The sequence below is a fragment of the Phaseolus vulgaris genome, chromosome 8 (assembly GCF_000499845.2).
Source record: "Phaseolus vulgaris cultivar G19833 chromosome 8, P. vulgaris v2.0, whole genome shotgun sequence".
Taxonomy (NCBI): domain Eukaryota; kingdom Viridiplantae; phylum Streptophyta; class Magnoliopsida; order Fabales; family Fabaceae; genus Phaseolus; species Phaseolus vulgaris.
Genome location: NC_023752.2, coordinates 53,500,287 through 53,630,225, shown reverse-complemented (window position 1 = coordinate 53,630,225; position 129,939 = coordinate 53,500,287). Strand labels below are relative to the sequence as shown.

The 129,939-nt window shown below is 32.9% G+C and overlaps 11 protein-coding genes and 1 pseudogene across 19 annotated transcripts; 6 read left to right on the top strand and 6 right to left on the bottom strand.

Moving 5' to 3' along the window:
* Positions 1-8,575: 8,575 nt before the first annotated feature.
* On the bottom strand, positions 8,576-19,944 carry LOC137825346 (uncharacterized; annotated as a pseudogene).
* A 1,525-nt stretch (positions 19,945-21,469) lies between these two features.
* On the bottom strand, positions 21,470-23,979 carry LOC137825345 (uncharacterized). The gene is made up of 9 exons (XM_068631017.1): positions 23,821-23,979; positions 23,548-23,728; positions 23,297-23,393; positions 23,103-23,224; positions 22,941-23,025; positions 22,193-22,313; positions 21,931-22,110; positions 21,752-21,829; positions 21,470-21,676 (listed from the first exon to the last, which is right to left on the bottom strand). The coding sequence occupies exons 1-9, from the start codon at positions 23,977-23,979 to the stop codon at positions 21,470-21,472; spliced, it is 1,230 nt and encodes a 409-aa protein (XP_068487118.1).
* An 11,735-nt stretch (positions 23,980-35,714) lies between these two features.
* LOC137826966 (cellulose synthase-like protein D4) lies at positions 35,715-40,117 on the top strand. Its single transcript, XM_068633132.1, has 5 exons — positions 35,715-36,313; positions 36,428-36,820; positions 36,938-37,742; positions 37,818-38,578; positions 38,684-40,117. Exons 1-5 carry the CDS (start codon positions 35,850-35,852, stop codon positions 39,645-39,647), a joined length of 3,387 nt encoding a protein of 1,128 aa, XP_068489233.1. The 5' UTR covers positions 35,715-35,849; the 3' UTR covers positions 39,648-40,117.
* A 5,537-nt stretch (positions 40,118-45,654) lies between these two features.
* Positions 45,655-50,294, top strand: LOC137824330 (probable receptor-like protein kinase At2g42960). Of its 5 annotated transcripts, none has more exons than XM_068629922.1 (9): positions 45,655-45,834; positions 46,293-46,423; positions 46,704-47,665; positions 47,760-47,864; positions 47,992-48,114; positions 48,677-48,847; positions 48,929-49,058; positions 49,165-49,374; positions 49,968-50,294. In XM_068629922.1, the coding sequence occupies exons 3-9, from the start codon at positions 47,001-47,003 to the stop codon at positions 50,079-50,081; spliced, it is 1,518 nt and encodes a 505-aa protein (XP_068486023.1). In that variant the 5' UTR covers positions 45,655-45,834; positions 46,293-46,423; positions 46,704-47,000; the 3' UTR covers positions 50,082-50,294. The 5 variants fall into 5 exon arrangements, with proteins under 5 accessions (XP_068486023.1, XP_068486021.1, XP_068486026.1 ...); XM_068629920.1 differs by having other exon boundaries at positions 45,682-45,805; positions 45,918-46,423; XM_068629925.1 differs by having other exon boundaries at positions 45,722-45,834; positions 46,869-47,665.
* Positions 50,295-59,819: 9,525 nt separating this feature from the next.
* Positions 59,820-62,904, bottom strand: LOC137826603 (WRKY transcription factor 71-like). Of its 2 annotated transcripts, XR_011083542.1 has the most exons (4): positions 62,035-62,904; positions 61,378-61,518; positions 59,954-61,021; positions 59,820-59,855 (listed from the first exon to the last, which is right to left on the bottom strand). XR_011083542.1 is itself a non-coding variant. In XM_068632626.1 (3 exons), the coding sequence occupies exons 1-3, from the start codon at positions 62,487-62,489 to the stop codon at positions 60,616-60,618; spliced, it is 1,002 nt and encodes a 333-aa protein (XP_068488727.1). In that variant the 5' UTR covers positions 62,490-62,904; the 3' UTR covers positions 59,820-60,615. The 2 variants fall into 2 exon arrangements, 1 of the variants encoding a protein (XP_068488727.1); XM_068632626.1 differs by having other exon boundaries at positions 59,820-61,021.
* Positions 62,905-67,369: 4,465 nt separating this feature from the next.
* Positions 67,370-73,626, top strand: LOC137824319 (uncharacterized). 4 transcript variants are annotated; one of them, XR_011083237.1, is made up of 6 exons: positions 67,370-67,758; positions 68,465-68,664; positions 70,476-70,945; positions 71,114-71,187; positions 71,558-71,647; positions 73,256-73,626. XR_011083237.1 is itself a non-coding variant. In XM_068629901.1 (5 exons), exons 1-4 carry the CDS (start codon positions 67,584-67,586, stop codon positions 71,148-71,150), a joined length of 882 nt encoding a protein of 293 aa, XP_068486002.1. In that variant the 5' UTR covers positions 67,370-67,583; the 3' UTR covers positions 71,151-71,187; positions 71,558-73,002. The 4 variants fall into 4 exon arrangements, 1 of the variants encoding a protein (XP_068486002.1); XR_011083236.1 differs by lacking the exon at positions 73,256-73,626 and adding an exon at positions 72,711-73,002; XR_011083235.1 differs by lacking the exon at positions 73,256-73,626 and adding an exon at positions 72,711-73,002 and having other exon boundaries at positions 71,558-72,620.
* Positions 72,825-74,866, bottom strand: LOC137824320 (two-pore potassium channel 3-like). Its single transcript, XM_068629902.1, has 2 exons — positions 73,868-74,866; positions 72,825-72,969 (listed from the first exon to the last, which is right to left on the bottom strand). Exons 1-2 carry the CDS (start codon positions 74,854-74,856, stop codon positions 72,825-72,827), a joined length of 1,134 nt encoding a protein of 377 aa, XP_068486003.1. The 5' UTR covers positions 74,857-74,866.
* A 16,947-nt stretch (positions 74,867-91,813) lies between these two features.
* LOC137824336 (AT-hook motif nuclear-localized protein 16) lies at positions 91,814-92,967 on the top strand. Its single transcript, XM_068629938.1, has one exon. The coding sequence runs from the start codon at positions 91,992-91,994 to the stop codon at positions 92,736-92,738; it is 747 nt and encodes a 248-aa protein (XP_068486039.1). The 5' UTR covers positions 91,814-91,991; the 3' UTR covers positions 92,739-92,967.
* Positions 92,968-93,262: 295 nt separating this feature from the next.
* On the bottom strand, positions 93,263-95,132 carry LOC137824335 (pentatricopeptide repeat-containing protein At2g42920, chloroplastic). Its single transcript, XM_068629937.1, has one exon. It carries the CDS (start codon positions 95,130-95,132, stop codon positions 93,555-93,557), a length of 1,578 nt encoding a protein of 525 aa, XP_068486038.1. The 3' UTR covers positions 93,263-93,554.
* Positions 95,133-96,453: 1,321 nt separating this feature from the next.
* On the top strand, positions 96,454-100,198 carry LOC137824334 (PLASMODESMATA CALLOSE-BINDING PROTEIN 5-like). The gene is made up of 4 exons (XM_068629936.1): positions 96,454-97,051; positions 98,075-98,578; positions 99,561-99,591; positions 99,746-100,198. The coding sequence occupies exons 1-4, from the start codon at positions 96,991-96,993 to the stop codon at positions 99,918-99,920; spliced, it is 771 nt and encodes a 256-aa protein (XP_068486037.1). The 5' UTR covers positions 96,454-96,990; the 3' UTR covers positions 99,921-100,198.
* A 17,789-nt stretch (positions 100,199-117,987) lies between these two features.
* LOC137823608 (actin-related protein 5-like) lies at positions 117,988-125,364 on the top strand. The gene is made up of 12 exons (XM_068628814.1): positions 117,988-118,538; positions 118,633-118,703; positions 119,199-119,323; positions 119,418-119,459; positions 119,706-119,808; positions 120,024-120,133; positions 122,622-122,731; positions 122,821-122,911; positions 122,991-123,431; positions 123,727-123,854; positions 124,193-124,535; positions 124,656-125,364. The coding sequence occupies exons 1-12, from the start codon at positions 118,438-118,440 to the stop codon at positions 125,157-125,159; spliced, it is 2,169 nt and encodes a 722-aa protein (XP_068484915.1). The 5' UTR covers positions 117,988-118,437; the 3' UTR covers positions 125,160-125,364.
* A 679-nt stretch (positions 125,365-126,043) lies between these two features.
* Positions 126,044-127,286, bottom strand: LOC137823609 (uncharacterized). Its single transcript, XM_068628815.1, has 2 exons — positions 126,678-127,286; positions 126,044-126,370 (listed from the first exon to the last, which is right to left on the bottom strand). Exons 1-2 carry the CDS (start codon positions 127,240-127,242, stop codon positions 126,246-126,248), a joined length of 690 nt encoding a protein of 229 aa, XP_068484916.1. The 5' UTR covers positions 127,243-127,286; the 3' UTR covers positions 126,044-126,245.
* Between the last annotated feature and the right edge of the window lie 2,653 nt (positions 127,287-129,939).

Genomic DNA, 129,939 nt, shown 5'->3' with positions numbered 1-129,939 from the left:
AATTTCATCATGAGCAAAAAATAAAAGTGGCATTGCCTAAATTATTATTTTTAAATAGTTTATATTTTTGAAAATATTGAATAGTAACATATTATCAATATATATATATATATATATATATTTTATTATTACATTTAACAGTTAAAACGTTATGTAATTGAAGAATTGCATTAGGATAGAGTATGATATTTTGTTAAAAACTCTTATTGATATTCTTTTTAAAGAGAAAAAAATTATAATTGCATTATATAGTCATCTTTTAGTTGAGGTTGGTGAGTTTCTTGGGTCATAAAGTGAATCGTAAATTATAACAAATATATAAAAATGAACCAACGGTTATGTTCTTTACAGTTAAAACTTTATAACAATAAATAACATTCATATAACTGCAAGCAAAGTGATCATGTTATTTTTTCTCTTTTCGTTTCACAGTATATATATAAACATAATTGGAATATTAATATTGAAATTAATCACAATTTTCTTTACCGAATTTGATAGTAATTTCTGCATTTACAATAATATAAATCAGCCCTCTCTTCCCAACAAATTAAAAAAAAATTCAGTCCAACCACCTCAATACATTTGTTCACCAAATCAAGAATATATATTCTTTTTCTCTTTCTCTATTAATTTTTAAGGACAAAACTTTGAAGAACTCTATATTACAAAAAGACAATAAGTTGAATGTTGATTAATCTTATTAATATCATCTTTAACAGATTTATTTTAAGGTCACAGATGATATAATAACACATCTTTTTTTTCTAATTTGGTGTTAAAATTAGACTTTCAAATTGTAAGAAGAAGAGAGAAGTGTGAAGAAGAGAGTGCCCTTTTGAGAAGAAGAAACTTAAGAGTTGGTTAAGCAAAAAAGGATTGAATCTATAACACAATTAAGCATAAAAGATGTCATGAAAAGCTAATCTCTGTGCATAATTCTATTACTAATCAGAAACCTGTTAATACAGTTGAAGTGAAGCAGTAACAAGAAACAACGAATGAAACAATAATATTTTGTTAAGCCTTCCTACAAATATTGATTAGAGAAAGTAAAACAGGTAAAATGAAGTGTTTCATAAAAGAAAACAGAGTTTTTCCACTGAACCATGAATTAAAAGTTGCAGCCACAGCAGAGGTAGAAGAAACAGAGGGTGGAGACAAGCACTACAGCTTCAGCCACCGAGAGTATCTTGAAAACCACAGTGTCTACTATGATCGTTTGAAGTTTCTGCGGTTTCCACCGAAACGGCCACGACACCTTCTTCAACCACAACTTGCTCTTCCTCTTCTCCTCCATCAAACTTTCACTGTCTCTGTTTTATTTGGATACAGAGAATGAGACTATGCAGAATTGTTTCCATTATATAGAATATTGGAACAGGGTGGGATACTTAGGATGCTTCAAAGACAAGGATGTTTTGGCTGGCCCATCCATAGGTTGTTCAACCATAAATAAATTTAAACTTTATATATCAACTCTGCTTTTCTCACATTTCTTAATTCTTCTTCTTCAAAGCTTTTGTCTCAGTCATACAAAATTTGACCAATGTTCTTCCCGTTTTTAGTTTCCGTTGTAATATTGGATTACTAGATATTTCAGAGTTTTAAAAAATTCATATATTTAATGAAAAAATATACGCAGAAACAACACAAACAATCACGAATCAACTGCAGGATGGTTCGTTGCCAATCTATAATCTAGTCTACGGGCAACTAATTCTATTTTCATTCTATTTGTTACAATTTTATTACAAACACAAAGATCTCTTAAATAGAAATTATAAAAAATACACCATAATTAAGTTCACTCATTAAAATGATGTATAGTGAATCTAACTTAATTAGTCCGCACTTCACACTCAACAATAATATCATCTTCTCATCAAACATAGGACAAAAATATAAATGTTATAAGTAAAAAAAAAAGTATTGATTAAAATTACAGAAACACGTTAGATTTATAATCATAAATATGATTAAAGTGGTTTCTCATAGTATTTAAATGTTCTGAACGTCATAAATTAAAATTTTATGGCTGTATTATTTGATTTAATTGTTAAACTGAAAATATAAATTGATGAGAATTTTGTTACTCGAAAACATTTTTGCGTAGATATTATCCATGTTCTTATCAAGGAGTAAGAGATTTCACAGTTCATTAATGATTTATTTTAGGTTACGTGGAGCACATGTTTGATGGTTGGTGTCGTGCACTGCATTATGAAATACATGACAAGACGTGACCTTAAATTATTTTTGTTTTGCCCTCTTTAACCAAAAATCATTTGCAGAAGGTAATTAAAACTAGGGGATTAAGCCATTCTTAAATTAGGATTACCTCCTAATGTGATTATAATTTGACATTAACTTGAAAGTGACGTTATACCAAAATTTCAGAAAAGCTTAATAATGACCTGAAGCTTCAGTGTATTTAGATTAGAGAGTTAATTGAGTATTTGCTTAATAACTTTTTTATTATATACGTAAGATATGTTGAAATAAGTTGAAAACAAGTCCATTAAAATCAAAGTATTTTCATAAACTCTTATAAATTCTACTTATCTGTTAATTAGTAAATAAATATATTGTAATTAGAATGTTTTCACAAAATATCTATACTTGAAAAGAATAAAAATCCGAAATGTCTTTTTCTTCATGAAAATCTTAAAATATCTATATAAAATATCTTCGAGTTTTATTTCAATTCACTAGGTGTGCAAAAATATTTATAATCCTTTACTTGTATATTATCATGTCACTGAATGAATATCTTTTTTTACAAAAAATTTATTAAATATTTTTTTAAAAATTAATAATACACAGTTAACTGAATATAAAAAGAAAGAGATTAATCCAAAATCTTACATATAATCTCTATGTTCACTTTCTGTTTTATTCCATCTGATATATACTATATACTGATTGGAACAATTTTCTTTTGTTGTCCGTGAAAAGTACAAGAAGATTTGATTAGTTGTTATCAGAAGTTGCAGAAGATGACATTAGTGTTGTTTTCATCAAAGCACCATTGTCTGAGATACATGTTATGATTTGGATAACATTTCTACCTTGTCCAATACTTCATCTATCAACTCATTTTTTTCTTGTATTTTCAGCATTTTTCTCATTCAACTGTGTTGAAAAAAATTCACATTATTTCATTGGTTTCTTATATCACTTTGATGTGGTCCCTTCCTTCAAAAGGATCCCTTCATGTCCACTTGTTCTTAAACGTTAGCTAATAACTGTTTTTTACTTTTCTTTTTGAAACTCTAGCCAATGGTTTTTTTTTCTCCAACTACATAGGTTAGTAACGGCTAGTGTAATTTTTAGGTTTTAAAAAAGAATAAAGTTTTTGTCACCCTAAAAAAATAGTAAAGATAATTGTACGGAAATCGGAGGAGTCCTAAATGTCTTGAATATTGGATTCTGACCGATCAATATATGTTCAAAATGCATTAAAATCAATAAATAATTAACAAGTTTTAGTTGTACGAAAAATTAGATAATACATTCTTAATCATAAATCCGTTAATCTTGGTCCAACAGTGACGAGTCCACTACAAATATATAAATAACCACAACTTTCAAAAAGAAGGTAAGTCTCAAATATATAAATACTAGTACGTTGACTCGTGCAAAGAATTTTTCTAATATTTTATATTTAAATATTAATATTAAAAATAATAAATTTATTTAGATATATTATAAATTATTAAGTTGATGAAATGAAATTAAATATATTGCAATAGTATAAGTTTACATACTTTTAGTATATTAATGAATTTAATATAATATAACATAAATAATTAAAAATTCATGAATATATTTTTGTCATAATAAATACATTACAATACAATAAAATAATTTGAACAAATACATTATTATATAAACAATTATCTAATACTATGTTGTGAAGTCCTCTTCACCAACCTCACGCTATCTTCATATACTGTAATTTAATCTGCAAAAAAAAAAACTCTCCAAAAAATTATTGCCATTAAAAAATAGAATTCAGTAGATTATACCAAGTATAATATTACAATAAACTATCAGTAAATGTGTGTTTCTTCCCGAAACAGATTGTAGGCAAAATCATATTAAATTATGAATTCACCTTTTATGATATAAATTAAAATAAAATGTAATGTAATATAATACAAATAAAACATAATGAAATATAAATACAATGAAATACTATTATATAAATAACTAAAGATCTTAAAAACCATACAACAATAATAAACATATATACATCATCAGGTTTCTAGATAAAAAAAGCAACAATTAATACTTGAATGACTAATTAATAATAAACAATATACAAAGAATAAAACGAATATAAGCATTCTCTAATATTAACACAAAATATATATAATAAAAAATATGATCAAAGATTTTTATGACTTTAATATACTGGCAATTGTTATAGCGTTAAGCATATATAATAATGCCAACCTATTATAAATATACCAGATAATGAAACAAAATTGTAATAATTTATGTATTCACATTGCAAGAAATGGATGAACAAACAGAATATGAACACTACTAAACAGAAACATATAGTGAATATAATATAAACATAAAGAGTACCTGACAGTTTAGTTTTCCAAAAAAGTCCAAGCAAAAACATAAATATGTCTGAGCTTTCTTAATAACTGGTAACTATTATGCTATGAGAATAATAAAAGAAATTATGCAGGATAGCTTAAACTGTGAATAGAAGTAAGTAACAAAACCCTGATATGAGAAGAAGGATTTCTCATATCACATTCAAAGATAATCTTGTCTCCTTCACGAAAAAGAATGAAGACTACAGAAATTCTTCCACCCTTTGCCAAGTTTAATCCATCTAGAAGGAGGCTTCCCTTTCAAGACCTTGCATTCCACATCCATTAATAGACCATACAAAGTAACCTTATTAAATCTCCCTTGTCGAATATATTGTGAAAATTTAGCAGGAAGATCCTACAACAATATCAAAATAATAAGAAAATAGAAATGAAGTATAATATAATAGAAAGCATTTTTAAATAAATCAATTTTATACTAACCAGATAACTGAGTTTGATACTTAATCGAGACAACTTTATGGAAAAATGATCGAAGGGACCAATGCTTAAGGGTTCCTTCCCTTCAATTTCTTCCAAATAACGATTTACTCCACTCTGAGGGACGTCATCCATATAAACAGTTATATGGAAGGCGTTGTGACCCACATAACAGAATAAAATGTAGTTATCATCTATGAAATCAAACAAATTAAACCATCCACTCAATATTTCCGGCGACAATAAATTTTCGTTATATTCCACTATATGGACGTTTCCTTCTGAATCAGCCAGGGTCCACTCCTTTCCCAGTTCTTTTTGAAACTTGATGGCGAAAGCCCGATCTACATAACCAAGCTATTGTTTTTGAAATAAAGAAAAAAAAATGTCAGCAAATGAAGAAAATGTTGAAAAGAAGAAATTTTGGAAAAAAAGATAAATATACATACTTCCCCACGGCTGTTCATGCACCAAAAGACTCCTCTTGTTTGAAGTCTAATGATTTCTTCAGCACTGGGCGCCATTAAATGAGTAATGGAGAAAACACCAAGAACTCAGTAGGAGAGAAAAAGAATAATAGAGAAACCACCAGAAAGAAAGTAGTAGAGCACCAGAAAGAAAGTAGCAGAGGAGGATATTTTATAGAAGATTTAAGTAGAAATGAGTACTGTTGTGAATAATAAAAACACCACAATGTTATGACCTTTGGTTTGTCCGGTGTCTCTATCATTTCAAGTACATCATTAATTAATTAATAATAATAATATTAAAAAATAATAATTAAACTGAATTATAACAGGCATACTACAATATAATAATACAAAATACGTAATTATATAATATATATAATATTATATATTATGTATATAAATTTTTTAATATTTAATTATAATAAGAATAAATTTAAATTTAAATAATATTGAAAATGAATTAAATTTTAATTATATAAAGAAATGATTGTTGGGAAGCGAAATTTAAATTTAAACTATTAATGTTTAATGTTGAAATGATTATCTATATCTACCAAATCTGATAGGGAAGAGAAATTGAATATTTTGAAAACTGTGTAAAAGAGATTATATTAGCCACGTGTATCTGAAAAAAAATACAAAATCAAGTAAGTCAGACTCAATCTAAAAAAGTACAAATCAAGTAGTTGACAGTATCTGTAAATTTGTGAGTTGATTGCTATCAGATATATGGAAAACATGCATCTATCAATAAATAAAGCCTTTAAATATTTTTTTTGATTTAAACAAATTGTTTTATTTAATAAATTTTTTTGAATAATGAATTTGTTCATTTTAAGAAGTTTGATGATGAGAAATATAAGATAAAAAGAAGTCGTCCCAGAAAAAAAATCAATTCTGACAACATATAATTATTTGACATAAATAATAATAATAATAATAATAAGCATGTAAATCCAAAGGTTAAAATTTAAATAATGTTTAAAATAAATTGTTGTGTAAAAAAATAAATTTTGAAATCCTAAAATTTGGAAAAATCAATTAACTCTGCATAGGAAAAATCAATTAAATTCGAAAAAAGTGTATCAGGAAAATACAAAGGGCACACCCTATCTCAAAAAGAATAAAATAAACAGAAGACTTGAAAATAAGAAATGATCTAACTTGTATCTTGTTGACCATAATGTTGATATAATATGAGCAGAGTAACTTATATAATCATTTAAGGCATAAGTTATAAGTAATAAAAACAGAGCATGATTAAATAACAAATCATTGTTAGACATAGCATGCAATTTGTCGTAACAATATTATATTCAATTTATCAACCATTTAAATTAAATAATAATTCATTATTCAATTTAGTACATGTATTTGAAGAATAAGTATAATGTAATTGACATACCTGTAAAGTTTCTAAAGATAAACAACGTTACATAAAATTTCCAGAAAAATATTTTATTATATTATTATATCAGTTATACAAATTTTTTGTTTAAAGTAACATAATTACTATAACAAATTGTTTTAACTGCAATATTAAGGAGGAAACCTGAAACAATTTGTTCAATGATGAAACCAACACATTACACAAAGAAATTAAATAATATGTACTAAGTAACGAATACAATCTAAAACTGTCCAAATAGTAAAACCGCTAAAAATTAATAAAACACATTGTTATTACTAATAAAACAAACTGTTAAAATGTACACAAAAATAATGACAATAAGAGAAAATAGTTTGATAAAAGTTATAAAAAAATCATGAATAATAGATTTTTAGAAAACAAAATCATTTTACATTTCTGTAACAATTGTTGACAAATAGTTCTACAAATTAGTACACATGATTTCAAGAATAAGTATAAGGTATTATACATACCTGTAAAGTTTCTTGAAACAAATAACTCACTTGAAATATTCAAGATAAAAATTTATTATATCGGTTATAAATAAAAAAAACTGATTAAAATAAGATAATAATAAAAATTTATATATATATAATATATAAATGTATTGAAGTCTAAGAAATTGTTTTATATGATTTGAAGAATAAGTATAAGGTATTATACATATCTGTAAAGTTTCTTGAAACAAATAACTCACCTGAAATATTCAAGATAAAAAATTATTATATCACTTATAAATAAATAAATAAATGATTAAAATAAGATAATAATAAAAATTTATATATATAATATATAAATGTATTCAAGTCTAAGAAATTGTTTTAACTCTAATATTAAGAGTACCTGAAACATTGTGTCCTGTGATGAAACCAAAACATTATACAAAGAAATTTGAAAGAGTAATTCTACAAATCATCAAAATATAGTGTGAATATAAATTAAATAATATGTAGAGAGTAACGAATAGACTCTAAAACTGTCCAAGCAGTGCTAATAATACATAAAATTTCATCATTAAAATTACTTCCATTTCAATCAATGTTGATATTTGTCCTTAATATCTTGAATGAGATATGATCATCCAGTCCGTAGCCCTCAATAGAATTTGACTCCATAAATCAAGAATTTCACATTGCCTTTCAAGAGCCTGAATAATAGATTAAGTACACAAATAGATACACAAAATTTGTAATAGTAATAATAAATTATGTAAATTAATAATTTAAGTAAGCATACCTCATGAAGTGCTTAAGAGAATAAATCTTATGAAGTGCTTCAGAGAAGCATCCTCATGAAGTGCTTTAGAGATTCATCATTTCTGAACTTTAATGTTACAAAACTGTTTCTTCTTATAAGTAATTCCTGTAAAACATTAATTAAATTAACAAACTTTTACAAAGATATGTCAGAATAGGATCTAACACATTCTACAATTGATAAAGAATACGTACCATACTTTCAAGATGACCATGAATATTTGTGTCAAACAAAAGCATTGATCAAAACCTATCAGAGATAGTGTATATTAGTTCTTAAATTGTTGTTCATATATTACAAAAAAGATATGATAAAGAAAAATATATTTCAAATAATTAAAGAATTTTCATACCTCATATGTAAGGCGGTAAGTTAATACTTCAAACATTTTCGAATATTTCTTTGTAAACCACGTTAGTAGTGAAATTATTGGCAATACCATTATCATCCAAAATCAATATCTTCAACCCTTTCTTAGATTTTACTCTTGAAAGAGCAACATATAATTGTCCGTGTGTAAAGACTGGACGGGATAGATATAGACCAACTTTGTTCAGAGTTTGACCTTGACTTTTATTTATTGTCATGGCAAAACACAAAGATATTGGAAATTGCCTTCTTTGAAACATAAATGGCAAACCTGTTTTCGAAGGAGTCAAGTTCATTCTCGGAATAAATATTTGATCACCTATATTTTTCCCAGTAATAATAACTTTGGCACCAATAACATTTTTCCCCAAGTGAGTTACCTGTAATCTTGTTCCATTGCAAAGTCCATTGGCTTGATCAATATATCTTAGAAGCATTATTGGAACTCCGACTTTTAATTTAACATAGTGATTGGGAATTCCATAGCATTTGATCTCATTTAAAAATTCAGTTGTAAACCACTCAGCTTGAGCATTTTCTTCTTCTTCACATTCGCAAGGACTGTCTGAACTTAAATAAGTAACTTCAGATCCTGGTATTAATGATAAAATGAATTCATTCACTTGATCCACACATTCTGTTGTTGGACATAATATTGCACCATCATCAAAAGAACCATCAGATGTGACATTGTTTATGTAGGAGGGATAAACAAACTCAATCAACTGCAGTAAAGGTTGTTCAACATCTAAAATTAAATTCTCTTCCGATATTTCAATCATTCCTTGTCCCAACTCATTTAACTCCATATCTCCATCTCCAATGTGAAGTATCCAATCAGCAAACTCTTTTATTTCTGTTTGACTTTGCATTGATGTATGACTCTTTAATCTCATATTCTCTGTAAGTTTTAAGATTTTGCAATGTTTCCATAAGTTAGAGTAATTTACTATTGCCTTCACAATGTCATATTTTGATCCATTTTTTACAACAGGTATATCTGACGAAAGTCTCCTCCCAATACAATTACTTTACCACCAAAAGGTTTAAGAGCATTTTCTTCACTTTCAGCTCTCATGACATCCCTTAAAGTTCTATCTAGGGCTTCAAAACATAACCTATTAATCATTGGGGCTTCATCCCATATAATTAATTTCGTTTTGATCAACAATTTGGCCCTAAGACTTCCTTGAGGAATATTGCAGGTTGACTCTTCATTTATTACCAAAGGAATGCAAAAGGTAGAATGAGCTGTTTTTCCTCCTGGAAGTAACAAAGAAGCTATACCGCTAGAAGCTACATTTAACACAATCAACCCTTTTGATCTAATACCAGTGGACAAAGTTTTCCACATGTAAGTTTTTCCAGTTCCCCCATAACCATATAAGAAAAAAAAACCACCAAGGTCTGACAGGACTGCTGTCATTATATTTTCATAGACTTCCACTTGCTCAGGAGTAAGAGTTTGAAAAAGAGAACAATGCATTTTAGACATTTCTATTTTGTCATAATTCAATTCATCAATAATGAATCTATTTTGATAAATAAAAGAATCTAAATGAATAGGTTCTGGCAGACTTGGAAAATCTTTCAAATACTTACCATTTGAAATTAATAACTCTTCTACTTGTAGAAGACAAATGTTTTGAATTTGAGCATCTTCAATTCTAAGACCTAGGAAAGAAATTATATGTCATACATCAATTATAAATCATAAATTATAAATTTCAAATAAAATAAAAAAATTATACCTGGTAGGACAAACTCCTTTCTTTTTTGGTATAAAATATCATCTGATAACAACTTCCATGTTTTGTTCCACACTTCATCTGGTCTAGACATAGTATTCATCATTAAAAGGGTAACAAAGAGTCTTCTCAACTGATTCCCTGAAGCAAGGTCACTGCACTCTATAATGGCATCAATAAACTCTTTATTATCTGCCAATAGCCCCATTGCATAGCATTTCTCTTTATATGTTTTGTGAATGAAACCATTAACAGTTTTGATATTATCATAGTTACAACAACCCTTTTGATAATTCAACAATAACCTCAGATAATACAATTCCCCTGACCCTGCAGGAATATATGTTAACCTTCCAATACTAACACCAATTTTCCTTGGCTTCCACTCTCTTCTGTCTGCCATCCAAACAAAATATCTAGGGTATTCACAGTAAGTCAAATTTTTTCCCAATGGATAAATTTTATTAGCTTCAAACCAAGCTAAAAACATTGTTGTTTTATGTTGATTGAAGTTCAATATTTCATCAATGTCTTCATTGTCTTTAAAAAGAATTGGTTGCTCGTTCAATAGATGAAAAGTTAATCGTTGAACTGGAGGCCATCTATGATGAATATCAAAGGCAAATATTCTCCACACAGCTTCACATGGAGATATGTATCTACAATCATAATACTGTTTAATTTCATCAATAACTGGGGTCTCTGTAGAGTCTTTATCAGTAGTAGTAATTTTCAAATTGGCTCTATTTGGACCCTTGTTCACATATTTAAACAAATACTTGATTGAATTTGATTTGTTGCAATATTCTGTGTTAACATGTGCTTAATACCTCAGTAGTAGCAAAAGGCTATATGGCACAACATTTCTATTGTCCAACTTAATTCCATTTTTAAGAATGAATGTTCCATTATCTTGACGTTTATAACATGCATATCCATCCTCATCAATAGTAGTCAATAGTTTAAATTTCTTGGGGTAAAATTTCGAACATCTATCATTAATCATGCAAGGTGAACTTATTCGACTTACCCCGCAAGGGCCATGTATCATGTAAGTTGTCACTGCCTTCGACAATTTAGGATATAAAATTGCATCAGGTAATTCTGCAGAAATGACTCCATCAATATCTGTTGGATTTCTTAACTTATTCTCGCCATCCAACCACAGTAGTATGTGGGCATGAGGTAAACCCTTTTTTTGAAATTCCACAGTGTACATACCTAAAAGAATATGAAATAAAATCTTCAAAATGTAATACATAATAATATAACAAAGAAACTGTTTAATATGGGTTAATGTGGATTACCTGCATTAACTTTGCCAAAATAGTAATGTTTTTTGAAGTCAATCATCATTTGATCTAATTTCATCTTGAAAACTCTACAAACAATGTCTGGCCTATCAGCAGCAGTTAATCCTTTTGAAGTAACAAAGTCACGTATTTCTGACCAATTGACGTTGCAGGTAATAGTGATAAATAAATCCGGATATCCAAATGTTTTACAAATGGCCATAGCATCTTGGCAATTGTTGAACATATATCTCATTCCTCCTGTAAAAGATGAAGGTAAAACTATACGCTTTCCAATTGCAGAAGAATTTGTTTCTCCTCGATTCATTGCTTCTTGTACGCCTTGCAAAATATCACAACGGATTGTTTTTTGGTTTAGCCTTATAAACGACAATCTTTGAGCTTCAACCATTGTATATGCATCAACCAAAAATTGTTGAAACAATCGATGTGAATGGACTATATTCCCAAACTCCACATTTCTTTCTTGAATTCTAAATGCAATAAATTCCCTTAATGAAATACGAATTCTCTCACGTTCTTTGCTGTTACTTCCAGAATTCCGTATTGGAATCTGTTCTTGATACCCATCCTCTCCAAAGGGGAGTATTAATGGATATTGTAATGGAATAAAGGTTGTATGTGTTTCATGGAGTCTATACATTTGTCCTGAATTTTTTTTCACTATGATATCTCGTCCTACATCCATGTTGCTCATATCACCCACAATTAATGCAGCTATCTCATCTGTTGTAGGGGTATTGTACACTCTTGGATCTTTGCATCGGTGTCTAAATAACCTCAATGCAAAATCTGAATTTACATCATCATGTACAAAATCTCTTACTCTTCTAAAATTTTTTGCCAACACATTGTTGTCATCAATCATCTTGGTAAGATCTTCAATCAAGGATTTGTCAAACTTCACATTTTTCACTTTTGACCTACATGCAATTTTTAAAAATATATCATTAAAAATGATCTTTGAATTAATCCAGTAAATAGAAAGTAAGTCATTAAAGTAACTAAATATAACACATACCCAAAGTGAGATAATCTATTTGACACTTCATTTTGAGTGTTATATATGTAAAGTTGTGCAAACTTAGGAGATGATCCACTATTGGGGAGCAAGCTTCCAATCCTATGATAGTTTTGTCCATGCAGAATAAATTGAGGAGGGCCAGATCCATCATTTATCGAAGAGTGAATATTCCCTCCAATTGAAGTAAATGAAAACATACTATTGTAACTTCTAATATTTTGTAGATAGTGTTGACTTCGACTATCATTCCCATTTAATAAATCTAACAACAATTTAGGAGGTTCTTGTAAGAAAGGGAGTTGTACTTTTCCCTTTTGACAACAAATAAAAAAATCAACGTTAACATAAGTCTTAGATTTCTGAGATCTTTCTTCATACCAGACCTCGCCCAAGCAGTATTCACATTGAATAGTAGGTTGTCCAAATTCAACAGTAGCTATTTTCAGAAAATTAAGAAAGGTGATCTATTAGTTTTCTGATATAAATTGATTTAGTTTGCATGAAGATGTGAAGAAGTTAGAGTTAAAGATATGCACCTTCATTTTCAGCTTTTGAATATAATTCAGAACTATAAACTTGTCTGGTGTCATCTGAAACAAAAAATAATAAAATAAAGTAGTTGTTACAAAATTAAAAAAAAAGGGATTATAAATTAACAATTTTTAGTACCATTATTTTCTTCATTTTGGATATCTTCGTCAAAATTCAATCTCTGAGTCACTGATTCAATGATTTCAACACTGTGTGTACCGGACTTGTTATGTAAGTTTAGTGTGTTACTAAATACATACCCTAAACTCCCTGCAACTGAATTACCTGGAGAAAATATGTTCCAAAGCAACAATTAATTAGTACTAAAACATGAGTATGATTTTGAAATTTAATTGACAAAAAAGATCAACGAAAAATAATTTACATTGGTTTCCTCAACTAACCTTGAAATTTAGGGGTAGTACAAATTGTTTGTAAACATGACAATGATTGAGAAGTTGCATCCATCATGTTCAAATTATTCTTAGGGGTCACTGAATGAGAAACACAATGATTTAGGTTAAAAAAGTGTGTCTTTCATTAAATGAATTTTCATTCAGTGTATATTTCTACTACCTCTAGCTTGATCACCCTTTTGCAGCTTTACCAAAATGTGCACAAATACAAAGAAAAAAAATATTTTTTAAAAAAAATAAACAAATAAAATTCTAATGTGCTATTGCTAGATATTGTAATCAAATATAACGAATCATGGATCGTAAACTAACCATGAGGAAGTTGAGTGAGGGTAAGGTCTCCATGAGTAATTGTTTGCATTGATGACATTGCTTTGGTAGTAGAATTCATCATGTTTAAGTCATTTTTAGGAGTAAGGTTATGAGAAGAAAGGAAATTTGAACCCTAGATGTCTGAGAAGCAAAATCCTGACTTGATTTAAGAGTACTTTGACCTACAACAAAAACTTCCAATGAGTGATCGAATAAGATAAATCAATTAACATTAGTATATAAGAACTTATAAATTATTTTACATTAAAGTTAATCTTTGAACAATGATTTGAAGAACTTTAGCATTTCAGTGTGCTTGAACCATATATATATATATGATAATTATTACTACTTAATGATTTCAGCTTATTTAGAAAAAATATAGTAAAACATAAATTAGTACTATACGTAATAAATCTAAACTGTCTGTATATTTGTAATAATACTATAATTGTAATCAAAACAGTTGAATGATCCATTAGAACTAACCATGAAGTTGCACTGTAAGCCCAAATTCTTCATTACTAACTGTACTCATTGATGACAATACTTTTGGAATTGAATGCATGGTGTTGAATTCATTGTCAGGAGTCAATTTTGCACAGATAGAATCATTTATGCTTGTATTTTGAGAACTTTGACACAAAAATTTCTTACTTGAGTTCACAATAGTTTGACCTACAAAAAAATAAATTAGGCATAAGATTTGACTTTAGTAATATAATTACAAATTTCATTGAATGAAATATTGCGAGAGTTGGCAACATCTGATTAATATAAAAAAAAATTGATTCCACAAAAAAAGTATATATAAAAATTCAAATGTTTATTGATGTAGTATTAGTTTAAATTGTAATGAATAAAATTTATAATACGTTTTCACTAACCTTGAAGCAATTCTACATTACTAACAGTACTCATTGATGACAATACTTTGGTTGCTGAATGCATTAATTGATTGTTGGGAGTAAACTTCTCATAAACAGGGATATTTGTTATCATAATTCGTGATGCTGGAGAACCAAGATCTTCACATGAGTTAGGAGTACTTCCACCTACAACAATAAGTCAGAATGAGTGATAAATAAGGTAAATGGATGACAAATAATGTTAATTATATTTTAAATATAAATTTAAATCTAAATATATATAAAAGAAGGTATTTAGGTTTCACTACCTGTTGTTTTAACTTCTTTGCTGCGCAGTTCATATAATATATTTCTTCTTTTTCTTCTATTATATTTTTCATTATCAGCATCGAGAACTAAAAGAAAAAAAAATTACAACGAAAATCATATATAAATAGGATAAAGTACTTTTGATGTAAAAAATATTCTTAAAGTTATACTTACCATTGTTGAAATCAGATATGCATATTGTGTTTGGATTTTGATTCTCTGGAAAATGAAACCCATGTAAAATAATAAGTTGTTAAAAACTATAACATACGATCTATTTTTTATATATTTTTACCATAAATTGTGTTGAGAATTCATTCACTCTTACATTATAACTGATTATTAACTTCTTTTATGAACCTAATTTTTAAATATATATAATAAAAAATTACATACCAATAAAATTAAGTTCATAGAATTATATGAGTTAAGTGTATTGCATTTGGATTAACATGTTTCAAAATAAAAATACATGGATAAATTTTGACATTTAATATTCTTAATGATAAAAAAAGGTAATTATGTTCACTACCTGTTTTTTTTACTTTTCCGCTTCGCAATTCATACAATATATTTTTTCTTTTTCTTCTGGCATATTTTCCATTATCAGCTGCGAGAACTAAATAAAAAAAAGAAATTACAAAGAAAATCATAAATAAATAACATAGAGTACTTTGAAGTAAACAATATACTTAAAGTTATGCTTACCATTGTTGGATTCAGATATGCATGTTGTGTTTGGATTTTGATTCTCTGGAAAATAAAAATCATTTAAAAAAATAGGTCAAATCATAAACAAACAATCAATCTATTAAGAACTATAACATACCATTTATTTATTTTTTATATATTTTTACCATAAATTGGCCTGAGGGTTGATTATATATACATCATAATAGACTATGAAATTGTTTTCTGAAAATAATTTTGAAATATATATCTATATCTATATCTATATGTATGTATATATGACACTTAAAAATATAAATATACATTGTAGTTGATATACCTGATGCATTAGAATTTGTTTGAGAAAGGCTAACAATCCTATTTCTTCTATTAATATTTTGCTTCAGTTGCTCCATAACTATTGAAAGTTGAATGACTGAACTTCAGGGAGTATTGTAGTAAGAACAAATATTTTCAGCCATAAAAGTATGTACTGTTTTCAGGAGTAAGTGTGTAAAATATATTGTTCACGATAGCTTTGTTTTGGCGCCAATTTTGACTCCCTTTTATGTTATTACTTTGACATAATACAGTTATTAATTAAATATTAAAATATTGAAAAAAAAATGTGTAATATTTTTATATAATAATCATATCTATTTATATATAATTATATAATAATGATATTTAATACTTAAAAATGTTAAACAAAAAATTTACCTTTGAAAAGGCGTAACACTTGCACAATTTTTCTTTATTTTGCATAATAAACAATCAAACTTCGAAATGTAATGTTCTTAAAAAATCAAATAATAAGAACAATAAAAACATTTACCAATTTAGGTAGTATCAATGTTCAATGAATAAAGGTCATGCAATGCATGTCTAGAAGTTGTTGTGAAAAAGGGGAACTTAACTTTTAAGATATGAAAACAAATTCCTCTTCGAGTGCAAAAGAACAATGTTCTACTTTAAGCATTCTCATTAATGAATTGTTGGTTGACTTTTGAAAGAGGAAACCTGCAGGGAATAAATTTATCAGATTGTATATATAATAATATATATAGAAAATATTAAATATAGTAATATATTTGGACAGACATTTACCTAGGAACAATCATCTCTTAAACCACAGAAGAACGAAGCAACTTCCAAAAAAAGAAACATAAAGTACATCAATTTTAAAAAATATACCCTGATTTGACAACCCTATTAAGCAAAAAAAAGGAACTTTGACTAACTTTCTTTTGCACCATTGTAGAACAACTTTTCTGTTTAACAAAAAAAAGGAATCCTTGCATTGGATATATCTGAAATAATACACAGCATGCAAGAACATGTAGTATATGTATACCGCCAAAAAAAAGTGACTAAAACAGATATCCTCATTTTGTATTTACTAATTTCACTAAAACAGAACTTAAAATGATTATTATAAGCACATTTTTTTTTTATCAAATGTATATACCTTAAAAATGTGAACTTAAAACATTTAAAAATGGAAACTTTAATCAATATTTAGGGTTAGGGTGAAAAAAGATCCAAACTTTAATTACCTTTTCCATTACATGGATACCTCTACAGTGCCTATGGTTACCAAGTTCTATATTGGGAAATCAAAGTAGAAGAGAAAGAGTTATTATGTCTTAAAGCTTAAGAATACAGAAATATTATATATAACAACATTTTTTTTATGAAATGCATGCACCTTTAATTAATATTTATGCTCGGAATGAAAAAAGATCCAAGCTTTAATTACCTTTTCCATTCTACTGCGTTTCAGTTGTATCTCCCAAAACCAAGCAGAAACATAGTAGACCATAGAGAGCAGATCTGGTATCTGATATCTGATATAATGAACAAAAAGAAGATGTTGAGACAAAGGTTGTTTCTAAAATGTAAAAAATAGATATCAGTTGGCTTATGAATGTCGAAGAAGATGAAGATGATAAGGGGCAAATGAGTTTGAACTAATATTAGGAGAACCAACTTTATGTGCTTTTCCAGAAACTTCTTCAGTCATTTGTAATGATTTACAGTGAAATTTGTGTTATTAAGTCATTTTGAATCTGCACTAATATTACATTTATTTTTAATTTTTTTTTAATTTAACTTCGAAATGTGTACTCAGTGTGGAACTAATGATTACTTGAAAGTTCTCGAAGTCTTAAATATTACTTTATACAACTTTTTTTTATTTGAAAATAATATATAATTCCTTTCTTCGGGTATTTTAATTTTTCTTAATAATATTTTTATGCTATTCAACATATTAACTTTTTTTTATTGAACTTTAACATTATAATAAGTTTGGTTAAATATAAAAATTGTGAAAGTGAGGAATATAGAAATATAGAAATAGTGAAATTCAGAAGTGTAAATTTAATTTATATAAATTAAATATAATACAAAAAAAATTAACATTAAAATTACACAATTTTACAATAACTTGTAAATTACAATACATTACAATAATTTAAACTAATTTAAATTAAATAAAACGATTTCTTATACTATTTCCCCATAAGATATATACATGAAAATTGAAGTATTAAAGACCAACTTCCTTCTTTAAGTTCAACCTGATAAAAAAAATACTCCAAAAGAATTAGTGCAAGTAAAAGTATAATTCATTACATTATACCAAATGAAGTCCTTGTAAATAAAAAAATGTGTGTTTCTTCCAATAGAAACAGATTGTAGGCAAATTCATATTGAACTATGAAGTCACCTCCAGAAATATATAAGAAATATTTTTAAAATGAAATAGTACTCATAAAAATTTCTAAAAATTACAAAAATGATACAGAAAAACAAACACATGTACATCAAAAGGTTTCGAGATAAAAAAAAATAGTTAAGACATCAATAAGTAATAAACTAATAATTAATAATAAACAATATAAACATAAACATAAACAATGTATAGAAAATCCAATTAATATGCATGCATTCCACAATCTAAAACAGGCTTATGATTTTTTTAATATACTGCCAATTCTTATAGCATTGAGCATATTTAGAAATGCCAACGCATTATTAATATGCCAGATAAGTAATGAAAAATTAAAAGCATGTATATATACATATTGAAAATATTGGAACACTAAACAATAAATACAAAGAAATAAGATGAGCTAATTAAACAAAACCACAATAAAATAAAAATAAAGAGTAAACCAAATAAACTGTTCTTGTTTCCTCAAAGTGGAAACTGGATACTTCCCAACAAAACGAAGCAATACTTGCAAAAATAAATTAACTTAAACAAACTAATATAGTTCAAAACAACAACTGATTATCCTAAGCATTAAGTCTTTTGTAGTGGCACGTCATCAGTAGTAGAACCCTAATATCAGAAGAGGGCTTCTTGTTATAACATTCAAATGTAATTTTGTCATCTTCACGAATAGAATGAAGACGACAAAATTGTTTCCACCCGCTACAGAGTGTAACGCTTCTGGAAGGAAACCTGGACTTGAAAATGGTGCATTCCACATCTTGTAGCCATCCATGTAGATTAACCTTCTTGAACTTCCCTCTACGAACATATTCAGAAAAAGGAGAAGGCAGATCCTTAAACAATAACGAAAATATTAGTTAATAATTAGTTAATAAAAGAAATAGAATATATCAATATCCATTTAAAAAGAAAGGATGGTAAACTTACCACATATCCTCCAAAGACCTGTTTTGAACTCAACTTTAAGCCAAAATGTATAAAGGGGCCATTGTTGAGCGACAACCTCCCTTCAACTTCCTTCAGAAATTTTCTCATAATCATTTCACATAACTCCCCCATAAAAACAATTATATTGAAGGAGTTATTACCCACGTAACGAAACAATATACTGTGGTCACCTTTAAACCCATAAAAATCACTCAGACGGGACCATCTATACACAATTTGGGGACAAAGTATATCTTTGTTATAATATACTATATGAATATTGCCTTGACTGTCGCTGAGGGTCCATTCCTCCTCCAGTTCATTTTCAAACTCGATGGCAAATGCACGATCCACGTGTCCATTCTATCCATTTTAAAACCATAAAAATACTCAAAGAACAGAAAAAACTATGAAAAGTAAGGAATTTCAGAACAAAAAACATACCTCCCCACGAATATTAACTGTTGTAAATAAACCTTTAGCAGAAAGTTTTACGATCTCTTCAGGAATGACAGCCATGACAATGAGAAAAAGAAAGATGAGGATAATGGAAGTAGGGAAGAAGTAGAGAAGAGTAATAACAATAGGTTTGTGAGTAATAAAAAACCCTACGTTACTTATATATAGCAATCATACATTTTCAATCACAAATCTACGCTAAATTTTCTCTGAAGCAACATGTCTTTTCAGTTACTAAATTAAATAATAAAAATAATAATTAAAATCCAATAATGATATTAAAATAAATTAAGAAAAAATAATAATAATTCATAAATAAATAAATAAATAATATTAAATTAAATAAAAATAAATATGAAAAGACAAAACTTTAAAAAACATAGTAGGTGAGTTGTTACCTGTAATTATTCTTTGACGTTTCCATTTTACATTGCTTTATACAACAGGGTTTTTCAGTTGAAATAAGTTATTAACAAAATAACAAATAATAATTAATAAAAATACAACTATTTCAATAGATAAATAAAATGAATATTAATGACACGTATAATTAATTAACATTATATAATAATAAATTAAAATAGTGAACATAAAACTGTATTATAATTTGTCATATATATATATATTTATAATATATAACTAAATAAATAAATAAATAATAAATAAATATATACATAAGTATAAAATAAATATAATATAAAATATATTAAACATATTAAATAATATATTATATATGTTATATGTTATTATTAATAGATCATATTATATATATATATATATATATATATATTTAAATTAAATACATAAACCCTAACCTCTAACATTAAATAACATACCTGTAATTAAAATTTAAAATTGAAAATATAATATTTTTAACTTCTGTAATTATTACTGCTATCCATAATTTTTAATTAATTAGTCTTGAAAGATGAAATGAATACTTTAAAAAAAGTGTAAAAGACACTGAAGAGAGAGTTTATGCAAAAATAAAAATTAAAAAATGAAGTGTTGCATTAATTACTCTGACTCTATATCCGTTTGAATCCTTAGAGGTTGAGTATAAGGGGATTTTTTTTTAAAAAAAGTATTTCTCGTAAGGAAAAACATATCATTACAGAAATTTTTTTTTTTATCACATACTAAGATATTATGTATAAAAAATGAATTGACGAAAAAACAATAACTGTAATAAAGGAAAACAATACCTGTAATAAAGGAAAAAAATACCTGGGAAATGAAAACAATATTTCAATTACCTTCACACAAAAACACAAATTATAATTAATAAAATATTATATAATTCTATATAAATTTATGAATTAAAGAAAAAGTAAAAGTTGAGGCACTTACCATTAAGATTCTGATATTTAATGAAAGAACCATTGTTACAAAATAGAGTTACAAAAAGTATGCATAAAAATATTACATAATGTCAACATATGAAACCAACAATATTACATAAAGAGATTTAAAAATAGAATTGTATTAATACATTATAATATGTTCTACATAAAAATTAAAGAAAGTCTACAATACATGAAAATAGATCATTCAAGTTACAAAACATTAGAAAAACAATATGAAATTATACTACTCCCTTTTCGATCTTGATATTTTTCCTTAATATCCTCAGTGGGATATCATCATCAGGTGTGTGAGCAGGTGAAGCAAAATCTCTTGTAACCCTTGGAGCAACAAATTCAGTAGAAGTACCTAACACGCTATCACTGCCTAAATCAATAGTTTTAGATTGCAATTCAACAGCTTCAGTGGAGAATTTATTAAATAAATCCTGCGATGATAGCAAAACATATTAGGAAGAGTAAATTATTCACTTTTTTAAGTTAATACTTTAAATGATAATTACCTGAGAAAGTGGTACAGAAGACTCATCCTGTTGGACATCTTTAATAGTACACAATCTTTTCTTCTGAGAATGAAATTCCTTCACAAAATGATAACTGAATTAAATTAAGTAAAAACAGTATAAATAACCAATTTAAGGGTAAAATGTAATTAAGAATACACTCAAATTAGGAAACATACCACATTTTCAACACGACCTTCACAAAACCTTTGTATAGTACTATCATCAATACAAACTTTTTTGACACGAAATGATTGATCAAACCTAAGATATTGATCTTTAACACAACCAACTTTAAACAACAGAACTTTGTCAATCAAAAGATCAAAGTCTTTTGGTAGTACACCAGAATCACCATTCTAAATATTAAAAAAAATATCAATTAATATCATAACCTTTTTTATATGCATAAATAAACAAATGCATGGTTCGATAATTTACCTTATCATGACTTTCAAATAATTCGGCACAAGATTTATTGATCAGTGTAGTGGCATCCCTGTCAAATAGAACGAAAGTCGTGGAATCTGTTTCATCAATCACTCGCAGCTTCAGCTTATACCTGAAATATAAAATACATAAAGGTTTACAAATTCTATCTAAATTTAACGAATATAATTAATAGTTAATTATTAACAAATTATTAATTAAAATTAGTAAGAAATAATTAATATAATAATATAATAAGTAATAAGTATTAAGAAATATGTAATATGTAATTAAAAAAAAAATTCAGGCAAGTACAAATACTACCTCTGGTGGACTTTGATAACATGTTTGTTACATTTCTCACAAAAAAATATTTTGGAATCAGGGTAAACAGCTTTACTGCATAAGCAAGTTGTGTACCATCAATCGTCATTAGCCACAATATGTTTTATTGCAGCTAAGATAACAAAAGTTCTTTCCTGTAAAAAGAAAGAAAAATTATCTTAAAATATTAATAATCTATTTCAATAAACTGTTAAAAAACATTATTAATACCTCTTTGCAATCTTTCAGGCCTTGAATAGTATTTCTATGAATGAAGCTGATGAATTCATCCTCAACATTTTGTTTTCCAGAGTCACATAATTGACTGAGTCCCTGTGTAGGAGAATCTGTACTTTCAATCATCCTACACTTGTAAAAGTTGTAGTTAGAAAAGATCATACATTTTAATTATCGAAAAATAATATATTAAACTAACCTTTTCTTGAGTTCGGTTGCATCTTTGGACTTATCATTATATATTATTTTCGTACAGTCCAAGCAATTTTGTATAAAAACCTTATCTACATTAAAATATAATGTAAATAAAATAATTAAATAAAAAAATTTAAATAAATTAGAAATTCAGCATTTCACATACCCTGGAAAATTTTTACTTTAGCAAAATGCACACTGATGACAATATTTTCCAGCTCTCCAGATGATAGAAATGCATTGAGCTCATCAACATAGCTACCAAATAAAGTACACTCAATGCGGTAGCTGTTGTAAGTTAAAATTACAATTGTAAGAACAAATATTTTGGATTAGTTATGGTACAAAATATTAGCTTACCCATCAGCTTCAATAGAAATGGCATTTAACTTAGTTGTTGACCCTGATCTATTCAGCTTTCTTTCTGTTCCCACACCAGTTAATATTCCAATAACATCTGTAAAAACATATTCATTTAAAAACATGTCCAAAGAAATTTGTTCAAGTAAAAGAATATTACTAACCGACTAAGTAGTCCGTATCAAAACCATGTGCCTTTAACACAAAAATTTGTGTGTAATGAGGTTTTGGACATGAAACCAGATCATTACCAACAGAGGTTACTTTGGTTCCAAACTGAAAATTGATTTTGTATTGGTGACAAGTAGTGCGATAAGATCCTGAATTAGTAGACACACTAAAGAAATTGAAGGAATAAACTTTATCCTCAAAAATATCATTTTGAAATTTATAAATTAGAGTTCTTCTAACGGAAACATGAATTCTATCACCCTGAAAGATAGCAACAAACATTAAGCATGATTAGTAAAAATTACATTAAACTGTAATAAAAAAAAATGAAAGAAAATGATAAAGTATTTTACATCTTTGTCTTGTATGACCATTTCCATGGAGAATGGAAACTTTGTTTTCTTGAAATCAGAAACAAACCACAAACGTATAACCCTTGCGATCAGGATCCAATTTTCACTTTGTGGATTAACATCTTTCACACAAATTGTATTTTGTCTTGACACAGACATTGTAAGGGTGACCTTTGAGTAAAAGGAAAATGTAGAATGCAATGGTCAATGTGAAACACAAAACATACCCATATACGTATATATATACTGAGGAGGTGGTACGAAATTATTTCAAAAATATCAAAAAAACCAAATTTACAATTTCAAAGTGAAATAGGTGGAAATAGTAAGAAAACATAATAAAGTATAACAGTATTGTGAGACAAAAACAAACATTCCAATTTTCAAATTGGATATAGTTTTTTAGCTAAGAATAAAGATGGATTTAGTTCAAATATGTCATAAGACAAAAATAATCATAAATAACATCAAATAAATATACAGGTAATAACAACAAAATTAGGTTTAAAAATGTTCAATGAATGACAAAAACGAAGTTAAACATGTCAGGTTTCATACAAAAGATATTAAGCCTATAAAAAATCGAAAGTGTAAAAAGTGCAAACATTTCGACTTCCAGCATTGCGATTAATGAAATTGTGGTTTGAATTTGAAAAGTAAGGTTGAAAGTACCCAATTTTTGAAATTCCTAGCATGATTGGAAAACCCTACTATGCAAATAAATGGAATTTTAGGTAGGTTTTCAAAGGACATTTGAAAAAGAGGATTCTTGTTTAGCACAAAAAAAACCCTTACTTTGAAATTTCTGAAATAATACACAGATAGACAGAAAGTGGAAACCCTAACAGAGAAATCTTACCAATTTCATATAACCATAGACTCTTGCTTTTGCATGCGGACGAAAGAAGGAAAAAATCTTTCCTTGGTGCTTGATATACTGGGGAATCAGTTTGAAAACATGAAAATCAAGAAACAAACCTATAAAAGTAGCGGTGTCGTTCACAGATTACTGAAATCGTAAACAAATCAAAGAGGAGAAAAAGTGAGATGATGACTTAACATAATCAGGTAATAAAAACAAAAGAACCAAATGAAAGAAACTGGGCAGAAGTATAAAATCAGATCTCTGCAAAATGATATTTGAAAAAATGAAAACTTTTTAATACTTACTTTGCAAAACATGAAAATGAAGATACAAACCTCTGAAAGTAGCTGTGGGGTTGACAGATTCATGAAAAAGGAAAGGAAATCAAAGAAGAGAAAAGGTTGGATACAAAGAGCACAGAACAACATTAATGACTTAAGCCAAGAAGGTAATAGAAACAAAAAAACCAATGCAACGCACGCAGGTAAAGGTTTAAAATCAAATCTAAATTTACTAAAAGTATGGTTTCATGCATCTCGGTGGGAGTATTCTTGTTGTGTTTTGGAGGAACAAACCAATTCCCCTTGATGATAAAGATGACTTCAAGGAATGAAAATCTTTGACTATTATTATGTACCCCTCATTTTTATGTGGGAACATGTTAGATTAAGGATTTAGGATGAAAATGGGAGTGTCAGATCTTAAAAGTTTAGAAAAGTTTTGAACCAAATGGGATATGTGTGTAAAAATGATAACTTTATCAACACATCATGTTGAAACATGAAAATGAAGAAACAAATAAATGTTTGACTTGAATCTATCTATAATACAAACTTTCTTAACACTTTCTCTGAAAAAAGACAAAAGATGAAACTTTTATTCCCTTTCAGCCTCATTGTTAACCACAAACCTGTGATGCTACCTTGACTATTAAGAAAACAAACCCAAACAAAAATAAAGGTCTTATGGTTTAGAGGATGAACATCAAAACAGGTTCTTTATCCAACAAAAAGAATCACTTCCATTCAATGTACTCTTTTAGGGTTTAGGATTTACTGTTTTGAGGAAATAAAAATTAGAATTAATGAACTTCACATGGAGCTGAAAGAACAATCAAAGGAGTACAAGAAAACCACAATCATGAGTTGAAAAATCTAAATGACTAAAAAATTCATTTATTTAATGGTATTTGATATTTATAAATTTTAAATTCTAATGGTATTTGTGAAAATTTTAAAATTTGAAATTTTGAAAAATTAAATATTTGAACATTTGTGATATTGTGTAGCAGTCAGAAAAAGAAGATATGAATAAAAAAAGGTAATTAATGTTAATAATTTTGTTGAAATTTTTAAATTTTTAAATTTTTAAATTTTTAAATTTGAAAATCTGAAAAATTAAATATTTGAAGTTTATTAGTAATAATAATAATCTTGGAATTATAAGTGTGCAGAAGAAGTCAGAAAAATAAGATACGAATAAAAAAGTAATTAATGATCTTGGAATTGTAAAATTTGAAAATATGAAAAATTAAATATTTGAAAAATAATAATAATAATAATAATCTGGAAATTGGAAATAAGTGTGCAGAAGCAGAGAAGTCAGAAAAAGAATATATGAATCAGAGAGGTAATTAATGATCTTTGGAATTGTAAAATTTGAAAATATGAATAATTAAATATTTGAAGATTATTAATAATAATAATCTGAGAATTGGAAATAAGTGTGCAAAAGCAGTGAAAGTCAGAAAAAGAATATATGAATCAGAAAGGTAATTAATGATATTTTGGGATTGTAAAATTTGAAAATATGAATAATTAAATATTTGGGAATTGGAAATAAGTGGGCAGAAGCAGAGAAGTCAGAAAAAGAATATATGAATCAAAAAAGTAATTAATGATCTTGGAATTAAACAATTTGAAAATATCAAAAATTAAATATTTGAAGATTAATAAAAATATTATAATAATAATCTTGGAATTCGAAAAAAGTGTGCGGCAGCAGCAAAATAAGTCTGAAAAGGAATATATGATTCAGAAGAAGATATGAATCAAAAAGGTAATTAATGATCTTGGAGTTTTAAATGTTGAAGAATTTGAATTTGAATTTGAATTTGAATTTTGAAGAATAATATAATGCGAATAATCTTAACGTTAAAGTTTGTCTGAAGAATACATTAATGAGAATAAAAAAATTAAATACATTAAATAAATGTCTCTTTTAAAAGTAAACTATACAAAATAACATTCCATAAGAATATTTAATATTAGATTACAAAATTTGACCATGTATTTAAAACAAAATTGATAACTAAAATAAAGTAAACAATTAATTTTCTACACTAGACATTACAACCATTTGCAAATTACATCTATCTATAATAGTATTTGAATCTATATAATCAGAACATTGTCCTTGGAAAAATAAATTCTGAATACAATATTGAATTTTGAAGCACTAACAACACAATCATATGAATTGGGGTTACTCCACTTTCAAAGATCAATTTGTGGTCTTCACACAATGCATGTATCTGACAAAATTTCCTCCATCCACAACCAAATTTAACAGAAGCTTTGGTGGCCTTATCAGAATTCTGCAATTTACTTAAAAGAGAAAGATCCTAAAAGAAAATAAACACATGTATGAGATTTATGAAATAAACTAACTAAACTTAAGAGTTATCAAATAAGGGACATAATAAGTAGCCATTCCACTACCGGTTTCTGCACATCTTTGAGAGGAAGTCCAAAGACTAAGTAGCACACAAAAAAACACCATCAAAGATTTTATCAGCAAAAAAAAAAAACAATGAAAACAGCAATGAGAACAAAGGAAGGAAAAGATTTCACCTTGATGCTGAAACAAAAGATGGATATGAAAGAAATTCGCATTCCACTTCCACTACAGGTTGCTGCAGAAACTGAAATGTAGATGAAAAAAAAAGGTGTTGAAAATTTGCCAAAGAAACTTTAACAACAAAAAAGAGATCTCTTTGAGTAGAAGTCCAAACCCTAGGTAGCCCCAAAAAAAAATCAATTAACGATTAATCACAAAAAAAAATGAACAATGAAAACAACAATAAGAACCAAGGAAGGAAAAGATTTCACCTTGATGCTGAAATAAAAGATGAATACGAACGAAAATCCCATTCCACTTCCACTACCGGTTGCTGCAGAAACTGAAATGTAGATGGAAAAACTCCAGAAAAGATTAAATCAACAGAAAAGTGAAAAATGGAAAAAAAACCATGAGGACAGTCGAACAGAGGAAGGAAAATATCTCACATTGGTGCTTGAAAATACATTCCACTTCCACTACCGGTTGCTGCAGAAACTGAAATGTAGATGAATATCATTTTGATGCTGTCAAAAGTAACAAAAAAACACAGAATCAGCCATGTGAACAACAACAAAACAAATAAACGGTAGAAACATGAAAAAAACGAAACTTTGATAAGAAAAACCAAAAAATATTTCATTTTTATGTTGTGGAACAAAGAAATCGTAAATGAGAAAACACAGAATTAACCATGTCAACAACAAAGAGGCAAATAAATGGTAGAAACATGAAAAGAACGAAACTTTGATAAGAAAAACAAAAGAAGTCTTCATTTTTATGCGGTGGAACAAAGAAATCGTAAATGAGATGAACATAATACACATAATAGAAGAAATAGTCACCTGGAGAAGGAGAAAGCAGAAATGAAATGAAGAAGCCAGAAATGAAGAACCATAAAGGAAACCCAGAGAAGAAGAAACCAAAAGCAAGGGAAAACAAAGAGAGACCGGGGAAGTTGAGAAATAGGAGAGAGAAACGCTGAAAGTGTATATAAAGAAAGGGAGTATTTAAAGAAATGAGGTTTTGCACACGTGTAAGTCATATAGAGTGCCACTTGTCACTCCCAGAATGAGTTTCAGCTTGCTATTTTTAGTTAAAATTTGAATTTTTTTCTTTTTGAATATTTTTTAAAACTTACCCCGGGAGTGCCTTCCCTTTGTATTATTTATAGATGTCGTTGAAGCCAAATTCGCATTCCACTTCCACTACAGGTTGCTGCAGAAACTGAAATGTAGATGAAAAAAAAAGGTGTTGAAAATTTGCCAAAGAAACTTTAACAACAAAAAAGTGATCTCTTTGAGTAGAAGTCCAAACCCTAGGTAGCCCCAAAAAAAAATCAATTAACGATTAATCACAAAAAAAAAATGAACAATGAAAACAACAATAAGAACCAAGGAAGGAAAAGATTTCACCTTGATGCTGAAATAAAAGATGAATACGAACGAAAATCCCATTCCACTTCCACTACAGGTTGCTGCAGAAACTGAAATGTAGATGGAAAAACTCCAGAAAAGATTAAATCAACAGAAAAGTGAAAAATGGAAAAAAAACCATGAGGACAGTCGAACAGAGGAAGGAAAATATCTCACATTGGTGCTTGAAAATACATTCCACTTCCACTACCGGTTGCTGCAGAAACTGAAATGTAGATGAATATCATTTTGATGCTGTCAAAAGTAACAAAAAAACACAGAATCAGCCATGTGAACAACAACAAAACAAATAAACGGTAGAAACATGAAAAAAACGAAACTTTGATAAGAAAAACCAAAAAATATTTCATTTTTATGTTGTGGAACAAAGAAATCGTAAATGAGAAAACACAGAATTAACCATGTCAACAACAAAGAGGCAAATAAATGGTAGAAACATGAAAAGAACGAAACTTTGATAAGAAAAACAAAAGAAGTCTTCATTTTTATGCGGTGGAACAAAGAAATCGTAAATGAGATGAACATAATACACATAATAGAAGAAATAGTCACCTGGAGAAGGAGAAAGCAGAAATGAAATGAAGAAGCCAGAAATGAAGAACCATAAAGGAAACCCAGAGAAGAAGAAACCAAAAGCAAGGGAAAACAAAGAGAGACCGGGGAAGTTGAGAAATAGGAGAGAGAAACGCTGAAAGTGTATATAAAGAAAGGGAGTATTTAAAGAAATGAGGTTTTGCACACGTGTAAGTCATATAGAGTGCCACTTGTCACTCCCAGAATGAGTTTCAGCTTGCTATTTTTAGTTAAAATTTGAATTTTTTTCTTTTTGAATATTTTTTAAAACTTACCCCGGGAGTGCCTTCCCTTTGTATTATTTATAGATGTCGTTGAAGCCAAATTCGCATTCCACTTCCACTACAGGTTGCTGCAGAAACTGAAATGTAGATGAAAAAAAAAGGTGTTGAAAATTTGCCAAAGAAACTTTAACAACAAAGAAGTGATCTCTTTGAGTAGAATTCCAAACCCTAGGTAGCCCCAAAAAAAAATCAATTAACGATTAATCACAAAAAAAAAAAATGAACAATGAAAACAACAATAAGAACCAAGGAAGGAAAAGATTTCACCTTGATGCTGAAATAAAAGATGAATACGAACGAAAATCCCATTCCACTTCCACTACAGGTTGCTGCAGAAACTGAAATGTAGATGGAAAAACTCCAGAAAAGATTAAATCAACAGAAAAGTGAAAAATGGAAAAAAAAACCATGAGGACAGTCGAACAGAGGAAGGAAAATATCTCACATTGGTGCTTGAAAATACATTCCACTTCCACTACCGGTTGCTGCAGAAACTGAAATGTAGATGAATATCATTTTGATGCTGTCAAAAGTAACAAAAAAACACAGAATCAGCCATGTGAACAACAACAAAACAAATAAACGGTAGAAACATGAAAAAAACGAAACTTTGATAAGAAAAACCAAAAAATATTTCATTTTTATGTTGTGGAACAAAGAAATCGTAAATGAGAAAACACAGAATTAACCATGTCAACAACAAAGAGGCAAATAAATGGTAGAAACATGAAAAGAACGAAACTTTGATAAGAAAAACAAAAGAAGTCTTCATTTTTATGCGGTGGAACAAAGAAATCGTAAATGAGATGAACATAATACACATAATAGAAGAAATAGTCACCTGGAGAAGGAGAAAGCAGAAATGAAATGAAGAAGCCAGAAATGAAGAACCATAAAGGAAACCCAGAGAAGAAGAAACCAAAAGCAAGGGAAAACAAAGAGAGACCGGGGAAGTTGAGAAATAGGAGAGAGAAACGCTGAAAGTGTATATAAAGAAAGGGAGTATTTAAAGAAATGAGGTTTTGCACACGTGTAAGTCATATAGAGTGCCACTTGTCACTCCCAGAATGAGTTTCAGCTTGCTATTTTTAGTTAAAATTTGAATTTTTTTCTTTTTGAATATTTTTTAAAACTTACCCCGGGAGTGCCTTCCCTTTGTATTATTTATAGATGTCGTTGAAGCCAAATTCGCATTCCACTTCCACTACAGGTTGCTGCAGAAACTGAAATGTAGATGAAAAAAAAAGGTGTTGAAAATTTGCCAAAGAAACTTTAACAACAAAGAAGTGATCTCTTTGAGTAGAATTCCAAACCCTAGGTAGCCCCAAAAAAAAATCAATTAACGATTAATCACAAAAAAAAAATGAACAATGAAAACAACAATAAGAACCAAGGAAGGAAAAGATTTCACCTTGATGCTGAAATAAAAGATGAATACGAACGAAAATCCCATTCCACTTCCACTACAGGTTGCTGCAGAAACTGAAATGTAGATGGAAAAACTCCAGAAAAGATTAAATCAACAGAAAAGTGAAAAATGGAAAAAAAAACCATGAGGACAGTCGAACAGAGGAAGGAAAATATCTCACATTGGTGCTTGAAAATACATTCCACTTCCACTACCGGTTGCTGCAGAAACTGAAATGTAGATGAATATCATTTTGATGCTGTCAAAAGTAACAAAAAAACACAGAATCAGCCATGTGAACAACAACAAAACAAATAAACGGTAGAAACATGAAAAAAACGAAACTTTGATAAGAAAAACCAAAAAATATTTCATTTTTATGTTGTGGAACAAAGAAATCGTAAATGAGAAAACACAGAATTAACCATGTCAACAACAAAGAGGCAAATAAATGGTAGAAACATGAAAAGAACGAAACTTTGATAAGAAAAACAAAAGAAGTCTTCATTTTTATGCGGTGGAACAAAGAAATCGTAAATGAGATGAACATAATACACATAATAGAAGAAATAGTCACCTGGAGAAGGAGAAAGCAGAAATGAAATGAAGAAGCCAGAAATGAAGAACCATAAAGGAAACCCAGAGAAGAAGAAACCAAAAGCAAGGGAAAACAAAGAGAGACCGGGGAAGTTGAGAAATAGGAGAGAGAAACGCTGAAAGTGTATATAAAGAAAGGGAGTATTTAAAGAAATGAGGTTTTGCACACGTGTAAGTCATATAGAGTGCCACTTGTCACTCCCATAATGAGTTTCAGCTTGCTATTTTTAGTTAAAATTTGAATTTTTTTCTTTTTGAATATTTTTTAAAACTTACCCCGGGAGTGCCTTCCAAATGTATTATTTATAGATGTCGTTGAAGCCGCTTCAGTCCAAAAAGATTTTCTCAAACCAAAATGGGAGAGCATGCAACGAACTCTCTCGAGGATAGTTCTATTCATCCTTTCTGCAATCTCGTTTTATTGTGGAGTCCTTGGGATGGTGAGGTGTCTGGAAATGCCTTCCTTCTTGTAGAAATCATTGAATTTATTTGAATTAAACTCAAGGTCATTGTTTGTCCTTAGCCTCTCAATCAATAATTTCCACTCTTTAAAAGTTGAAAATGCTTCATTCTTATGTTTGAGAAAATATACCCAAAGTTTTCATGAGAAATCATCAATAATTGTCATCATATAACGACATTTACCTCTAGAGGGAACTTTTGACGGACCCCAAAGATCCGAATGAATATAATCCAAAGTACCTTTGGTTCTCTGTATGGCTTTTGAAAAACTAACCTTTTTCTGCTTACCAAAAATGCAATGTTCGCAAAAATCAACCTTTCCAGTACAGTGGTTACCAAGGTGACTCTTCTTCTTGAGGATTAGAATTCCCTTCTCACTCATGTGGCCTAATCTCATATGCCAAAACTTGGTGTTATCTTTGTTTGGTGAGGCAACAGTTGCAGAACCTGTAACTTTTGAACCCTGCAACACATACAAACTATCACATTGAATTGCCTTTAGTTACACAAGAGCTCCTTTAGACACTTTTAAAACTCCACCTTTAACTGAATATCTACACCCATGAGATTTAAGGGTGCATAAGGAAATGAGATTTTGTTTCAACTCAGGGACATATCTAACATCTGTTAAAGTTATAACAATTTCATCATGTGTCTTGATTTTGATTGTTCCTTCACCAACAACTTTGCATTGAGCATCGTTTCCCATCAAAACAAGACCATCATAAACTGGTTCATATGTGGTAAACCAGTCTCTATTGTGAGACATGTGAAAAGTACAACCAAAATCAAGAATTCATTCATTTTTAGACCTTTGTTCAGTGTTGGAAGCTACAAAACAATCCCCATATCATATTCAATTTCAACCATACTAGCTTCGGCAGATTTTTTTGGTTGTTTACCATTTCCCTTATCTTCTCTATCTTGCTTATTTTCCAATTTATAACATTCAGAGATCTCGTATCCCTTTTTCTTGCAATAACTACAATGTTTGGAGTTCTTGCCTCTACATTTTGACCTGGATTTATATTTATTGTTCCTACCTTTCTCTTGGTTTTTTCCTCTAACTACTAATCCTTCACCAGAACTTCCAGAACAAATTTTAGTATCAAATTTTTCTTTAGCTAGTAAATTAGTCTTGGCATCATTAAAACTTAAGGTAAGATAATTATCGTATAATATAATTTCTTTGAATTGTCTATACGAGGGTGGTAGAGAAACAATAAATAAAACGACTTTATCCTCATTATCAATTTTAACATCCAAATTTTCCAAATCAATTGTGATGAAATTAAATTCATCAAGGTGAGATTGAATGGAAGTACCTTCGGACATTCGGAGTGTAAAGAGTCGCTCCTTTAACCGGAGTTTGTTTGCAAGACTTTTGGTCATGTATAGAGACTCCAATTTACTCCATATGCCTGCTGCAGTTTTCTCGTTGATGACCTCAGGCAACACCTCACGGGACAAGCATAACTGAATTGTAGACAATGTCTTTTCATCCATCTCATCCCACTGCTCCTCTGTCATAGTGGTTGGCCTCGTCATTTTACCTGCCAGAACTTTCTTTAAACCATTCTGGGTGAGAACAGCTATCATCTAGACTTGCCAGATAGGAAAGCTGATTTTACCATCAAATTTCTCAATATCGAATTTCGACATTATTGAACAACAAATCCCAATTGAATTATCGAAAAAGCTCTAATACCATATTACGAAGTGGACTTTAAGCCTAACTCAACCCCATAAAACCAGCTCATGGGGTGAGGTTTGCACCCACTCTCCAACACACACCCCTCACGCCGAGAGTGATAGCTCGTGTGTGGGACAATATATTATAGGTGGTTCGATAACGACCCGATAACGGGTGGCACGATAGGCCCAACAAACACTCGCTAGGATAGACTTTAAATGGCTCTGATACCAATTTGTAGGGATATCGTGTGTGGAAGCGTGATAATTTCAACCAAAAATTATGAGAAATTAAAGTAACAAGAAAAATGAGAATGATACCAGAATTTTTAGGTGGAAAACCCGACGAGAGAGCCAAAACTTCCACTATAATGGTACTGAGAGTACAATGAATTCCTCTCAGGCTAATAGATAAATAGCCCCAAAAACAAATTCTTTCTATATGGGTTAAACACTTACACCCAAGAGAAGAAATAGATAGTATATGAGAGGAGAGAGGAAAAAGTGTATGTTTTTGTTTGTTGTGTTACCTTGCTTGAAGGAAGCCACTATATATAGTGGTTCTAGGAGACAACAATAATAAAAACAATTAATAGTAATTAACCTCCTTTCGATAACAATTAATTGTGAACGGTAAATAACTTTCCTTTGATTTCAATTAATTGTGACGGTAAGTAACCTCCCAATTATGCCAAGAAAACGACAAAGGTGAGTCATATCCCACAATTACGCATCAATCGCACCGAACATCGAATACCAAATACTCACTTGAGAGTCCGAGTACCTTTTGCAAGAGTTCCGACCAAGAGTCTACGAAGAAAGGAGAATTTGACCGAAGTAAAAGAACGAGAGCAAGAAAAAGAAGAACAATTCGAACAAGTCTGAGAAGTGAAAGACGGATCATGTACGGATCGACCGACGGAAGCCAAAGAATGAATAGTTAAACCACTAAAAATTTTCTCAGTCCCTTTTGAACGAGAATAATAATCACTTTACAACTATTTTTTAAAATAAAATATTATATTATAATAAAATAATAATAATTTAAATATCCAATGAATATAACCGTATTAAGTTAATATTACTCTTTGAAAAAACAAAATATATCATAACTTTTTTTTGGATAAAAATAGTTTCAGAAAGGTTGCACGTTGACCCTTATAGAATTTGGTTTTAGGATTTTAGAATTTAAGAAATTAATTTAGACCGGTTTTGACCAGAATTTATATTAAATTCAATAAATTCTACTAGTTTTATTTATCGTATAATTAGCTAATTTAATTTAGACTATATATAGGTTAATTTAAGTAGAATAATTCTAATTGGGTAATTCAGGTTCTTATAATAATTTAATTTAATCTTAAAGTTTCTTAATGTTGCCTGAATAAATGAAACAACCATAACTAAAATAATCACTGTTTAACGTTGTGCAAACAGTTTAATGATATAAAAATAAACAAAAAATTGCATCGAAACAAAGGGCTTAAAATAGGAATAGTTGAAGATAGAACATAATTAGAAACGTTATGAATCCAAATGGTTTAGATGTTGAAAGAGAGATAGAGAGCAACAGAGTTCTATAATTTCGGAAGTGAGAACCCCCAAAATAGAATCGTAGGATGGACTTGGTCTCGCACCATAAATCCTTTCTATACTTCGACAAATCTCATCTTGTGGATCAAAAGTCGTTCTTTTTGTTTCATTGTAGATGTAATTAACATGTTTAGCATCTAATAGATATCGTGGTGACATTTCTGTTCATGAATCATTATCGAGCTTTTTCTCCATTAAAATGGATAATGGGTTAGATTTTGTTAATTCCTTGAAATCTGTTACAATATAAGTGTAGTTTTAAGGGATAGGTGTTTAGAACAATGTCATCTATGAATAGACAGCCTTCGAAGAAATCACTACGTAACAGCGGAGGATTAACATCTGGTGGTTCTCAAGGAGGAAGTAGCTCTGGTGGACCAAGTGTTAAGTTTGCGAAAAGAACTTCAAGTGGGAGATACGTGAGTTTGTCAAAAGATGACATGGACATGAACTCAGACGTGTCAGGAGACTATATGAACTACACTGTCCACATACCCCCCACCCCCGACAATCAACCCATGGACAGCACATCTGTTGCAATGAAAGCTGAAGAACAATATGTTTCTAATTCTTTATTCACTGGTGGATTCAACAGCGTAACCAGAGCACATCTTATGGATAAGGTCATCGATTCTGAAGTAACTCATCCTCAAATGGCAGGCTCCAAAGGCTCTGCATGTTCAATTTGTGATGGCAGGGTGATGAGGGATGAGAGGGGACATGATATCACTCCATGTGAGTGTAGGTATGTACGTGGAGATTGATGATTAATTGTTATGATCTTGCATCCCATGCATGCACGTTATTACTTTATTCAGCAATGAAGAGAAACTAATTAATTGTAATAACTCAAATTTAGGTTCAAGATTTGTAGAGATTGCTTCATAGACGCACAAAAAGAGTCTGGTTTGTGCCCCGGCTGCAAGGAACCATATAAAGTTGGGGAATACGAGGAAGACCTCAACGATTATCCTACCAATGGGGCATTGCCATTACCAGCACCAAATGGTTCCAAGGGTAGTTCCAGCAACATGTCAGTGATGAAGAGAAACCAAAACGCAGAATTTGACCATAACAAGTGGTTGTTCGAGACGTCAGGAACATACGGAGTGGGTAATGCTTATTGGCCCCAAGATGAGTTTGATGAAGATGGTGATGATGCAGTAAGGACAGGAATGCTTGATCAGGAGAAGCCATGGAAGCCTTTGAGTCGGAAAATTCCAATTCCATCAGGCATCATTAGTCCTTACAGGTTAATTAGATCGATTTTTATTAATGTACACAATTTTGAGGTTATATATAATGATTGCATGACAAAATTCATGCCTCTCTTATCTCTGATTGTTATTGTATGCGCATCTACTTTCAGGTTGATAATTGCTGTTCGATTGGTAGTTTTGATGTTCTTTTTACACTGGAGAGTGGCACATCCAAATAATGATGCAATATGGTTGTGGCTCATGTCAGTTACTTGTGAGATATGGTTTGCCTTTTCATGGATTCTAGATCAAGTTCCGAAGCTTTGCCCTGTGAATCGTTCCACTGATCTTGAGGTCCTTTTTGACAAGTTTGATAGTCCATCCCCATCAAATCCCACAGGGCGATCTGACTTACCTGGTTTGGACATCTTTGTGTCCACTGCAGATCCTGAGAAGGAGCCACCTCTTACCACTGCTAATACCATTCTTTCCATATTATCGGTTGATTACCCTGTTGAGAAGGTCGCATGTTACCTTTCTGATGACGGAGGTGCTCTCTTGACTTTTGAAGCCATGGCTGAGGCTGCTAGTTTTGCCGATTTATGGGTTCCCTTTTGTAAAAAACACAAAATTGAGCCACGAAATCCAGATAGTTACTTCAGCTTGAAAGTTGATCCCACCAAGAACAAAAGCAGAACAGATTTTGTGAAGGACAGAAGGAGGGTGAAAAGAGAGTATGACGAGTTCAAGGTACGCATAAATGGGCTTCCAGATTCTATCAGGAGAAGATCTGATGCCTTTAATGCGAGAGAGGAGATGAAAATGATGAAACATTTGAAAGAAAGTGGCGCTGACGCCACCGAGACTGTCAAAGTGTTGAAGGCCACATGGATGGCTGATGGCACCCACTGGCCTGGTTCTTGGGCAAGTCCTTCTAGTGAACATTCCAAAGGTGATCATGCTGGAATACTTCAGGTACCATACCTACCCACCTCATGTAATTTGCATATAATTTCATAGCTTAACTTGCACACATGTGATGTGATATAGGTGATGTTAAAGCCACCAAGTCCAGATCCACTGTTGGGAACTGCAGATGAAAAGATTATAGATTTTGAAGAAGTGGATACGAGGCTGCCAATGTTTGTATATGTTTCTCGAGAGAAACGACCTGGTTATGATCACAACAAGAAAGCTGGTGCCATGAATGCATTAGTTCGAGCTTCTGCAATTTTGTCTAACGGACCATTTATTCTCAACCTTGACTGCGACCATTACATCTACAATTGCAAGGCGGTGCGGGAAGGTATGTGCTTCATGATGGACAGAGGCGGCGAGGACATATGCTACATTCAGTTCCCTCAGAGGTTCGAAGGCATTGACCCTTCGGATCGTTATGCCAATCACAACACCGTGTTCTTCGACGGAAACATGCGAGCCCTTGATGGTGTTCAAGGTCCGGTGTATGTGGGAACCGGATGCATGTTCAGGAGGTTTGCTTTATACGGATTTGACCCTCCAATGGTAGACAAGGTGGAGGAAAAGAAAGATGCTAAGAAGAGTGAAGACTCTGAAACACCCGCCATGGATGCTAGCGAGTTTGATCCAAATCTTGACGTCAACTTATTGCCTAAGCGATTTGGTAATTCAACCATGTTGTCTGAGAGCATACCTGTTGCAGAGTTCCAAGGTCGTCCTTTGGCGGATCACCCTGCCATCAAGTATGGACGTCCACCTGGTGTTCTTAGGATCCCTCGCGAACCACTTGATGCAACTACTGTAGCAGAAGCCGTATCCGTCATTTCTTGCTGGTTTGTAACATATTTCTCATTCAAACAAACCTTGTTTCTACTTTGGCTTTCTTTTCCTTGAAACCATGAAACCATGATATTTAATCATTCATGTTGTACGAACAGGTACGAGGACAAGACAGAATGGGGAGATAGAGTGGGTTGGATTTACGGGTCTGTGACAGAAGATGTGGTGACAGGGTACCGCATGCACAACCGTGGATGGCGTTCAGTGTACTGCATAACAAAACGAGATGCATTCCGTGGATCAGCACCAATTAACCTCACTGATCGACTGCACCAGGTATTGAGATGGGCCACAGGCTCAGTGGAAATCTTCTTCTCCAAGAACAACGCTTTCCTTGCCAGCAAGCGCCTCAAGATTCTCCAGCGTCTGGCATACCTCAACGTTGGAATCTACCCCTTCACCTCCCTCTTCCTCGTCGTGTATTGCTTCCTCCCCGCACTCTCTCTATTCTCGGGATTCTTCATCGTCCAAACTCTCAGCATCGCCTTCTTAGTCTACCTGCTCCTCATCACCGTTTGTTTGGTGGCATTGGCCATTCTTGAGGTTAAATGGTCTGGTGTAGAGTTAGAGCAGTGGTGGAGAAACGAACAGTTTTGGCTCATATCAGGAACCAGTGCTCACTTGGCTGCTGTGGTGCAAGGACTCCTTAAGGTGATGGCAGGGATTGAGATTTCCTTCACTTTGACGACCAAGTCAGGAGGGGAAGACGAGGAAGACATATACGCGGATTTGTACATAGTGAAGTGGAGCTCCTTGATGGTTCCACCCATTGTGATTGCTATGATGAACATCATTGGCATTGCAGTGGCATTTTCCAGAACCATTTACAGTGCAAACCCGCAATGGAGCAAGTTTATCGGGGGAGCATTTTTCAGTTTCTGGGTGCTTGCTCATTTGTACCCTTTTGCAAAAGGGTTGATGGGGAGAAGAGGAAAGACACCCACCATCGTCTTCGTGTGGTCTGGTCTGATTGCAATCACACTTTCTTTACTTTGGGTTGCCATTAATCCTCCCCAAGGTGCCGATGGACAAGGTGTTGGAGGAGACTTTCAATTTCCATGAAAAGGCCTTCTTTGCCTCATGCATCGTAATACTCCATGCAAGCAGTGATTATTGTTGTTTTTAGTTTCTCTTATCATATGTAGCAGTCGTCATGCATCTCTGTAAAACCTCCAATCACATCTCTTAATACGTACATAAATAGGAAAACAAAATTAGTTCTAGACTTATTTTAAAAAGGTTATAGTCATGTATATGAAAAAAACAACACTTTTTATTCATCTTCATGTAATTCATCTCCATCTCACTTATTTCCCCTTTTAGATTAGATTTTCTTGCATTTATTTCACATAGCAATTAAACTTATTCTTTTCGCTTCAAACATGTGTATAGAAAAAGATAAAAATTGTAATATAATATTCATAGATTATAACTCATTTGGGAAGGTCTTATATATCCAAGTTTAAACACTATAGTTATATTTGTCTATCTATTCATGTAAATATGATAAAAAAAAACACTTCAAATTCTCCACGATTTTATGTCGTGTTGACGTGATAAGACTATTTTAATTTTAATTTTCCGATGATCTACCTAGATATTTATAGTTTATCTCTGTTTGTTTTTGTTATCGAGCAAACAAATAAAAACTAAATCAAATTACATATTGCATTACATTAATTATTAATTTTAATTTTTAATTATTGTATTACAAAGTTATTTAACTTTTTTTATATGATTATTTTATTGCACATTTATTATTGTAATAATATAATATTTAATAAACTAATTTGTAGTGTTTTGTTTTAAATTTCCTTATTATTAATGTGTTAAAGTTGAGTATATAGTTTTTCAACACATAATATTAATTTGGTTTGAATTATATAATTAATTTTAATTAAATCAATTTGGAAGTGTTTTAGTCTATAATTTAACTAAATTGTACCAATAACATTTATATTATGGAATCTTCACACATAATTTGGTGACATTTTATTGACCACCAACAAGTTTTTTACACTTGATAATTTTTTTTAAACGATGCTTCTACTTCGTGATGATTACATATTCTTCTAGAAATTGTTTGTAGTCTTCCATCCAAAGGTTATTTCGACGATAACATGTGCATGGATTTGTGATGAAATAATTACTCCAAATTTTATAACCACCAATTGTTTTGTAATGGTTTGAAGCACCTATAAACATAATTTGACTACTAATAAAATCCCATTTTGTTATAATGATTGTTGTTTTTGCTCCTAGTTGTGTAAAATATAAAAATCTTATAATTTGTGAATAGTGGAGAAAATACTTGAGTTTCAATTAAAAAATTCCTATAAGTGTTGCTTTTAATCAACAAACAAAACCTTAAACAACATTTAATTACATGTTATGTGTTTGAAAAGACAATTTTTTTTTGCTAAGGCTAATTAATTAGTACTTTGTGAGTGTTATTACTTTAATCTAAAAATGAAAGGTAAAATTTATAACTTGATGGGAAAAAAAAGTTGTGTAATGAAATTTCAAAATTCTCAAAAGTATATTGTTGGAAATTATTCATATATATATATATATAACGCAACAAGAAAAAATAGAAATTAATATTAGAGATTAAAATAACTGGTTAATATTTGACTAAATTAGATATCATTTTATAAATTAATTATTAGTTTCTAAAGTAGTTTTTATTATTAATAAAATTTTATAAAGTAGTTTCTAAATTGGTATCTAACAATTAATTATTAAGGTTTTAGTTACTAACTACTTTATATTCTAAATTAGTCTATATTGGTTGATAAGTGTCAATGTGTAGTTTTTATGATTGAGAAAAATTGAACACTTTGGAACTTAATTGTTGCTTAATGTAAGAAAATTACCCTAATTTGAGAGTTATTGAATCCGATTATATATTTTGAACCAAGAAACAAATGAAGAAATTTAATCTCAATTTTTGTATAAATTGCATATGAATATGAAACATTGAAAGAAAGAAAGCAAACACTTAATTAGATCACGAGAAGATTTAGCTCAAGCTAGAAGATTTAGCTCAAGCTAGAAGATTTAGTTCAAGCTAAAACTGTCCATATTTGATTAAAGGTGCAATATTAATCTAGCTTGGGCTAGAATTGCTAGCTCAAGCTAAAAATGCACCGAAAGATTTAGCTTAAGCTAAATTGGCTCACTTGAGCTAAAGTTCAATATATAAATTTTGGAACAAAGTGAAAAAAGAAGGCGGTGGAAAAAAAAAGTGATTTTTAGAGAGAAGGAGAAGAAAACCTCTCTTCTTATGAGAAGAACTTGCTCAGATCAGCTTTTCTTATGCAATCCAGATCAAGAATGAAGATTGGAGGAGCTGTCATGAGTGGCTAAGTGCTTTCTAACTTGGGATTGAATGTAATCTACTTTGATCAAATGTATTCTTGGTGATATATATATATATATATATATATATATATATATAATATTTTCTTTTTTACTTGTTCTTGGTATTTTCGTTTCATGCTTATTGCTTGATTCTATCTGATCAATGGAGTCTTGATTTTGATCCTTAAATTTAACTGGAAAGTACTTTTAAGGATCTGAAATAGACGAAAATACTTGATAACTTGTAATGTTAGGAATAGATTCCAGGTTATTGATTGCATCATAATTTTGTTCCTAAAGCTGGATGATTTGTTAAATATTTGAGGGATCAGTGTTTGAGAAATTATCTTATGAATTTCATCTGTGAGGAATCAAGGTGAATGACTTTAAATTAAACATAAAGAATAAGTAGTTTTGAGTATTATATATTGTATTATTCAAGAATACAGATGATTGAGATAGACGCAATTCAATCCCAAATATCATTATCTATATTTGATAAGTTAGTTTTGGTTTTGGTTGAATCAAACCCTAAATCTCGGAGGTACTTGTGAAATATTTAATTTGGTTATGAACATGTTCTCAAAATTATTTTCTATACTTAATGAGTTTTATAACATAATATCTTAATTAGAATTGTTATCTGTGGGTTTGACATTCGTACTTTAAAGAGTACTATATTACAATTGATTCGGTACATTTGTCGAAAAAAAATCAACATTAGTCTTTTAGATACTAATATAGAAACTATTTTATAATTTTTTATTAATAATACAAATCACTTAGATACCAATAATTTTCTAGTCTCTAAAATTATATATAATTTAATCAATATAGTGACTAATTAATTTTTGTTTCTAAATTTGGTTGCTATTTAATGATTTTCTTATAGTGAAAATTATCATTATTCTATTTTTATTTTTATTTTTTGAAAATTTCAAATTGATTATAGATATCAAATTTTATAAATATATATATATATATATATATATATATATATATAATATTCTTCAAACTTCACTTTATGAAATTGATTTTGTGAATAAATTAAATTTAATATTATTTTTCATATGATATTAGAACATTTTAATTTCTATTATAATTTTGTTGAATATATTGTATCACTTTCTCTTTACTACATTCAAGATACTATTATGTATTTTTTATTTATTTAATGTATAACTTGATTCACATTTATTAAATGTTGATACTCAATAAATACGAATATCAATTTTTTTTGAAAATTTCAAATTGATTATAGATATCAAATTTTATAAACATGTGTATAATATTCGTCAAACTTCACTTTATGAAATTGATTTTGTGAATAAACTAAATTTAAAATTGATTTTTCATATGATATTAGAGCTTATTAATTTCTATTATAATTTTGTTGAATATATTGTGTCACTTTCTCTTTACTACATTCAAGATACTATGTATTTTTTTATTTATTTAACATATAACTTGATTCACATTTATTAAATGTTGATACTCAATAAATATGAATAATGAAAGTTGAAATTATCCTATCACTAGTGCAGAAATGACATTTTATACCGGTTCTAGGAGGCATTTTAAACTGGTCCTACCATCCGTGTAGATGTAAGCGTTGTAAAATGTCAATTACATATAACACCAGTTAAGTCATCGATGTTATATGTAGCCCCATATTATACTGATTACTTGAACCAACTGGTGAAATATAGTGGCTTAAAATGTACAGTGGATAAGTCCTTATATTACACCGGTTTGCTCGAGTAACCAGTGTAATATATGACCAGTTTTGAATTATGAATGAAGTCACATATTACATAAGGAAATAAATCTATTTCGGATTTTATCATCAAAATATATATTTTAATTCTGAATTTTCAATTTTAAAATAAAAGATAATTCTGAAATTTCAAATATTATTAGGGCGCAGTTTAGAATTGATTGGTTGAAGGAAGCAAAAGCCGAATAGAGATTGTAAATAATGGAAAGTATTGATTGGGCCTATTACATGTTCGGCCCGCTATCAGTCCAACTTCTTTGAGTTAAAAAGAGCAATTGAATAACACATATTTTCAATTCGATTGCTTCTTCTTGCACCTCTATTACTTCTTCAGCCACCTCCATAAATTTGAAATTTTCAAAATTATCCTTTAGTAAAAATATAAAAATAAAAACAATATTTTAAATTACGGATTACGTAATCTAGAAGTAAAAAATTACCACTTCCAAATTACGTAATCCAGAAGTTAAAAATTTTCACTTCCAAATTACGTAATCCATAACCTATTTAACAACTCACAATACTGGATTACGTAATTCAAACTTATTTAAAAAAATAAACTTACTGAATTATGTAATCTAGAAGTCAAAATTATAACTTTTGAATTACGTAATTTAGAACCTATTTAACCACTAACAATACCGGATTACATAATCTACAACTTATTTAAGAAAATAAACTTTCCAAATTACATAATGTGGAAGTGGTAATTTTTTACTTCCAAATTATATAATTTGGAATGTTTATTTTCTTAAATAAATTTTATATATTATATAATTCGATATTATTAATGATTAAATAGATTCTAAATTATGTAATCTAGAAGTGGTAATTTTTTACTTCTGGTTACATAATCAAATATTACTTTTATTTTTATCTTTTTACTCAAAAATAATTTTAAGAATTATAAAATTTATGGAAGTGACTAAAGAAATGATGGAGGTGGAGGAACAAGAACTCTTTCAATTCTCATTGTTAATTTTAGAACCTCTTCATTCCCGTCATCACAAGAGAACAATTACTCTCATCTTTGTGAAAGTATGATATTTAATAAAATTGTACTTTATACATTTCAATATTTTATATTTGTTAACTATAAATATTAGTATAAAAAAGCTGTTCCCTGCGAATTTAGACTTCATGAAGTAATGATTCAAATGCTGCATACCAATATACAAGAGTTGAGTACACTAAAATAAAATAAAAATGTAACCATATAAATAAGAACTTTTAAATGTGGATATAAAATAATACTTTAAAAACAGTTTGAACCGATAGTAATTTTAAACTAATGTAATAATATAAAATACAAAAATAGTAATTATTATTTTGAAAAGGGGTGGAAAAGTGCAAAGGTTTTGTCTGGATTATCTTTAATAAAAAGTATGCTTGGAATCAAAGTATCTATTTCTTCCTCCATTGGTGGCTTTTTTTGCCCTCAAAACCCATAATCATACTCAGAAAATGCTTAATTCTTTACTTGACCTTGTCATTTTCTCTCAGGAGAGTTCTGAACATTTAGCTTAGTCACTTCTCTCATCATATTCACCCAAATTTTATATGGGGCTATTGCTGGTAAGGAATTCACTTTTTTTTATCATAATATGTTATATATGCTATTGGTTTTCATAGCAAAAAAAGACTTTTTTTTTATCAAATGAAAGTCACAATTTGAGTTGTAATGGGGAAAAAAGTGGAAGATCTTCATCTTCTTAACTTAACTAAATTTGAGTTTGAGAAATTATGCATTTTTCATTCATAATATAAAGCTAATTGATCTGGGGTAGAACATACCAAGTACAAACACTACAAATTCACATACTCATTTAAAGCATTGAAGAATTTAAAAACTATTACTTAGATTTTTTCATTCCATCTGTTGATAACAGAGAATTATAATCTTAGGGATATGTCCAAAAACCAAAACCCAAAGCAAATTGAATTGGCATGTGAAGGGGAAGCATAGTAGCATGGTGCCAAGCCAAGTTTCAAGATTTGCGTAAGATTTTTCCTTTTCACATAAATAGGACAGTTTGGTGAGCAGACATGACATCAGAGGAAGCCTAGATTTGGTGCTTAGGTTAGCTCCCTCTGTTATGTTGGATTGAGGTTGACCCTTCTCTCTCTTCACTTTACTTTACCTTTCTTGATTACTCATTACAATTTTTCTTTTCTTATTTTCTTTCTTCCAGCAATCAATAAACAGTGTCATACATACCTATTCATTTCACAATTGCTTTCCCTTTACTGTTTCTCTCTCTCCCTCTGCTTTCCTTCATTACAAACCAAGTTTCCTTTCCAGCTTGTTCTGGTTCTGCCCTCAGACACAACACCCACCAACCACTTTACTGCATTTACTCTTTCTCCTCTCTAAAATTAGTACCAATATCCACCCACTCTCTCTCACTCTCCATTTTTCCTATCAAAATAATATTTTTGTCTGCCATCCCCTTCCACTTTGTCTTCTTAATATCTTACCACAGTCTTTTTTTTTGTTCAAGTATGGCCCCACTTGTTACCTATTAGTGTGCCACTTCATGTTTTGCTGCATCTGGATTCTGCTGTAGGGTATGTGTGTTGCTCAGCCACAGGCATTTTTTGCACATTGAGTCTCTTGTCAGTTCAAAATGAGGTGTGAAACCTGTTGCTTCTTTGGGTAGAAGATTCAGGAGTCTAGCTACCTTGGATCACTACAAAGGTAAATGCTTTGTCTTTCTTAACCACTTTTTGGATAATATACATTTCACTTTCTCTTTTGTTTGCTTGGATCATAAGTGATGCTTTCCTGGTTTCCTTTTCTTTTAATTAGAAATTGTGTTGAGAACCAACATTCAACCGGTTATTTTGTTTTCCCAATGAACTGTGAAATCACTCAATATGTCTTTCTAATATTGGTTTTGAAACTGCTGAATTACGTATGCTTCTTGTAATAATTGGATTCTGTCTTTTTTTTTGTATGCCACTGCCTGCCAATAAAGCCTGAGATGAGTTTGCGATCGTCAAATTTAGCTTACTGGAAACTTTGTTGTCCGAGATTATCTCAAATCGTGATTAACATGCTGTTAGTGATTTGTTGAAACTGGCTTTTTGTTTATGGCATTGTTTCAAGACCTGAAATGTTGGTTGTAAATTGGAATGTTCAGATGTGTGTTTCAAAGCATTGAGTAAGGGGAATGGAATACTTACCTTGAATCCTGTAGTTGGGTGGGAATGTCTTGGTTCTACCAGCTGAAGAACTTGTGGGGACGCTACTGATTGACTCGGTGCAACCAGTTATGTCATCCAACAGTTCTTTGAAAGGGGAATTGACAAAGAAGACACCATTTTTGGGGTTGAGACGATGGGTTTTGATTGGGGTAGGTGTTGGTGCATTTATAGTGCTTATTCTTTGTATATTATCGATATGGGTGATGTTTCGGAGAAAGTCTAGGAGATCTTTGGACAAGTATTCTATATCCCAAATACCAAATATCTCCAAAGATATCGACGTTGACAAGGTTGGGGTTTTGAGTTCTCATGTCCAACAAGAAAATGTGCTTACGCCTGTTCATAACAAGATAAGTGATAAGAATTCAGATAATGTATCAGTTCATTTGGGTAACAGAAAATCTGGAGATCCTGATAATATCAGTCAGTGCAGCTCAATTTATCATCATGAGAGAGGATTTAGTTCAATGTCCGCAGAAGAAGGAAGCTCTGGGAATGTTAAGAAACAATCTACATTGTCACATGGAGGGTTGGCCACTGCCTCTCCATTAGTTGGCTTGCCAGAATTTTCTCATCTTGGGTGGGGCCACTGGTTTACACTTAGAGATCTGGAAATGGCAACCAAACGATTCTCAACGGAGAACATTATTGGTGAGGGTGGATATGGGATTGTTTACAAGGGAAGACTGATTAATGGAATTGAGGTGGCAGTGAAGAAGCTTCTTAATAACTTGTAAGGATATTTATTGATCATTGATGTACACTTTAATTTTTTTCTGACACTACATGTACTTGTTGTGTAATTGATTTCTACATTGAATTCGCAGGGGACAAGCTGAGAAAGAATTCAGGGTTGAAGTGGAGGCTATAGGACATGTTAGACATAAGCATCTTGTACGCCTTCTTGGATATTGTGTAGAGGGAGTTCATAGGTAAATTTTTTTCTTGGGTTTGTGATAGTTATGTTCTCCTCCGTGGTCCAAAATCTGAACTGAAGCTTTTCTCCATGTTATGTCTCTTTATGTGTTATAATGAATGTACTTCCCAATTGATATTCAGGCTGCTTGTGTATGAATATGTGAACAATGGTAACTTAGAACAGTGGTTACATGGAGACATGCACCAGCATGGGACACTTACTTGGGAGGCCCGCTTGAAAGTTATACTTGGCACTGCCAAAGCGTAAGTTCAGTGTGCAATTTAAAAACATAGGCCATGATAATCATATGTATAGTCTGTGCCAACTTACCTGGTTATTATAAAAATACTCTGTTCCTTGAATTAATGCTATGTTACTATTTGTATTTTGAGCATGACAAAATATATTTAATGGTCTGTTATCTGTTCCTTGATAATATTATGCTATTTCAGCATATTGAAATATCTAAGCTCATTAGGTTTTTAGATTGAGCAACAATAAGAGCTGGCTGTCCATGGGGCCACTTAGTAAACTCTCTAATCTTTGGCTATATTTGGATATCTATTGATGGTTGGAATGGAGAGGAAATGCCATTGCATTGTTAAAGTATTTTTGGAAGAAATGAAATTGAATTAGAAAAACGTTAAGGAGGAGTTTTGGATGGAATGGATTCCATTCCTTCAATGAGTTCAAACAAAGTCTTAGTGGATATGTGAGCTACTGTAGTTTTAATTTTACTTAGTTACAAGTCTATGTTTGTGGAAGTTTCAACAGTGGACCTTGTCATGCTGATAAACCCCTCTATTATACTGTCACTGGTGGCAGGCTTGCTTATTTACATGAAGCAATAGAACCAAAAGTTATTCATCGGGATATAAAGTCTAGCAACATATTGATTGATGATGAATTCAATGCAAAGGTTTCTGATTTTGGCTTGGCCAAACTTTTGGATTCAGGAGAAAGTCACATAACGACAAGAGTAATGGGAACGTTTGGGTATACCGAAAAATTCATTACCCCTTATTTAATACTTACAGCATTTATACTATTGAAACTCACTTCTGTTGTCGATTACAGTTATGTGGCACCAGAATATGCTAACAGTGGTTTGTTAAATGAGAAGAGTGACATTTACAGCTTTGGTGTCCTCTTGCTGGAAGCAGTTACTGGAAGGGACCCTGTAGACTATGCACGTCCTGCCAATGAGGTGTCTAATCCTTGTCACCTCTGCCAGCTTGCTAGTTCTAACCATGCTTTCAACTGGAAGTGATTCTTAATTGTGATTAGATATTGTTCATGCTCATTTGTGACAGGTTAATCTAGTTGAATGGCTCAAAATGATGGTAGGGACAAGGAGGGCTGAAGAAGTAGTGGACTCAAACCTTCAAGTTAAACCACCGCTGCGTGCTTTGAAGCGCACTCTTTTGGTTGCACTTAGGTGTATTGATCCTGATGCTGACAAGAGGCCCAAAATGAGTCAAGTTGTGAGGATGCTTGAAGCTGATGAATATCCATACCGAGAGGTTCCCTTCGATGCTTTGTCATTTCATATAACTTCTGTTGAGTTGAGTTGAGTCTCAGTGTTTTCTTTTATCACATTTTTGCTACCTTTTGACCTTGTCTGCATCATCCTTAACATTATTTCCTTCCCACATGTGTTGCTTATCCTACCACCAACTAAAAGGAATACAATATTGAATGAAAACTCTTGGTTAGGGGTAAAATATGTTTTTAGTCAATTTTGGTTTTAGCCCTTGTAGAAAAATATTTATGATTCTTGTAAATTTAAAATCTTTTCAAGAGGTCTTTGTCATCATATGTAGCTGTGATGGGCATAAGCATAACGTTAATGATTACTCTGAGAAGACATGAAATGTGACATATTTATATGCACGTTTCATCATCAATAAATGGTGACAAGGACAATTTTCAAAAATTTTAAAATTTACAAGGACTAAATCTAATAATTTTTCTCTGGAGGACTTTATCAAGGGAAATACCATTCTGCATACTTGGCCCTTTTTTTAATGCAAGTTTTTTGGTGCTTATATCTGGAATGTTGAAGTATATATGTTGACAAAACATCAAAACTTAAGATGGATACAATCACTTTCAGGATAGAAGAAACAGAAAGAGTGGCACTGTGAGCATGGAAATTGAACCTGTGAAGGATATTTCTGGTTCATCTGATGCTGAAAAGATGGGGCATGCTGAAAAAACTCAAGGATAGGAATTGGCAGCCCCATGACTTAGCTTGCATGTACAATTCCTGTTGTACACGTTATAGTAACTTATCTATACCACACATCTCCAACTATGTGCCCCCTAGAAAATTTTGAAGGTTTTGTTTTTTGTTTTATTGAAGGTTGCCATTGAAGATATGATACACTAGCCTTACAAAGAGGATTGAATGAATATAGGTGGTGAGTGTTAGTGTTGTACAGTTGTATGTGGGGTCTGTCTTCTTACATCATTCTTCATTTATTTTATTTTAACTCCCTTGACATGGTCGCATGCTGGAGAGTGGCTACAGTGAAAAAAACACGAATATTTGCCTTCATTTTCCTTGTCATTTTGCTTTTACCTTCAATAAAACATTAATCAGGTGATAATATATTTTTCAAGCATCTTGAATCACTTCATTGGTATTTTTAGATAAAAAAAATAAGTTTTGATTCTATTTCACCATTAGACTCAATAATCATCATTTAATGTATGGATATGTATATCTTCATTCTAACAAAATATTCTTGCAGTGGTAAAAAAACCATTATGTTTTGGTGAAAGATAGTATTCAGTAATATTGTACCAGTGATTTTCTGCAAAGTGGTGTAGAACTTTCGTGTAAGAATAATTTTTTCTTAAATAACTTGTTCTTAACTTCAGAGACTTTATTTTTTAAGGAGCTTTGCTAAAAAAAAGTAGACTAAATTATAATAACTATTTTTTTTTGTGAAATTATTATTTTTTTCTCTCCATATTATTTGTGTTCGAAAAATATTATACATCTTTATGCATTATATTAACCTTGTTAATTTTAAAAAATATTATACTTTGTTTTCAAGTGATGCAAGTGTTAAAGGAAATATATACAATTTCTCAACAGTTATTTTAGGTTTTTAAATAGTTGAATGTTCTTATGCAGCAGCATTCTGACTTAATTGTGCTATTTTGTCTACAATCTGATTCCTTATTCTACAGTCAACAGAAGTGCTTATACGTGTAGGGAAAGCAATGCCCTACATGTGGTTCAAATCCCAACTTGCACAAAAGATCTAACAAGAAAAGGGCACTCAGATTGCTTCATTTCCTTAGATTGTTTCATTTCTAACAGTCAAGTTTTGATTTGAAGATGCCACCACCGAATGGCACAGTACCCAATATGAATAAGATGTAAAAGTAGTTGCTTTCTTCACTTTTGCATTGTTGGTTCATGCACTAAAATTGTGAATGGCTAAGCTAGTTATGATTTCCTTTTGATTCTCTTCAGCAGAATTTTTGTCCCATTGATGCTGGTGTGACCAAGGAATCTTGTCTTTCACAAATAGATTAAATTGTAAAATTTGTACAGTGGATGTTAGTGAAACTAGGAGAAAGGGAAAACTTTTTAACTTTGATTTGTTATTTGAAGGCTCATTGATTCTCTCATTTCACCCAAAGGGAAAAAGAATGCATAGATTGGAGTTTCTTGAGGAAGCACTTATTGGGCAGACAGTCAAAGAAATGATTCAAGTTGAAGGCTTCAAACGGTGAAAGTGGAATACATAATAATTCATTATCCTGATAAAGTAGACCTATTTTCAGGGACAGCTTCTCTAGCATCTAGGGTTCTTGCTTCCATCAATAATCAATGGCAATCTTTCTCTGCTATCACTTTACATGCTCCATGGGGAATGGGGCAACTTGGCCCATATTGCCACAGCTTTTGACTTCTACTTCCTTCCCTTTACAAACGTGTTTTTTACAGCACCTATTTCAAATATCACTCTTTTACTGTTAAAAAACTTACACTTATTTTTTCTATCTATTTAATCAGGTTTCTTCATAAACACATTTTAAAAAGTAAAATATGAAAGTATAATAAACTACTTTATAGAAGAATTATTTTTCATATTAGTTTAAAGAAGTCCTAATTTATGAAACTGTACTTCTTCTGGTATCTGGAAACCAGCGAGAAAGAGAAAAATTACATATTCATTGATAATTTTTTTCAATAACTGCTTCATAATTATGAAACTTTGTTTACTCATTTTGAATTAAATATATGTTTTTGAGCCGTGTGTTTGGAAATTGGTGCAAAGGAATTCTACCATCAACATATATTCACCACTCACCAACAGATTTCCAAACATGGTCTTAACATTTAGCAGTTCAAGCCACATTTTGTAGGGAATCAGATGGCAACTATTACCATTTTAGGTCATTGCTTTGAGATTGGAATTTGCTAGTAAAACAACACAAGTATCCATTTCTAGAAGGAACACCTCCAAGTATATGTCACTTTTTAACCACAAAATCGATTCAGATTGAAAAGAAAGATTGTGAGATTGTTTTTGTTGCTTCAAAACTTCTCCAGCATCTTCTCTCTTGCTACATGAATGCAGTATTTCATGCGTGTTTGGAAACACATATCCATACACAAAATCATGTCCATATCTAGTTTATGGCACAGAAGCTACTACACAATTTGAAATAAGCTATGTTTTAAGAAAATTATTTGATCTACTCTTAATTTTATACATAGATTTATGATAAAAGATTAAAACATGATCAGTTTTTACTGTCCTACATTAAAGAAAGATTTTGTTTATTATATATAGAGATGGCTTGCATATCACTCAAACTTTTATTGGCTAACAACTTTATTTGTTTGTATCCGAATGTAGACAAATGAAGGACTGATAATGCAGACAAGTTGGGCAAGTTGTGCTTCATTATATACCTAGCCACACAATCTTTTCAACATCAATGAATTGTATTGTTCGTGGCATTGGGGAACATGGTAAAGAAAAATGATGTCAGAACACTAACTTCATAGTGTAAGCTAAATTTGTATGTCTAATTCTACGTCCACTGATCATAATTTTGACAAATCCTTTTCACAATCCTTATTTCATGTCAACTGATTATTTATTTTCTGTTCTCATGAATCCAAAAATTTAGACAGTAAATTTTCCTAGTCATTTTTTTCTTCTAGCTAGTCTCAGTTGTTTGTCCACTCTTTACAAACTAGGGCTCATTGATGGTTCTTTCTCCGAGGCAGATGATTTTGATCTTGGCTTCTCAATGCTTGGATTATCTCATGTTTCTGTATCAACTTCGTTTCCGAAGAGATCATTGCAAGTCTTATGTTTTCAGACTCTTGGCTTCAGAAATATGCAAGATCTCAAAAACGAGATTTATAACTTTTAATTAATTATTAATGATTGAGAGTTATGTGTTTATAAGAACCATTTTTTTCATCTCCCATAAAAAAAATAATGGAAATATTTAAAGAATAGTTCAATTCTATTACAAAGAAGTTACTCTAGTAACTCAACAAAACATGTTTCAACCACCAAAAAGATCTCAATAAATCCTTATGAACCTATATATTAGAAACTCAGAAAGAGCCCTTAAACCCATTAGCTTATTAATTAACAATAAATATAATAACAAACAAACTAATTAGCTTATTAATTAACAATGATACACGTAATAATGTTTTCCCCCTTTATTTTAAGTTACCTAACACTTCTGCTGAATAATGACCAAAATTTAAGATTTTTATGTAGATTAAGAGAAATTAATAAGTGTTATTTATCAAATCATTACTATCCCATAAAAAAAATTAGTGTAGACATTTTAAAAAGGGAAATGGTGGAATAATTAATGTAATTTAGCTATAGAGATTTGAAGCTCAGACACTTATTTTAAATGGCGTGTCGGTGTCGGATACACGTATCGGATACGTATGACACTTGTAAAACACGTATTCATGAAGTGTCTAATTCAAAAAATATTTGTTAGATTTTTGACAATTCTAACGCGATTTTAACACAATTTTAAAAAAGAAAAATACATTAATTTTTTAAAAACTCAAATTTATTGTATAAACTTTTATTATGATTATAAAAGTAAAAAACAAATCTTTTTGAACCAATCATGAAAAACATATTTCTGTTTCAAAGAAAATCCAAAACATACTTGTACAGATAAATCTTTATTGTCAATTTATATAATTTATAATTATATAATATGTAGATCCGTGTCGCCGTGTCCTACATTTTAAATATTATACGTATTTCTGTATCCGTGTCCATATCGTATCAGTATCCATGTCCGTGTCTATGCTACGTAACTTCAGAGTGAATGATTGATAAAATTAGAATAAACTAAAATCACGTACAGGAGACATAGCCTAAAGTTTTTTTAGGAGTTGGAATATTGTAATTTGATTTATTTGATTGTTTGTTGATATAAAAAAACACTACGGAGAGAAAGAAAGTGTTAAGGGATAAAGTTATGTGGAGAGAATATGGGGGCAGCGGAAACAATGAAACAATAATGGAGGCACTCAATGATTCATTCATGAAATTAATTAAGACAGTTTGGAATTTGGATGGTAAACAGTTTTTTAATTACTTCCGTTAATTATGGTAAACCGATTTTATGGCAATTATGATTTGGACTTCTGCCATCTACAAAACTTTTGTGATCTTCTTTCAACATAAAAAAAGAAAACAAGTTTTGTCACTTTTTATTTGTCTTCTGGTCAATTAGAATTTTTTAACAATTACTGTTTTCCCTCGTTTCCTCAAAGTCATCACTTATCCAAATGAAATAAGTTTGTGCAAGTGTAGAGGCAAATTATTTAATTTTTTAAAAAATTTAATTAGCAGTAGATTTATCTTTTTATTTAGTGATTATATATATATATATATATATATATATATATATATATATAAATGTTTTGAACATTGAAGCAGCCCTAAACTAGTCAGCCCTATTAGCTTCACCTGCTTTGACTTTTTAACTAGTGACAATTTTCAATAATCAACATTTTATTAAGAATTTGGAGTCTAAAGGTAAATTAGCACAAAATATTTAGTATTATTAAACAGAAAATTGAACTAAGAGAGGTACACACCACAAGAAAATCATCGAATAGCAACTAATTTTATAGATCAAAATAATTAGTTATTATTAAACTAAATTAAAGACAATTTTAGAGACAAAAAAAATTATTATTATCTAAAGTAATTTCTATTATTAATAAAAAATTATAAAGATTTTTAAATTGGTATCTAACTATTAGCTACAAAGGTCTTAGTTATTAATATTTTAAATTCTAAATTAGTATCTAAAAGATTAATTGAAACAAATTTAGAATCTAAAATATTAGTAGTTAAGATCCTAGTAGCTAATTTAAATACCAATTTAGAAATCATTCTATAAAATTTTATTAATAATAGAAACCATTTTAGATACAAATAATTTTTTAGTATCTAAAATAGTCTATAATTTTGATTGCTATTTAATGAATTTCTTGTAGTGACAGTTATTTGTTTAAATAAAATATCCTTTTAATTTTAGAGTGCATCTTTTGAAATCTTTTAAATAGTTATAGAAAATCAAAACAAGCATATTTAACTTTTAAGTACAAAATAAATAAATAAGATTATGAGCATTAGAATCTTCAATAATATTCACTAGTGCAGAACAATGTTTTAACGACGATTAAAAATGTCATATAAAAATGGTATGAGAATCGTCATTTCGGGAACCGTCGTTATTTTGGTTGTTGTTATAAATTAATTGTTTATAATGACGATTTTAGAACCATGGTTATAAAATCACATTAACGACACGTGTAAAACAATGTCGTTATTTTTCCAAAATAAACAATGAAAAAAATGTACTTTTAAAGATCCCACTGGAACCGTCGTTATAAATGCTTGTTGGCTAAAAAAACATATTTTTAAAGACGATTCTAGATGGAACCGTCGTTATTAGGGTATTTAAAAAAAATGTTTTATTATTATATATATACTTTAATCATGCATAAATATCAAATTTTCAGAACAATAATGCATGTAATATCATAATTTAAATATGAAAGCCTACATACAGTAAATTAGTACATATAGCATTCTACAAAAAGTTTTACAAATATATGAAAAAGTTCTATGTTATTCTAATAATTCATCTATCTATCCTAAAGTGTTATACATGATTACAAAATATTTTGACTATGTTGTCTTTACATATTCTAATGCTTCCGAATCTAGCGACTGTAGGTCATTGGAAAAATATGACATTTGAATTCTTTTTTTTAATTAGTGCATGAATAATAAACCCCAAATTTTAAAGTATTTTTGTATTGAGGTATTACCTGATCCTAACCTCTATCAATTTAAGCTCTTACAATAGTTAATATCCACTGCATCACATAGTAACCACACTCACAATTTTCAAATTGCTTATTACATTGCAAGTAAAAAATAAATGTTATTAAATGAATGAATAAGACACATTAAAGTGAGTGAACAAATATACTTTAAATATCTTAAGGTGCATCTAAGTGATTTTTTTTGCGTTTGCACTTCCCCTCCTTCTCAACATGTTATATCTAGAACAAACACTAAAATAATAAGATTTCATGTTAGAACACACATTATGCAATGTATGAGTAATAAATTTGTGAATGCAATATATTCATAATAGTTTGATAAATCTCTAATTTATATTAGGAAACATCGTACAAATTTTCAGAATTTTTTGACAAATGAAAGTGTGGGAACTAAAACCTTAAAATATCTTAAAAATAATACTTAAAACTAATAAAAAATAATAGTAAATGGTGGATTTTTTAAATTTTGGTCCATCCTAATCCCCTTCAACTATTGGTCATGTGATTCATTACCTCCTTTCAAATAACTTTCATTTTTTACGCGTTTCCATCCGACTTATCTATCTAAACTTATTACCGTTTGAAGTTTTTTCATGCTAATTTTTGACAACTCTAAATCTATCACTCCTCCATCAAGTATGTACTAAATGAAGTTACCACAAACCCTAAACTATTAACTAATTAACACATACATGCAAATATTTATAATAAAATTAATTAAAAAATTTAAAATACTAACTTTCTATAGTGGAGTTGTTGGTGTGTAGTGGAGGTGTTGCCGAAGATGTTGCTGGCGTTCGGAGGCGGAGGCAACCGATTGCTTGCGCACGTGGAGGAAAGATGTGCGCAGGGGTTTTTATTTGACTAAATTAGAGATCATTTTATAAATTAAAAAATTATCGGTATCTAAAGTAGTTTTTATATTAAAAAAATTATAAATTAGTTTCTAAATTTGTATCAAGCCATTAGCTAACAAGTTTTAGCTACTTACTACTTTATATTCTAAATTAGTCTCTATTATTATTTTAGAGATTAATTTATAATATAAAATATTAGTAGCTAAAACCTAGGTAGCTAATTTAGATATCAATTTAGAAATCATTTTATAAAGTTTTATTAATAATAGAAACCACTTTTAGATATGAATAATTTTTTAATCTCTAAACTAGTACCTAATCTAGTCAATATAGTGACTAATTATTTTTTGTCTATAAATTTAATTGATATTTAATGATTTTCTTGTAGTGATAGTATGTATGATTTATCAATAACATATATTCTTTTTAAGTGGAAGAATTTATTAAAAAAAATTATTACTACCAATACAGAAAATCATTAAATAGAAACCAATTTTAAAGACAAAAAATAATTAGTTGCTATATTGACAAAATTAAATATTATTTTAAAAACTAGAAAAATATTGGTATCTAAATTACTTTTTATTATTGATAAATAGTTTCTAAATTAATATCTAATTAACTACCTAAGTTTTAACTACCAATTTTAAATTAGGGGTTTATTGTTTTCCTCTTTTTTAAGGAAGTTTCAAAGCTAACCAAGGATCCTTTGCTAACAAAATCGGGTTCAGTTGTGTGAAGAAGATCTTCTCATTATGTTTGCATAATCAAATTATTGATCCATAATGCGTGCTCCCTGCACTATCTGTTGTCTTTGGCTTTTCTGATTGTACTAAATAGTTGGGAGATAAAATTGTTCACTTTTTTTACTTTCTACCGTAATATACTTTTTTATGAGACATGTTTTTTTATAAATGTATGAGTAATATAAACAGAAAAAGTGTACTCTGAATCAGTGTTCAAACGCAATACTAATTACGCTTAACAAATTTACTTCAATCGGTTTATAAATTCAATTAAATATTATACATATTAGTTATGAAATTGGCACACGATAACTAATTGTTTATGATGAACATGAAAAAAATCAATTACCCACCACATATACTAATTGTATAAATAAGTATATATAGAATGGATAAAAGCCATAAGTGTTGCGAGAATTGGAAAGAGTGAAAAGAAAAGAAAAATAAATAAATGGATGTATGTTTATACCGATTTAAAATTTAATATGTAAATGTGACATCATGAACGCACACTTAACTAAGTTTTAATTTCCCAAACTAGCCACTTACTACATTAATTTTTAACTCCATTATTCTATGGTATTCACAATTAATATTTTTTTAAAGATATACATCATCTCAAACAATGTTTCAATTACAAAATCTTACTCTCATTGCAATGAAATTATATTATTGTTGAATAGTTTTAAATTGGTATCTAATTAGCAACCAAGGTTTTAACTACTAATTATTTAGTTTATAAATTTGGTCTTTAAAACTTTGGTTGTTAATTAGATACCAATTTAAAAACTATTTAAAACTAATTTTGAAAACCAAATTTTTTTTTAGTTTCTAAAATGGTTTTTAATTTAGTTACTATTGCAACTAATTATTTTAATCTCTAAAAATTAGTTTTTATTTCATGATTTTCTTGTAATGATAATTCCACATCATCTTTTAGAAGTCTAGGACAAAAGTAGTTTAAATATATTTTTCTCCTTTAATAATTATATTTTAGCCTATTTTCCGGTTAAGGAAAAAAGTTTCAATTTCCACATATAACATTAATATTCCGAACTTTAAGTCAAAGAGATATCACCATATTTGAAATAAATAAAAAAACATGATAATAGAAGTATATAACCTACAAACTACCAAGTACACACAGAACACAAACAAAAAATACAATGCAACACAAATATAGAGACCCCATGAGTTTTATAAATTATATTATATAATAATACATGACACATTACAAAAATAATTAATATAAAAAAACACACACACATATATATATATATATATATATATATTTCGAAGAGAGAGGGAGAAAAACAAAATATTATAAATTATCTAATTATTAGGATATTACAAAATTTGTATAATGTAAAAGTGTTCATATAACACGACATATATTATTTTGAAATGTTCATTAATAGGAGAGCAGACCCTTGTTTGCAAGTAGCATTGTAAAGGAATGAAACAGTATAAAATATTTGAGTATAAACAGTTCACACTTTCACCCAAATTTTAGAGTAAAAATAGTTTCTTTGAGGGAAATTACGAATGACGAAATAAAACTTCAATTTCATTTTCCTATCCTTTCTATCTTTAAATCCCATGAATCTGATAAAAGCAAGAGTGCTATATGTGATATCACTCACTTTTTTTTTTTCTTAAAAAGGACTTATTCTCTAACAATTTCTTTATTCTTCTCAAAGACATTCATAGCTAATTTCAGCTTGCATTTGAATCATCTGGAGCTATGTTGATTCTTTCATTTCGTTTCACATCAAAACAAAAAAAAAAGAAGGACAAGTAACATTAGTACCTTAAGATCACATCAATCTTAGAAGTTAGGTATTTGTCCACTACAAAAAGTATAGTTACACACGCAAGCACATACACTATAACTCAAACGCCGCAATATATATGTATATATATATATATACACACACACGGTTCCCCTTCAAACAACCTTACTCATATACATGTTCTTGATTAATTCTCCCATCATTTGAATATAAGAACTGCAAAATGTTTGACATATATATACCAATTAATACAAAAAATTAGGAGCATAAAAATAGGAACTAATGAATAGCTAAGTTGCCATCGTGTTATTAACCTTCCGTTTCTGGTACTCTATAGCACCATACTCTTCTTGACCACCCTTTTAACTGTGTTAGTGATCCAAGAAACCATCACCTACTCCTGTCAATACCTTTCACTGACAATGATAATTCATACATTTCAATCCTCCTCTATATTTGCAACTTGCAAAGTACTCAAATGGAAAACGCACCGTCCATCTCTGACACTTTTGACAAAATTTACCAAACTATATATGCATTTAAGAATAATCAAGATCAATGTCATCTGCAGTAATTCCAAAGTACTCATTTAATGCTCTTAATTAGATCCCCAGCAACTACCATATATAGGCCTGTCTTCCATTTCCATACAAATATTCTTCATACATGACTTAAAGAGAGGAGATAATCAAGCAAAAAGAACCCACTACTTACTGCATAAATATATAGACAGTGTACGTGGATATACACTGCAACTCCACCATTTGTTAATAGAATTTGGTTAGTGCATGTTTGATTTTGTTTATCTTGAAAAAATAATGGCTTTTCTTAAAAAAAATATCAAGTTTAATGATAGTAAATTTTAATAACGGATAAGTTTAAAACATATTAATTTTTCCAGTATTGAAATATAAAACTAGTATTTTTTTTCTAAAATAAATAAATCAAAACATGCACCAAGTTTTCTTCAGTAAGTTCATGGCTCTTGTTTGGCTGGGAATGATGATGGCAGTAGGTCTTGCAACAAACCATAGTCACGAGGTAGTTGGAACTGGTGCTGGTGTTGGTGTTGTTGATGTTGTTGCTGCTGGAGATGGAGATTATGGGAAAGGTTTTGGTGGAACATTGGATTTGGGTGATCGTTTTGGCTATAACTTGGAAGAAACTGAGCAAGAAAATCTTGGGGTAAGCTTGAGCCCATATAAGAGGAACCAAAAAAGGGAGGTGCTGACAACATGCTGGCTGCACTGCCCCTTAGTGTTGCTGGACAGTGATGGTTGTGTTGCCCTTCATATGTTGTGATCACCACTGATGGATCTTGGAATGATCTTTCCACCCTTTTCTTTACACTGCACTTCTGACTGGTGCACCTATAGTAGCTCCTGCATGACAAATAAAGACTCTTGTCAGATTCAATATTCATACGTGACATGTGTAATTGATGAGACATAATTGCCATGAACTAATAATATTGTGATCATTTTCACTGTATGTTAGTAGATAACGAGAAACAAGCCGTTGCGAAGCTTTAATATATGACAAGATATGAATCATTACATCGATGACAATAATAACCAAACAAAATACTTTGTGTGTCAATGCATATATGATGATTTCGGCGCACAAATTCCACGACCCTTAATAATTTTTTTCAGCCATACAAAAAACAAGGCCTCATCATTTTTGCTCTGAAACGTTATGTAGATATAAGAAATTTCAAAATTGGAAAATAATGAACCTTGGGTAGGGACTATTCTTGACTGCTTTCTGTCCATATTTTCTCCATCTGTATCCATCTTCAAGGTTATCGATCTCACTTTTAGTCAAGAAGGCAAAACGAGGCTCTCTTGCCTTTTTCTCTTTCTTTTTAGACTTGTTCCTGAAACGCTCCAAAATATCAGTCAAATTCACCGCAACATATATGTGTGTGGCTCATGTAACACACCAAACCTATAGCAATTATTTTAGGGTTAAGTTCCTATGATTGTTCCACACTACTTCTCCATTTTATACACAAAACCTACATGATAATGTCTAGCATTCACGTACGGCACTATATATATAGTATAAGAAAGTATAGAATAGACAAGATTGATTGACCAAATTCATTTCATAAGAGACACTAACAGTCATAAACAACTGAAAAGACACGGAATGATATATGGGCATGATATGATTGCATTAGTAAATAGTAATTGAGAGAAGAAATTCAAAAATTCTATTTACATCTAGAAAATAAGATATATTAATTAATTAGATGATAATCAGATCCTATTCGTGTGTTGAAAGGAAGAAAAAGAGAAAGTGTACTGGAAAAAACCTTCTCACCCTCCATTGATCTATCGGAAATAAAAAGGAAATAGGGGCAAAAGAAGAATAGAGTAATTAAACCTACTCTTTCTTAGGCTTTTCTTCTCCTTCTTCGCACCCTTTTGGTTGCTTATCTTTCTTCTGGCTTTTGGTTGAGTCTTCTTCTATGAGTGCCTCAGCTTCATTGGACGAGGAGGAGACCGATGAATTGGGTGTTGACTGGTTCCCACTGATCCCTGCTGAGTCTCCTGCACCAGGCTTCTTGGGGTTTTCATCAATGGAGGAGATGACTTCAGATGATGAGCAAGACATGTCAAAGGCTCTAGAGAGGGTGTTGTAATCCATGGAACCATGTAAGCAGTCAGTGAAAGTGGTGCGATGATGAGAAGGACTATGATGAAAGCCTTGAAAGTTTTGTGTGGTAATTGGTGCAGAGTTGTTGTTGTCCCTAAAGGATGGAAAGCTTGAAGAGAGGTTGAGTTGATGTTCATGGTGGTTGTAATGAAAAGGGTCATAAAAACGATCCTTCTCATTCGCCATGGAAGAGAAGAAATGGGAGAAGGAGAAGGTTTTGGAGGAGGATGAAGAGCCAGAAAAAATAAAGGTAGCTTTGAGAATGATATTTGAGCTAAGACTTAAATTCCATGTGGTTGCTTGTTATGGGAAAGGGAGCTTTTGGCTTAGAACTTTGTTTTTCTTCTTTGCTTTTATTCCTTCTACTTTTGCACCCTCACTTTAGTGTTTGGAGCTAATTGGGGAGTGTTTCTCTATCTTAATCTTTCTAAACTCACTGTGTGGTTCATTTTTTTCTAAAGCAAATAATCAATTTTTCTTTTTCAAAAATAAAAAATAATAATCAATTCTTATACCTGCTTCTTCTGCATGTGGCGTGATTTCTTGATCCAATAGTAGTACATCGTATATTCTCACTCAACATCTATTCATATTTTACATCAACTCTTCAACACTGTTCAAAACAATATCTTTTATACATTTTTTTGTCTTGAGAAAACGATAAAGTTGTCTTCTCATGACCTGAGATTGCGAATTCAAATCTTAAAAATACCATGCCCCTCTATTTTTTTTCCTGTTCATACAATGTGCAATTTGACATATTTTAAAGAGGGTAAAAGAAATATAAAAAGGAATCAGCATGAGCAAAAAAAAAATAGTCTTTAAAAGGCAATTGATTCGATAATTATTAGTGAGTTGGTTGAAAGATTTATTGCCTATTAGTTGATAGCGACTTCTCATTTAATTGAAAGCACTCCCTATTAATTTATGATTTATTTAATCATTTTGAATCTAATCAAGGACAAAGAAAATAACAAGTTGAATAATGCTTGCATGCTAAGAACTTTCTCTCTTTATACAATATAAGATATTTGATGTTAAGAATACAAGAATTGTAACAAGGTTTTGGCTTGCTTTTGTAATGTTTTGAGAACAAAAAAACAATTTAAAACATTGACCTTAAATTTACTTTGTGTGTTCATTCGAGCTCCACGTATGTGGTTTGGTAGGATAGTATATGATGGTGTGGTTTTGTAGTATTTTTAGACAACGAGATTAATATATAAACAAAATTATAATTAGTGTGATTGTTAAAGAAATTTATTTTTGGAGAGAGAAGGGTCCTAATCACGTTGTTAAGAAGGGGTGTTATTAGTCAAAATTTCCGACTATAAGCATTTTGCTAGTGTAATTTTGGAGGTTTATGCTTACACGTGTCGCACGTATGGGCACCGGCATTTGACCGCAGAGTGGCACGTACGAGAGATTCTTTCGCTGCTATTGTTGATTCTTCTTCTTCTTGCGTATTTTAATAGAAAAATGATTATAATTAAATAAAAAATGATTATAATTAAATAAAAAATGAATATTATTAAATAAAAAATGAAAATTGAATATTTGATTAAATGAAAAATGTAAATTGAATAATGCGGAGAGAAAGAAAAACTTGTGCCGTTCCTGATCACGCCTATGCCTATGTCTATGGGTATCTATGTATGTGTTGATGATGGTGAGTGGGTTTTGACATCACATTCCTTTTTTATGCCTTATCATGTGTTCATGTGCTCACACTATCACATTCGCATCATATCAAAATCACCCAAATTGGATGGTCAAAATCTTAAGTACCAAACCCTAATTTGATTTCATGAAACCTATAAGTGTATCATATATAATATAATTTCAAAATTACTTCATTTTAATAAAAATTTATTTTCCTGTGATGATGAAACATCATTCTTAAGAGTAATAAGCTAGATTTCATGTAGTTATAAAAAATATTTATACCATATATTATAATAAAAGGTAGAAAAACAGCTTTTAATTTTTATTCCCAGTTTGATTGCTTTTGTAGACATGGCTCGTGGAATCATATTTTTTGCCTTTTCGATTCATTTCATATTAGGATTGAAATTAAAGACTTTTTTTATGTCAGTGTAGACTAGGAGACTCTAAAAATATAATTTTTTAAATAATAATGATAATGATAATGAAATATTGATTAATTAATTATAGGTCTGATGCAAATCTTATATTGTCTTGTCTTTTCAAAGTAGGCAGTTTAATAATATGAAAAAGAAGCACATCTTTATTAGCTCAACTTTTTTATAAAGAAAATAAAAGTAAATAATTTATATATTATTTTTTTTTCGCAAAAATTCAATGGGATTTAATGATTTTATAACCATCCAACGCGGAAACACATATATTCTACACATGTATATCCGTATTTTTGTTCTTTTGTTTAACTTCTACTATCATAAAAATTTAATATATATATATATATATAAAGTAATTTTGAATGAATTAAAATTGAAAAAAAAATAATATGTAAAATAAAAATTATGATTAATGAATATTTTTTTTTCTATAATTTTAGTTTCTCTTATTTTTTAAGTTTTTTTTTCTTTCATTGGTAGCTTTAAAAATGAAGTTTATTTTATTTGATAGGTGAGATTTGATGTGGAAATTGAGTAAGAGTATGTTTTTTCTTCTTCTTTGTTGTTGCTTTAAAATAAGAAATTAAGAAATAATTATGAGTTAGTGTGCATATAAAAAATTGTCCCATAATATTAATTTAAAAAATTAAAAAATAATTTTATATTTTTTGTCATAACAAAATACTCCATTGTACTAATAAAATGAGATATAATAGATAAGGTTAAAATAAATAAAAAAATTATATACACTAAAAACCAGTTATAAAGAGGAATCATCTTATATACAGTATAGATAATGTGGTGTTTTTATACCAGATTGGATAAATCCTTCTTATAATTTTTTTTATAAAATTAATTTATACTGGTAAATATGATAATACATGTAAATTAATATATATATATATATATTTAAGTACAAGTTAGTTTATCTGATTAAGTACAATGCCATTTTAATACCAGATAAGCTTTTTTTTTCTTTTGCGAAAAAATATTCTAAATTTTAGTTCCATATTAATTCATTCTTAGCCTTTTTTTTATTAATAGTAGAAATGCTAAAATTGAATTTTATCATGTTATCATTCTTACAAATAGATGGCATGCATTTTTCTTTGAACATAATTGATATTTAAATTTATCTTTTTTTAAAATAATAAATATTTGTTAATTGTGTTGGGATTGAAATATGGATATAACAAATCTCAGGCATAAGTTACCTTCTTAAATTTTAACCAATCAATGGTTATTTTATAACTATTTTTCTTCAAATATTAAAATATGATAAAAAAAAGAGAGTTTAAATTCACATTAACTGTAATTTTTTAAGTAAAATATTGCAGCATTCAATTAATTTACTCTTCATGACAATTTGAGATTAGATAATAGGGTAGCGGAATTTACACTGTCAATGGGTTTAAATTAATTTTTAACAAAAACCATAAATCTATATACAAAAACAAAGAAACTATATTAAAATTTTAAAGATTGTTCAATTCATTTTTTTAATAATATTTAACTTTATTATTATTTTTAATAACACCAATGATTTTTCTCCTTTAATAATTAGGCCAGTCTTAATAAATAGAATGACTATTTGTATAAATATAAAAAAATCTGAATGATATTAAAATGAATATTATTTTTACATTTAGATGGTTGGTAAAGCAAAGACTTTTTGATGGGTGGGTTGGTGCAAACTCAACAATCACCACCGCCCATTCAACACTCATAACACTAACCAACCTCTTTTTATTATCAGAACTTATAATAAATAAATATAAAATTGACAAACAAATATATATATATATATATATATATATATTTAGTCAAATATAAAACATACACTTTTATTAGATATAAAGATAAAAAGAAATAATTTTTTTGTTGAAAACTAAAGTTTAGAATCATGGTCATTCCCTTGACTTGACTGACCATGGATCGCATTTATTTACAAGCTGCAATTTTTAGTTAAACTACTTTACTTAATTAATCTCATTTAAAAAAATACTACATTAAATTTTATAATTTTTTAAAATCATCAATAAATTACATCCTCTCACTTGTGTTAGAAAAATTAAAAGTTTAATTAAAGTGAATATTTTTCTCCCTTGTGATGAAATAATTTATGAATTATTTAAATAATTGCTAAATATGGTTGTTGTGTTGACCAGAAAATGGATGGGAAGCAGGATTTGCTGGGTTCATGATTACCCTTCTTTGTTTGACAAGTGAAAACTCTTTACAGCAGCATGAAATTGTTGACATGTTTTAGTGCTTTTGGTTGGATTAGACTTCCTAACTTCAATCTCACTTCCTCACATTCATCCATTGCCACAATCTTCATTTATATCATTTTATGTATCATCTTAAATCTTTCTTTCAATTCATTATAAAAAGCAAAAATCTTTGTTGGATATCATTCTCTTCCCTCTCTATCTACATTTGAATCTTAGATTATTATTGCAATATTTCATTCTCAACAAAAGGGTATTAGACATTTTATTATTACTTGATATTAAAATGAAATTAGTAAAAAGGTGAGTCTTTGAAATTAAATTTGAAATTTTGAAAAAAATATTTACTCTTAGCCAAATCTGTACATAAAGATTATTTTGTTTTGCTCCTTTGTTTTTGTTTTAAATATTTGTATATTTCTTGCTTAGAATCTTGTACTTTTTATTTCCTTTTAAGGGAAAATTTGTTTTAAAAGTAAGGGTTGTATATTATGTACCAAGAAATAAATTGACTGTACCAAAAAGAGGGTTAAAGATTGAAACGCTTTATCTTGAATTTATGATTATTAAATTAAGATCATAATAAGAAAAAGAATGAGAAAAAGGATAAAAAGTAATATCATTTTTAAAAAAAAAATTGAGATATCTTCATATCATGATTTTTGTACACTTTATTAACTTTTATTTTACAATAAAAAAAACTTTATATATTAATTCTGTAACATTCTAGATTCCTGACCCTGACAAGAAGTAAAAATGTTATTAACATAAACTGATTTGGCTCCAATCTTAACATGTGTTTTAAGGTTTAGTGAAGATTGTTTTCACTAAATATTGAATTTGACATTTTCCGTATGAATCTACCTTAGATTGAACACATCCATTTAACTGGTTATGAGAAGTTGTTCGAAAGTGTAAGGTTGCAGAGTGGAAGGGAGAAAGGGTTGATAATGAACTGTGTTAGAGTGACAGCTATGGCTATGGCTGTTCCTTCATGGAGGAGGCCCACGTGCTGCTTTTCTTCTTCTTCTTCTTCTTCTTCTTCTCCAGTTGTCATCAACACAGAGCAACTGCGTTCTCAACTTGATCACCTTCATGCTGAGGCTGACGCCACCAGAGCCAAGGGTAACCCTACCCTACCCATTTCAAATTGTTCTTCTTCAAGCCATTGCTACCTTCTTTCATTCTGACTTTGTTTCTCTATTTGAATTAATGTTTTCCGAAAAACACCCTTTACAGTCAGGCCCATGAGTATGATTAAGGTTTTAGTTTTTCACTTTTTCATTACAATTCTTACTGAAAGAAATATAACGGAACAGCTGTACAAAGGTTTCGTGAAGTAAAGATTGAGGATTGAGGCTTATATTGAAATAATATAAAGGAGTAATTCACCAATTGGACCTTGAAAGTATTACTTTTGTAAGAAAAATTGCTTAAGTAGGTTAAGAGGTATTTAAAATCGTGTTATGTAGTCCTTAAATATTGAAAATTTCTTCAAATTAGTTTCGGAACTGTACTGAAATACACAAACTTAGACAATACAATGATGGATATTCAATACTTCACAGTCTGCTTAAACAATTTTATTACTTTAGGAACTATTTAGGCGAGGGGCCAATTATTTGAGGTTGAGATTGGTGGTTTATTTATTTTATAAAAGCACACCTCGAAATGGGGTTATTGGGGATGGAAAAGAGAGAGGGAAATAGGAAGAAAAAGTGATAGATAGTGATATGATGAAAAAGGAAGAGAAACAAGAAGAAAAAGGGGAGGAAATTGAATGAGTGATTGGTATTTTTCTAATACAAAACTGATATGTGGTTGTTAACAGCAACTAATGCTAGATTGAGGCTTTTGCGGTTATCAGAAGCTGCAGAGAAGCTTCAAAAACAGGCAGCTCTAAGTATTCAAAAGAGGGAGGAAAATTACGCAAGGGAAATGCTTTTTCAGAGGAAGAAGGTGTTGCAGGCTTTAGACAAGTCTAAAAGACGCATTGAATTGCTTGATGAGCTTTCAGCAAAGCTAAGTGAGGTAAAGTGAATTCATTTGTTTTACAATCTTAGTTTCTTTTGTCATTTTGACAATGATGCCATCATTATCATAAATATCAATACATTTGAGGGAGAACACCTTTGTTAAGTAAGTTATGAATTGTTCCTATCATTAGAGTGTTAGATTCTTAATCTAATGCATTGCCAATATGTTTGAGGAAGGGATTTATTTCAAGTGTTTTCGGAAAAGTTGTTAATTGTTTACAGATAAAGGCATGAGCATCTGCAGAAGGAACTGTGGACCTACTAGGAAGCACCGATACCTATGCAGAATACTCTGTTGCCATATCCTACAATTTTTGGGCATGATACTTATCGGACGTGGCTTGAGTATGAGTAAAGAAAATGAGTCAACACCTATTCTTGGCTAAACGCTACTATAATAAAAAACTAAAAAAGAAATTGAAAAGGAACAACTTATATTATTAGTAATTCATGACTCTTTTTTTAGGCTTGTTTTCCATAATACTTAACTAGTTATTTTAACTGTAGATACATGTTTCTTATTTAGAATTCTATTGTGAAGGATGTTATTACTGGGAAACCGTATCAAAATTGTTTTTATAGTGTAAATTCTATAAATCTTAATTCTCAATTGAGATTTTTGTCACATTGGTTATCTGTATACATCAAAGGTGGTGTAGTGTCCTATATATTGAACATTAGTCATTTCCCGGTGTCGTCGAAGTTGCTGCTTCGTATATATGCCTCTCAGGCTATTGTTTTCTTCTGTCTGCATATATCACTCCCTTCTCTATGGTCATTTGAGAAGGATTCCCAATTCTCATCTGTTTGTATAAGTTATTTCTCTGTAAACTGTTCCTTTCTAATTAAAAATTGTACTAGCTATGGAAAATAAGTAAATTGCAAATTTTTCAATGAAACCACCAAAATAACTTTCATGTTTTCATGTTAAAAATGCACTTTGGAAATATCCTTTTGTACCCCCTTTGAATTTTTCTATTAGAATTGATTGTATCCGTGTATAGAACTATCTGCAGTCAAAGTATTACAACCAACATCTTTTGTAGAAGGTGATGATGAAAAGCGGGTTCCTTCCATCAGTTCAGTGAATGTCCCTCACCTCATTTGCTACTAGCTTGTCATTTATAGTATGCACCATGTGAAAATTATCAGTGTCCAGGAAGACAGTGGATGGATGGGGTGGCATTGACTTCAATATTGCAAAAGACCAAACTGCTTTTGAATTTATCTGTCGCGAAATTATTTGAAGGCATCATTTTTCTGTGGTTTTGCTTAGTCTGAACATGGAGAGTTCCATAGCAAACCCCAACATAATATTTGTATAGAGTTTTATAGTTTGTACAGTTGCATTTATTTGCAAGTTCAAAATACATAAAAGTATATACATCTTACATTGCTACAAAACTCATAAGATGTTAAATCATGTAACTGGATTTCATATATTCTCATTTGGTAATTAAGCTTTTTAGACCATGTAACTTGGTTGTTCCAAAACTATAAGCTGTTAATATGTAGGTCACGTGTAAGCTTTATGCTAGAGAAATTAAAAAATAAATAAGTAATGATTACCTTTAGTGATGGTCTCTAAATCTATATTTCTGTATGTTCTACTGACTGATGGGCATAACTATACCTGTCAACCCACACTGTTAGTGCTGAATATCTCATGTATTTCAAAATTATATTTTTGGTTTGCGTCTATTTATAATGTTTATTCTTTCTCTTGGTCTGTATGTGAATGTTGCTATTACTTAAAATGTGCATTTTTATTAACTGTACAATGAAATAAATCTATTGTGGTTTCAGGCAATATCTTTCAAAGAAAGTCAGCTAATTGGAAATACTGTGAACATTGAAGACATAACAGAAGATGCTTCAAGTCCAGTTCGAATTATTGCTCCAAAGGAGGAAGTTCAAAATGATTTCACTAAGGATGACTCAGATCCTGAAACGATGGACTTCGACAATATTCAAGATGTGCAACTTTCTATTGAAAGTGAGGGAAATCCACTGGATGATAAGGAGATTCAGAATCTTCAGGAATCCCTTAGTATAGGAAGTTCAAATGAAGACAATTTAGCCAGAAAGTTGTCAGAAATATCCTCTTATGAGGATTTCATGGAACGGATAGATAAAAAACTGAGTGAAATTGAAGCTGAGCTAGTTACTGTTTTGAACGTCTCAGCCTTGGTAGTTGATAATGAAGAGAGACCAAAGAATTCCAGGTTGCAACAAACAATTGAACTCCTTGAGAGCATTCATGGGATTAGGCAGAGGTACAACTCATTGATAGATCAATGCATAATTCTTATTGTTTCCTTTGAAGATTTAACTATGAAAATCAATTTAGAGTAGGTTCTCTCTGGTGATTTTGAATTATTATGAATATTCATATTACGATGAAGAAAAGTAATATAACACCTTTTCAATTCTCAATCTCACAGAATTAGAAGTACCAAGGAGGAAAAACTGAGGATCTGATAAATTTTGTTTTGCTTTACTCATCTTCTACATCCAGGTGAGAACTAACTTTATTCGTCATAAAAAGGTCTGCAAAAATTTTCTTGTATCCCTTAATCGCTTAATGTGGAAACAGAAAAAGGCACATCCGAGATGAAAGAGATGTTGATATCTTAATTTAGCATTATTCTTTACAAATTGTGATCATATGATTGATCATAGAGGACAGCAGATTGAGAAATTGGCCTTATAAGTAAGGACTAAGAGTTGCCCAGTGAAGTTGCTTGTCCATTGTCTTAACTTGCATTTCAAACTTTTCTGACCTTAATCTGTCTCCTAAATGAACGTAGTAATGATGAAGTATTTTTCGAGGATTCCATGAGATGTCCTTTTTGTGTATGGTAATGCAGCATCACTTTACCTTGCAGGTTACCCCTAAAAGTTTCTTGTTGTTGTCATGACTCGGGAGGAATTAGATATTTAATCATGAATCTACTTTGTTCCAGGCAGGCTAAAAGGTTGGCTTTTTTTGGTTTTAAATATTACTTCCATGATTCGCATATTTTATAAGGTTTACTATACTATCCTTTTGCTCTAAACTTTGTCAGATTTTTTTTAGTCCTTGATCACAATTTTGACAGATATTAGCCTTTGAATTTTTTCTCCTTTAACATTCTTGGTTTTTATTATCAAGTACAACTTTAATTGATACGAAGTTGACGACCTGGTGATGTCATTTAGGAGTCTAATGAGACAGTTCTATAAATGTGTGTGTGTGTGTTTTAGTAAATTATGCTTTTAATCACTCATCAACTGGTATGAATAGATGACAAATTAACTCATTTATTAATCACTACTGACCGATTCATTTGTTTTGATATTACTGTTATTGTTTTAGCTGCTGATTTTCTAAGTCTATTATCGTGATGAATGCTACCATTTTGCATACCCTAATTGTTACAAAAAGGCTGTGTTGCCACTACAAGTTTAAAACTTTTCAATTGCAGAAAATGATTTGTTGAATGTTCAGAACAAAAAATGTATTCATAACTAGACTGCACAAATTTCTGTGAACTAATGTAATAATTATGCTAACACCTTCAGCAGTTTTCTTGCATCTGAAAGGTCCCTTGCGTGATTTTTAAAACGTATTAGTTTGAAGTATGGTATGTTTAACTACTATCACAAATTCACTTGCTCACAAACCTGCCAAATCCAAGATGTTTAACGGTACTCATCATAGAGGGAGCCATTCAGATGGGCAGTCCCATTTACGCAAGAAACTTGTCAAATATTATTCAGAATAGAGTACCACAAAATTCCAAATTGTGTATTCTTTTTACATTGAGGTATGACATACAAAGTAAGAATAATAGTGGGCACCCGTGATATTATGCTTTTCAATTTTCACAAGTGTTGGTGCAAGTAAAGGAAATGCTTCTATTCACTGAGTATCCGTATTTCATGCGTATGGACAACTGATAGCAAATGGTTGGTAATGATGTGCATCACACTTTTAGTGTTTGACCAAAACATAATAAGTGATGAGCTAACATCTTTGTGGCCTGATGATGGTCTCAGGTTTCAGTAGCAAAAACAGTCGCTCCATTCACAGGATAAGATTGCAAACATGATACACTCTACATTAGTGGTAGTCTCGTATACTGCTGCGGCCTTTTAGAAGAGATGTTTGAATTAGACAGTTTCCATGAGACCAGCAAGAGTAATCTTGCCGTACATGCCATGTTCCAAGGAATCAAATTGTTTACTTATTTGCAGAATGTCTAACTCTGTAATCTTCCCCATTTGCTTGAGCTTGTATATGACAAATTCGGACTTGCTGCACTAATAAAAACAAAATGTTTAACAAAAATGAATAAAAGTGATAACTCAGTAGTCAGTATTCTCTATTGAACTAAATTATTGTATAATCTTTGCATGTGGTAGAGACCTATTGGCTCAACCCGAGAAGTCGTTTTGATGCCTTTAGGACATCAGTTTCTATATTGCAACATACAGTTCGAAGCCATTGTCAACCAACCATAGTGGAATTATGTCACTATTAATCGTGAGAACCAAACACTTGGCATTTGAACTGAGTTCATTTTCCTTTTTCAATCATTCAGCTACAGATAGTTCCTAAGGTCATTATGCTGTTTTGGTTACTTCAGACTGAAGAGGGTGAAATCATATGGCCATAAGAGAGATGTGAAAGGACTTTTAACTAAGAAGATGCAAATTTACAGTGGAGTGTTGGGACAAGGGTGAAAAAGATTATTTATCCTGTTGTACTGCATGATATTTTTTTTTTTATTTAAAATAAAATAGTCCTTTGAAACGGTGGTAAACTATATATGCACATGTCCAGTCTTTAAATATTAATGAATCCTGGTATGAGATTACGAGGATCCTTTGATTTCTGTGCCCATCATGCTTTTTTAGCTGTAATTTGTAAAGCTAAAACAATTAGAAATGTTCAAGTAAACTGATTTACTCAGGGCTCCCGTTTGCTAGTTTATCATTACTCCTAATTTATTACTATTTACCAAGTCGCTAAAACAGGATTTAGCTAAGGACTTCTTCTAGTATTCTATTCATTCTTGCTTTTTTAAATAGGCTTCGACTTATTATAAATATTGTTGTAAACAACGAACTGATTCTGCTGTAATCCATTTATACAAGTGAAAATAATATGGAAAGATATTATATGGAGGTGTACTATAAACATCCTGACATACCTGATTGATCCATCGTTATCAAGGTCTGCAGCCGCCAAATCTGACAAGGTTATCTTCTTCTGAAGAACCCATTTTGCCATGTTACGATTTCTTTTGTGAATACTATATTCTGTGAGGTATAAAAAGGCCCTGGCAACAGCCAATGTGCTTACCAAAAGCCATATAATCGCAAAGCATCTTCCGGCTACGGTTCTGATAGAAATATCCCCATAACCAACCGTTGTAACAGAGGTAATGGAGAGATAAATACTGTCATCCCAATTCAGGTCCTCAACAAAGTGCATTGTGACTGTTCCTATAGCAATGCAGCTAATGACAACAGCCAAAGCCAGACAAACTTTGGTTCTTATCCTCATTCTTCCTTTCTCTTCATCAACCATATACGTCCTGAGAATTTTCTTATATCGATTTTCATCCATCATGTTCAACAAGAATGCCTCTTGTGTATCGCAAATGTGTGCAACCAACACATTCAGCAGAAAACCAATAAATCCAAAACCCACTAAAATGAAACCACATGTAAAGACTTTGGTAAAAGTGGAGTCAGGAACGATATCTCCATATCCAATAGTGCAGAGAGTTACCACTGTAAAGTACACAGCATCCAAAGGCCTGAAAGTGGTAGTGCCCCTGAAACTCCCAGTAATCATGTACACTGCTACCCCAGTTGCCACATACAAGAAAACACCAATAAAAGATAGTCTAACTATTAAAGTTGATGACTTGTCCGGTTCAGAGGGCTCTTCAAAATCTACCGCCGTGTCAGCAAATAATAAAGATGGTGCAGAACGAGAACGCTGGATAAACCTTCCTTTCATGCAGGCCAAGTTGGGTCTGAGGTTAAAAGAACTCTTAGCTTCATTGGTGGTATGAGGCGTACTAGATTGGAATAGTGATGAGGCAAGATCAAGACCATGGACAGATAGTTCCTTGGGTGGTGAGTCTGTTTCTTCTTCTCTGGAGCAAGAGTTCAAGAGGGGCTTCTGCATGGTGCATTCAGATTGCAGTTCAGGAGTGGGGAGGAATAATGATTGCAAGCTAGTATCATTCTCACAGCTTCTTTCAACTACTAGTCAAAACTTTGAGAAGAATGGGGGGTACACTTGTGCTGTGGCTGAGACTCATAATGCATTCGCCTTCTGTCAATTCAAGCTCATGCATTTGTTTGTGAAGGAAAAAGTGAGTGTTCAATACACTTGCAGCAAAAAAAAAGACAAAAACAGAGAGACTTTTTTCTATGTTTAAAGTATACTAAAACAACAAAATAGGAAAAATTAAAATTATGCACCTGAATATCCATTTTTGAAACTTTGAAACTTTATTCAATTATACGAAAATTCTATGTGTATCCTTAACTCTCTTGTCAACTCTAGTGAGTGGAAACCTGAAAAACAAAAATATTTTTTTAAAAATTTGATAGTGGAAATGAGAATGCAGATACCTATGCATCCTTTAAATAGAAACTTTCGATTATATCTTTATTTGTTTCGTATTGTTTCCATTACCTTATTTTAAAGCATTTGAAAATAGTTGCTTTTATTTCATATGTATTTTCTTATGCTAACGAAAAAAGTATAATAATATTCTACTAAAGTATTTATTGCTAACTAAGGTAGCTCATAATGCTGTAAGACTTCAGAGGGCAAAAAGTCATGAATATTAAACAACAAAAAGGGCTATTATAGATTCATTTATGTAATCATCTTCATCTAAAAATATTTCATGAGATAAATCATTTCTCAAGTCAAATCGACCCTGGAGCTTTTATTTTTTTACATTTCATCTTCATTACTCTTTCCAGCAACGCTCTTGCTGCATTTCCTCTCAGCTGTTGAAGAAGTTCAACAACAATCTCCTCCCAAGCATGGAGTGACCATTTCACTCTTATAACCTGTCAGGTCATACAGTAATTCAACTAAAAAACAGTTATCACTATAATAATTTCATAATTTTCCATGCAACAAAATGAATTAAGGATCCATAAGATTGATGTTGATATAAATAAGAATTACATCAGAACTTCCAAATAGAGAATTCTTCCTTATGAACATAAAACTCTGCTGCATAATCAGTAATAATATGATTCACAAAACTATAAGTTCATCTATAGCAGATTCTCTCAGTAAAGTATTATTCATTCAGTAATTGCATAATTATCTGGGCTGATAATCTTCTAATTTCTTGGTTCAGTATTATAGGAAACAGATGCAAATCCTCATGGTTCCTCCTACCAGGAAGGAAAGAACATTGTATATCCAAGTTAGACAAAAAGAAAGATAAAATGCGCGCCTATGTTACAAATTTTAAGTTCTTATATATAATGATCCAATGCGATCACCTGTTCATAAACATCAATTCAACTTCATCTGCAGTCACAAATGTTTTTACGAAACAACCTATGATACCAAAATTAGTTAGCAATAGTTATGATGACACTGCATACTAGATAGTCATTCCACCAAAGTATAATTTTAGATGAGGATGGAATGTTACGAAGTAAATCATTCATAAAGATCCAAAACATTCTTTTTATATCATAAAAGAAACCTCTGATAGGAGTAAGAAAAAAACAAAAAAGGGAGATTGTACAACTTCTTAATGAGTGTGTATTTTTTGGGTTTTAAGAGAAGCCTTGCTATGTATCTTCTCTGTGATGAAATGCAGGTGAGGCTTCCAGGTGGATGCAACCATATATCACACATGAAAATGCATATCATCAACAAGATTCCTAAAATAACTCAGTTCTGCACCCTTTTGTTTTTCTGACAAATGATACTGAACAAGCCCTGTACCCCTGCACATGGGTATTCTATAAAAAAAAAATTTCAACAATTAAAACACTATAACTATAAGTTACACTACAGAAACATAAATTATAGAGTTGAACATTCAATTCAATAAATAATAAATAACTAATAAAAATGATAATTAATAAATAATGATAACTAATGAATAATACACAAATTATTTTTGTTTATAAATAAATAAATTAGACAATACAAAATTTTGAATTACATACTTTATCCCAACTTTTATCTACACACGAAAAAAAAATAAAAAAATAACTTCATCTCTTCAGCTTGGCACAAATCTCACGTTGTAAGTGAACTCTGAAAATAATTTCAATATCATGTTATAATGTTATAATAATAATAGTAATCAATGTACAAAGTAAAATGAATTACATAACACAAAAAACATTGAATATAACAATGATGAATAAAAATATGTGTTTCTCAATCGAAACAGGACTTAAGCATGAAAAATTGTGGAATTTCCACTTAATAGAGAACTAACCTTTCTAACCTTTCGATGAACCATATTCCCATAGCTAAAACGAGCCTACACTCAAACTCGACTTGTATAGTTTTGTTTCACAAACCTGGCCAAAGACCGACTATCATGACTTCTCTGAGCTTTACTTCGCAGAGCGCCTACTCGGATAATTGTACTTGCTTCGAGCTTGGTCGTCTTATCCCGCGCTAAGAATGATTCACCTGTTTTAGCACTTATTCATTTCTCAGGGCACATACTCATTCGTACACCGAGCTAGCCCAACTTACCATGTATAATCGAATGATTCCACTATGCAACATTTACTCATCTCACAGAGCACCTAAACTCGGATGATCGTTCACACACTGAGTTAACTCGACTTACCATGTACCAAATATAACAAACTCACCACTACAGGGTGCCTGCACTTGGATGACTCGACTCACTCCAAGCTAGGACGTCTTGCCATGTGTGAATGGCTCTATTCATAACAAACCAATTCGTAGAGTGCCTATACTTGGGTAGTCGCTCCTACGCCGAGTTAGGTTGTCTTACCTTGCATCGAGTCAAACAATTTATCCATAACAAATCAATTTGCAGAATGCCTATACTCGGGTAGTCGTTCTTACGTCGAGTTAGGTCGTCTTACCTTGCATCGAATCAAACAATTTATCCATAACAAATCAATTTGCAGAACGCCTATACTCGGGTAGTCGTTCTTACGTTGAGTTAAGTTGTCTTACCTTGCATCGAATCAAACAATTTATCCATAACAAATTAATTTGCAGAGCGCCTATACTCGGGTAGTCATTCTTACGTCGAGTTAGGTCGTCTTACCTTGCCAAATAATTTATCTACACCAATTTTACGCGCAGAGCACCTATACTCGGGTAGTCGTACTTATGCCAAGCTAGGTCGTCTTACCTGACACTAAATCAAGTGAACCACTAGGCAAACTAATCTCACAGGGCGCCTATGCTCGGATACACATACTTACGCCGAGCTAGGTCGTCTTACCTAACACTAAATCAAGTGAACCATTAGGCAAACTAATCTCATAAGGTGCCTATGCTTTGGTAAACGTACTTATGCCGAGCTAGGTCGACTTATCGTGTGCTACATCAACACTAATCAATCAAAACTAATGCACCATCTTCTGAGAACAAATTTATCACTAGATGACCTTGTTAAAAAACTCTTTCAAGGGAAAAAGAGCATCACCTTAAACATCATATTGTTCAAAAGGAAAGCATCGAAACGAAATATCTTAACTGAAGTAAAACTTGAGATTTGTCACGTTCCACGTTCGCGGGATGACTCCCCCCTCCAGGGTTTCCAGCTCATACGCTCCATTTCCGAGCACCTCGACTACACGAAACGGGTCAGTCCACTTTGGAGATAACTTGTTTTTCAACTGGTAGGGATGGGCCTTTCGCATCACCAAGTCGACAACCTTGAACTATCAAGGTTTCATCTTGGTCTTTTTCTTTAACTCCACCTTTCTCTTTAAAGCCTCCGAGTTAATACGGGCATGTTAACAAATCCAGGTTTACCTTCCTTCCTTCATTAGATTCCTCAACAATAAAGCTTTGGAACCGAGGAGAATTCTCTTGTATCTCCACTAGTGTCATGACATTGGACCCATATACCAAACTGAAAAGCGTTTCTTTGGTTGTTGATTGCGGGGTGGTGTGATAGGCCCACAGGATTTTGGGAACTTCTTTTGCTCTCAATAGGACTCTATTAGCCGACTCAACCTGGCCATTCGTATGAGGGTGTTCTACTGAGGCGAACACCTGCTTTACTTCGAGCTCTGAGCACAGCTTACCCAATTGTTGGCTAGCAAATTGGGTTCAGTTGTCGGACACTAGGTGTCTCAGAATCCCAAATTGGCACACAATGTTCTTCCACACAAAATGTTGTACTTTGTGAGCATTTATTTGTGCAACGGGCTCAACTTCAACCCACTTGGTGAAGTATTCATTAGTCACAATGAGATACTTCATCTGACGTATCACCAAAGGGAAAAGACTAAAATGTCTATTCCCCATGTATGGAAAAGTCACGGGCTATAAATTGACTGCAGCTCCTCGGCTGGTGCGTGACACCAATTAGTGTGCTTCTGACATTGCACACAGTGTTGTGCATATTTTACGCAATCCTCCATCATGGTCGGCCAATAATACCCAGCTCGGATGACCATCAATGAGAGAGCTCGTCCTCATATGTGACTACTGCAAATGCCTTCGTGGAGCTCGACCATTATGCGAGCACATTGATCTCCACTTACACATGTGAGGATTGGGTGGGTATAATCGTGACGAAAAAGGTCGCCAACTATCAAGGTATACTGACCTGCATTCCTATTAACAATCTTGGCCTTCATGGGTTCAGTCGAAGTAACCCATCAACGAGGTAACGCTTGTAAGGTGTTATCCAAGTCTCTATTGTGTTGACCTACAAAACTCCAAGAAACTCATCCCCCAATAACCCAGAGGTGGTTATTCTTGGTACTTTCAGGGTTTTTTGAATCATCGACTGATGTCTTCTCCCTTTTCCTGAGTTGATCCCTAAGACCTCCACATGGTCGACCTCAGTTGATCCTCCTTCAGCTGTCCCGAGTGACTTTAATGTCTTCTGAATCATTGATCTCTGTCGACCTCCCTTCCCTGAGCTAGCTAGATTAGACAACAGGTATGCTCAGGAGTTTTGCTCTTTAGGAACATGAACAAGGTCAAACGTAGAGAAAGTTGATCTTAAGATCTGTACGTACCTGAGGTGTGAAGCTAGTTGTGGGTCCTTGGACTGATACTCGCTTGTGACTTGACCGGTGACAAGCAATGAGTCACTTTTTACTAGCAAGCTTTGAGCTCCCAACTCTTTGGCTAGCAACATCTCGGCTATCAAGGCCTCGTACTCAGCTTGATTGTTGCTTGCTTTAAACGCAAATTTGAGGGATTTCTTGATTAAAAGCCCGCTCGACCCTTCTAAGATGACCCCAGCTCCACTCCCTTGTTGATTGGAGGATCCATCTACCGAAAGGACCCAACATAAGTCATTTGGATCGGGCTGGGAGTCCTCAGAAGAAAGTTCTACCATGAAGTCAGCGTATACATGGCCCTTAATTGGCCCCTGTGGTTCATACTATATTTCAAACTCGGATAAATCCACCGCCCAATGGACCATCTGACCTGCTATATCAGGCTTTTGAAGGACTTTGTGAATAGGCATATCGATCATCACGATCATGGTGAAACTCTGAAAGTAGTGGTGAAGTTGCCGAGCTGTAAACACCACGGCTAAGGCGACTTTCTCGATGGCTTGATACCGAGTTTCCGGTCCTTGCAGTACCTTACTCACAAAATAGACGGGCTTCTAGACCTTATCCTTATCTTGTAAAATGACTGAGCTGATTTCCCGATTCGTAATCGCAAAGTAAAGATGCATAGGGGTACCTGGGATTTGCTTACCATGAATAGGGGGACTGGCCAAGTACTCTTTCAACTTGGTGAAAGCTTACTCGCATTCACTAGTCCACACAAAACGGTTGTTCTTCTTAAGACATTGGAAGTAGTGGTACCCCTTGTCTCCACTGGCCGATAAGAAACGTGAGAGGGAAGCCATGCATTTGATGACTTGTTGTACCTCCCTCTCATTGGTCGGGCTCCTCATCCCTATGATTGTGGCGCATTTGTCGAGGTTCGCCTCTATGCCCCTTTCAGTTAGTAGGAAGCCAAGGAACTTCCATGTTTCTACCCCAAACACACACTTATCTACATTAAGCTTTAAGTTGTGAATAACTCTTCCAAATCGAAAATATGTTAATCCTTCCTCTCCGATGTGACGACCATGTCGTCTACATATGCTTGCACGTTTCTCCCGAGCATTGGCCTTGTAGCAGTAATTGGCGACCTCAACCATAAAGGTCGTCTTACTCTCATCCTTCGGGTCATACAAATCTGGTTATACCCCGAGAATGCATCCATAAAGCTTAATAACCGACAACCTGAGGCGTTGTCAACCAAGGAGTCTATGCTCGGTAGCAGGTAAGAATCCTTGGGACAAGCCTTGTTCAGATCAGTGAAGTCGACACACATCCTCCACTTCCCGTTGACCTTCTTTACCAACACAACATTTGCTAACCACTTAGGGTATTTGATCTCCCTTATGTAGCCAGCAACCAGAAGCTTCTGAGTCTCCTCTCAGATGACTAAGCGCTTATCTTCATTGAACTTTCTTCTCCTATGGTCAACGGACTTGACCCTTTCATCCATGGTAAGCCGATGGCAAAGAAAGTCTGGGTCTATCCCAGACATGTCTGGTATGCAATAAACTTTTTGTTCAAAATTACTGTACTGACAATATTTCTGTTATACATATGAAACTATGCCAACACATTTACAAAAATGTACCAGAAAAAACTATACCAACACACTTAAGAATCAATAATAATAACGAATACGTATAATTCAAAGAAAAGCTCAAATGTGGTAAAACCATAAAAGGATAATTATATAAAGCATTATTTAACTAACAAAGAAATATAATTGGAAAATATTCCCATGTTCGGTTCATATTTACCCGAATGTTTCTTCCTTGACCACAATGACCTGAATGTGGTTAGAGGGCTTCTCATTATCACATTCAAAAAATAGTTTTTCACCTTGTCGAAGAACATGTAATTCACAGAATTCCCTCAAACCAGTACCAAATTATACACATCTTATTTCATATTCATCGATTAAAACATTGCATGTGAACTCCTTTAAAGGACCATGGAGAACAACAGTAGTGAACGTCTGTGAGCGAATAAATGTGCCAAACGGAAGAGGAACTTCCTACACAAATTTCCAATTAAAAAAATTATAAATAAATATGAAATAAAAAAATCAAAAAAATTGGAAGCAAGAGAACTATCATCAGGTAAGGTCCATAACATTGGTAGATAGTGGTTGTTAATGTGAAATGACAGAATGGTCCGTCAGACAACAATAGAGCACGATTAATGCCATAAAAAAATATTAAAACAGAAGATGATGAAGCATTTCCATCGTAAACCGTAATATGAAATTTATTCTCACCAACATAACGAAACATTATAAGATGATGTTCAAATTCATAATACTTTGCTAAATATGACCATCCATCCTTAATCACCGAACACAACAAATTCATGTTGTACGTCACAAAATGGATTGTGTTAGATTTGATGGCTACAACAAGATGGGGGGTGAATTGTTTTCAATCTGTTTTCACAAATACTTGGCTTAGAATAAAACTTTTTCAATCAACCCAGAAAAGCAATTTAGAAAGCTAATCAAATTACAAAACAAAACACAAAAGCAGAATTATAACTGGTTAAAATAGCAGTTCAATCAGTTGTTTATGACAACGAAAAACACAAACAGATATTGAGAGAAGGGATAGAGAGAATTACACACAGAGATTATACTGGTTCACTCTATCATAGAGCTACATCCAATCCTCAGTCAAACCACTGAGTTTTCACTATGCAATCAACCATAGATTACACAAACACCACACACAAGAAGGTGACTTTGAATCCCACAAAGCCTACTCACCATTCTTGCACACAACAATCACCTCAAGCCAGAATCCCACTGACTTTACAGGATTTTACACAGTTATACAAAATGTTATATCAACAATTACAAGAACTTGAACAGGATTAGAAAACACCTGGTAAGACACAATATACCAACACCCTATTGATAAGTTCTTTCAAAGACAACAAAGCACAAGGCAATCTTGCTAAAAACTTGGTTGAAACCTTTTCTCAACTAGTTTCGTAATCTCTAAAATCAATCTCAGCTCAGAGTTTCAAAGGTTTCTGTTTCATCAATCTTTAAACGTTTGAACCAAAAACATATTTATAAACCTTGAAATGCTAACGTTAAAGCAAAACTGTATAATCAAATAAGTTAAAACAAATTTTCAAAAAGTTGTTACAAACACACATTTAATTGGTTAAAACCATGAAATAACTGGTTGAATGCTCTTGTCAGTTACAAAACAATTTTAAAATCAACTTTTCCAGCTAAGTTACAAACAACTGATTATTTCGACATTTTAATCGAATGTTTTTCTCTTTGCATGGAAAGACACTTTAATCTTTAAAACTTATTGAAATGAGCTTTGTTTGAGATTTAAAAACTGATCTTGCAAAGATTTTAAACCCAAAACCAAAACCTAAACCTAAGACATCACCCAGCTTCAGGCTTCACTTGGATTTGGCACATCAAAGCTTCCCATCTTCAACAGATTGCACCATTACTGTCTTGAAGAATCCACAACTCACGAAATTGGGTTGCAAACTCTATGACAAAAGCACAATCCACGAAAGAAATATCCTTTACTAAAATTGTATACAATTGTATGATTAATTTTGATAATATTTTGTACAACATTAATGGTAGTTAACTCTAACCTTATAAACAACATACCTCACCGCAGATGTTCATGAAGTTGAATATGTCCTTGGTTGGCAACCTTGGTATTTTACCCTAATCTGAATCTGACATAGTCAGAAGAAGTAAAGAAACAATACAAAGAATTCACAATTTACTAAGTTATATAATATTAGTAATTATTAAGGTCAGACAGTTGGAGTGATATTTTAAGGCCTAACTCCAGAGAATGGATTAATATTAGAAGTCCAAATTAATTGTGAAAGAGATGAACAAAATGTTGCGAAAAGATAAAGCAAGATGAACCCTAAAAAAGTGTATCACTTGCGAAAAACACAACAAACACATAACGAAAAAATAAAAAACACTAGAGAAAACAAACTGTCAAACAGATGAAGAGAAAGGGCGGAAAAAGATAAAAGCAAGAAATAGTGAAGAGAAAAATAATTGTAAAAGAGATGAAGAGAATGGGCAGAAAAAGATAAAATCAAGAAAAATTGAAGTTAAAATCCTATAAATTGCATTAGTTGCGAAAAAAAAATGTAAATAAGATTAATAGAATCCACATAAAAGATAAAAGCAAGCAAATTTAATCAGAAAATCCTAGAAAATGTGAAAAACGTAACAAACATAGAACCAAAAATGTCAAAAACACTGGAGAAATGAAACCGTAAAAGAGATTAATAGAATTCACAAAAAAGATAAAAGAAAACAACTTTGATCAGAAAATCCTAAAAAATGCGAAAAATGTAACAAATGGATAATCACAGATGTTAAAAGCACTAGAGAAAAACAACCGTAAAAGAGATTAAGAGAATTGGGAGAAAAGATAAAAGCAAACAACTTTGATCAGAAAACCCTACAAAACGCGAAAAACGTAACAAACAAAGAACCAAAAGCATGATAAACATTGGAGAAACAAATCGTAAAAGAGATGAAGAGAATCGGCACAAAAGATAAAAGCAAACAACTTTGAACCCTAAACCCTAAATAACGCGCTAAACGTAACGAACAGAGAACCAAAAATGTAAAAAACACTGGAGAAAACAAGCCGTAAAAAAGTTGAAGAGAATCAGCATAAAAGATAAAAGCAAGCAACTTTGAGCCCTAAACCCTAAAAAACACGAAAAATGTAACAAACATGGAACCAAAAATATGATAAACACTTGAGAAATAATGGTAAAAGAGATTAAGAGAATCATCATAAAAGATAAAAACAAGCAACTTTGATCAGAAAATCCTATAAATTACATCACATCTGAACATGTATGATATGGATGAACTAAAAAATGAATAGAAATGATAAAAGAATCACCTGTTCTTCGAAAATGAAAAGAAGAAATGAGAAATGAATGAGTCTCATAAACCTATATATTCTCATAAACCCATCGCGATTGTCATTTCAAAATTCAAAATACGCGCCAAGTGAAAAATATCGAGAAAAAAAAGATTTGCAGCAGTGGTATTGCAAACTGCAGAAGGTGCAGTTGCCAAATTTGTGAAAGAGAAGGCAAAGTAGTTGAAAGAAAAATGAAACGTTTAGAAGAAATGGAGAGAGTTTGAATTTAATGAAGGAAAGAATAAAGAAAGTAAAAAGAAATGATGCTTATATGAGGGTTACATGATTGAGAACACGTGTCAACTTTTTATTAGATGATATTTACTATTTTTTATAAAGAAAATTGATTTTTTTAATCAAAATTTTGTAAATGACACGTGTTAATTTTTACCTTTGGAGTGAACTCTATTTATATTATTTATAAATTATAAATATAGATAAAGATTACACCCACTTACTCCTGCCACATAATTTATCCAAAGTCATAATTGGTTTTGATGAAAAACCGTGTTAAGGTCCAATGATAAGAACCGTGTGCACGCCTTAAAAAAATTTCAGCATAACACAGGTAATAATTATATAATTAATACTCGATGATGTTAAGTCACCAGTCATAGTATATATTATTCATGTTGATTTTGGCTTAGTCCCAAGTCTCACATCGGTGGGTTCATTGTTTGGGAAGGAGGTTTGAAGGTTATAAATTAACATCTCTTCCTTCACTGTTAAATATCCCAATTTGTAATATCTTCTCACATAATAATAAAAGTGAGCTGTTTTTGCTGTGTTCGGAGATTAGGCTAAATTGGCTAAATTCCGTTAACAATTTTCTGGTGTGTTTTTTCCTCTTTATCTCTTTTATTATTCCGCTCTGTTTATTCAATATTATTTGTCGGTAGCTCTGTTAGGGTTCTGTTTTAGTGGGGAAATTACCCGTTTTTCCCAACAAGTGGTAACAAGAGCCAAGGTTCGCCTTGGGTTGTTTGAAATTATTTGTAATATTGAATACTATATTTTGAGTTTGTAATGGAAAATCAAGAAGAAGAAGCGAAGGATGTATCAAGAGTGTCAGGCTCCTCGTCATCATGGTCGAGGTTCCCGGTGTCCACTTTGAAATTGGCGGTGGAAATATTTGATGGCACTGGACATTTTGGTATGTGGCAAGGAGAGGTCTTGGACTCTCTTTTTCAGCTGGGTCTTGATATTGCTATTGAAGGAGAGAAACCAGAAGAGGTGGAGGAGAAAGACTGGAGCATCATCAACCGGTTGGCATGCAGAACTATTTGATCCTGCTTGTCCAGAGAGCAGAAGTATGCTGTAAACAATGAGACTTTTGCACACAAACTGTGGAAGACATTGGAGGACAAGTTTACGAAGAAGAGTGGTTAGAACAAGCTCCTGATGAAGAAAAGGTTGTTCCGATTTGACTACCAACAAGGTACTACTATGAATGCACACATCACTATGTTTAATCAATTAGTAACAGACCTGTTGAATTTAGACGTGAAGTTTGAGGATGAGGATTTGGCTTTGATGTTGTTATCATCTCTTCCTGATGAATTTGAACATTTGGAGACTACGCTCCTTCACGGGAAGGAAAATGTGTCGTTAGATGTTGTTTGTTATGCTTTATATAATCATGAATTGAGAAAGCAGGATAAGATGAAAACCAAATCAACGACATCAGAAGAAGCATTGGTGGCAAGAGGTTGTCAGCAAAGCCAAACAAAGGGGAGAAGAGGGAGGTCTAAGTCTAAAGGTCGAGCCGTTGCCAAAGATGAGTGTGCTTTCTGTCATGAGAAAGGACACTGGAAGAAAGACTGTCCAAAACTGCAGAAGAAAGGGAAGGCTCCACAAGATGCAAATGTTGCAGAATGCAAAAGTGATGTGGAATCAGATATCTCTTTAATTGTCTCGCTTTCAGCATCATCGTATCCAGATGAGTGGATATTGGATTCAGGTTGTACCTATCATACGTGTCCCATTCGAGATTGGTTCTTTGAATTTCAAGAACTTGATGGCGGGGTTGTTTACATGGGTAATGATAATCCATGTAAGACAGTTGGGATAGGTTCAATCAAGCTGCGGAATCATGATGGATCTACCATAATTTTGCGGGATGTACGGTATGTGCCAAAGTTGAAGAAGAATCTCATCTCATTGGGGGCTTTAGAATCTAAAGGCTTAGTTGTGACGATGCGAGATGGAATTCTTAAATCAACTTCAGGAGCATTGGTGATGTTGAAAAGCGTGAGAAAGAACAATCTATATTACTATCAAGGTAGTACAGTGGTGGGGACAGTAGCAATAGCAACTTCTAGCACTAAGAAGGATGTCGAGGCAACGAAGTTGTGGCATATGAGGTTGGGACATGCTGGAGAGAAATCCTTGCAAATTCTTACCAAGCAGGGACTGTTGAAAGGTACGAAGGCTTGCAAACTTGAATTTTGTGAGCATTGTGTTCTGGGAAAACAACGAAGAATGAAGTTTGGCACTGCAATTCACAATACCAAGGGTATTTGGATTATGTGCATTCAGATGTGTGGGGACCTGCCAAGACTCCGTCAATCGGAGGTAGGCATTATTTTGTCACTTTTATGGATGATTTTTCCAGGAGAGTTTGGGGTGTTTACTATGAAGAACAAAAATGATGTGCTTGAAATTTTCCTTAAGTGGAAAGCTCAAGTTGAAAACCATACAGGAAGGAAGATTAAGGTTCTCCAAACAGACAATAGAGGAGAATACAAGAGTGATCCGTTCCTGATGGTATGTCAAGATTGTGGCATAGTTCGACACTTCACTGTTAGAAAAACACCACAGCAGAATGGGGTGTCGGAGCGTATGAACAAGACACTTGTGAAGAAAGTTCGTTGTATGTTGTCTAATGCTGAGTTAGGCAAAGAGTTTTGGGCTGAGGCTGGGACATACGCTCAACATCTCGTCAATCGTTTGCCATCATCTGCTATAGATGGCAAAACCCTGTTAGAGGTATGGTCTGGAAAACCTGCAACTGATTATGATTCTTTGCATATTATCATGTGATTGAATCAAAGTTGGATCCACGGGCAAAGAAGGCTTTTTTCATGGGCTTTAGTCTTGAAGTGAAGGGATACCGTTTGTGGTGTCTAGAGGCAAAGAAGATGATTATCAGCAGGGATGTTACCTTTGATGAATCTTCCATGTTAAAGAAGGTAAATTCAGAAGGAGCTGATAGTACTCCACAACAGGTGGAGTGTGCCCGGAAGCAAGTGGAGTTTGAGCCGACAGTGGTGATCCCAACACGAAATACCACAAGTGACTCTCCTATGGCAGAAGAACAGCAATCAGCGCCAATTGCAGTTAGAAGACAAAGACGAGATATTCAGAAGCCTGCTCGTTTCATGAATATGGTTGCTTATGCACTTCCAGTTGTTGATGACATTCCATCCATTTACCCAAAAGCCATTCTGAGTTCAGAGGGTGGTAATTGGGCAGGTGCGATGGAAGAGGAGATGCAGTCTTTGAAGAAGAACGAGACGTGGAAGCTGGCACAATTACCAAAAGGTAAGAAGGCAATTGGGTGCAAATGGGTATTTGCAAAGAAAGAAGGATTTCCTAATAAAGAAGATGTTCGCTACAAGGCAAGGTTGGTTGCTAAAGGCTTTGGTCAGAGGGAGGGAATTGATTATAATGAGGTATTCTCTCCAGTTGTTAAACATTCCTCCATTCGAATTTTGTTGGCCTTGGTAGCATAGTTGAATTTGGAGCTTGCTCAACTTGATTTAAAGACCGCGTTCCTACACGATGATTTGAAGGAGGAAATCTATATGACTCAACCAGAAGGATACAAGGTTGATGGTAAAGAAGATTGGGTTTGTAAACTTAGCAAATCGTTGTACGAACTGAAACAATCTCTGAGACAGTGGTACAAACGATTTGATAAGTTCACGAAGGATCAGAAGTACAAGAGAAGCAAATATGATCACTGTGTGTATTTGCGCAGACTTGAAGATGGTTCCTACATTTACTTACTCTTATATGTTGATGATAACCTAATTGCAGCAAAGAGCCAAGTTGAGATTGACAGGTTAAAGGCTCAGTTGAGTAAAGAGTTTGAGATGAAGGATTTGGGGGAAGCCAAGAAGATTCTCGGCATGGAGATAAACAGGGACAGAGAGAGGGGAAAACTTTGGCTGTCACATAAACAGTATTTGCAGAAGGTACTACAACGTTTTGGTATACACGAAGATACAAAACCTATAAGTACCCCACTTGCTCCTCATTTGAAATTGAGTAGTCGTTTATCTCCGACGACTGATGAAGAACGATAATACATGGCGAAAGTCCCATATGCTAATGCAGTTGGAAGCTTGATGTATGCAATGGTGTGTACGAGACCAGATATTTCACAGGCTGTGAGTGTTGTTAGCAGGTACATGCATGATCCGGGCAAGGGTCATTGGCAAGCTGTGAGATGGATTCTACGGTACCTCCAAAATACCTTAGATGTTGGATTGGCATTTGAGCAAGATGAATCACTTGGTCAATGCATAGTTGGATATTGTGATTCTGATTATGCAGGTGATTTGGATAAGCGACGGTCTACAACTGGCTATTTGTTCACTTTAGCAAAAGCGTCAGTTAGTTGGAAGTCTACCTTGCAGTCTACGGTGGCTTTGTCTACGACAGAGGCAGAGTATATGGCGATTACAGAGGCTGTGAAGGAAGCAATTTGGCTTCATGGGTTGCTTAAAGACTAGGGAGTTGGTCAGAAACAACTTGAGTTATATTCTGACAGTCGGAGTGCTATTCATTTAGCAAAGAATCAAGTCTTTCATGCACGGACGAAGCACATTGATGTTCGTTATCACTTTGTGCGTGAGATTCTCGAAGAAGAAGAGATTGTTCTCCAAAAGATTCACACTACGGAGAATCATGTAGATATGCTAACCAAGGTGGTTACAAGGGCCAAGTTTGAACATTGTTTAGACTTGGTTAATATCTTGCACATTTGAAGTTGGCGCCCGGAGACGCAAATTTGAAGCACTGCAAAGTTTGTTTTTGTTGTGCTCGGAGATTAGGCTAAATTGGCCGAACTCCGTTAATAATTTTCTGGTGTATTTTTTCCTCTTTATCTCTTTTCGGGTAGCTCTGTTAGGGTTCTGTTTTAGTGGGAAAATTACCCGTTTTTCCCAACAATTCATATATATCAATTTCTTATAATCTTTAATTTCTTATTTATTTTTCTCTCTCTTTTTTACTTCACTGCAGAGAAGTATGGTAGAGATTTACTGTACATTGGTCTTACTGTGTTATCCACTAGATCCCTATATCGTGTTCATTAAAAAAAAATAATAACAAAAGAGATAAAGCAGTTCCTCACATCCGTACAAATTTTACATACTCTTCCATTCATATATATGTTAAAAGACATTATTTTTTGTAATTAACACAGTGATGATTCATAACACGCGGCAAATTCAAATATCAATCACAAATTTCTTAAGTTGAACTTGTGCATAATTTAGGCAATTTAAATTATATGTTTTGCTCTTAAAACATCAATCGCAAAGTTACTAGTATACTATTTTGCCATAAACATTAACTATATGCTGCTGCAAATATATATATATATATATATATATATATATATATATATAAGTTTTATCACTATTATTATTGGTTGTGACATTCCATACTTTTATTTGTTTTAACATTTATTTATTTATGTTAAATATAAAATAAATGTTTAAATCTAAATGAAATATAATTAAATACGAAATATAATTAAAACATGTTCTTTAAAGTTATTTAAATTTTATATCAGAAATAAATAAAAAAAACATCATGTTACATTCTTAATAGGAAGGAGTAGCTTGGCTGAAAAGGTCTGAAAAGAAAAATAAGTAAAATTTTCCTTTTAAACTTGTGAGCTATTTAATGGTGAGTTTAGACTAAAGTACTGAAAATTAAATGAATATTTACCTACAAAATATTCTATAAAGTTTTTCTACATAAAACTCTCTTAGTGTAAGCTTCTGGTAATAAGTTCACCTTTAAAAGAATCTTCAATTAAATCCACCTATAGAAAACTCTGATTAAGCAAGATTTTACAAAATTTTATCATAATTTTATTCTAAAAAAAATTATTGAAAAATTAAAAAAAAAATTAAATTATTCTTAATCTCATTTTTTTTTTTAGAATTTCTCATCTTTATTGATTTTATTAAAATTTGTTATTCAAGTATTTTTTCATATTGCACTTTCAAATTTTAAACTTCTACATATTTTATCGTAAATAGTTTAGCTTCATTAATTGAATGCTAACGTGATAGACCGATGATCATGCGAAAATAAATAAGGTTGTCAGCATTATGGTTAATGTGGTGAAATAATTTAATTTAATTTTTTTGAGAAGTCACTTTAAAAAAATTCACACATTTAAACACTCCATTTTTTTCACATTTTATCTTTCTCTATATTATAGGATTCTACATTCAAAACAAAACAATGAAACTCGTTCTTACGGAATTTGGCTAGTAGAAAATCAAAATACAAAATCTTCTTTCAAAATAACACTTTGCATCGAACAACTAATTTTGATATAAACTATTATTTAAATAGTTCGGTTGTTGTTTTTTATATTTACAAGTTACCTGAACTAATAATCTTATCAAAATTTGTAATCTTATAAACTAATCTTACAACTTATAACTATCCAATGCAATGGTAGGGATATATGATTGTAGTGTTGTGGTACTTAACATAGAAAAAGTGCAGAGAGTTTGAAGAAGAAAAAGCAGAGGGATGTGGGTGGGTGGGATTGGGAAGTAGAGTGTAATAATTATATGGCATGAGATATCTGTTAGGGAAGGCAATTGACATGAGCCAAGTTAGTCAGAATTAGGCAGAATGATGCATAAAACAACAATTTTTGGTTGGTTGGTATTACTTAACTCCATCCTAAAAAACAATCATTCTTTTGGGGTCCTATAAAATTTATTCTCATAATTCAACTACTTAAGCTTTTGTATGAAGCAGAAGAGAGCGATTTCCTGTTTGTTGCACAACATTTGCCTCAAAGAGTGATCTGTTTGGTGAAATGGATAGAAAGCAAGAACAGGAGAAGGAGAACTCAAACATGTCTAGCATTGATGTTACTATAATAACTCCGAAAGTCCCAAAAGCAGTTTCACCTGTTTCTTCTGCAGCAGAGGGGGACACCTTAAGGAGGCCACGTGGAAGGCCAGCAGGGTCCAAAAACAAGCCTAAGCCACCCATAATTGTGACCAGAGATAGTGCTAATGCACTGAAGGCTCATGCCATGGAAGTGAGTTCAGGGTGTGATGTGAATGAAAGTTTGTTGAACTTTGCAAGGAGAAAGCAACGTGGCCTTTACATACTCAATGGGACAGGGTGTGTAACAAATGTAACACTGCGCCAGCCAGGCTCATCTGGTGCCATTGTGACCCTTCATGGTAGGTTTGAGATTCTGTCACTGCTGGGATCAATCCTTCCCCCACCAGCCCCTCCAGGGATCACAGGCCTCACAATTTACTTGGCTGGTGCTCAAGGGCAAGTTGTGGGAGGTGCAGTGGTTGGTGCTTTGATTGCTTCGGGCCCTCTTGTAATCATGGCTGCATCATTCATGCATGCTACTTTCGATCGTCTGCCTTTGGAAGATGATGAACTTGCTGCTGCAATGCAGAATCAGCATTACCAAAATGGACGCACCCACCATCTTGATATCTCTGACTTGTATGCAATGCCACAGAACCTGCTCATGAATGGTACAATGCCCCCAGAGATATACTCCTGGGCACCAGGGCGGAACTTGTCAAAAACATGAAACTTAGCTCACTCTTGGTTAGTTGTTGTCTTACATCCATACAATGCAGTTTAGTGTAGCTATTATGTCTCCAGGTTCTTGTACAAGCAAGGGGTCTTCTAAGGTTGACGCTGCTAAACAAGATGATATGCTTAATTCTTCATGCTTATTCTACTGTATTAACAATTATTTTAGCAAATCAATGAGTGTTATGATTTTCAATATAATAAGATCTACTTTTCAGAGTTAATACTATTTACTGCTGAATTTGGTGTCACAACTTCAAAGCAAAACATGCATGAACCACACAAGTTTTTCATTGGTGATGGGGTGTGAACCTAACCTGCTAGACTTGTATACTTTAGGTGCCACTAGACTAAACCACCTAACAGTAAAAGTTGAACAAGCATTAACACTGAATAACTTTCTTTTTTTTCTGGAAACCTAAAATAAGGATTTGGATCAACTTATGCTTAGGTCAGCGCTGCAGACAGACCTAGATTCAAATTTGTACAAGTATTAACAGATACCAGTATTCTAATTGCTGATAAAAAAAATAAACCAGTATTCTAATTAAATTACCAAAACATGACTGGAATAATTTTGGGAAGGCATAGAATAACAATAATCAAAATATAGGCACTTTTTCCCCTGATCAAACTATAAATCCCAGGGTATAGACAAGCAAATTGGATATTCGGTTGGATTGTGAGATCCTCATATATTGTATTGTAACTCTTCTCTGTATCAAAGCTATTTCCTTACACACAGCTTGGCTTTTAAATTTCACAATTTCATCACTTTGGAGATGTTCAATCTTGAAGTGCAAAACCGGAGTCAGTCATTCAGTAAAGAGTAAATTTCTCGATCTTTAGGGTGTAGCCTCCCCCCTGCCAAGAACTCATGAACCTCTCCATGTAGTTCTATTGAACTGCATCCTGGTTCCTTCTCTACCAATCTTTCCTTCATCAAAATTCTGTGCTCCAAAGCCTCTTCAAATTGGTTGGATGCAGCCTGAACATTGGACATAAGTAAATAGCCACTGGCTTCCCTCGGATTTAACTCAAAAACTCTTTGTGCAGCTCTTTTTGCAATTTCTACATTCCCATGCTTCCTACAAGATGAGAGCAAAGATCCCCATATGATAAAATCTGCCTCTATGGACATACCCTTTATTACTTCTTCTGCTTCTTCAAGGAGCGCAGCGTGACCTAGCACTTCAACCAAGCAAGTGTAGTGTTTTATTGATGGCTCAATCTCATACTTATCCATCATGAGGGCAAAATAGTCCCTTGCTTCTCTTACTGCTCCTAAATATTTGCAAGCAGTTAAAACACCAATGAAACTTACACAGTCTGGCTTTATATTTGAGGATTCAAGCTTAGAGAAGTACTCAATTGCTTCTCTCTCGTGACCATTCAAGGCTAGTCCTATTATGATGGAGTTCCAACATGGTAATCCTCTTGTGGGTGATGCCGCAAACACTTCAACAGCCTTTTCAATAGATCCACACTTGCAATACATGTCAATTATTGCCGTGAGAACAATGACATTCAACTTAAAATTACCCCTTTTTATATAATCATGAACCCATTCCCCATGTTGAAGTGCTCCTAAATGGGCACAAGCACTTAACAAGCTCACCATTGTAAATTCACTAGGCTCAACCCCTTCTTCCTGCATCTTGCGGAAAAGCTCCAATCCCTCCGTTAGCCTCCCATTCCTAACATATCCACTAATCATAGAATTCCAAGAAACTGCTGTTCTTGTGGGCATGTTATCAAACAGCCGCCTAGATTTATCAACTTCCCCACACTTAGCAAGCCCCATAATCATTGAATTGCAAGCTACCACATCAAGTTCCAATGGTTCATCAAACACTCTTCTAGCCTCACTCATTAGCCCACTATTAGCATACATGTACAAGATGGTATTACTAATAAACTGGTCTTTTTCAAGACCCAATTTTACAACCCTCCCATGAAGCTGAGCTCCATCATGGCCAGCACCCAATTGAGCATAAGCCTTGAAAACAGAAGGGTAAGTGAGCCGTTGGGGCTCAACAGCAGAATACAACATATCAACAAAAAGAGAAATTGCAAACTGAGGGGTTGAGCTCCGAGAGAAGCCTCTGATGATTGTGTTCCAACAATAAAGATTTGGGTTTGGAATCCCGGTGAAGACCAAGTAAGCATAGTTGATGTCCCCAGATGAAGAGGCACAGAAAGTGAGAACACGGCTAGCGGCAATGTGGTCAAGAGCAAGGCCAGTTTTGATGATGTGGGGATGAATCTTTTGGAGGTCTTTCATGTTGGTGCATTGGTTTTGGAGCATGGTAAGGCATGGGTGGTCAGAGATGAAGTTTGCTATGGAGGGTGATGATGATGGAGGAAGTGCAGAACAGAGAATTGGCATTGTGTGGTCACCAAACTGTGAAACAGAAGATGATGATGATGACGACGACGACCACGAGGAATCTCACGGACCAATGTTTATCAGTACACAACTTAATTTCTACAAAAAGATTATGTATTTAACTACTCATAATTAACCATCAAAATGTATCAATTATAATAAAAATTGAGAAAAAAAATGCTAAGACATTCTAATATTACCGTTACTGAGACACCGTGTCAGAAGAACATGAGAAATATCTGAGAGGACTCCATCATAGTATATGTACTCAAATTTTATCAAGATTCATAACAAAATGTTTCTTTTGGGTTAACTAGAGATACACCAGAATAATTGTTCAATTCACTGTGTTTATAGATATCCAAGTAAATATTTATATTTTCTATATGTATTTTCTTTCAAATAAATAAACCTATTTAAGGTGCTGTTAAACATTAAAATGTAGACATCTCTCAGAGATTAATTCCTTCCATTAGAAAGGTTAAAAACCAATATTTTCTTGTATACAAGAGTTAAAAACATATCTAATCTTCCGTGAAAATTTGTTTTGAAACAACATTAAACAACCTTATTGATTATTGAGTAAGAACATTGTACAACCAAATACACAAGTAACTAACTGTTAGAAAGGTTTCACTCTATATTCTAACAGAGTTGTGCAGGTTAAACATATGTTGTTCATGTCACTTCAACTAACTTTAACAGTGCAACTCAATTTAATGCCACAATTTGTGTTAAAGTAGCTTAACAAACTCTGGTTGGCGATGCTGTGTGAACAAAAACTCTGGCGGCGTAGGGCTTTCTCCATGGTAACTTTAGGCCATTGTGTCAAATCATATTGGTGTCTATCCACTTGCTGATTATCACATGGTCCACACCCACATGAACGCCTATAAACTTCTCCATATTATAATCTCATACAAAAGTAATATTTCAGTACACAATTTGTGATTTATAATATAAGATATTTTTATCGATTTCATATAAAAATTGAAATTTTAGAAAAAATTGGGATTGTAGATTGATATAAATTGCCAATATATCACTTTTCTACAAAAGTATGCATCAGAGCCTTATATTACTTGTGTGAGGCTTTTGGATGTTTATACTAGTTGTGATAAATTCAGTATCTATTCCTCTCTTCCTCTTTTGTTTCTCTTTTAGCCTATCAAAATGATATATTAAAAAATTAGATTTTTCTTTGACACTCTAGTAAAGTAGTGTTTTTTTATAGCAGCTTTATGTCTGAACAAAATTTATTACACAATCTGTAATGGAATGAAGTAACAATAAATGCTAAAATTAGCAAATATTCCAAATAATCTTGACATGATGCAAGTAATTTAGAGTGGGAATTCAGTGACTCGGACACAATTAGTTTTCACTTGAAGAAAGTTAGACTTTTGGGGTGATGGACAAACATGGGACATTGGTTGGACTGCAACATCATGGCTACCCTTCTTTACAACAAATATGTAATCAGTTAAAGCACAAAATTATGAAAAAAAAGCTGACAGTACAATCAAATGGCAGTAATAATCTTCTTCCCCATCTTTTTGCTTCTTCTCTTGGCTTGAACCCTCCAACACTCTCACTCACCACACCCCATCTGTTATTTCTTAAATCCTCTCCTTTGTCTCTAACAACCACACATACTCTTTCACCACTAGTATATATACTTTTAGTTGCATGATTAGCCCACAGAACAAACATCTTCCCTTTTTTTCTTCTATAGACCATTCACCACCTTTCATCATATCTTCCTTTCTCTTCATTGATTCGAAGGAACAACTACTGTAACCGGAAAACTACATTGATGAGCAGGTGCTAAAGAAGAAGCTGAATAGTAAAATCAAACATGGAAAGGAGTGTGTTTTACTTTGCTATATCTCTCCTAGTGTGTCTATTCCTCTGTTCAGGTAATCCCCTTTCTCTGGTTCGTTCTATAGTTCTTTTATCTTCTCTCTCATTTTGGTTTTAGCTCTACTATTCGAAAATGTAGCTCAGTTGCTTCTGGTTTAAGATACTGTTTCTTAACTCTCACTGTCTTTGCCTCTCATTTTCATTCTGTTTTTCAATTGCTTATTCTTTATCTTTTGCACATATTCTGTGTTTTTCTCTTTAACTGATATTCTTTTGGACCCCTTGAACATTTTTTGAATTCTGAAACCACAAAACGCTTTGCCTTCTCTCAAGTTTGACATTTCAATTGCTTTATTCTCTTCTAGTTTTTCAGTTCAACTAGTATCAGTAAGGATATACATGTTCACTGATTTGGTGCAAATCACTTTTTTTCCTTGGTTACTCCATCCTGGCTTCTTTCTGTTGGAATATAGTTTCCCAATTTAGTTTTCAACTTTTTTATGGATAATAATTTCCCTGGATCAAAATATTGTCTCTTGTATTATTCCATTAAATACTTGTTCCAGCAATTATAGAGCACGCACACCATAGAAAAATTTAAACAAGTCCTTTTCTTGCTCATTTTTCTGGGGTTTCACATAGGACAGTTGCATCCAACCTTTCTCCCGTTTCACCGTTTCTTGGAAAGATACAAAGGGCCCAACTGCTTTGACTTCTATGTCTCTCTCTACATAGGATACCCTACCTGTCCTTAACTGCCATCTACATGCCCTATTTCAAGTGGTTGCCTTTTGAAATAATAGAGAGATTTAAGGTCCTAAATATAACCACTAGACTGTTTGAATCAAAATTTTCACAACTTTTCTAATGAATAGCATAACAGATTTTGTTTTGCATACAGGATAAATAAATGCAATATTCTTGTAGGCAAAATTTGAATACAGCTATACTTTTTTTTACCCTTTTTGAAACTGAAACAGAAAAGGCTTAAACTGATTTCATATCTATATTTGATTCTTCACATGCTTTAGACAAAGTAGGACAGAACAAAAGTAACTCCATTGTCATTTCAAACACAGGTTCAAGTAGGACAGTGAAGGAAGTAACTGGACATGTGAATGTACTAGGACATGACCAAGGGAAACAACAATTAACTGAGTCAATTTCTACAGTCCAAAGGGATATTACCACTCCCATTCCAACCATTCCCAACTTAATTCCCACCACCCCCACCAATTCAACATCCCCATTCCTCAATCCCAATTCCAATCCAGACACTCTCTCTCCAGCCTCCACATTCCCTTTTACCACTCCCACCACCATGAATTCCCCATTGTCTTCAGGTGCAAGCTGGTGTATTGCTGGCCCAACTGCCTCACAAACTACCTTGCAAGTTGCATTGGACTATGCCTGTGGCTATGGTGGTGCTGATTGCTCAGCAATTCAACCTGGTGGAAGCTGCTACAACCCAAATTCCATCAGAGATCATGCTTCTTATGCCTTCAATAAGTACTATCAAAAGAATCCTGTCCCAAATAGCTGCAATTTTGGTGGAACTGCTGTCATCATTAGCACTAACCCAAGTAAGGCTTTTGCTGCTATGACTCTCCTTGTAACTTTTTTCAACCATGTTACAGGCATTTTAATTTTAAAACAAGTCGTCAAATTGTTGGGTAAATTAAAAATTGAAATAAAAATTAGCCTTAAATATATTTTATTTCCTTTTTTTCAGCTTTGCCATATTTGTAAAAAGGTTCACAAATTTAACCTTATTATTTTAATTGTAAAATTTAGGTAACGCCTAAAAGTTGAGATAACACTGATAAAGTTCCACTTTAATATATTATACCATGTCACACTAGAAATTTGTATGAAACAATACATATTAATTGTGTATAAAAAATAATTTGTGAAAAAGTCGGAAAAAAAATTGTAATTGAAGCTCAACATTAAAAGGTGAACTTTACTAGTAAATGATAGTATTATAAAAGAAAAGGAGAGCAGAAAATTAGTAGTAGAAGTGTTTGCATAATTGATTCACAGACATGTAGGATTGTAGGGTCACCTGGGTTGGTAATCAGACACATCCCTGTTCATGATTTGAATGGACTGTAGACTGTGAGTTGGGGTTGGGGATGCATGAGCTAAAACCATTTGAGTGATGCAAAAGTCAAACTTTTTTTCAACTTTTTTGGAAGCAGCATCTTCAAAGCATCCTTTATGTACTGTCACAAATATCTAACTATTGCTGTTTATCACAACCGGTAGAATACTGATAATTGTGAATTCAAAATGAAGTAACATCATGCTTTGGACAAAATACATGAACTCATTGTTTAGGAAAAATGATTATTTTAGGTCATATTTAGCCTATTATAAATTTGTAATAATCACTCCCACCTCTCACATGTCCAACTTTCAACACCTTCATCTACTACTGCACAAATCATGTACATTTAAATTTGATGTATATTTTTGTTTTGTTTCCAGCGCACAACACGCTATAAACCTCAGCAATATTTGGTTGTTGAGAACATTTGATGAATGCATTTACTTGTTTTGCAGGTACTGGGGCATGCCAATATCCATTCACTAGGTGGCCCTTCCTTGCCCATATATAATTATACATACTTTCATTTATTTTGTTTTCTATAGTCTGCAGATATATGGTTTCATTTTGTTATTATGTTGCAGCAATTGGAAGAGAAAATATTATCATATAGCTACTAACTCGGTGTCTAAAACTGCAGTACTAGTACATCAGTGTTGAACACAACAAACTCAAACGGTGCAAACGTTTTTGGTTCAGTGCCAGTGCCCACAAACCCCTCTCCCTCTGCTGCATCACCTGACACATTAAATAGCTTTGCAGATATTTGTGTCATTCTGTGGATAATTTCATCTTTGGAAATAAATTATCTCTAAAATGGTTGAGAGTTGGATGTACTGCTCTGAGCAAACAAATTTTGCCCTTTTACAGGCTTTTTTGGAAACACAAAAAGCAAATAGTAGCCGCATGACCATCAACAGCACATAAATGGTAGAAAAACATGGTACAGAGAAAAGGCAAATTAAGATGATGGACAGTTGTAGAGACATACATTACTGTACATACTTTTTTATTTAGTTTTCTGTGTTGTTCACATTTCTCTGTTGAATTGTTAGAACTTTTAAGAAAATAACATAGCTTTGAAGTTGCATTATCTGTTTAATCATATAGATCAGAATCAGTTTTGCTGTCTAAAACTCAAAAGTCTAACATATACAGTGACAGAGTCAAAGACAAACATGTTTTCTGGTATGTTTTACTTTACACTTAAATTAGAAACTTGAAAAGCAAAGAGTAATGATTACCTATATATTATATATCACTAGGATAGAAAATTTTAGACAACTTCAATAGCATTGTTTTTACACAACTTTACACTATAGTTGTACACAGATGGATTTAAATCTAACTCAGTGATTGAGATGAATGTTAGCATTACAAAAGAGTGTGTATAGTGGAGGGTGCGATTGGTTCACATGCCATGTACTGATATCCTACAAGGCATAGGTCCCCATACTCATTGCGTTTCTGGCATACAACTTTTGTAGCCATGACAATAATTGAAATTGATTTGGTGGATGATGAGTTTGGTAAATTCCCACACATATTAAACTGCATGCAGAGAAGGAAGAGGATAAACAGTGTCATGCCATATTCCAACCACTGCAGTGGTTAACTTTTTTCAGTCACTACACAAAACAACCAACAACCCTCTTTACCTTCACCAGTAATGACCTCCACCACCTTCTAGAAACACATGTCAATCACCATCTGTCATTTGCAGAGGATTTTTTTAAAAATTAAATCATGTTTTAGAGTGTAAATAAGTATAAGAAGCTAAGTTAAATGTATTTATTATCACTGTTGTAAATTTAAAAATAGTTATTATAAATATTCACTGTGTGTGATAATTCACGTCCTGGCTAAATTTAAATAACAATTGTTTTAAAATGGAGTGGACTTCAGAATTATCAGTTGGGCCTCACTTTTTTTGCCGCCAAATAATTTTATTGTCCCTTTCTTTTATATTTCGAAATTAAATTTTACCTCTCTCAAAATAAAAATAAAAATAAATATTTTACGGTTTTAACAAAATATAGGGGGAAAAATTGTTGTTTTTAATCAAAGATGTTTTTAATTATCTTTGATGACAAAGGGTTATTCAATTTGAACAATAGTTTCCAGGAAAAAATAAAATATATATTTTAATCTACTTGAGACATAAGTAATAATATTAAGAGTTGACTTAAATTTATTTATTTTTTACAAAAATAATTTTAAGATAAATATTGTTTCCACTTATATATTTTGTAAATTGGTATGTAGGATGTCCAAAACAACCTTCTCCGGTTAAGTATATATATTTTAAGTATGGAATGGATATTTTGTTACTATATTGAAAAATAAGTTTAAACTTCATTATCATAAAATTAAGGGAGAAATTATTTCAAGTATATATTATATAGTTGACATGTAATCTTCAGCTAATATTATGAAATTATAAATTTATCTTTAACTTTATTATAAAGGAAAAAATATCAAAGTTTTTAAAATACAAACATTTTTTTCATCTGTAGTTAAAAATAAAGTTAAACACAATTAACAACAATTAATACACTGAAGTGTCGTTAATAATAGAATTTGAGATAACAACGATTACTCTAATGAATTGTCGTTATAAAACTAAATATAATTAAAAACCCTTAAAATCCATGCTCGCACTCACTTTTTTTCTCCCTTGCGCTCACTCTCTTCTCTCTTCTGCATCGCTCGCAACTCCATAATCGTCGCTATTAAGCTCTCCATTGTTGCCGACACCGTTCCTTGAGCTCTCATCTCTCCACACAAAACCTCTGATCCACCCTCACACCCTTGCATCGCCGTCAAACGGCTTCTCTTCTTCGTGGACAAGCAAACAGTTGCCTCCAACTCCGCAATCATCCTTCACCTCCGCACGCGGACAACACCTTCTTCCGCATACTGCCCAGCACCTCTACTACACAATTATAAAAATATATTTTTTCTAATAATTATATTGCTCTAAAGAGAATGCTTTCAAATCATTATTCAGATACGAAAAGATCACTTTACCTTTTGTTTTTTAAATAACATCACACGGGTGAGAACCCTGTGGATTGAGTAAGTAACTAGGTCGTGAAATCAAAAATAATTTTGGATTTATCATGAAAAAGTATTCAATAAAATACAGCTACTGTCAAAATCAGTCACCATCAAACGTGTCTCCACAAGAACTAGCCGTTACTATCACTCATTTATCATCATAATTAGAATTTTTTTCTACCATAACATATATTCTTCTCATCTATCATCATAATTAGATATTTTTTCTACCATAACATGGATTTTTTTTTTTCATTTATATGGTATACAATTTTTTATTTAGGTTTGGTTGTTGAAAATTCGAATTCTGATCTTAGATTAACTGATCCGACACCAAAAAATCAGTAGGAATTTTGTTTTTGGAGAACTGAAATTTGAACTGGTTTTTTAAATTTTTTTCGTTCTGATTTATTAAATAATATGAAGGGGGATATTTTGAAAAAAATTATAGAAATATATCGATCATCACAACACTAAAGTATTTATATTTTACTAATTGTTTATCTGTTTAATTTTAATTTTATTTATTTTTATCTAATTACGTGTATTATTTTTATAATTAATTCTTCAAATATTTTCTTATTTATTATACTTTACTTCTTTGAAAAAAATTATATAAACAAATTATTAATATAAGTAAACTAAATCGTAAGGTAATACATTTTTCAACCTAATTTTTAATTTATTTATCATACAAATGTCAATTATATTTACCTTCATAAATTGATGAGCATTTAATCAAGTTCCTTAAAAAAAATTACTTGAAAAAATTATTTCTATACGTTTTTAATTTTCGTTTTATAAATACTTGTTGTAATTCATCGTACGTAACAAATTTTAAGTATAAAAATAATTAATTATTATATTAATTAAATTAAATATTTATTTTAGAGACTAAGAAAATTACTACATAAAGTAGTTTTTATAATTAATAAGTAATTTATTAATTATAAAATTAACTCAAATATTAATATTTTTTTAAGTTATAAAATAATATATAATTTAATTAATATAATGATTAATTATTATTTTTCTCTAAACTTAGTTTTTATTTATTGATTTTTTTTTTGAAAAAATTCAATATTTTCACATGTATTTCTTTCTTTTAGTTATTCTTTTTACATATTTACATATTTTTTCAAATTATATTTCTTAAAAATATGTGCACTTTAATTCATTACTTTACTAAAAAGTTATTAAAAAGAAATTAATTTTAAAGAGAATAAATAATTAATTATTATATTGACTAAATTAAATATTATTTAAAAATTATAAAAATTATTAATATTTAAAATAGTTTTTATTATTAATAAAAATTTTAAATTGATGTCTTAGTTACAAGATTTTAGTTACTTAATTAGAATCTAAAATAATTGGTATCTTGATAGCTAATTAAATACTAAATTAGAAACTAGTTATAAATATTATTAAAAATATAAAATAATTTAGATACAAATAAATTTTTGATAAATAATAGTAGTTATTTTTTATTTTTCTCTTAAATTAGTTATTATTTAATAAAATTTTTAGTGTTTATAAAAAAGATTATTCATCTAAATTTATGTCACACACACCTATTTTTCAAAATTAGTATATTTTTTTCACCACTCAATAAATTTAATTATCTCACGTACATTTCAACTTTTCTTACAATCCTTTATTTTTTTCATAAAATTTCTCTTGTTTAAAATTTTATCTATTATATATATAAATATTTTTTACCTAATTTTTACTTCTCTAAATAATTTAATTCTACACACTTAATAAATATAATTTAAATTTATTTTTATTTTTAAATTTAATTTTAATACTTCTTCCAAACACTTTTTTTTCAATTAAAATACTCTTATAATTTTTCTCCAAAAAATTTCCCTTCCTACTATTTAATAAATTAAAATGTAAAAAAAAAAAACTCAAAATTGGATTCCCAAAAATCGAATTCTAACTTATTTTAAGATTTAGGGTTTAGATACCAAATCAATTAATCCAAAATAAGAATTCAACTTTTTAGGATTTAGGTTTATATACCAAATCAAGTAATCCAAAGTAAGAAATCAACTTTCTGAAAACTGAATTCTAAGCTAAATAGAAAATCTTGTTATCTAGGTAAATATAATGCAACTTTCTGAAAAGTGAATTCTGACCTAAATAAATTTTTTTTCCTATCTATGTAAATATAATGCAACTTTTTGAAAATTGAATTTCGTTTAAGATCCCACATCCATTAGAGATTATGACATTTCATTGTATACAAGCGGGTGCAAACCTCAACCTCATGAGCCGATTTTATGGGGCTGAGTTAGGCTTAAAGTTCATTTTATAATATGGTATCATAGTCATTTAAAGCATATCATATCGAGTGTTTGGTGGCCTTATCAGGCCATCCGTTATCGGACCGTTATCGGACCACCCATAATATGTTATCCCACGCACAAGAGTGATTTGGACAGGTATTATAGGTGAAATTTGAAATTATAGAAATAGGGTGATTTTTAAGAATGATTGTGTTGATCTTGTACCGCCCAGGTAGTCGGAAGTGATTCCAACGGCGTGCTGATAGAACAGTCCCTGAGGTTTGCCTTCAAAGCCAACAACAATCAGGCAGAGTATGAGGCGTTGATCTCCTGAATCTTGCTGGCCAAGGAGATGGGAGCTAGGGTGCTGATGGCTAAGAGTGACTCGTTATTAGTCACGGGACAAGTAACAGGCGAGTTCCAGGCCAAGGATCCACAAATGGCGGCTTACTTGGAGTATGTGCAGGAGTTGAAGGGTTCCTTTGTCTCGTTTGAAGTGGTGCATGTGCCCAGAGAGCAGAATGCCCGAGCTGACTTGCTAGCTAAGCTCGCCAGTTCGGGCAAGGGGGGTAGGCAGAGGACGGTGATCCAAGAAACTCTGAAGACGCCTAGAACATTTGTGGCAGACCACTTGGTTCTTCAGATAAGCAATTCGACGGAGAAAGCGGCGAGGAGTCACAGGTCCTTGACTCAGGAAACCTTGAGATCGCCGAGAATAAGAGCATGTCGGGGGGAGAGGGTGAACATGACGCAAGTCTGTGCCACGCATGAGCCAGACACGTGGATAACCCAGTACCAGCGCTGCCTGGCAGATGGCCTTCTCCCGCTGGATCCAACGGAGGCTAGGAAGATAAAGAAGAAATCCAGCAAGTTCACAATGATTGATGGCGAGTTGTATAGGTTTGGGTTCACACACCCACTCCTGGAATGTGTGCACGGAGAAAAATGTACAAGAATTATGGCCGAGCTCCATGAAGGGATATGTGGAAGTCACGTCGAGGGTCGAGCTCTGGCTGCAAGAACTCTCCGTGCAAGTTACTACTGGCCAACAATGAGGGAGGACTGCAAGAAGTATGCACAGTGTTGCAAGCAATGTCAGCAGCATGCCGATTGGCACAAAGCGCCTCCAGAAGAGTTAAAGTCGATTTACAGCCCTTGGCCGTTTCATACGTGGGAATTGAGATCCTGGGACCTTTCCCATTGGCGATCAGGCAGATGAAGTACTTGGTGGTGGCGATTGAATATTTCACCAAATGGATCGAAGCAGAACCAGTAGCCCAGATCACCGCACACAAGATCAAGAGCTTTGTATGGAAGAACATCGTGTGCCGGTTTGGTGTGCCTAAGCGCCTGGTGTCAGACAATGGGACTCAGTTTGCAAGTCACCTACTGAAGAAGCTGTGCGAAGAGGTGGGAATTCAGCAGGTGTTTGCATCCGTCGAGCACCCTCAGACAAACGGCCAAGTAGAGTCCGCCAATCGGGTGTTGCTAAGAGGTTTGAAGAGAAGGCTAGAGAAAGCCAAGGGATCGTGGGCTGAGGAGGTACCCCGCATAGTCTGGGCGTACCACACCACCGAGCAGTCAAGAACCCACGAGACCCCATTTAGCTTGGTCTATGGATGCGACACAATGATTCCAGTGGAAATCCAGGAGAGCTCGCCGAGATTCCAGCACTTTGTAGCGAAACACTTGAATGAAGAAAGAAGGTTGAATCTGGATTTGTTGGAAGAGGTCAGGGAGGAGGCGAGAGTAAAGGCCGAGGCAGTGAAAAGGAGGATTGAACGAAGATACAACTCGAAGGTGATGACAAGGCAGTTTAAAGAGGGCGACCTGATGATGAGGAAGGCCCACCAGTACGAGATGGAAAACAAGTTATCGCCTAAGTGGATAGGACCGTTCAGAATAACCGAGGCGCTCGGGAACGACGCCTACCGCCTAGAGACATTGGAAGGAGGGGCGATTCCTCGCACTTGGAACGCCACACACCTCAAGTTATATTACAGTTAAAGCTTTGTAAGTAGAAACGAACATGAAAAGATTTGCAAGCTTTCTGTTAAAACAGTTTAAAGGAGGCACTCTTTTTTCCCTAAGGAGGGTTTTTAATGAGGCCACCCAATAAAAGAAGAGTTTTCAAGCTTAAGTTTTGAGTTTGCATACATGTTTGTGTTGAAAGCTTGTAGAAAAAGTGCATGCTCTCAGTTAAAGTTTTAAAGTCCCCATCGTTTTTTGGCGATTGGCGGCACAGTTAAAGTTTTAAAGTCCCCATCGTTTTTCAGCGATTGGCGGCACAGTTAAAGTTTTAAAGTCTTCATCGTCTTTTGACGATCGGAGGCACCAGCAATGATTAAAGACCTCAACGCTCTCGCGCGTTTTGAGGCGAGAAAGAGAAAAGGTCCTCAGTGCATCCGGGGGGGAGGAGATGTACACCCCGGGCAAGTTGAGGCACCAGATAAAGTCCTTCTCGCCGTCGAGCGAGTTCAGGCAAGATAAAGACCTCCTCGCCGCCGAGCGAGTGCAGGCGAGAAAGAGAAAAGGTCCTCAGTGCATCCAGGGAGAAGGAGATGTACACCCCGGGCAAGTTGAGGCACCAGATAAAGTCCTCCTCGCCGTCGAGCGAGTTCAGGCAAGATAAAATCCTTCTCGTCTTGAACGAGTTTAGGTATGGTGTGAAGGGTGGAAGAAGTTTAAAGGATAGCTAAGGTAGGTTCAAAGAGAACACCTCGCTATCCGGCTTTTTGTTCTGAAACTCAGGGAGGTAGAGCAGGATCCGAAAGGCGCCTCTACCCCCGAAACGAGGGAACAATAGCCAAGTTATGAAGGCAAAGGAAGCTTACATCGCCAGAACCCTATGGCGATCAGAAGAATTCCAGGCGATGACAGGAGTCAGGGCTAACCTTGCCAGGAAAATCAGGTAAACTGTATTGGAATACCAGTTTAAGTTAAAACATGTTGCCTAGTAAGTAGCTAATTGCCTTAAGTTTGCAAGTTATATTAAATGTCATCGCTTGAAGAATAATAAGTTGCTCGAATTTTCACTGAGTTAACAGTTGATGAGTTGATATAAGATCGCTAAGTTAATTTGTTTAAAGTGAGTTCTACAAGATAAGTTGATCAACCATACAGCGAGGGAGAAAGCAGATGAAGGTTAAAAAAAAAAAAAAAAAAAAAAAAGCGAAGTAAACAGAAAGACGAGGTGTAAGAACGGAAGAAGTTGTACCAGTTCGAATACAAAAGAAGGAAAATTACAAGTAAATATCGTGCAAACAGAAATAAGTGATGGAGGGAAGCGATTAATCTTCAGAAGGCACAATCTTCCCATCCACCACTTCGTTGCAGATTGACACCATGGAGATGTCGAGCTCGGGGTACTGGCAAGCGATTTGCTCCAGGGCGGCGTCGAACCTGGCGGCAAGGACTTGGGCGGAGCTTTGCTCAAACTCTTCGGTTTGTTGCTTCAATTCGTCAGCTCGTTTCTTCAGTTCTTCAGTTTTTTCGCGAGCTTGAGCAAGGTCTTCAACAACCTTTTTGCCTTCGTCCCGCGCCTGGGCCAGCTCTACAGCAGTTTTCTTGTTTTCCTCTTGAGCCTTGGCGAGCTCAGCCATGGCGTCGTCCCTCTCCTTCTCGACCTTTTCGAGGAAGACCTCCCGATCAGCCAACTTTTTTTTAAGGTTCTCCACCTTGGCTGCATCTGCTTTCATTGATGCCTCCAAGTTGGCCACCTTGAGCCTATAGGGAACCAGCTTACTCACCAGCTCGATTTTCTCTTGAGCTAGGAGGTGCAGTTTCTGGCGCAGATTGGAGGCCTCCTTGCGTGCGCCCCTCAGCTCAACACTCATGGTGTCCTCCAGCCTTGAGTGATCAATTTCTGTCATCATCAGATTGCAAGGAAGTTTTTCTGCCTCAATCCTTATCAGCTGATTCTCCTCCTGGAGCGTTGAGATCTCGTCCTGAAGCCTCTTGTTCGAGCTCTTCACAGCCTTTGTTATGATTGAGTGAAGGTCCTCTGCCATCATCTTTAGTTTAGCTGTGAAGGGCCCCCAGACCTCTTCGATCGAGGGGGGAAGATTGGCAGCTGTTGTTGGTGGAGGTGCTGAAGGAGCCTGGTGCTGACTTTCACCACCACCCTCTTGAGTTGGTAGAGCGAGGGGGGCTTCCTGGCGTGGTGGAGAAGTGGGAGATTCGGTTATAAGTATCGGCGAGTTGTGAGCACCTTCATCTCCACCTGGTGCGGCCCCAGCAATAGAAGTGGTTGAAGGAGGACCCTCTCCAACAGATACGAACGGCGTGGAGGCGCTTGGAGGGTTCTCTATAAAGTTAGGCTCGTTGCCTTCAACCACAGGGAGCGCGACCGCCAAGGGTGTTGCTTGGACTGACGGTGTTGGAGCTGGGGGAGAGGGCGGTATTGGTGTTGGAAGAGCGGGTGGTGAAGAGGGTGCCACCCTTGTTCTTTTGGTGACGAGGTCGTCCTCAGTCGCCTCATCATCCTCATCCTCTTGAACCACTTGAGGGGTTTTCCTTTTTGGCTTCCTCAAGACGAGTTTTTTTCATTGAGGGGCGGGCAGTGTCTCTGGAGGAGCTGGACCTTGAGGAGGAGATTTGCCCTGGGCATCGGCGATCTCCACCACCGAGTTGGGCACGGTTTGGGAACCCGTCGCCAACTTATGAGTTCGGGCGATCGCCCTCAGATCAGCTAGTCTGCCTTTGCCCAACATGAGGTCTGCACAGGGTAAAAATAGACGAGTAAGCACAAAAGCAAAGACAAAATATACGAGTATATGTGCGAATAATGCAAACAAGTGGCACATGAATTAAAAACCAAGACCAGTACGCAACGAACAGGACGTCCAATGGTAGATAACAGAGATACGAAATCAGTCCCAACACCCAACGAAAACCTAAGTCGAGGTAAAGGCTAACCTATATGAGCTTCAAGTTGGCCCTCGAAGAACTCGAAGGAGATTATTGAGGAGGTGGGGAAGGTGATGTTGGCGGCTGCTACTTTCTTCCAGAAAAGGCATAGATCTTTGTCTAGCTTGCCCATGGTGTCGGGACTTTTGGGCCTCCTAAAGCTTTCTTTGGTGTCTTTGTTCCCCTTGTGTACCCAGTACAAGGGGAAGCCGTCGAGCAGGGAAGGATCTTGGTCGTTGGCGCACACCTTCACGAATTTTCCTTTCCAATCTTTGTAAGATTGCTGGAAGATGGAGAGGATTGACCTCCCAGCAATCCCGTTCAGGCTAATCCAGAGGCGGTCTCCCGGATTCTTAGCTTCGAAGAGGAAGAGGAAAACGTCAACCGAAGCTGGCAGTCTCAAGTGTGCGCACATGATCTGGAACGCCCTTACGAACGCCCAGCTATTGGGATGAAGCTAGGTGGGGGCGATATCTAGCTCGGTTAACAGCTCCCTCTCGAAGCGAGTGAAGGGAAGTCGGAGCTTCACCTTCTTGAAGAACGTCGCGTAGGGGAAGCAGAACTGCTCGTCGTTGTTTGCTTTATCGTCGGCGTAGATCGGCTCACCCGGGAGGCAAGGCAGCACGACCATTTTGCTGTCATGCTCCTTATGGAATGAGAGCTCGGATTGGTCCCCTTTCATTAGTCGGTGCACGCCCAACTTCGTGTTTATGGAAGAGGTTTCTTTCAACAAAGCTGAGGAGGCCCAAGGGTAGAGTTCCTTTTAGTCTTTTGGAGGTAGGGGGGCACCTCTGGCGACTGGCGGAGTTGCCTGAGCAGGGTTGGCGTGAGAAGTTGCAGGCCTCTCAGCTTGGGAAGAAGGAGCGCCAGATGCTCGTGTTGGGTCACGCGCTGGTAGAGGATTTGCCCCAGGAGCAACCCTGCGCGCTTGGGGTGGAGGGTTTCGCGACGAAGAAGGGGGATTCGCGGTGGACTTTGTATGAGCCATCGCAGGAACTGCAAAGGAAAAGGGAAAAGGATGAACAAAGGTTACAGAGAACGACTCGATTAAGGACGAAGAAAGGAAAACGAACGAACGGGAGTTCGTTGGGACGAACGTAATGGAAGACGAAGCCCTAAGTTACGAGAGGGAAGAAAAGGAGAAAACAACCCACAACGTATGCACCAGGCAGATAATGGATGATGCGAATCGGTTAAAATGCAGCAAATATCAACAGAAGAAGTAAAATAGGTACCTTTTGATGATCAGATGAGCGTTGAAGGGAGTTGGAGATTGAGAGAGTTGAGGAGCGTCGTGGGTTCGCAGAGAAAACTCAGAGCGTTTGAGAATGCAGAGAGATGATGAAACAGTGGAAATGAAAGGGTTTAAGGGTTTTTCAAACGTTTTTGGAAGCGCAAACGACAGCTGAAGATGACCGTTGATGAAGCCACGTGTCGAGCGATTGGAAAAAGGGGTTTGGTGGAGCGTCAGAAAAGCAGAGGGTACGAACGTTTGGAATTTCGTGCCAGCGCCATGTAGATCGACAGTGATGTGACCTCTTAGTCTTTTCGTTGGACAAGTCTTCGCTTAAGACTGGGGGGCTTGTGTACCGCCCAGGTAGTCGGAAGTGATGACGTGGCAGCAAGCGATAATGTAGGCGTGTTGAACGGGACACCTGGCTGACAGAGGGGAAGGAAGTCGGGGGGCTCGTGTAGTCGCCAATCGTTAAGTTGGCGTGCCCCGATCTCTAGCATGCCTAAACCGGCGGTCACCAAGTTTGTGTCGTAGTCGCCGGATGTGAACCCAAGAGACAAAGCGATCAGAGATCGCCGAGAGGAGGACATCGTCGAAAGATCAGGAAAGCTTGTTCAAGGCTTTCGAAGTGAAGGATGAAGTTGTCAAATGGTCATTCCCTAGCTAGCCAGGGGTTGAGGCCGGGGAACAGCTTACCCGGACATGCACGATGAAGCAAGTGAAGCAGATCATGATGGCGGCCGGCGAGACCACAGGGAAGGTGTGTATGATGACGCCCGTACTCGCCACACAGAAGAGATCGCGCTCCAAGGCAGCTATACACCGAGTTACTCCCTGCATGGGTAACTTAGTCGAACAACCTGAAGAGTAAGAAGTGACGCTCAAGCAGAGGATGCTCTAGATGGTGACACGTGTACAGCTGGATGCGAGCCACGTGTTCAGATGTGTAACTGTCAGGAGAGAGAAAGTGCACAGGTATATAAGGGATTCTAACGAACTTCTGAGGTACGCGCGTTTTAGAATACTTCTTTACGCTTGTGAGAACTAGAGTACGCTGAGAGAGAACATTGCACGGTTCCTGGAGTTCTTAGTTTTTCTCTTAGTATTTTGGTGGTTCAGTCACTGACTTGAGCGTCGGAGCGCGATCGGCCGCAGCGGCGCCGTTCTGTCTTTTGCAGGCTCTTGAGGTGAATCAAGGTGAAGGACGGAAGCTAGCACGGTGCAAAGCCGATCCAGAGGAAGATACCTTTGACGAGGCAAGGCTCTTGCGTTCTGGTCAATAGGCAGGATCAGATCTAATTGAGGTTTTTAGTGTGTAGAAAGGAAGACTTGATATTGGATTACGGTAAATGAAAGATTGACTGATTTCTTTTATTTAGATTGATAACCCTTTGTTGTATGAAATATTTGAGAGATTGATGTTTAGTGATTTATGTTTAACATTTTGTCCAGGTTTGAAAGTTGTGGTGTGTGTTGTGCATGCTTTCTTGGCTTTTATTTCTTTTTGGTAGAGTCGATCTGATAATTTTGGTCTTGAGTTACGGTAAAGGAGAGAGTGATTGATTTATCCTACTCGGATTGGTGTTTGGAACATTTATGTTATATGAGATATTTAAGAGACTGATATTTAGTGATTATTGTTTAACGATTTTTTCCAGATTTGGAAGACGTGATGTGTTTTGTGCAGGTTTTTTGGCTTCTATATCCTTATCGCAGGATCGATTTGATGGGAGCGCTTGAGTGTTTGGTTTACTTCGGTTTGTTGGCAAAGACTGATATTAGTTGTTGGACTTTTGTGTCTTATCTTGATAATGTATTCTTTTAGAGGGTTGATGTAATTGCATATTGATATGCTATTGTATATTATTATGGTATGTTAATGTGTTGTAATGTTTGTTGGATCTCCAGTTGGTCGAATGATAAAAAATTTGTGTTGAAATTACTTGTATAAAGATTGAGACATTCCTAAAATACCTCATTTTATTTTATTTATTCTTTCTTGATTAAAAAAAAATTCACACCACGTTTTCTATTTTAATTATCTGTACAATTAGTGAGTAACATCAACGGAACTTAGCATAATATGTAAGTAAACGCTGTTATAATAATGGATGAACAAATTTAGAGAGCATCGTACTACATATATATGGGCAAGATTTAGACAGGGGTGGTATGATGAGACTTTTGCAGTTTATGAATATTCTCTTATTTTAGGGATTCATTCATGCGCTTCAAAATAACTTTATTCATAGCATACTAGGGCCCTTTATTAATGTCTCCAAACCTTTGCTTAATTATCAATAGTAGCACACTATTTTTAGGTGTTTTTTTTTGTTATTTTTTAATTTTAATTAAAATATTTTGGTTGTGGATTTGTCTAACTCAATCTTAAAAGACTGAAACATATATTTTAATATCCAATCTCTATCATCAAGTTACTAACTTTCTTACTTATTTTCTGATACTCGGTCGACGTCAATCCCATACATAATCTTACGACTTTGTAGATACCTACAATTTTTCAACTCATTTATATTTTTTAATATATTTTTATAATACTCATCAACTTATTAATAATATTTTTTAATATTCATCAACTTATTAATAATGAATATTGATAAAAAAATATTTTAACATTCTTAATGACTTTTCTTGTAAGTGTCTTTAAAACAATTGTCACATCAATTTTAGGATTTTTTTAATTATATGATTCAGAAATTTATTTAAAATTTTGCGTTTTATTTTGTATGTGATGTCAACATATTCCAATAAAATACATAGATTAGGATCTTAATATTATGACTCTTTAATGAAGATGTTACCCTCATAAGGCACTAACATAATTTTGTTACATAGGAATGGATTAGGTAATGTGTTGCAGGTGGTGGTGGTGGTTGCATTGGAGGAGACTAATTAAAGGGCAATTTCATGAACAGTGATATAAATAAATGAAGCAAAAGAAATTAGCAGTGCAGTGTTGGCCTATGCCTATGAATATAGACATTTAATGGTTTGATGGAAGGGCATGGCCCGGTTCATGTTGGCCCAATTTCATCCATACAGTGGTAGTACCATCTACCACCACCTTACTCACACACACACACACTTTCTTTTTAGTGTAAATAAAATATATGTAATTTAAATGGAAGAAGAAATTAGAGAAAATCAATTTTTGAAATTTTGTTTCTAAAATTTTATTTTTGTGTTCATTGCTTTTTATATTTAGTTTATGTCAATTAAATATAAAATTATCGTTTTTTATATCTTCAAGGTAAGAATATACATTAAATATTTTGATTTAGGTCATCTCCAATCATTGATATTGATTTTTTTTAATGTTTTAAATGATAATTATGTTAATGTTTTAGGTGATGGGAATTTGATAAACAGTATCCATATATGATGAAATCTAGAATGCCTTACAAAAAGAGAAAAGGACAATACATAGTCATAAATGCTCTGAAATTAAATTTAAATAAAAAAGAAATTTTCAAATTTTAAATTTGGAATTCCATTATAATTTCCGTACTCTTTGGGAAATCATGTTTTTTCATGTGCTTTTTAACTATTATCCTCTTGGTTGAACTCTCTTTGCTCCATTACAACCTAAACTGCTATTATAAGTGAAAATAAATTAAACAAATCTTATGATCTATGAGTTATTGAAATAACAAAAAGAGAAAAAAAATATTATCTCCTATTATGCTTCTGATAATCTTCACTAGTTCCTCTTTATGGGTTTTTATTTATTTTTCTTGAATCATGTAGTCGTATTAAAACTAACTGCACATTGGGGTGTGAGAAAGTACGATCATAACTATGATAATAATGTGGTCACCATGTGAATTTATATTAAAATTTTAGTTTATCCTTTATTTCTAATTTGATTCTAGTTAGAAAAAAAACCACTCATTTGTTATTTGGTATACCCACAGGGAAGAATTTATTAGCTTATGAAAAAGTTCATGAACATAAATAGTTGAGCATCAAACTAATCTTATTTAAATTTAGAAAAAGAAAAAAAAATTATTTGGTTCAATAGTTAAATGCATTTATAGTTATATTAATGAATATTTAACATTTATATTATAATGAAACAAAGGCCGTTTTGTTCCGTAAAAGCGATTAAATTACATGAGAAATAACTTAATTAGCAATAGTGTGTACCATTTTTCTGCATAATTTAAAATCTGCAAATATACAACTTAAAATGATTTTTTTTTTATATTTAAAGCTTACATTTTATGTTATAAATTAAAATGTAGTATTTATTAATCTTAAATATTAAATCCTAATTACAACACTACAGTTGTAATTCTTAGCTCATTATCATGCAAGGTTTGGCAAACTACTTTCAACCGACAAAATGGAATCATAAAGTATAAGAGTTGACTGTAAAATCGAATTAACCAAATTATGCCCCACACTTTGGTTTGGAAGTCAAAACTCTAAAGCAAGGAACAACTTTATATTTTATTCTTTAAAATTAATATAATAATACATATACATATTTGTACTGGTATGGATTATTACCATCATTCGGTCTCTCTATTCTCTAATCGAGTTGATTGATATCTTCACAGACAGTCACACTTAATTCCTTTAAGGCTCAAACTAAGGTCAATGAAACCAAACTATCATTAAGAATTAGATAATACGACTAATAAAGTTCAATAAGGCAAATCTATTAAAATAATATAAATAACACACATCTCAAGAAGAAATGTACGTCATTATTATTATACACTTTCGAGTGTCAAATATCCTCTTTACTTGAGCGTGAGAGTATCTTAAATACCTACCCCATTTGGCATTTACGTGAAATTGAGAGACCGAGAGTCGAAAAAGTATCTCGAAGACCAGAAAAATCGTAGTGAAACTTTAACAACCTGCCCGAAGAAAGGAAGTGGACAAAACCTTCACTAGTTCTCTATATTTTCCTAAGAAACAATATCCATTATTTTAAAATAAAATATCTTTAACACCTAAAAAATCTATATTTTTTTAATTTATTTTATTTGTATGTATCTTTTTACTTAACGAAAACGCGTAAAGTTACCATTTTTCAAAACACTCGTTTTGCTAAAGTTGAATCCATCGAACATCGCGTAACCAAAATTTAATAAATAAACTACTTGTCTTTCCTAGTTCGCATAGGTACGCCATTAAGAACCATCCTTCAAGCAAAACCCCAAAAAAGTGACAGAAAAAATTATAAAAATATTCAGATTTATGATGAAATCTCAAATATTAGTTATTCACTCAAAGGAATAACCAAATATACAACAAAAATTCCACCAACAGAATATGTACCACACTGTTTCTCCTGTTAATACAAAAAGAAAAAGAAAAAAAAAATTATACAGAGAAGTAGACGCGTACTTCAAACTTGTTCTAATTGTACATCAGAGAAATTAACTTAGCCTAAGCACGTTAAGATGTTAAATCAGTGAAATTCTACAGAAGAAATGGATGATGAACTAAGCAAAAGCTTCGCTGGCGGAGGCAACTCTGAAAATGAGCTCAAGGTCCGGCGGCACAAAGTAGCCGTTCTTCGGCGGCACCCTCTTCCACGCCGTGTGAGGTGGCGGCTTCTTCTTGGGAGCCGGTGGGCACACCATCGCCGCCGGTATCCGACGAGAGGTGCGTTTGGGCGTGCGGCAAGCTTCGTCAACGTTCTTGACCATGTTTTTCAACTTCTGAGAATGTTTGTTAGGGAGGCGCGAACGCTGTTATTTATAGTTACATGGAGGAACTCAAGTTTCTTGCTCCGCAAGGAGACAGAGTAGGGTACGTGCTTTGGGTCGCGCAAGCGTGTGGTGGAATCAAGAGGGAGCCCACGTGGCAAAAAGCGGGGCCCGCGGGGAACGTTTTGGGCCTTTGAATTAAGTCCACAAGTTCCGTTTTGGCGGGAAAATTTGGGTCGGTGGTTAATGGGCCACGTACTTAATGACCACCGCCAAGCCAACCTAAACCGTCGATGCTCTCGTTCCTCCGTTAAATTAAACGTCCTTTTGAATTCGTTACGTGTTTATGCCTTTTAAATCGTTTATTATTTAATGTCGGAGATAACGGTCACTTACTTTGTGGATATACACCTTTCAGACAATAGTAAGTTATGGTCGATGTGCAGAATTTCTGTACCACGACACCTAGTATACAAAACAGTTTTAAATTTTATTTATTTATTAAAATAAAAAATTATTAATAATATTTAAATATCAATATTTTTATTCAATATTTTTTTATATTATTTTTTGACTATGGTTAACTATGTAACATAGACATGGATACGAAAATACGTATAATTTCTAAAATGTAGGACACGGGGACACAAATCTATATATTATATAATTATAAATTATATAAATTGATAATAAAAATTTATGTGCACAAGTATGTTATAGATTATTTATTTTTTTGAACGGAAAGATGTTTTCATGACTGATTCAAAATAATTTGTTTCTTATTTTTATAATCATAATAAAATTTATGCAATAAATTTGAGATTTAAAAAAATTAATGTGTTTTTCCCTTTTAAAATTATGTTAGAACTATGCTAGAATTGTCAGAAATCCAATAAATATTTTTTGAATTTGACACTTCATACGTGTCCTACAAGTGTTATACGAGTGTCGTGTATCCGACACCGACACGCCATTTAGGAGGAGTGTCTGAGCTTCATAGATTGTTAATCAATTGTTTTTGAATCGGTATTTTGACAACGTTATTAGTTGGTTTATTTTGTTGATTTTCAATTAATCTTGATTGTTTTTTAATTAATATTCATAAAAACATACCGTTAATGTTGATGAGTTTTTTTAATCTATTTCTAACAAAACATTAAAAAAGAACATGTTAATTATAAAAAAATACAATACATATTAATTAAAAAAATCTAATTCACATTTTAAAAAATTATCTCTGGAGAAGTATTTCTGGGCATCCTTAATGGGCCATGTGTTCCCTAGGCCTGTGGCATGGGCCGCTGTGGATCTGTTAATAATGCCACAACATTTTTTTAGCAATAATTTTTAATTAAATTTTCTTACTTTAATATTTTCATAATAAATTATTAACACGAATTACTAGTATGACGTTCAATTTTTAATTAATAATACTTAAATGAGACATACCAACATACATTGCAGTTCGAAGATAATGGGGGATGATATATTCATAACTCATTACCTTTGTATTTGGTTAAAATTTGATAATCTTAGGCATTATCAAGAGATTTTCAATTTAATTAAAATTATAAGTATAATTATAATTATAGGTATTATCTAAATCTTAGCTACAACTCAAAATTATTAATGATAATACGTGATTAAATAGGTATTGAAATATTTAGTTATATTAGATTACAAGTTTATAACATTATGTACTTTTTAAAAAATTGTAATTTAGTTGTTATCATTGTATGTGGCTTTTTTGCTTTCAATGTCTTATTACAATTATGTAAATGCCGTTTTAATGGGTATGAAATTATTAATTTTCTTTACACATACATATTTAATATAAAACACGAGAACTAATAAACTTTCTTTAAATAATTTTTTAATAGATTCTTATAATTTTTTTTATGATTTTGGGTTTTTCTTAATTTACGCCCTTTCTAACTCCGGAAGAAAAGTGTTGAAAGGAAGAAGACGCTGAAGCAAAACAGTCAAAACAATGGTGTGATAGTGTTCATCCACTGATGCTCTTCGTCCACGCCGATTCGCTTATCCGTCCATCGAACCGAACCGGTTCGGTTTAACCAACCGGCTCGGGACTCTTCACTAGTCGTCCGCACACACAGGAACCGAAATCCAGCTCAAGAACGACTGCACCATGCCTTTTATTTCCAACATTCAGCGTCAAACCGATTTCAACCTCGTCGATTCCAACACTCCCATTGTGATAGACAATGGTGCCTCCTATTTCCGCATAGGGTATTATAACCCTAATTTTCTCATTTTTTTTTGGTTTACTTTCCCAATTGGATTTATCTAGTTAAGACTCGTTCTTGTTTTCGTGAATTTTCAGTTGGGCGGGAGAGCCTGAACCTCGTGTTATTTTTCGCAACATTGTGCAAAGGCCACGCCATAAAGTAACCGGTACTGCTTTACCACCTTTTTCGTTTTTGCATAAGATGGGAGTTCTTGCTTTAATACTCTGCGGAAGAGTTCGTCCTTTGAGTAGTTTTAGCTGGTTCAAACATTGTTGTTTTCCGTGGAGGATATCTGTGGATTCAAAAAAATAACGTTTTAGCGGCTTAGAATTAGTTTTGAAAGGACTGATATTAACGTTTCCTAGATCAGTTATGCTTTCAATTCAATACAATGAAGATTTTTTTTTCATGCTTTTGTTTTCTTAGGGCATTGGTCTAACATTTGGCTTTAATATTTATTTGTGTAAATTGTTGCTTTTGTGTTGTGCATTGTTTGTTTGGACAATCATTAATTTGGCAAAAAAAAATTAGGTCCCATGTGTGTTTTTGTTTCGGCATTAATAGCTATATTATCTCTAACAACTTCTGTCCCAACATTGGTTCTTTTTGCTTGCCTACAATTATGTGGTGTGGTGTGGTGAATACTTGCTCTTTCTCACAGGGGAAACTGTCACCATTGTGGGTGACCATGATCCCGCCTTACTGAAATACTTCGACTGCACTCGCTCTGGGCCACGTTCTGCATTTGACAGTAATGTTGTGTACCAGTTTGAAACGATGGAATATGTAAATTTCCTCTTGTCTCATGTTTAACCTGTGCCCTTCATTATTTTAGAAGAACCTGGTTAGGATAACATACTGACACTTTTTTCACACACAGATTCTTGATTTTGGATTTGACCGGATGGGTGCAACTACTGAGGTATGTAAATAGTTGAAGTAGTGTTTCATTTTTTTTAATCCCTTCAAGCTGTTAGTTTATTGTCTTTTCTTCCTTGGTTTATTTAGTGTTGTTGATACTACTAAGTCTGGTGTGCTACTTACAGAACATAATGTCCTTGTCTTGGTACATAGTGGTTATTTGGTTTAATAAATATTCGTTCTCCTTTTTTCTGCATTTGGTTAATTTGACTTACTCTTTCTAATTTAATGTCTATCGCTGGAGCAGATTGATCATCCTGTCCTGATCACCGAATGTGTATGCAACCCAGTTCAATCTCGTAGTAAAATGGCAGAACTTCTTTTTGAGACTTACGGAGTTCCATCAATTGGTACTAATACTTAGTAACCTTCAGAAAAAAACTTCACATTTAACTAGCGATTTTCTGTAGAAAAACTGAATTCAATACAAATTTCCTAAGTAACCTGTTTTTGTCACACGATTGTCACTGGTTTTTCCCATTAGGGATGCATGTCTGGATTTTTTGCTAGATGTTGTACGTGTATTTTGCTTCCAAAAGTTAGTTGGGTTTCTGTGTTCTTGCAGCTTTTGGTGTTGATGTGGCATTCAGCTATAAATACAATCAACAACAAGGAGTGTGTGCTAAAGATGGTCTTGCTCTGTGTCCTGGATTCAACACAACCCATGTGATTCCGGTATTGTTTTTATCTTATTTACTTATATGTCAATAAAATGAGTTTCTCATTTGAATTTCTGTTGCAGATTTTTGTAATATCATCCACCTGATCATGGTTAAATTTGTAAATAGGATCTCATTGTATATAACACCAACTTTGTAATTATAGTAGTCAGTTTTATTAATCTACTTGCAGTAACTCCTTAGCCTGATAGACTGTCTTTTGTCTAAAGGTTGATTATGTGAAGACAATTCTTTTGTTGTGTCACATATTATTAACAGTTGAATGTCATTATGTCACATTTTATATTCAATATATCTCATTTGCTCTTTTTTTGCTATAGTAGCTAAGTTCCTATGGTAGTGTTAATAATCTGTATAGCTACTTTTCAAAGTGGCTTAGTAATAATAACAATTATTCATATGCACCATACTGGAAATTCTCCTTATTTTCTTTTTCAAAGTTTTGAAGTAGATAATAATTGTAAACTTATCCTTGTAAAAGAGAGTGCGGGCAGCTGAAAACCACTTTTATAGAGGATATGTGGTGGAACCTCAACTATGGGAATGGAAGAGGGATCTATCCCACTATGTGGTAGCTCCTTTGTAATCAATTAAATCCAAAGTAATTATAGTTATAAATCAAAGGAATCAGATCATTGCAAGAACGTCACCATAGAATATGAATCTCCTCTTATCTTGGTGTTCATGAACATAGTTCAAGAATGGGTATGATACCATTTTCATCCAAGCTTGAGTCATAGATTCAAAGAACTCAAAACAAATTGAAAGGCACTTTAAAAGTAAAAGTAAAATAAGAGCTGGAGTAGAGAAGGGATGAAGAATCATGCCTTTTGCGTAGACTCATGATAAGTGAAGTGAAGAATCACACTACTTTAGTAGACTCAAGATAAGTGAACTGAAGAATCATACCACTTGAGTAGATTGAAGATAAGTGAAGTGAATCATTACTTTAATTCCTAGAAACTAAAGGTAAGACTTCATACGGGAGAGTGCACATCCTCAAGAAGACTCACAAGTCTCAATTTCTCAAAGAAATTTCAATTCATTCTAAGTTGTAATCAATGACGCAAGGTGCCTTGCTTAGGCATGATACTTGCCTATTACAAGATCTAGAATATTCATACTCTTCACATGTGCTACCTTGGTGCCTAGAAGTCCTTGAATATTCTCTTAATTGTCACACTGAGCTTCACATCTTGGAGCATGCTTTCCTTGCTTGTGTTGCGTTTGGATAGGTTCTATATTCTCCTTGACTTGGTGTTTTCCATGCCCTCCTTGGCACGCTTATCTTCACTCCTGGGAGCATGCTTTCCTTGCCATGCTCCTTTGTGGCGTACTCCAAACCTAGAATTTCAGGAGTTTCTTTAGCATGTTTTCCTTGCCTTACTTGAACTGTGATGTGTCATTGGATTGAACCTTCGATTGATGTTGGTCAATTAAGGTCCATCAAAATATCTATATATTCAACTTACACCCAATTAAAAATCCTATTATACAGTTGCAATCAAAGTAAAACAAAGTGAACAGGTCCTAAGGCTTTGGAGTCCATGAATAAAGACATTTCTATGAGCACGAAGGTTCTTGGTCATGCTTTGTGATGGGTTGATACCAAAAGATGGGTTGTTCTTCTTGGAGATTTGAAAAGGGTGGCGGAAGCAATGGATGTGATGGATCAAGGAGGGCTCATATAGAGCTATGGGTTCCTTGTAGGTGCATGAAAGGTATGGAGAGTGATTGGTTGGGCCATATCACTTGGAGAAGGTGGAGGTGAACAACAAAGTGTCTAACCTAGAGAGACTAGACAAGGGAGTAGAAGCTTGCAATATTTGGCAGCATTTTACTCATAAAATTGATCTTATTAAAACATGAGCCAAACACCCCATTATATAGGTGCAAGTGCCTTGGAGAACAAGGAGCAAGGGGAATACACAAAAGAGCGGCTGCTAGGGTTTTGACTAAAGTCAATGTCGCATCCTAGGAGCAAACTTCTAGAAGCTAGGTTAACTTCTTACCCTAAAAGGCTTTACTCAAGCTACAATGATAAGCACACCCCCCCTATTATGCTAAAGAAACCCTATTTTATTGAAATTACAAATAAAGAAACTAGCTCTCATGGCTTGGGCTTTACTTCTTCTGGTCTTCTTTGAACATATAAAGGAACGTTTCTCTGCCATCAGTAGCAGAGTCCCAATCTTCTTGAATCCTCTTTGCCATTGACCTAGTTGTTGGGCTTGAACTACGGCCTGAGCTTGGGCCTCTTCCATCACTTTGTGTAATTGTTTTAGAACTTTCTCGCTCATTTTCTTCTTCCTTATTAGTGCACTCATTAATAGGCCCTCGTAGGGAGAAAAAATATTAAAATTTATAAAATAAGTTCACAAGTTTAATTTCTCTTAAATATTGAAATAAATAAGAAGAAATCCACTGGGCATGTGATTACAGATTTTGCCTTTTGTTGATATTATTTGTTTTGCATATTTCAGTTTGTAGACGGGGAGCCTGTGTATGAAGGATGCTGTCGTACTAATATTGGTGGATTCCATGTGACTAATCATTTGAAGCAACTCCTTTCACTTAAATATCCGTATCATTTGTGAGTATCAAATCATTTGGGTTCTGATACTATCTAAATGAATGTTAAATTTGGGGAGTATTTTAGATTTTATTGAATGATCAATGTAGGACTAGATTTACATGGGAAAAGGTTGAAGACCTGAAGATGGAACATTGTTACATTGCACCAGATTATGCCTCGGAAGCTAGGTTGTTTCAGGTATATGTATGGATTTTTTTTTCCTTTTTCACTAAGTTCTTTTATTGCTTCTAAAACTCCCTGAATGATCTAATAATAGAAAGAACCTGAGCAAGCTGAAGGAAAAACCAGATGTTGGGAACTCCCTTGGGTTCCACCCCCAACTGATGAGCCTCCTTCTGAGGAAGAGATCGCAAGAAAGGCAGCAATTAAAGAGAAACAAGGTCAAAGGCTTCGAGAAATGGCTGAGGCAAAGAGGTCTTCTAAAATTAATGAACTGGAAAATGAATTGCATGGTTTAGAGTTTCTTTTGCATCAGCTTGAACAAGTGGAAGAGAGTGAGGTTCTACCATTCCTGTCAGAAACTGGCTATGTCAATAGGCAGGAGATAGAGTCTGCACGTAATAAAGTTATACAATCATTACGGAAAGCAAAAGGTGAACCAAAGAATGAGCAAGCTGAAACTGAAAAGGAGGATCTTGGCACTAGTGAGAAGTATTCTCTTATAAACATTCCTGATGACATGTTGACTGGAGAACAGGTCTGTTTTTTCATCAGACAGTTATCTTACATTATCAATAAGCTGAATGGTGTATTCTCACTTTCTGCTTATTTTGGAGAAATAAGCATATTTTTGTTGTTTTATTCAGAGATTTTTAATCAAGGGAAATAAAGTCTCCCAAATATGTGATAAGTGTACTATTACATTTTTTTCGAGCCACATTTTCCTACAATCTTAATATGATTATATTTTTCTGATATCTTCTTTGCGTGATGATGTTCTTTGTGCTGAGGTTAACAATATTAATTGCTTTTTGTATATTGATATTTGACAGCTCAATGAAAAGAAGAAACAGTTGTCACTCAAATCTATGGCTGATGGGAGGCAGCGATTAAAACAGAAGCGCTATGAAGAGGAATTGGAACGAGAGAGAAAACAACAGCTAGAGGAGGAGAAACGCCTGTATGTTTGATGCTTTACTTTCTTTATGAAGTTTCAAGATATACTCTGTTTGTGGCTTGCTTATGTAAGATTTCCCCCTCATATTTAACCAAGTAAAATTGGAGAAAGCAAGTGATAGAAAAGAGTGAGTATTCAATCTAATTTTTGGTCACTAGCTTGAATCTGATAAGGATTTTGAAGGACAGGGATAGCAGGAGAGCTAAGTGAATAGTTTACTATCCACATTTACTTATTCCCGGGATACAACTTTTGTTCATAGCTTGATTGCAATTTTGACTAGGCTTTAAATGATTATTATTATTATTATTTTATAAACTTTTTTTCTCTGCTTAATGTAGAGAGAACCCGGACCTATATTTGGAGCAATTGCATGCTAGATACAAAGACCTTTCAGAAAGAGTTGACCAACAAAAACGACTTAAGACAAACGGAGGCCATTCAAATGGAAATAGTTTGTCCGGTGGTATTGGCCGTGGTGAAAGACTGAATGCTGCTCAGAGGGAAAGAATGCGTCTCCTGACAACTGCAGCTTTAGACCGTGGTAAGGGTGAAGATACATTTGGTGCTAGAGATGAAGATTGGCAGCTTTACAAATTGATGAGCAAAGATTATGGTAACGATGATGATGAAGAACCAGATGAAGATGAAACAGAGCTGACCCGCATCTCTTCTAGGCTACAGGTTAGAACGCCTTACAGGATAAAATCCCATAAGATTAGTTTATGATTGTACAAGTTGACTTCTTTATACGGGTCTTGATTTGCAATTCACATAAAAACTTCTACATTGTTAATTTGATAGGACCTGGATCCAACATTTATACCTAAGTTAGATGCCGGTACCAGTCAACCTGCTGAGGTGCCACGGGTTCGTCCTCTTACCAAAGAAGATTTTAAGATTGTTATTGGGGTCGAAAGATTCAGATGTCCTGAAATATTATTTAATCCAAACTGGATCGGGGTTGATCAGGTAGGATTAGACGAGATGGCTGGGGTCTCAATAAGGAGGTTACCAGTCAAGGATGAAACCTTGGAACAGAGACTGACTAGTTCCATACTTGTTACTGGTGGAAGTTCTCTTTTCCCTGGTATAGTTGAACGCCTGGAATCTGGAATTCGGATGATTAGACCATGTGGCTCACCTATAAAAATAGTGAGGGCATTGGATCCAGTCATGGATGCATGGCGTGGGGCAGCTACCTTCGCCTCAGACTCACAGTTCCATATGCAAACTTTCAGTAGACTGGATTATTATGAAAAAGGTGAAGACTGGCTTCGCAATTATCAACTGCGGTATACATTGTAATTGGTCACAGTATAGTACTGTACATTGTCTACAATTTTCGACCATTGTTTAGAAAGTATTCTCACGTAGTATAATATGTTGTCTTGCTTTTGCTGAACCGGAACATCAACAAAAGCATGGTGTTGTTACACAGCAACTACCAATATTTTCAATCCAGTGAATAGCACATACTTCTTGGGCAGGGTCATTGCCTTTTGTTCTTTTACGTTGTTGACATATGCTCCATATTTTGAACTCAAATAATCGGAAAGGCATCCCCTTTTTATTTCTTGTTTATGTTTTGCAGAAAAGATGTTAATTGAAGATGACAGACCGACTTAACTTGTTACGTTCAATGAAATACTAAACTTCTGGAAATAATTAGTGCTTTTTTTTTCGCAACCACGAAGTTGCAAAAGTAGGCATCTATATTATTTTACAATCACGTTATACGCTTTTTTTGCTATTTTGTACCACTGATATTTTCCAAATAACAGGAGATCGATTCATTTAGCCTGTGTTTGGTCCATGTCCACTGAAATGAGGGTGAGGAAAAACGTGGATGTGCTCTCATCTTTACCTCGCTAACATGCAGAGAAAGTTGAGGAAAACTGTGTAAATAGGAGAATAGCCTCATTGTTTGTGTGCATATCAAATATGATGGGAGCAAGGTGCATTCAAACAAAGCATTAAAGAGTGACTGAAGTTCATTAAAGTTCTATTTCTTTTAACAAAGCTCTTTTCATACGCAATTAGATCTAAACCTCAATCAGCAACAATGTTGTATGTATGTAGGAGAGGACAAAGGAGGCGATTGTGTTGCAGATTAGGCAAGCCTAGTTCCAACCGCTCGTGGTGTGTATGGGATTACTGATGGCTAAACAAAGTTATGAGACCTTCTCATATGGGACATTCCAATCACAAATTCATCATCATAACCTTTCACCACCCTCCTACATATCAGGAGTCAATATTCATAGACTAACTATGAGTATCAACAGAGAGCCAGAAAATAATGAATTTTTCACAAAGACTAGTTATCATCATCAAACGGAAGCAAAACTCATGGCCAACATTCCCCCGGACAAAGAGTATAAGAGAATCAATCTATATCTTAGCATCTGGCTTTAAACCTTGACATATCAAATAAATCTCTCTTGACGAAGGCCTTGTAGCTTTAGGTCTCAGCCATGATGCCTTCTTAAAGAACGGTTTAGAAAGCTGGTTAATTTCTGCAGCAAATAAACATTCAAAGAAATCAACAACACATAACAAATACAATCAAAGCAATAGAATTGAACACTATCCACATTTTAAGTAAAAAGTTTCACTTTGGATACCCCAAATTAATCTTTCTCAGTTTTTGATACAAATAAGTTGAAGAAATTAGTATGATAAACTAATGCAATAACCTATTAACTCCATCAATTAAACTTGAAGGGACTAAACTGAAATGTCAAACTTTTTAAACTGAACACCTCAAATTTTATTTTGGGCACATATCAATTACATTATTCAGAGAAGTAAGCAAGGAAGCACCTTTGGCATCTTCACTCTCGAGAAGCTTGATAATAAGGTGCCCACCAACCCTCAAAACTCCTTGACCGTCATCTGAACAAGAAGGGTCATCGTCAATTGGCTCCACGTGAACTCTGTTGCCGAGAGCCAAATCCAAGGCACGCATCCCAAGCTCAAACGACAAGGCTGCGTCTTTGGTAGTGATTCCGGAGACTAAGGGACACATATCTGAGAGTATCACAGAAAACCCTTTTTCCTTTGGAGAAAGTGCTCTGAGTCGGTGGTGAGAGAGGGTGGTGACGTCAGCAGAGATGGTCTGAACCCTAGAATCGCAGTGAAGAGGGGGAACCTTGACTTTCTTGGTGTCGACGCCGAGGACGGAGCCGCCGCCGTTGAAGGGACCCAAGCTTTGACAAGCCACCTGGAGCCACCCTCCGGGGGCGCAACCGAGGTCGAGAACGGTGGCGCCACGGTTGATTATGTTGTGTTGCTTCTGAATCTGAAGAAGCTTGAAGGCGGAGCGAGCCACGTAGCCTAGCCGTTGAGCCTCCTTGTAGAAGAAATCTGCAGTTCCACCTACACCCATCTCCCCTACGCTTCTAAATTATTCATTTTACTCTTTTAAACATAAGTTTAATTCACATAAATTACTCAATTAAATTACTTTTTAAATAAGTGATTTATATATGTATTAATCAGAGGAAATATTTTTTGCTAAAACATAAATTTTATGAGCTATCTTTTTATTATTTATTTAACCACCTAGTTGTAATAGTGTAACACAAAATAAGTGTTACATCGTGTTTCAAACTATAAATCCTTATTTAGGAAATATGATAAACCTATATCTATTAGGTGTCACTAACGTCAAATATATGTTGTGATTGTTTCTATAAATTTACTATTTACAACAATTACCTAAAAGTTGAGTTTTCATTTTTATATTGGAAAACCACACTACTTAAATCCAAACATGTCTTTATTTTAGAACTTCTACTTCCCTTAACTAATGCATGTAAATATGAACGTTACACTTCCTTTCTTGAGTGTAAGAATTGCAAATCAATTTGTATATTGTTTTCACCTTAAACTTTTACTAATTTAATTAATTTAATGCTTGAAATTCATTTTTACTTTAACAAATGACTTGAGAACTCAATACTTGCATCATCTTCCTTTGATGCTTATACACATACACTAGTCTCCTACCTAAACCTTACAATTCCATTATCATCTAATACTTATGTCGATTCAAGTTGACTCTGCTTTCCATGATCGACCAATCATTGAATCTTATGATCAAGGGTAATATATAATTTATTATTTATGTTATGTAAGTTGTTTCATTGTTTGACATTTGCATGACTTTTCTATGTAATTAGGTTTGTTCTATCTAGGGTTGTTTCACAGGCTATCAAAAAGTCTATTAAGCAACAATTTCAATCCTTGGACAACATGGAGAGCGATACCTGAATCTGATAAGGAGCAACACTAGCAACATTTTAAGGTAACATGTTTAAACATATTCCATTGACATATAATAGAATATGCATATGTCAAAATCAAACAAGTACTAGGTATGTTTTTATTTAAAGCAAACCCATTATTCATATGCTAAAGTTTACTAGGTAGTTTTACGTTATACATTTGATATGTGAACATCTACTTGTTTGATTGTTATAAAAGAAGGTTCAATGGCGGCCAAAGCATAAGGATCAAATAAAAAAAAATTCAACACTAAAGTATCTCAGATTATCTGAGATGTTTAGAGATGCTAGAATTATTGGGGAAATGCCTAAATGGCTTGGGGAGCATGTCTAAAATAGGTTATTAGCATGATGGAATGTTTAGAATTGATGACATTCTGTTATGTTATTTGGAATGTGCATGTAAATCGAAATCCTAGTAAATTATTTGGATGTTGCCAAAATTTGTCCATTATCAATGGAAAAGTCCGTCTAAAACCGCATGAACTTCATACACAACACTTGTTAACGATTATATTTGTCATTAATTACTTACAAGTGATTTACTAATGGATTTTGTGTCATCGCAAATCCATCAAAAATTCCCTTTCACTGACAAATTTTAGTGGTTAGTGAGTAGTGATATTTAGTACAACTTTAAGCGTTTTGCTCATTACAACCAAGACCATATATTCAATCACTTTGTAACAACCGTTTTGTGCCTATAATTACAACTACTTCCTTACATAGTTCCTTCTTTTTAACCTTGTCATGGACCCCTTATTTCTCTACCTTTCACATTGATCTTTGTTTAGCTCTCATTGGATTCTTGGAGATTTGATTCATACACAACTTTCTCAACACAATTTAGTAAGTGGTTTGCATTGATGCATGTATATTACCACTATTATTTTAAGTTAGTTTCTTTTATATGTACTATATGGAATAAATGTTGATTTCATTATTTTATAACCCTTGTGTAATGATTTTCAATTTTTCTTCCTTAAATTTGTATTTACTTAAATCATTTCTTTTCGATATATATCGCCTCAACATCACAGTGCTTCGCGTGGCGGGAGATCCATGAGTACTAGGAGGGACCTTGTTTCGAAGATGAAGTGGAATCTCCCTCGTTGGATAGCATGGTATTGGATGAGTTGGATTTTTTGTTCAAAATTTATATGAGTGATAATGTTTCTCATTTGAGAATCTTGGCCTTCTTGAGCCTCCACCTCTCCCCTTAATCTGTTAAGAAATTTTGGACATAAAAGCTTCATCTTATCCTAGTGAGTATTGGACATTTAGATCTATGCAATTTTGACATTTATCGTATTATTAATGTTTTTTGCCTTCTTGATGGGACCCTCTTTCATGTTGTATAAACCTGTTGGATGGATTTTGTGTTATTAACAGTAATTTGTTACAATAGGAAAATAATGGGTGGAGACTGTGAACGGAGGAAACAAATTAGGGGAGAGGGTTTTCAGAAATTCTGTTGAGAGTGAAGATGAGGGAGAGAAATACACTTTGGATTACACGTGGAGATATAATAGTGTCACATCATCACCAATTAACAACATTTATACGAATTTGACATAAGAGATCAAATTGCGTATTTTTTAACAAATTTTGAAACGAAATTTTTTTTTTTTAAAGACCAATGTACCAAATTGACTATTGACCCTTAATGTAGAAACTAAAAAGGTAATTATAGCAAAAAATTAATAACAATATTTTTTATAGGTTGTTAATGTAAAATTATTTACATAAACATAGAAAAAAGAAAAATAAAATTATATAGTACAATTTTATATTTT

Coding starts and splice junctions, on each gene's coding strand:
- LOC137824335 (XM_068629937.1), bottom strand. CDS start 95,132: ATGCCAATTCTCTGTTCTGCACTTCCTCCATCATCATCACCCTCCATA.
- LOC137825345 (XM_068631017.1), bottom strand. CDS start 23,979: ATGTCTGTGTCAAGACAAAATACAATTTGTGTGAAAGATGTTAATCCA. Junction 23,225..23,296: donor ATTTCTATTGAAGCTGATGG/GTAAGCTAATAT, acceptor AACTTACAACAG/CTACCGCATTGAGTGTACTT. Junction 23,026..23,102: donor TAAAGTAAAAATTTTCCAGG/GTATGTGAAATG, acceptor ATTTTAATGTAG/ATAAGGTTTTTATACAAAAT.
- LOC137824336 (XM_068629938.1), top strand. CDS start 91,992: ATGGATAGAAAGCAAGAACAGGAGAAGGAGAACTCAAACATGTCTAGC.
- LOC137826603 (XM_068632626.1), bottom strand. CDS start 62,489: ATGGCGAATGAGAAGGATCGTTTTTATGACCCTTTTCATTACAACCAC. Junction 61,519..62,034: donor GAAGAAAAGCCTAAGAAAGA/GTAGGTTTAATT, acceptor GGAGCGTTTCAG/GAACAAGTCTAAAAAGAAAG. Junction 61,022..61,377: donor AAGAATAGTCCCTACCCAAG/GTTCATTATTTT, acceptor TTTGTCATGCAG/GAGCTACTATAGGTGCACCA.
- LOC137824320 (XM_068629902.1), bottom strand. CDS start 74,856: ATGCAGAAGCCCCTCTTGAACTCTTGCTCCAGAGAAGAAGAAACAGAC. Junction 72,970..73,867: donor GATAACGATGGATCAATCAG/GTATGTCAGGAT, acceptor TTATTAGTGCAG/CAAGTCCGAATTTGTCATAT.
- LOC137824319 (XM_068629901.1), top strand. CDS start 67,584: ATGAACTGTGTTAGAGTGACAGCTATGGCTATGGCTGTTCCTTCATGG. Junction 68,665..70,475: donor TTTCAGCAAAGCTAAGTGAG/GTAAAGTGAATT, acceptor TTGTGGTTTCAG/GCAATATCTTTCAAAGAAAG. Junction 70,946..71,113: donor ATTCATGGGATTAGGCAGAG/GTACAACTCATT, acceptor TCAATCTCACAG/AATTAGAAGTACCAAGGAGG.
- LOC137823609 (XM_068628815.1), bottom strand. CDS start 127,242: ATGGGTGTAGGTGGAACTGCAGATTTCTTCTACAAGGAGGCTCAACGG. Junction 126,371..126,677: donor CGAGAGTGAAGATGCCAAAG/GTGCTTCCTTGC, acceptor TATTTGCTGCAG/AAATTAACCAGCTTTCTAAA.
- LOC137826966 (XM_068633132.1), top strand. CDS start 35,850: ATGTCATCTATGAATAGACAGCCTTCGAAGAAATCACTACGTAACAGC. Junction 37,743..37,817: donor ATCATGCTGGAATACTTCAG/GTACCATACCTA, acceptor GATGTGATATAG/GTGATGTTAAAGCCACCAAG. Junction 38,579..38,683: donor GTATCCGTCATTTCTTGCTG/GTTTGTAACATA, acceptor TTGTACGAACAG/GTACGAGGACAAGACAGAAT.
- LOC137824334 (XM_068629936.1), top strand. CDS start 96,991: ATGGAAAGGAGTGTGTTTTACTTTGCTATATCTCTCCTAGTGTGTCTA. Junction 97,052..98,074: donor GTGTCTATTCCTCTGTTCAG/GTAATCCCCTTT, acceptor TTTCAAACACAG/GTTCAAGTAGGACAGTGAAG. Junction 99,592..99,745: donor TGCCAATATCCATTCACTAG/GTGGCCCTTCCT, acceptor CTAAAACTGCAG/TACTAGTACATCAGTGTTGA.
- LOC137823608 (XM_068628814.1), top strand. CDS start 118,438: ATGCCTTTTATTTCCAACATTCAGCGTCAAACCGATTTCAACCTCGTC. Junction 118,539..118,632: donor GCCTCCTATTTCCGCATAGG/GTATTATAACCC, acceptor GTGAATTTTCAG/TTGGGCGGGAGAGCCTGAAC. Junction 122,732..122,820: donor CTTAAATATCCGTATCATTT/GTGAGTATCAAA, acceptor TGATCAATGTAG/GACTAGATTTACATGGGAAA.
- LOC137824330 (XM_068629922.1), top strand. CDS start 47,001: ATGTCATCCAACAGTTCTTTGAAAGGGGAATTGACAAAGAAGACACCA. Junction 47,865..47,991: donor TGTGTAGAGGGAGTTCATAG/GTAAATTTTTTT, acceptor ATTGATATTCAG/GCTGCTTGTGTATGAATATG. Junction 49,059..49,164: donor ATGCACGTCCTGCCAATGAG/GTGTCTAATCCT, acceptor CATTTGTGACAG/GTTAATCTAGTTGAATGGCT.